The following is a 144,179-nucleotide window of genomic DNA, read 5'->3' on the forward strand; positions in this document are numbered from 1 at the left end:
TCCCCAGCTTCTCATAACATAAGAAGGCCTGCCAACCCAATCTTAACTTCACATCCTCTAGATCAAGCATTTCTTTGTCCTCTAATTTAATCCAGTTTTGGATCCAAATTAGATTACATGCCCAGTAATATAATCTGAAGTCTGGGAGCGAATAGCCCCTCTCTCTGAAGCATCTTTGAGCTCCTCCCATTTAATCCGAAGTTTGTGTCCTTTCCATATGGATTTTTTTAGCTTGGCTTCCCAACCTTTAAATATCTTACCCTTAATCTCTATTGGCAAATTTTGTAGCAGAAACATAACAGTTTCTGTAGAACTGTCATTTTGATTATGGCAATTCTGCCTAGTAGTGAAAGATTTAACCAGCTCCATCTCCTTAAATGTTCTCTTATGTCTTTCCATACCCCTAAATAATTATTGTCTTTAGAAATCCAAATTCCTAAGCACCTCAGTTTCTTTCCTACTTGGAAGCCCGGTTTCCTCTTTCATTCCTCTACCTCTTCTCCAGTCATATTTTTAGATATCAACACTGTCTTGTCTTTATTGATTTTCAGTCCTGTGAACCTGCCGAATTTGTTTAGCTCCTGTAGCAGCGGTTCTCTGCCCCAATTTGGGTCCTCCAAAACTGTTACCACGTCATCTGCAAACGCTCTTATCTTGGTTTCCTTTCCTTTCCTGTTAATCCCTTTTATATTTGGATTACATTTAATAGAGAAAATCAAAATTTCCATCACTTCTAAGAATAAGAGCGGTGATATCGGGCATCCTTGCCTTGTGCCCTTATTGATCATACATCCTTGGGATCTTTCTCCGTTGATAATTAAGCTCTTTGCCGATTATATATTTGCCTTATTGTCTCCCATTTCCATACTTTTTACCACTTCTATCAAAAAATCCCATCTCATGCTGTCGGAGGCTTTCTCCGTGTCAATAGCAATGATGGCACATTTTTTCTCATTACTGACCTGGTAAAATTCAAGACAATTGATAATCGTTCTGATATTGTTCCTAATCTATCTGCCCAGTAAAAACCCGTTTTGCTCCTTCCCAATTGTCGAATTCAAAATTCCCTTCAGTCTGCTGGCAAGTATTTGTGTGAATATCTTCTAATCAATGTGCAGCAAACTTATTGGTCTATAATTAGTCATTAACAAGCTGTCCTTTCCTTCTTTAGGAATTAAAGTGATACTCGCTAGCTCCCATGAGTCTGGAATCCCCTCTGCATTAATAGAATTAAACCATTTATATAGTGGATCCATTAGTTCCCCTTGAAATGTTTTATAATATCTAGCTGTAAATCCATCCACTCCAGGGTATTTCCCCTCTTTATCATCTTCTTATCTTCCCTCCGTCTATGGGGCCTGCAAAGGGAGGGGGCTTCCTTTCCTGGGGAGGGCAAGGTCTGGATCTTCCCTGTCTATGGGGCTTCAAAAGAAGGCTCCAGGGCAGAGGAGAATGTGGCCCAATAGAGGGACCTTAACATTTCCCCAAATGAGCACATTGTCCGTCTCTCTGTCCAGAGGCAGAGCCCTCTTTCCCAAAATGGCTGCTGAGGGATTCCTATCCAAATGCCCCCTGTCTTTCAGCAGCCCCCTTTATGCCATCTCTACCCTTGGCACTTTCCTTCTTTCCTTCCTTTAACCTCCATCCCTTCAATGAAGGGGACTTTCAGGCAAAGAACTAACAATGGCTTCCATGTCCTTTCTGCATGTTCCCTGAGGAGGATCACTGATCTTTGCAGGGTTGTTGTGAAGGGTAACTAAAGGATGTGTGTGGGGGGGGTGGGTGGGGGACTAATTCAGATCCTGTGGGCCTCTAAGCCTAGTTGCCAGGGGGGTATCCCTCTCCCCAGAAGGGGCTTTGAGCTCCCTCCATCTGCCTGCTCTTGGCTTTGGCCTAAATCTGGGCTCTTCTCTCCCCCACAGACAGAGCCCCCTTCCCCCAGAGAAAACCCCTTCCCCTCAGAAAGCTGTTGTTTCCAATGCTATTGAAGCCTATGCTATCTGATGCTTTTTATTTGTCACAAAAGTCTTTTGACTGGGAGCCTCCCCTCTTCCCAGAGATGAAGAGGGTGCCCCCATTGGAAGACCATAGAGGGGGGCTTGCGATCCCTTGTCTCCCCCCAAATGAGGAGGAAGGGAGGGAGGGTCTCTCCTCTGCCCCACTTTCCAGGAGGGAGGGGCTCCTCAAAGCCCTTTTTACATCTTAAGGACCCTGCCCCCTCCCCCCATGGCCATGCCCCTCCTCAAGTGCCCCCTGCCCCCTTTTTCTCATACATTTCTCTCCCCCACTTCCATCTCTTCCTCCCTCAGAACAGACTGTGAGGGCAGCAATGGCTTCAGGGCCTGAGACTGAGCATGTGCACATGCCCCAAAGGCCCCTCCTGAGCATGCGCAGGGATCACCAGGGCCTTGCTGCTGCTGCTGAGGCTTATTCTGTTGACAGTCTTTGCGGAAAGGGAAGGAGTGCACCCTTCTTTCCTTTCTTCCTTCCTTTGAGGAGACTTGGAGGATGCCAGAATGGAGTCCAAGGAGGAGCTGGACTCAGGAGGGAAAGGGAAGGAAGGAAGGCTCTGCTTTGTACATATAGCTCTATCTGTCTCTTTGGTATGTGTTTGTGTGTGTTTGTCTCTGGTCTTCTTATGGCTGGGAATGGAGCTGAGGGCTGATGAGAGAATAAAGTGTATTTTGTGCAAATTCAGAACTTCTGTGCATCAAAGAGTCCAACACATTGAAACGACAAATAACTTTATTGAGAACACATAATCAGAAATTCAATGTTTAAACCAGAACTGCCCTCCCCAAGACAAAGAATACATTGAAACCCCAACACCTAAAACCCACCCTCTTCCAATCCTAGCCCCCACCCTCAGTTCCCACAGGCTATGCCCCAAAGGGAACAAGCCCCCCTTTGCCATTCCCAGAAACTAGACCCCTTTCTGTTAATACCTGCCCCCACCTTTCTTCAGACAACATCCCACACTTTCCAAAAGCTATCATTCCCATAACTATTCTAGCCAGTTGTAAAAAAAAATCCCAGCACCCCATCTAGCTGACCTATACCATGACCCATAATCCCCAGCCAAGTTTATAACCTGAAGCAATTATCTACACTAATAGCAATTAAACTTAACAAACTATAACTTTAAAACAGAAACAGACATATAGACAGACAAACGTAACACACAAAATCACAAGGGCCTTTTCTTTGCACCATTGGATTGAAAATATACTTTTTGTATTTCTTATTGACAAAAACAATGTTAGTTTACTGCTGAGATTGGAGTGGCTTCTCTCCTGTGTGGACTCTCTGATGTCTCACTAAGATTGACTTCTGAGAGAAACATTTCCCACAATGCTGGCATTTGTATGGCTTCTCTCCTATGTGGATTCTCTGATGCATGACAAGGACTGATTTGTAGGCATACCTTTTCCCACAATGCTGACATTTGTATGGCTTCTCTCCTGTGTGGACTCTCTGATGTCTCACTAGGTGTGACTTCTCAGAAAAACATTTCCCACAATGCTGGCATTTGTATGGCTTCTCTCCTGTGTGGACTCTCTGATGTTTCACTAGGCTTGAGTTCTGAGAGAAACATTTCCCACAATGCTGGCATTTGTATGGCTTCTCTCCTGTGTGGACTCTCTGATGTTTCACTAGGTCTGACTTTGAAGAAGAACATTTCCCACAATGCTGGCATTTGTATGGCTTCTCTCCAGTGTGGACTCTCTGATGTGTCACTAGGCTTGAGTTCTGAGAGAAACATTTCCCACAATGCTGGCATTTGTATGGCTTCTCTACTGTGTGGACTCTCTGATGTATCACTAGGTTTGGCTGCCGAGAAAAACATCTCCCACAATGCTGGCATTTGTATGGCTTCTCTCCTGTGTGGACTCTCTGATGTTTCACTAGGTGTGGCTGCCGAGAAAAACATTTCCCACAATGCTGGCATTTGTATGGCTTCTCTCCTGTGTGGACTCTCTCATGACTCACAAGTTCTTCTGTAAAGAAGGACAATCACAGTCAAGAATGAATATCAGAATTAAGAGAGGAGGGTGTTACCCCAATTTTTAGCCCTTGCTGAACCCTCCCTATTTGATATTAAATTAATTAAGTTGGTGAGAGTGACCCGAGCATGACACTATTGCAGATGTCCCGAAATCCATGAAACAATTGTATCCCTACTGACAGGAGCAAAGAAGAGATTGTAGTAGAACTCCCTTAAGGGAATTGGTCGAAGCAGATAGTCAAAGGGCTGTTGAAAAAATATTCCATTAAACATGATTTAAAATATTTTGATTGACAAGTGGCATCATTTCCTGTGAGACTGCCATAGAGTACTGAGTCAGAGCCCAAAGCATGATGCAATCTAACTGCAGAGGTCACTTCATGCTCTTTTGCACCAGATGACTCACAACCAATACACTATACAGCTCATCTTCAGATTGGTGTAGACTGGATTGGAGTTGTGTGTGCAAGAGATGGTGAAGTTGATGGAAGTCAGAGAGCTTGCAAAGATTTATATTATTTTGCAACTCAGGATAGAGAACCTCCAAGGACTTGGGTGAAATCAACTGTGACTGTGAGTTACTTTTAAGTGTGGACAGTAGTCAGTGCATTGCCAAAACCTATATCTGGATATTTGTTTCCATACTCTGCTATGTTATTGTTGAGCTGAATCTGGAAGTGTTGCTTTCAGATCGCGCTGTACATTGGCTTATGAACAGGACTGGAATTCAGAGCCAAGAAGGACCTGAGAGCCGGTGTGCTAATCCCTTTTGTCTGATGTATTTGCATCAAGCATCCATTGCATTCAGTTTGGATTCAGACAATTCTTTCCCCACCCAGGAAACATACTAAAGCGATTTAAACCATTTTGAACCCTCAGTCTCTGTCTGTAAGCAACAATTTCAGTGTAAATGTCTGCCCCGATATTTACTGTTCTTTGGCGTCAGTCCTGTTGCAGAGAGAAACTCTGTTGGTTTACATGGCTAAGCGCCTCAATATACTCAACAAAACCACTTTCCGTTCCCTTGCAGGACCCTCAGCAATTGGAATCAAGAACATTCTAGGTAATGTATTACCATTAGTATAGCTTTACATTATTCACCAATCCCACCTTTTTTACTTACATCTTGTGTGTATGTATGAATGCTTGTGTGTGCGTGCGTGCGTGCGTGCATGTATTTTGCTTTTTCCCTAAATAAAACATAAAAACCCATTTGAAATGCCTCTGGAGTTATGTGAGATTGCGTGCCTGGTATAGTTGGGCTGACCTCCGAGGTCACTGTTGCCTGAACAAAATTATGTCTCTTCTTTGAGCTAAGTACAAAATCCCCCCCCCCAAAAAAAAGCATAGCACTTGCAAGTGTCCTCCCCAGACTCCAGCATTTTGGGTAACAAAGGGCCTCTGGAACGAAAAATGCAGTTAAGCAAGCTCAGGTTGGAAAATAAAAGTGCTTTTTCTCTAATTGTGTCCTCCTTTCCTTCCTTCCTTCCTAAATATTACTCATAATTGCTAAATAAAACCACTTAATATGTCTGAAAACAAGGACCTGAGCCGGTTCTCAATAGTTCACTAAAACCAGTTCACTGAAACCTGGCCCTTCCCAGGGGTCCCTTCCTCTCTGCACAGAGCTAGGCGATCCTGGCTTTGCTCCTGCCTTCCCCTCCTGGCTCCCAGAGGCCTGATCCCCTTCACTTTCTCCCTCTGCGATCTAACCTTCTTTCTTGCCCATCAACATCTCATTTTCAGCATCTCTTCCCTGCCTTTCAATTTTTCACTTTCTGTCTGTCTCTTTATCACAGACATATACCCACAGAGTGTGATACATAAAAGGGGCACTTTGAGGCCCATTTGTTGAGAAAGGCGGGATAATCAATATACAAATAATTCATTGGCAAAGGCAGAGCAAAGGAGCTGGGATCTGGACTCCAATTTTGGTGAGGGTCAAGAGCCAGTGAGCAGCCTTAAAACAGCTTTAAAACATTTATAAGGCAGGCATGGACTACTGATGGGGTTTGGAGGAGATCTCAGGGGCAACCCTACATTGTATTGCTGGGGGGGGGGGCAGAATGAAATAATATTCTGCTCTTCAGCATCTCACAGCATCCCTTTGGGGAAGTGGAGGCCATTTTACCACTGTTGTGCCCTCCCTGAGCCACTGCTCAGATCTTTCCCCCAAGAAGACGTTCCAGAGCTTTAAAAGGATGGAAGAGGCACCAAAAAAGGTAGGAAACTTGCTCAAGGGTGTGCTGAGTACCATGTGGGTGTGAAAAGCATTAATGTCAATGGCTTCTTTCCACAAAATCCTAGGTTAGGCAGTTTAGGATGGAGTATTTAGAATCCTTAGAAACTGGAGAGCAATAGTGCCTCACTGAACTACAGATTCAAATATTCTACAGGATGTTGCTATCACAATTAAATTAGGCTTGAAAGGGATCTAGGACTCCTTGTAGACTACAAGTTGAACATGGGCCAACAGTGTGATGAGGCAGCTACAGAGGCCCATGTGATTCTAGGCTGCATCAATACAAGAATAGTTTCTAGATCAAGAGAAGTATTCTGCATTGGCCAGGCCTCACTTGGAATCATCCTGTGTAGAGTTCCAGGCCCCACAATTCAAAAAGGATGTTGACAAATTGGAGCATGTCCAAAGGAGGGCAACCAAAGTGGTGAAGGGTCTGGAAACCATCAAGGTCTATGAGGAGCAGCTTAGAAAGCTGGTTATGTATATCCTGGAGAAAAGAAAATAAAGAGTGGATATGATATCCATTTTTAAGTATTTGAAAGGTTGTCATGTTGTACAAGGAGAAGGCTTGCTTTTTGTTGCTACAGAGAAAAGGAGACACCACAATGGATGCAAGACACAGGGAAAGAGGTTCCACCTAAACATTAGCAGGAACTTTGTGACAGTAAGAGGTCTTTGACAGTGGAATATATTCCCTTAGAGTTTGGTGGAGGTCTTTAAAGAGAGGCTGGATGGTCATCTCTTGGAGGTGATTGGATGTGTATTCCTGCATGGCAGAAGTGGGTTGAACTGGATGGCCCTTGTGGTCTGTTCCAACTCTATGATTCTATAATTCTAGTACAACCAAAGCGACACAATAATATAGTATGAAAGGGCCTTCAGTCTTTATAGAAAGAGCAATGGATTCAGGTTCCTTACCTACAGAAGCCACATTCTCGTAATTGTCCATCATTACATAACTGTACAAAAGTTTCTGTTTCTTTGTCAACAGATTCCATTCTTCTTCAGAGAAATATACTGCCACATCTGCAAAGGTCACCTGAAATAGAAAATAGTCCTCATCCAGATAGTGACTAAATAAAAGGGGAGGAAAGCACATGGTTCATCCCAAATATTATTTCATCACTTCAGAATTCAGTCCAGGAAATAAACTTTAAATTCTGTCAACAAGAAAAAAATCTACTGCCTTTGAGATCAATTTGGTTTGAATCCTTTCAATATAATAAACAATATAATTTAGGCCATGGCTGGGATATAGAGGATGGATTAGGATACTGACTATTCCAACACATTTAGTACATTTATCCACAAAAGAATTATGGTGCATTTAGCAATTTCTTGCCAAATTTCAGAGGCAAATTTCATTTTTAAAAAACAGTTCTGGGGAGCACTCTGGACTTGAGGGCCACTGGGCCCACCCCCAATTTAGATCCAGAGATGGTCTCCCATATCCCCAACATTTCACAGACAGGAAAAGCAAGGCACATGTGGACAAGCAACACCAGAAGATGGAGAGGATGGCCAAAGTTGTTTATGAGGAAGATCACACAAGCTAGGAAGGGCACAGTAGTTTGTTTTTGCCTCCACCTCCTGAGCCAAAAAGGAAGACCCTGGCAACTTATCTCCTCTCCTCTCCCCCCTTTTGAGTAGATGGGGTGCAAACCCCTTGGAAGTCATTTTTCAGCAACCCAAGAGACCTGAGGAGAAGGGGGAATGTGGGAGGAGGAGAGAGAAACCGGGACATTTTTGAAAGCCCCTGAAAAAGTGGGCTAACCAAGACATTCTCTGCCAAACTGGGACAATATGTTCTTTACTTGCTTTCATGAACTGGCCCTGCAGTGACACAAATGAAATTAATACTCAGGATGGCGACTCACCAAAGAGTTGTACTTGGACAGCCTCTTTCTCTTGGAGCCCAACTCCCTCCACTTGTCCTCTGTGTTGGCCATTAGGTGGGAAGGGGGCGGGGGTCCTGGTGTCCTGGACTTGGGTCTCTTCCAGAAAAATATGCCCCAAAGCTGTGTACAAGGAGGCCGAGATGAAGTTCCTTAGAAAAGAGACTAGTGTTAGGCTTGGTTTGTCAAGAAACACTGCATCACTCAAAGACACAGAGAACAGCATGCTACTAGTGAGATACACAGGTGACATATGCATCCTTTGGGCCAATGCAGAGGTGGGCATCCCCTTCCTCCCTCTGCACCAAACAAAGCCCCCTGGACCTAACATAGATTCACTGCAGCTCCCCTACACAACAGATACTCCATGTTAAAATGCTTTTGACATTGCTATGTTGCGCAGCACGTGAGGCAACACGTTAACGTATGGTGCCAGATTCTCCACCTTGACTGTAGTCAGTAGATTGTGAGCTGAAGAAACACCTGTCGCTTTCTCAATGAGCAAAGAGACACTGTAATCTTCTCTCAGATGAGTCTTTTATGCATATAAGAAGTTCCACTGTGTACAACACTATATACATCGACACCCTCCACCATCCACACCAGTAACAACCCACTCTGAGGCACACACTGTCTGACTCTTCCTCAGTGACGGTTGAGAATGACAGTTGACAGTTGCATCAACATTCAACAGCACTGTTTAAATGCTGACACATCTAACTGCCACTAGAGCTGTCAATGACTTCCACAACAGCTCCACCTAGTGGCCACATGCCTGTCATTTCCTCAGACCTGTTCACCATGGTCCTGACACTCCATGCCTTGTGAGAGTGGAGGGGGGTCAGGGGATGGGGAATTGGAGAGGACCCTGGCTATGTCCCTGTAGCTAGATGTGAAATGAGCGCATCATCTGCTGAAACCTCCTGACCTCCCCAGTGGCCCTCAGAGGAGAATGCCTTCCTTTGGCTTCTGGCTAGAGAAACACAGCTGGATGCTTCTCCAATGCCTCGCACCCAACACTCTCATCAGGCATGGAATGAACATGGAGCATGGCTTCCACAATTCCCATGTTTCATTTTGTATTCCTTCTAATTTCACATCTATTTTAAACCTCTCCCTCATTTGACGATAAAGATACCAGTGACAATCTAGGACAGATTCTTTAGGTTCTTCTTGTGTTTTGATCTCTAGTTTTCCTTGCGATTCTTTCAGTACATCCTTGTATCTTAACAATTTAGTTTAATGGATACTGTTCCTCCCAAAAAGAGCCTCATGCGGTGAATGCCATAAAAGCATTTTTGGACATATTCTACACTTGTTTTTCCCCAGATCTTCAATAGAGCTTTTCTTATGAAATGATTTGTGCTTTCTTTATGAACTTTCTCTTTACTGTAAATTAGGTATCCATGCCACCCAAATCTTAAATGTTCACCCTCCAGACATAACAACTGTTCATTCTTTATCATAACCCATTCTCTAATCCAAACTAAACGACAAACAGCATAATAAAGTCCTCTTCTACTTTTGTCATCACAAAGTATTTTCGTTTTTATCCTGGCTCTTTTTTTATTCCAAATAAATGTTGAGATTTCCTTTTGCCATAGATTCAATGGTTTTTCATTCTGGATGATGGGTATCGCTTGAAACAGAAACAGTTTTTCAGGAAGCAAACTCATTTGGATCAGTGATACTTTTCCTAATACCGATAAGTGTAATTTCCCCCATTTTTCTAGGTCTTTTCTGATTTCCATCCATGTGTCTCATAGGCCGGTTACAAACCGGCACTTGGGACGTCTGCAGGACATCCCATTTTCAAAAAGGGGCATCTCTTCTAGACGCCCCTGGGTCTAATACGGACTCTGTCCGTACAATATGGCACCAGCCGTTCCACACGGCCAGCGCCATCTTTATGTATCGGACGCTGTGCGTCCGAACGTGTCGCGGCACCTGTGATGTCGCGAATGCGCCCCTGGCGCCTCGCGATGTCACAGAGGCGCCGCAGAAAGAAGCTCCATATTGGAGATTCTTTTTTGCTCTGTAAGGGAGCCGTGCGGTGTGGCTGCGACGGCTCCATTACGGAGCAAATGGCGGCGGCGGCAGACTGCCTCAAAGCGGCGGTCTATAACCCGCCATAGTTACTGTGAAATAGATCTGAGTTTTATTTGTTACATTTATTCCTAGAGATTTAACTTTTTTCCCCACTTTAAATCCACTAATTTCTTTCAGGATTTGTTCTTCCTCTTCCCCATATTTTCTGTTATTAATGTTGTTTTGTCTCTGTTTACTTTTAGTCCAGAAACATATTCCAATTCCACTATTACATCCATCAATTGTCCCTTAATAGCAGTAAACCAAATTAAACAGTATATAAAACAAAAACATGGAACAAGCTAGACAAGAGGCCTCCAGGCTCCACCTGGCTCTTTTGCATTGGTGGCGGCAGTGGAGCTGCGGCTGTGAGGAGGCCAAGCCTCAGATACCTCTCCGCCGTCGCCGCCAGCAACTCCTGTGGTGGTGATGGTGACGGCGGAGAGGAGGCCAAGGAGAATGCCAGAGGCGTCCTCTCCGCCGCCGCCTTTGCGTGAGGGCCAGGTGCTGGGCTGGAGTCTTCTTGGCCTCCAACACCCAAACCTGGCCCTTTTGTGCTTGCGGTGGCAGCGAGGAGGCTGAGGAGGCATCTGGTGTTGCTGCTCCGCCACCTCGGGCTCCTCGTTGCCAAGGCCAGGGGAAAGGCGAGGTGTTTCTCCTGGAGGCCAAGTGTGCTGGCAGTGGAGCGAAGGCCAAGGAGTACTGCCAGAGGCCTCTTCGGCCCCCTCTCCACTGCCGCCATGGCGCAAGGGCCATATGGGGCTATTGGAGGCCAAGAGGCCTCTGGGTCACCACCCAGCCCTTCCACGGTGGCAGCAGTGGGGGCATGCAGGCCGAGGTGGAGAGGAGGCCTCTGGCGCTGATCCTCTGCCTCCTCTTCGCTGCCACCGCAGCAATCACTGCCACCTCCGCAGAAGGGCCGGATGGTGGGCTGGAGCCCTCTTGGCCTCCAACATCCCCACACGGCCTTTCCCCCGACCATGGCGGTGAGGAGGGAAAAAGTTGGGGAGGGGAGGAGAGGAGAGGGACTTTTGTCCCCAATGTTGACATGTGTGGATTTGAGCATACACGGATTTTGGTATACGCCGGGGGGCGGAACGGATCCCCCACGTATACCAGGGCCCCACTATATTTGCAAGCAAAGGAGGGCCAAGAGAGCCCTGGAGAGCCTTGCCTTGGGGTGGCTCTGGATCTCTGGTGCCTAACAAACTACAAATCCCAGGATTCCTCAGGATGGAGCCAGGAGAGTTAACACAGTTTCGAACTGGAATATTTCTGCAGTGCAGACACAGCCTGAGCTGGTTGTAAAAGGGTAGAAGCGTCCAAGTCTGGTTTTTTTCCTCTCTTAATAATGCTTTTACTTTCAAAAACTAAGCGCTTTGTTTTGTTATTTTTGTTGTTGTTTGTTTGTTTCATTCTTGGTAATATGAGATGGTCTGGTTTGTCAACTTCATTCATGCATTAAAATCTCTTAATAATAAAACTGAAGAGACTTTTAAAACCTCCCAGAGGAGCTACTTTTAGCCTTTTGGCGGCGGGGGGGGGGGGGGGGGGGGATCCTCCTCTTAGAAGCCAAAGCCTGATGTTATGAAGAATAATAATAATGCTTGTATTAAAACTATCCTCTCCATTTCTGATCCCTTTTAAAACCCATGTTCCCCAGAAGGATCAGAGCTGTGTCTATTTGAAAAGACACACAAAACACACAAAAATAAACACACTTCCTTCCTTTTGGCCCAAGGAGCCTGGCTTCCTTATCTCTCTAAAGCCTCAGGAGAGAAAGAGAGAACTCTGTTCAACTGAGGCCTCAGAGAAGGTTCTGGAACATTATTCACCACAGTCACAAGCAGCACAAAATGGCCGCCAGAACACAAGGAGGCAGGGACTGGGATTCCAGCCAATCAGGGCCAGGGACACAAAATGGCTGCCAGAAAACAAAATGGCCTCTGGAACAGAAAATGTGAGTCTGGGGCAGGGGGTGGGGTCTTCCAGGTCCTCTGCCCCCATTGGCCAGCCTCAAGAAGAGGAGGAGCTTCTGCTTCTCTATTTAGCTCTGCGTGCGGAAAAGTGACCGAGGAGAGAAGCAGAGTGTCAGAGGGAGAAAGAGACAGATAGAGAGAGAGGAAGGAAGGAGGAGAGAGGAGTAGAGTGTAAGAGAGATAAAGAGACAGACAGGAAGGAACGAAGGAAGGAAGGAAGGAAGGAGAGAGGAGCAGAGTGTAAGAGAGAGAAAGAGACAGACAGAGAGGGAGGAAGGAAGGAAGGAAGGAAGGAAGGAAGGAAGGAAGGAAGGAGAGAGGAGCAGAGTGTCAGAGGGAGAAAGAGACAGATAGAGAGACAGGAAGGAAGGAGGAGAGAGGAGTAGAGTGTAAGAGAGATAAAGAGACAGACAGGAAGGGAGGAAGGAAGGAAGGAAGGAAGGAGAGAGGAGCAGAGTGTAAGAGAGAGAAAGAGACAGACAGAGAGGGAGGAAGGAAGGAAGGAAGGAAGGAGGAGAGAGGAGTAGAGTGTAAGAGAGATAAAGAGACAGACAGGAAGGGAGGAAGGAGTGAGGGGACAGCAGAGGGACACGGCCTGGAACCACTAGGCTTCACTGATGCACTGAGGTCTGTCTGGGCCTGGCTTGGGTCTACTGCTGCTGCTTTTCTTTGGCCACTGCCATTAAGGAGGGGAGGAAGGAGGCCCAGCAGTCCTTCTAGGCATGGCCCACTCTCTCTGAAGTCCCAAAGAGGATTCCAGTGCTTTTAATGGTGGCGCTCATGCTGTAGCAAAGATGATGATGATGATGATGATGATGATGATGATGATGATGATGATGATGATTTTATCAGGCCTAGGGGGGAGGATAGAGCTGCTGCCAGACCTTAATCATCATTAATGTCACCTTCCTGTGCCTTCTTGCTTTGCACCACTGTAATGGCCATGGCTCAGTGCTATGGAACTCTGGGAATGTTCTTTTGGTTTGGCATTTTAGGTGTTGTTAAGGTTTGGAAATACTGTTTGAGGACGCTTCCGACTTTGGGGCCCTTTCCTCCTCCATTATGGCTTCCCTGAAGGCCTCAAACTGCCAAGTGCCAAGCGCTGAGCCAGAGGCATCCATTTTGTGTTCTGGCGGCCATTTTGTGCTGCTTGTGACTGTGGGGAATAATGTTCCGGAACCTTCCCTGAGACCTCAGTTGAACAGAGGCCTCTCTTTCTCTCCTGAGGCTCCAGAGAGAGAAGGAGGCCAGGCTCCTTGGGCCAAAAGGAAGGATGTGTGTGTCTTTTCTGAGAGAGTTTTCTTATTACAAAGCTCTGATCCTTCTGGGGAACATGGGTTTTAAAAGGGATCAGAAATGGGGAGGATACTTTTAATATAAGTGTTATTATTATTATTCACAAACATTGGGCTTTGGCTTCTAAGAGGAGGCTAGTCCCCCAAAAAAAGCCAAAAGTGGCTCCTTTGGGAAGTTTTAAAAGTCTCCCCAGTTTCCTTATTAATAGATTTTGAGGCAAGAAGGAAGGAGACAGACCAGAATAACTCATATTACCAAGAATGAAACAAACAAAAAGAGAAACAAACAAGAACAACAAAAATAATGATTAGACAGAAAAACAAACTGCTTATATTTTAAAAAAGCAAAACCATTTTTTACAGGATAAAAATTTGACTTGGGTGCCTCTGTTCTTTTACAACCAACTTAGGCTGTATCTGCACTGCAGAAATAATCTGTTTCGAAACTGCTTTAACTCTCCTGGTTCCATCCTATGGAATCCTGGGATTCGTAGTTTGTTGTGGCATGAGAGCTCTCTGGCAGAGAAGGCTAATGTCCCAAAGGTAAAATCCCAGGATTCCATAGCACTGAGCAGTTAAAGCAGTGTCAAAGTGTCTTATTTCTAAGTGCGGATGCAGCCTTCTTGGGAAAGGGGCTGATGCTGGGGAAAAGAGGAGGAATGCAGAAGGAAAGGACGGAGGGCCACCTGCAGCTGGACTGGCCTCCCTGGGCGGTCAAGACCTGAGCTGGGTTGTGGACAATGGGCACTCTTAATATCAATATTAATATCTTTCACTATTGATTGTAATTAAGGAGGGGATCAGGAAAATAGCATCAGGAAAATGTTTAGGTGTTGTTAAGTTTGCAAATCCTGTTTGGGGTCCCTTCCGACTTTAGGGCCCTTTCATCCTCCATTTTGGGTTCCCTGAAGGCTGCCAACTGCCAAGCAGTGAGGCAGAGGGAGCCATTTTGTGTCCTGGCGGCCATTTTGTGTCCCGGTGGACTTTTTCGTTTCTGTCAGCCATTTTGTGTTCTGGTGGACATTTTGTGCTGCTTGTGAATGTGGGGAATAATGTTCCGGAACATTCACTGAAGCCTCAGTTGAACATGTCAGGGAATGAAATGGATGTGGCCACTAGGTGGAGCTGTTGTGCACGTTATATACAGCTCTAGTGGCAGTTATATGTGTCAGCATTTGAACAGTGCATCATCGGAATGTTGATGCAACTGTCAACTGTCCTTCCTAACTGTCACTGAGAGACAGAGTGAGACAGTTGGTGTGTGAGAGCAACTGCCTCTCTGTGGAGGGTGTTACTGTGGCTGCGTCACAGGTTGTGTTATTATTGTTGGTTGGTGTAAATAGTGTGTATTAGAGACGGTTGTCCAATACACTGTGTGTGTATATATATATATATATATATATATATTGTAAATATTGCAAACGAAGATTAAAGTCCTCATGAAGAGTGAAGGCTTGTTCTGTAGTTATTTCTCAAGCCTGGAGCTCATGTCCGTTTGGAGTGGTGAAGGAATATTTCCTTCTTGACCAGAATACCTTTGCAGACATCTCCACAGATTCCTTCTCCCTGGCGTCCTGTCGATGTGGTTCAACTCTGCAGGTGGTCATGGTGGACACAGCGCGTCTTTCCACACGCCCCAACAGAACAGAGGTTCCTCTTTCTCTCTCTGAGGCTCCAGAGCGAGAAGGAGGCCAGGTTCCTTGGGCCAAAAAGGGGGTTGTGTGTCCCTTTGTGCCTCTGACCCTCCATTTTGGGGGGAAGGAAGGAAGGAAGGAAGGAAGGAAGGAAGGGGCCTGTCGGGGTCTGAGGAAGGGAGGCAGGACCAGTGGGGAGGCTGGGCTTTGGGGGCTGAGAGAGAGAGAGGTGGGGAAAGAGACCCTCCCTTTGGGCCCTAGCTGGGGAGGGTCCACCGGTCCTTGCCTCCCCCTTTCGGAAAGGAGACCTCCTCAGCCCCTGGACTAACTCCTGACACTCATTCATAGAATGGCTGGGACTCAGAGGAGTTTCCTAGGCATTGTCACCTTCTGCCCTCCATGGCCATTGGCACTGACCTTTTCCCATTGCCTTCCCTCCCTCAGCCCTGTGGACCTCTTCCTCCTTCGCACTCACAGCAACCCTTCTCTACGGCTGAGGAGACGGCCTCTGACCCAGGGAAGCTCCGGCCATAAAGGACTGCAGAAGAGGCCTTTCTGGGGCTGAAGAAGTCAGTGTCTTTGTACTGAAGGTAGGCTTTTATTCCTGGAGCTGAAAGATGACCTTTGTTTAAATGTTTCGGTCCAGAATTGTATGGAAATGTTGCAGCTGAGAGAGTGAGGCCATGCTTTGCAGGCATAAAGCCCCAAATTCGCTCTCTAACAGCATTGTCTTCCCAGAAGGTGGAAGGGAGATTTCCAGACCTCAGACACACAGTGCGCAAGTGAGTCCTTTTTATGGGAACTGTGTGTGTATGTGTTGTTTACTAGAACTTTGTGAGATATTAGTTTCACTGGGTTTATAAAATGAATTTATATACGTCTTCACTTACCCCAAATGAGCATAATCCAGGGTGCAATATTCAAGTCATAAACCTATACATTTATAGATATTTGTTATATCAAGTGCAACGTATTCAGCAGTTTGCATCTTTTTAAAAAATATTCAAGGAAAAATGAAGAAATTGTGATTTTAACAATAGATCCATTCAGAAACAATGCACACAAATGTATATGCCTCAATTTCTATGTGGCTTTAGCAAGAAGAGGGAGGAGGTTCATACTTCATGCTCCTGCTATGACTGACATAGGAAACACAGCAGTTAAGCTTAGAAAAATAGTCTCATCTGCAAAAATAAAGTAATTATTTTGGCCAGTGTCTAAATGGGAAGGAGGCCATGATGATGGGAGGAGCTTCTCCACCTGGGACATAGAGCAGGTGCTCCCCCTCCTCCTCTGTGTGAAAGAGAAGTCAAATTCTCATCAGTGATGATGACACAGCATGACAAATTTGTATTCCTGAATTTAAAAATCTGAGGAGTCCGGAATCCTGTTGGTTAACCCTAGAGAGCAGACCCACTGAACCCATAAGTGACTGGTGAGTCAACTTATAGATAAATCCGACTGATTCAGTGATTCTACTCTGATCAGGTTAGGCACAAGATAGAGGCTAGGATTTAGGTCTGCATGTGGCTGGGACAGGATATTCCCAAGACAAGATGGACAGGCAACAATGTGGAAAATGGGCACTCTCCACATGGGCAAAGACACTATCAGAATTGTGACTTCTCTGCATGCAGAAGGCTGCCATGGGAATTGGGTGCTCCCTTTCCATCAGCTCAATCCTCTGGTGCCCCCTGATCCTGGGAGAAGGGCTGGATCCCATGGAAGGGGAGCAACCTGAGAAGAGAGAGCTCCTTTCCTGCCCTTCTTGACTGAGGGCCTCCCTGGGGAAGGGCCATTTTTAGACGCATTCCACCTAGAGCAACACTGGAGCATAGAGAGTTCTGCTGGTTTGGCCACTGGGAGAATGAGGAACCACCAGTCCAGACAGCCTGACCCAGCACAACCCTCTATGCTCCAGTGTTGCTCCGAGTAGAATCAGACTACAACTGGCCATTCAGTGACCCAGGTCCTACCATACAGTTGTGGAAGGCATCCCACATGGCCATTCCATGCCTGGTGAGAGTGTTGGTGTGAGGTATTAGAGAAGCATCCAGCTGTGTTTCTGTAGTCAGAAGCAAAATGAAGAAATCTTCCTCTGAGGGCATTGTGGACCTCTGCAGGTTTCAGCAGATAATGCACTCATTTCACATCCAGCTATGAGGACATAGTCAGGACCCTTTCCAATTCCCCATCCCCTGATCCCCAGCTACTCTCACAAGGCATGGAGTAACTGTTGTGTAGGGGAGCTGCAGTGAGTCTGTGCTAGGTCCAGGGGGTTTTGTTTGGTGCAGAGGGAGGAAGGGGATGCTCACCTCTACATCGGCCCAAAGGAGGCATATGTTACCTGCATATGTCATCAGCAGGATGCTCTTCTCTGTGTCTTTGACTGCTGCAGGCTTTCTTGCAAGCCTTACCCTGGTCTCTTTTCTCAGGAACTTCATCACGATCCCCTTGTACAGAGCGTTGGGACATTGTTTGCTGGAAGTGACCAAAGTGCAGGGCCACCAGGATCCCCCTGCCCACCTGATGGCCAACACAAAGGCCAAGCAGACGGAGCTGGGCTCCAACAGAAAGAGGCTGCCGAGGGTTAACAGCTCTTTGGTAAGTTGCCACCCTGACTGTTATTTTCATCTGTGTCTGTGCTGGATCATGAAAGCAAGCGGAGAAGATACTGTCCCGGTTTGGCAGAGAGAGTCCTGGTTAATCCTCTGTCTCCTCATTTTTTCAGGGGCTTAGGAAATGTCCTATTTCACTCTTCTCCTCCCATTTCCTCCTTTCTCCTCAGGTCAGTTCAGTTGCTGCAAAGTGCATTCCAGGTTCAAAAGAGTCTACAGCCCATCAATGCAAAAGAGGGGAGAGGGGAGGAGAGAAGGGGGCAGGGTCTTGCCCTTGCCAGGAGTCTGAGCCAAAAGGAAAATGCTGTACCCTTTCTCGCTTGTGTGATCTTTATCATTAACAACTTTGGCCATCTTGACCCACTTCTGGTGTTGCTTGTCCACATGTGTGTTGCTTTCCCCATCTGTGAAATGCTGGATGATATGGAAGAATATCTCTGGACTTAAATTGAGGGTGGGCCCAGTGGCCCTGAAGCTCAGAGTACTCCCCAGAACTGTTTATTAAAAATGAAATTTGCCTCTGAAATTAGGTGAAATATGGCTAAATGAAAACTAATATACATGTTGGAATAGCCAGTATGTTAATCAATCAATAATATTCCAGAAATGGCCGAAATTATATTGTTTATCATATTGTATATTATATTGAAAGGATTCGAGACAAACTGGATCTCAAAGGCTGTAGCTTTTTGCTTTCTTGCAGAATTTAAAGTTTATTTCCTGGACTGAAGTCTGAAGTGTTGAAATAATATTTGCAATGCACCATGTGCTTTCCTCCCCTTTTGTTTAGTCACTCTCTGGATCAGGGCTATTTTCTATTGCAGGTGACCTTTGCGGATGTGGCTGTATATTTCACTGAGGAGGAATGGAAACTGTTAACGAAGAAACAGAGACTGATGTACAGTTATGTGATGATGGAGAATTATGGAAATGTAGCCTCTGTGGGTAAGGAACCTGAATCCATTTCACTTCCTTTGAAGACTGAGGGCCCTTTCATAATTCACTGTCAGAGTGCTATGATTCCACTTTAGAATTATAAAATCAAAGAGTTGAAATAGACCACAAGGACCATCCGGTTCAATCTTCTGCCATGCAGGAATAGACATTCAAAGCACGCCCAAGAGATGGCTATCCAGTCTCTGTTTAAAGACCTCCAAAGAAAGAGACTCCACCAAACTCTGAGGGAGTATATTCCACTTTTGAAGAGCTCTTACTATCAGGAAGTTCCTCCTAAGGTTTAAGTGGAATCTCTTGTCCCTGTGGCTTGCATCCATTGTTCCATGTCCATTAATTTGAAATTAATAATAATAATAATAATAATAACAACAACAACCATAATGCGATGCCACCATGCTCTGATGGAGTATATTCCACTGTTGAATAGCTCTTATTGTCACGAAGTTCCTCCTAATATTTTGGTGGAACCTTTTTTCCTGTGGCTTGTGTGATCGAGTTTGGATTTATATAAATTTTGGGTACCAAGCGATCAAAAATCATGACCCCTGACTGACCCCATCACAGCCGCCATTATCCCAAAAGCGAGCTGACCACGTAGCCAGACAAGCCTAGCAGGCCATGGCTAAAGCAGAAAGGTAGATTTAAACCTTTAAAACCAGTTCTGGGAGTTGCCGTTATCGCAGGCAACCTGAATGAGGACAAAGGAAGTTTGCCTCACCTATTGATGGTATTAAGTACCCAGCCATCTACATAGTAGTCTTCTCCCAAAGAAGTGGCAGACCCTTTTGTGTATCCATTGTTTAACTTTAGTCTTAGTCAATAGATAGCCATGAAGACCTTTGTTCCGCAGGTAGCTATAGCCTGAGGATACGTTTCGCAGTATAAATAAAACCCAGATTCCAGCCCTCCTTTGGGCTTTCTGAGCTACAGTTCCAAACCTCAACTCTGTCGAGCAATCGCTCCGGAGCTCTCTTGGGCACTGCGCCCTGCTGAAATCACTTGGGCAAGCCAAAGCCCACTGTCTCTTTCGGGCCTCTTGTTAGCTTAGCCCGCTGGAACTTAGCTCCTAGCCATCGCGGTTGCCGCTTGCTTTCTGTTCCCCGCTGCCGTGTTCACTTACCAACATCCCTCACATCTGTCACTTGGAGAAGACTCCTAAGGTAAATATTTCAACGGTGCCTCTATCCTTTCTCCTTTACCCCCAACTCTTCCCCTCCCTTGCTTTAGCATTGAATGTGCGTGTGCATGTGTGATCCCTTTTTGGTTGTGTGGCTTTAATAAATGTTTATATTTTAATTGCAACTCATTGGCATTGCAGTCTCTGTTTCTTGGGGTTGGACTATATGACCTCTGGTATACACATAGGGATTCAATCTGCTGCGTATGTTGTTAGGACACGCCTCTTGTAAATTTGAGCTAATTAAATTCCCCTGATTCGATCCTTCCTAACACTTGCGTCCATTGTTCTGTGTCCTTTGTTCTAGAGCAGCAGAAAGCAAGCTTGCTCCATACTCAGTATCTCTTCAAATACTTGAACAGGGCTGTCATATCCACTCTTAACCTTCTCTTCTCCAAGCTAAACGTACCCAGCTCCCTAAGTCATTCCTCAGAGAGCATGGTTTCCAGACCATTCACCATTTTGGTTTCCTTCCTCTGGACATGCTCCAGTTTCTCAACATCTGTTTGAATTGTGGTGCCCAGAACTGGACACAGGATTATTGCAAGTGAGCCCTGACCAAAACAGAATAGAGTGGAACTATTACTTCCCTTGATCTTGACACTATACTCCTATTGATACAGCCTAGGATCACATTGGCCTTTTTAGCTGTTGCATCACACTGTTGACACATGTTCAACTTGTGCTCTACTACCATTCCTAGTTCCCTTTCACACGTAATTTAATTGTCATAACAACTTCCTGTGGAATTTTGGAATTTTTAGTTTTAGTGAGGCACTATTGTTCTCCACTTTGTAAGGATTCTCAATATCCAATCCTAAACTGCCAATTCTGGAATTTTGTGGTAAGGAGCCATGGAGATTAATGCTTTTTGCCCCTAAATGGTCCTCAGCCCATTCCTGAGCAAGTTTCCTGGCTTTTGTGGCCCCTCTTCCAGCATTTTAAGGCTCTGGAGAGGCTTCATGGGAAAAAGGCCTCCCTTGGCCCTGCAATGGATCAGAGAGGGCCCAACACTGGCAAAATGGCCTCCACTTCCACAAAGGGATGCTGTGGGATATTGAGGGGCAAAACATTATACCATATTTTTAGGCAACACAATTTGGGGTTTCCCCTGAGATCCCCTGGGGTCCAATGTGACCACCCCACTTCCGAACAGTAGGCCATCCCTGTCTTAGAGATGCCTTAAGGTTGTTTTAAGGCTCATCTCTCACACTTGACCCTCACTAATATCAGAAACCAGGTCCCAGACTCCTTGTTCTGCCTTTCCTGATGCATTAGTTGTATAATGATTGTCTTGCCTTTCTCAAGAAATGAGCCTCAAAGTGTCCCTTTTGTGCATCACACTCTGTGGGTGTGTGTCTGTGATAGAGAGATGGAGGCAATGTGAAAAACAGAAAGGCAGGGAAGAGATGCTGAAGGTCAAATGGTAAAGCAGTGCAGATGGGCAAGAGGCAGGGTTGGAGAGCGGAGGGAGAAAAGGAAGGGGATCAGGCCTCTGGGATCCAGGAGGGGAAGGCAGGAGCAAAGCCAGGATCGCCTAGCTTGAAAAACACACAAAGCATCACAAGAAGTAATTTGTATTGTAGCAATAAGGGTAAACATCAATCCATAAAATGAAATCCTAAACCTGGCAGGTAAAAATTGTCCCAAATAACTTTGAGAAATATAGACTTAAAATAGTAGCTTTGGCACGGTTGCTTAGAAAGTTGTATCCTAATCGAGTATCTCCCAAGCTGAGTTATATAACATTTCAAGCAGAATACAAGCTGCACATAGCGTGTTTATAGTGTTTATAGTGGCAACCCACTCATTAACTTCAAACTTCTAAAATGATTCATATAAAACAGAACAGTCAAATGGATATAGTGCAGAAAACACCGTATACAATCCTATTAATTCCAAAATGGAAGTTGTATAAAAATGTAATAGCCTGACTCTTGGTCATAATTATTTCAAGATATTACATGGGTGTTTTTACATCTGTTCCAAAAAAAAATCTGCTACAAATAATCGCAGATGCACAATATCTGGCAACTTTAACAGTTACCTGCTCCTAATAATACATTTATTTGCAAGCTCTCCTCTCCGACTTCCATCAACTTCACCATCCCTTGTACACACAACTCTAATCCACACCAATCCACATGTGAGCTGTATACTGTATTGGTTGTGAGTCATCTCCTGGTGCCACACAGCATGAAGGGACCTCTGCAGTTAGCTTCCATCATGCCTTGGTCTCTGACTCAGGACTTTATGGCAGTCTCACAGGATATAAAGCCACTTGCCAATCGAACTATTTCTCCACATGTTTAATAGAATATTTTTGCAACATTCCTTTTTCTGACTATCTGCTTCCAGTGATTCCCTTAAGTCCCCCTCCAATCTCTTCTTTGTTAACTCCTATAAATAAGGATAAAATTGTTCCATGGATTTAGGGGCATAAGTAGTACGGTCATCCTTGGGTTACTAACAGAAACTCTCTTAATTTAATCTCTAATAAGGAGGTCTAAATCATGGGTAACACCCTCCTCTCTTAACGCCGATTTTCAGTCTTATCTGTCACTGTGCTTCTTTACAGAAAAAGATTTGAGTCATGAGAGAATCCACACAGGAAAGAAGTCACATAAATGCCAGCATTGTGGGAGACATTTTGCTTACAAGTCAATCCTTGTCATGCATCGAAGGGTCCATACAGGAGAGAAGCCATACAAATGCCAGCATTGTGGGAAATGTTTTTCTCAGAAGTCAGACCTAGTGAAACATCAGAGAGTCCACACAGGAGAGAAGCCATACAAATGCCAGCATTGTGGGAAATGTTTTTCTCAGAAGTCAGTCCTAGTGAGACATCAGAGAGTCCACACAGGAGAGAAGCCATACAAATGCCAGCATTGTGGGAAATGTTTTTATATGAAGTCAGTCCTAGTGACACATCAGAGAGTCCACACAGGAGAGAGGCCATACAAATGCCAGCATTGTGAGAAATGTTTTACTTCGAAGTCAAACCTAGTGACACATCAGAGAGTCCACACAAGAGAGAAGCCATACAAATGCCAGCATTGTGAGAAATGTTTTACTTCAAAGTCACACCAAGTGAGACATCAAAGAATCCACACTGGAGAGAAGCCATACAAATGCCAGCATTGTGGCAAATGTTTTTCTCAGATGTCAGTCCTAGTGACACATCAGAGAGTCCACACAGGAGAGAGGCCATACAAATGCCAGCATTGTGAGAAATGTTTTACTCCGAAGTCAAACCTAGTGACACATCAGAGAGTCCACACAAGAGAGAAGCCATACAAATGCCAGCATTGTGAGAAATGTTTTACTTCAAAGTCACACCAAGTGAGACATCAAAGAATCCACACTGGAGAGAAGCCATACAAATGCCAGCATTGTGGCAAATGTTTTTCTCAGATGTCAGTCCTAGTGACACATCAGAGAGTCCACACAGGAGAGAGGCCATACAAATGCCAGCATTGTGAGAAATGTTTTTATATGAAGTCAGTCCTAGTGACACATCAGAGAGTCCACACAGGAGAGAAGCCATACAAATGCCAGCATTGTGGGAAATGTTTTTCTATGAAGTCAGACCTAGTGAGACATCAGAGAGTCCACACAGGAGAGAAGCCATACAAGTGCCAGCATTGTGGCAAATGTTTTTCTATGAAGTCACACCTAGTGAGACATCAAAGAGTCCACACTGGAGAGAAGCCATACAAATGCCAGCATTGTGGGAAATGTCTTTCTCAGAAGTCAGACCTAGTGACACACCAGAGAGTCCACACAGGAGAGAAGCCATACGAATGCCAGCATTGTGGGAAATGTTTTAATTCAAAGTCACACCAAGTGAGACATCAAAGAATCCACACTGGACAGAAGCCATAAAAATGCCAGCAGTGAACTAACATTATTTTTGTCAATAAGGAATACAAAAAATATATTTGCAGTCCTGCTGTGCTAAGAAAAGGCCCTTGTGATTTCTGGGAATGGCAAAGGGGGGCTTGTTACCTGTGGGGCCTAGACTGTGGGAATTGAAGGTGGGGGCTAGGTTTTAAGAGGGTGGAGTTTTAGGTTTGGGGGTTTTAATGTATTGTTTGGATTGGAGTGGGCAGTTCTGACGTAAACGCTGAATTTCTGACTATGTGTTCTCAATAAAATTCTTTGTTGTTTCAACAGACTGGACTCATTGGTGTAAAGAAGTTCTGCATTTGCACAAAATTTACCCTTTCTTCTCTCCTCAGCCATCATCTCCATTCCCAGCTATAAGAACAGCAGAGGCAAACACACATACATTTATATATATGTATATATGTGTGTTTGTGTGTGTGTGTGTGTGTGTGTATTATATCTACATACATACAGTATACATAGACTATATTTCCAATGCAGAGCCTTCCTTTCTTGCCTTTCCTGGGCTCCATTGCGGCCTCTTCGAAGTGTCCTCAAAATAAGGAAGGAAGGGGAGGTCGCTGAACCCCCGGCACACTCCTTCCCTTCCCTCAAAGGCCGCCAGTGGAATAAACAGCAGGAGCAGTAAAGCCCTGGTGATCCCTGCTCATAATCAGAAGGGGTCTTTGGATGTATGTGTGCATGCACAGTCTCAGCCCTAAAGCCATTGCTGCCCTCACACTCTGTTATGAGGGAAGGAAGGATGGAAATGGGGGGAAAGCGTTGTTCGTTCAGAGGAATGGCTGGAATGTCTTCTGGGGGGGCTTGGGGATTATAAGAAGAAGGAATCCCCTCTTCTCCCCCCAACCAAAACGCAGGGGGCCTGCCAGGTCTCCTCTCCCTCTTTCCTTCCCTGCCCCCTCCTCGGGGGATTCCTTGGGGCCCTGGTACTTGGGGGTTATCATGAGAAGAGAGGGAAGGGGGACCATTGGAGACAGGCATGACCATGGAGGGGGGTCCAAAGATAAAAAAAAGGCTTTGAGGAGCCCCCTCCATCCTGGAAAGTGGGGCAGAGGAGAGTCCCTCCCTTCTGATGCCTCATTTGGAGAAGATTTTTGTGCCAAATAAAGAGCACCACACAGCATAGGCTTCAATAGCATTGGAAACAACATTATTTGGGGGGGGGGGGGGTTCTCTGGGGTCTTGGGGGGAGGAGGGGGGAATCTGGGACCTGACTCAGGCACTCCCCCCGAACCCATTATTAGAGCCTTCCACAGCTCACTGTGATGCTTTAAATGACCATTTTGCAAATAAAATCTCTCAGATAAGAGCCAACTTGGATGCTGACATTATTGCTGATGCTATAGGTGAGGTGTCCAGTGACTCTGTGAATGGGATCATCCTGGATCAATTTAAATCTGTGAGTACTGAAGACATGGACAAGCTCCTTGGAAGTGTGAAGAAGACAACTTTCCCTCTCAACCCTTGCCCTTCATGGCTAGTCATCCAAGGAGGAGATGCACTTAGGACTCACCTGAGATATATCATAGATGCATCTCTGAGGGAGGGCTATTTTCCATCTTCCATAAATGAAGCGGTGGTACAGCCGCTTCTGAAAAAGCCCTCCCTAAATCCCTTGGACATGAACAAATACAGACCGGTCTCCCATCTTCCATTTCTAAACAAGGTGATTGAGAAAGCTGTTGCTCTTCAACTCCACGTGGTCTTGGATGAAACAGATTATCTAGACCCATTTCAAACTGGCTTCAGGATGGGATACGGAGTCGAGACTGTTATGGTCGCCTTAGTAGATTATCTCCGCTTGAGTATGGACAGGGGAAGTGCAACCCTGCTGGTGCTTTTGGATCTCTCAGGGTCCTTCGATTCCATCAACCATGGCATCTTTCTTGAACGTCTGAAGGAATTGGGGACGAGGAGGCAATGCATTGCAGTGGTTCTGGTCCTATCTCTTGGGCAGATTCTAGATGGAGATTCTTGGGGATAGTTGGTCCTCTAAGAGGGAGCTTAAATCTGATGTTCCTTAGGACACATAAACATGAAGCTGCTGGGAGAGATCATCTGGAGACATGGCATTGGGTGTTATCAGTACAGTGGTACCCCGGGATACGAATGCGCCGCCTTACGAAATTTCCGGGTTACGAAAAAAAAATATTTAAAAAAACTGTTCCGCGTTACGAAAGTTTTTTCGGGTTACGAAAAAACTTTTGGTGCTTTTCGGCGCTATTTCGCACCAAAAAGCGGCTTTCGCTATTAGCGCCTATGGGCATTTCGGCTAGCGAAAGTTTCCGGGTTACGAAAGCGGCGGCGGAACGAATTAATTTCGTAACCCGGGGTACCACTGTATGCTGAGGAATCCCAGATATATCTCTCCATGTCCCGGACTTCAGCGTCAACTAAGAAAGGCATCTCCCCTCTGAATGAATGTCTTGAAGAATTAATGGGCTGGGTGAGAAAAAAACAGAAGGAAGCTGAATCCAGATAAGACAGAGCTGCGTAATGCTGGAGATCCTAATCCAGGTATGGAGGTTTGACACGTGTGATCCACCTGTATAAGGGGTCACACTTTCCCTAAAGGACTATGTTAGTAGTTTGGGGGATGCTCCTGGATCCATCACTCCAGATGTCAGCTCAGATACATGTGACGGCGAGGAGTGCCTATTATCTCCTTCAGTTGATATGCTAACTGCACCCAGTCCTGGAAGCTGAAGACCTAAACACTATAGTTCTGATCTTAATTTTATTAATTATATTTATCAATTATTTCTATTAACTGATTTTCTGAATATATCTGCTCACCTTTTTCCTCAAATAATTTTTCAAAATATGTAGTGAAAGTATTTTTAATTTTCCCTTGTTCCGTTATGATTGTGTTATTTTGTTTAATTTTAGTTATCATTTTCTTTTCTCTCTCATTCTTTAATCTATTAGCCATCCGTCAGCTTATTTTATTAGCATTCTCAAATTGATTTTGCTTTGATCTTCTTAAATTTATAGCTATTTCCTCTGTCATTTTTTTCTCTAATTGTTCTTTCAATAGTTTTATTTCATTCATTATTTTTTATCCCCTTTTGTTTGTTGTAGTTTTTGTTCTCTAATTTTAAATTCATTCCTAATTTTTTCCTCTTTCTCCTTTTCTCGTTTTTTAATTTCCATTGTTCTTTGTATAAATAGTCCCCTTACAAATGCCTTACTAGTATCCCATACAACCTTCATTTTTACCTCCTTTCCACTGTTTCCTTTAAAAAACCATCTTTAACTCTCTCTTTACCTTATTTACAAATTCTTCATCATCTAGGATATCCTCTTCCATTCTCCATCCTATATTTTTGTCCCAATTTATATTTAATTCCAGCTCTATCATATTATGATCCGACATCGTCCTTGGCCAAATTTCCATTTTTTTCACTTTAGTAACCAGTTGCTTCGTCACAAAAAACATATCCAACCTTGAGAAGGATTTATGTGCATCTGAATAGAAGGTATACCCTCCTTTGTTCCCATTACAATGTGACCAAACATCTAACAAATTAAATTCCTCTTTTAAAACAAAAAACCTCTTGGTAATTTTCCTTGTCTTTTCTTAATTACTTTTTTCTGGGATTTCCTGTCCCAAATTGGATTTAGAACTCCATTGAAATCTCCTGTCAAGATTAATTTGTCATTATCAACTTCTCTCATAACCTCCGCCAAATTTCTATAAAAGGTTTCCTTCTTCTCTAATGGCCCATAAACATTAATCAGTACATATTTAACATTATCTATCAAAATCTCCACACACAAGAATCTACTGTCTTTATCTTTCTTCTTTATATCTCCATCTTTTATTTTTGTTTCCTGTAAACACAATCAATCAAAATTATTCTTCCCTAGATACTGCATTACATGCTTTCTCTTTCTCTCTTGGCTTATTCCTTTTACATTCCACGAAACTATTTTAAGCCCCATTTTCCTTTTAGAGAGGTTCTTATGTCTTTTATGTAGACTTTCCTATCTCTCCTGAGTAACCCTCTTCTGAGCTTTTGTTTCCCAAATTGTCAGTATTTACCTCCTTAATCCCTAGATTATCTCTCCTTCCTTGCCCTTTTCTCTGGGTCTTTTCTTCTCTTTGTCTATTTACACTTTCTCCTTCCTTCTTGTCCCTTTCTTTATTTCTTTCTTCTTGCTCTCTGTTATCTCTGCTTAATCTCTCATAAAAGGCTTTTGCTTGTTCTATTGTACTTATCCTATATCTCCTCTGATGGTAATGAAAGATCACTCTTTCTATCATATCCCATCTGTACAGTATCTCATTCTTACTGCAAAAGAATATTGTTAGGAATTTATATTCCTGTCTCTTTCTAATTATTTGCAATGGTAAATCCTTATAAATTTCCACTATTCTATCTTCCACAATCAATTTTTTCTCATAATTTCTTTGCAATATTTGCTCTCTCATCCTTGAGCTTGTACAACATACCGTAATGTCTGTCCAATTTCCATTCCTTTGCTATCTTTGAGCTAAGTCTAAATATCTTATCAATCTGTGCCTCCATCAAATCCTCCTCAATATCCACATATTTTCCCAGCATAGGTATAATTTTGTCATATATTTGTTTGTCTTGTTCTTTACTTTCCCTAATTTTAATTGCCCTTTCCCTATATCTGACCTCCTGCAGAAGATTATTCTGTTGTTCCCTTAATTGAGCCTTTTCCAATTCTTCTGTTTTTTTCCAGACTTTCCGTTCTTTCTAATACTTCCTCCACCTCCACTTTCACTCCTGATATCTCTTTAGCTAAGCTGTCTATTTTTCCCCCTAATCCATCTAAAGGAAAGGAGATTAAATGATGGTCAGAAAGTGGAAAGTCAGGTGCCAGGTAGTCAGAAATGGCACAGTTTGCAGCAAGAACCAGGTCAAGACAGTGACCAAGAGAATGAGTTGAAGAGTTGGAGTGTGGTTGGAGGCCAAAAGAAGCCAGGAGAGAGTTAAAGCGAGATGTTGTCGGGTTATTGGAATCATCAACGTGGATATTAAAGTCACCTAGGATCAAAGTGGGGACTGAATCTGAAAGAAAGAATGTCAGCCATGATTCGAAGTCTGAGAGGAACTAGGTGGCAGAACCAGGAGGGCGATAGATAACTGCAACACGGAGCTGTAGAGGAGAAAAGAGTCTAATAGGATGAAACTCAAAAGAAGAGGAATGATAGCTGGTGGGGAAGATAGAACTTGAAACTAGCAGGAGTTAGATAGCAAGATACCAACCCTTCCTCCTAGACCCTCAGGGCGGCTGGAGTGGGTGAAGGAGAGACCACCAAAAGAAAGGGCAGCGGAGGTTGTAGTATCATGGGCTGGGAGCCAGGTTTCTGTGAGAACGAGGAGGTTAAAGGATTTAGAGAGAAAAAGGTCATGAATTGCTGTTGCTTTAGGGGCAGCAGAGCGGCAGTTCCAGAGGGAACAGAGGAAGGGAAGCAGGGAGACAGGGAGAGGCCGAATGGGGATCAGGTTAGGAGAAATGTGGGGAGCCATGGGAAAGATAGGATTCACTGCCCAGTGATTAACGGGGGAAGGTGTGACACAACAGCAAGGATGACCCTAGCAAAAACAGCAAGGATGACCCTAGCAAAAACAGCAAGGATGACCCTAGCAAAAGAATGGAGACAAAGGAAAGTTCTTGAAGTAGAGGAAGGCTGTTAGGACTATTTGATGCATTGGAAGCAGATGAACTCACAAGGATCTTACAGAAACAAAACAAAACTAAAATGTATAGATTGATAGAAGACTGGGATAAAGTGCTGGACTATATCAAAAAAGAAAGGAAGACTGAAGGGCATAAAACGGATAAAAAGAAAACAAAGACACAGCAAAGAACATACACTTTGGAAGTCTTTTAGTTTGTTTGTTGTGGAATCTGAGGTTGGATGTATGGTGAGTTTGGATGTAATTTAGTATGTTTTACAAGTTTTGTCGCTTGTGAATATTTGTATTTGTCAAGTCTTTTAATTGTATCTGTGTTATTATTGTTGGTCCCATAGGTGTTTTTTCCCCTTTTACCAATAAAGTTAAAAAAAGTACAGAATCCTGAAATCTAGAAATCATATCCAGGAGAAGGTTTTTTTGGCCACACTGCAAACAACAACCTCCAAAATCCACAAAACAGTGATACCTTTCTCCTGTTTGATGTTTAACAGTTTTGCCCAATGAAGAAGCCAGTTGAGCTTCAAAAGCTTGTTTTATCTATTTTGTGGATTTTGGTTGGCCACTAAAGGTGTCCCTGTTTTGTGGATTGTGGGTGTGATTGTGGTTTGGCCTGCATGGCAACCTTTGGATATGATCCCTAGAGTAGGAATCCCTCTTCGTCTCATGGCTGTTTGGGGCTTTTCTCCCTCCCTCCCTCTCTGCCCCATAGAAGTCAAGGGTACTTACCTTTGCTAAGGTCTCTTCCAAGGGGCTAGGATTCAAAGACATAGGTTCAATTTGCATTACAGAAATCATGCATTTCAACACTGCTTTAACTGCCATGGGTCAATTCTATGGAGATCTGGGATCTGTAGTTTTGTGAGCTATGTAGCCTCTCTCAGGGAGCTAATGTGAAAAGAGACTACAAATCCCAGAATCCCATAGCACTGAGAAATGGCAGTTAAAGCGATGTTGAACTGCATGAATTCTGCAGTGCAGATTCAACCATAAGCCATGTTATTCAGGAATATCAGTATCCTAAGGGATCTTGTAGCACCTTTGTTACTAACTGAGTGAAAAAAGTTGTAGCATATGCTTTTGTAGACTTGCGTCTGGAGTTTTGTGGAAGAGAGTCATGGCAACCCTAGTAGCCAGAACCTTCTTTTGTCCTCCATTTTGGGAGAGGAGAGAGGGAGGCCGAATGGAGAGCTCCCTGGAAAGAAGCTGTGTCTCTCCAGGCTGAGAGGCCAGAGACCTAGGAGCAGGGCCTCTGCGGCTGGGGAGGAGTCGCTGTCTGAAGCATTGGACCTTCTGGGACCTTCCTTTTGTGCCCATGGAATACAACTGCTTCTTCCCACCAAGAACCCAAAATAGTCCTCTCCGAAATCCCTTTCTGGGAGCATTGGTGAACTGCCCTGGGCCCTACTACGTTGCAAGAAATAAAAATACACATTTGAAATGATGCAAAACAGCTCATGCTTAAATAATACATGCCTTAAAAGTGACACCAGATTCTCCCATCCCACCCTGGGCTTCCCTTTCAGCTTAAAATATGGTGGGCAAAGCATGACGCATGGCTCCAAGCATCAGGCACTTCTCTGTAACCCACAGCGGTTAAAAATGTCTGGGGTCTTTTCGAGATCTTGGGATGTGAGGGGCATTTCCGCCATGTTTTGTGGGACCCCTGGGTAAATTTAACACCATAAGATGAGGTGTCCTCCGCTCGCTTCCCAGAAGCATGGCGAAAATGTCCCTCATGTTGATGTTGATGTTTCTAATTGTTGCTTGCTTATTTTAACGAATTCTATATTATATTATTGCCTATTGTTTTATACATATTTTGTAGATTGGCAGGTTTTATTTTTATTGATTTGATCATTTGTATGTACAGCACTGTGTACATTTAAAGTGCTATAGAAATAAATGATGATGATGATGATGATGATGATGATGATGATGATGATGATAATAGTAATAAGTCTCACTCTCTCAGCCTCAGAGGATGGCCATGGGAAACCCACTCTGAAGGAACCTGCTAAGAAAACCCCTTCAGAGACTCCCATAAGATCACCATAAGACCTGGAATCAACTGGAAGGCAGACCCCAAGAACAACATTGGGAAATAGGTGCAAGCCTTGCCTTGGGAAAGTGTAATGACTGGGCTCCAGTCAATGGAGGTCTTCTTCAGGCAGTAAAGGGAGGTTTATGCAAATGCAGAATGACATCACTGCTACGGAAGGCTCTCTTGACCAATCAGAGAGCAAGATGAAGGTTCTTCTGGAAGCTTCCGTGAGAAGGAGATATAAGGCCTGAGAGACCAAGAGACAGTTGGGGGAATTGTGTCGGTTGGAGATCGAGAGAGAGAGTTAAAGAGCGGATCTTGGAAGTTAGTCGCAGAATTGGACACTTAAGTCTATTTATTGTTTTAATAGCTTGTATGAATTGAACATTATATACTTACAAATATTGTACATGCAAGACTCTTAATACCTTGCAGGACTTATATTTCAGTTATATTTTGTTATTTATAGTAAATATCTCCTTGGAGTATCTACTACTCGACGCTCCTTTTACACGTGTCTTGGCTCAGTTGATGCTTGGGAAGATCAGTAAAGAAGTAAAAATAAGGTTCCTTAACTGGTCCCAGTGTAGGTTAAGGGAAGTCCTTTTATAATTCATTGGATGATGGCAGCGTTCTTTTGGTTTGGCATTTTAGGTGTTGTTAAGGTTTGGAAATACTGTTTGGAGACCCTTCTGACTTTGGGGCCCTTTCGTCCTCCATTTTGGGTTCCCAGAAGGCCTCAAACTGCCAACTGCCAAGTGCTGAGGAAGAGGAGGCCATTTTGTGTTCTTATGGCCATTTTGTGCTGCTTTGTGACTCTGGGAATATTGTTCCAGAACCTTCTCTGAGGCCTCAGTTGAACAGAGGCATCTCTTTCTCTCCTGAGGCTCCAGAGTCAGAAGGAGGCTGGGCTCCTTGGGCCAAAAGGAAGGAAGTGTGTCTCTTTTTGTGTCTCTTTTCTGAGAGGGTTTTCTTATTACACAGCTCTGCTTCTTCTGGGGAAGATGGGTTTTATTGTATTGTATGGATATTTTTTGGGAGGGAGTGTTAGGAAGGGTTTGGGATACAATGAAAGATGTTTTTATTGTATTGCATGGATATTTTTTTTGTAAACTGCTAAAAGGTGGCCATTCTTGTGTAGTAATTGCCTTGTGATTAACTCCCACAACAGCCTTGTAAGGTAGGCTTCATAGGCTCCTAGAGCTGGAAGGGAGCCCCAAGGGCCATCCATTCAGCCCCATTCTGCCCTCCAAGTCCTCCGAAGAGATGGCCATCCAGCCAGAGACTCCTCCAATGCTCTTGGAGGCAGCGTATCCCATAGATTTGCTCAGAGGTCATAGGGGCCACAGTCCCATGGGAACCGGTCCTTACCCCACACTTTGGGAAAGGAGACCCCCTCTCAGCCCCCTGGACTATTTACTACCAGGAGTTACTATGGCTGGGACTCAGAGGACTAGTTTCCTAGGTGTTATGTTCTGCCCTCCACTGCCATTTGTCATGTGGTCTATTCCAACTCTATGCTCCTTTAATGCTCTTTAATGGATGCTCTTAGTGAAGGGGCTCTTAGAGAAAGGGGTCAATGGGGGTGACACCAGGAGTGACCAAACCGGGTGACATCAACCCCAGGGACCCCACTGATCTGGCCCCATCCCCTGCCAAGGTGGGAAAGGCTGTACATTTGGTGTTTTGTCAGAAGACCAAAGCAGAGGAAAAGCTTTCTTTATTAACACTTTAACTCTCACAAAAGGTATGAACAGACACACTCCTCTCCGCCTTGAACTGGGCCCTCTCTGTAAGACTGTGGTGGGGCAGGAGTGGGGCTGTGCCAATTCAGGGGGGATTCAGGAGGACAAAATGCCAGCAGCCGCTTTGTACTCCTGCATCCATTGGGAAGGGAGTATAGCTCAGTGGTTGGAGCAGCTGCTTTGCATGGAGGAACTCTGAGGTTTTGGCTTCACAGCCTCTCCCTCCCTTCTCCTGACCCTAAACTAGCCCTGGAGAGTCACGACTGGCCGCCCTTCTGGACCCATGGCTCTATCGGGGGAGAGACCCTCAAGGAGGGTGACCAGATGTCCTCCCCACAAAGGAGGACAAGGCACTGCAAAGTGGAAGATGTTCAAGGAAAATGGAAGGCATGACCAAGTAAAAACTAAAAACACAGAGAGAAATGTACATTTATGCTTCTTAGCTCACCAGAGCATCCCTCAGACCCCTATGGAGCCCCACTCTACTGCTCCAGGGGAGCCTTGGCATCCCCCAGGACTCAGGACAAGGCAGCCTCCCTGGGACCAAAGAAAGAGCAACTTGATCCATAGGATCCCAAGAGTTATAAACTTGCAAGGCTACATTATAGATGACTAGATATTTGCATGTACATTATTAATATTCCCATGACTTCAGTTAGTGTATATTTTAACAGTCAACAACAGAGCCTTCAATATATTTCCCTTCAATCAGCTCTTGTACATAAATTGTACCAAAAGAGATGCACCTCATACTGGGAACTGCCGTCTCCAACAGTCCTGCAGCTGGAACCGTATCTCTCTCAGTTCCCCAGTTGCTCAAGGTTGTTCCTCAACGGTCAGGACTCTGTAGTAGGGCTGTAGTAGGGACCCAATCTACTCCTGTCAGTCCCACAGATATTGATCTACTCATTTTATTTTGATTCTGTGCTGCCTAGGTGTTGAAGGATTGGTTTGAATGGGAGAAAACATCAATAATTTTCCACTATTGATTGTAATGAGGGAGGGGGGGGGTCAGGTGTTTACTTTCAATAGAAGCATCAGGATAATTTTTAGGTGTTATTAAGGTTTGGAAATCCTCTTTGGGGTCCCTTCTGACTATGGGGCCCTTTCATCCTCCATTATGGGTTCCCTGAAGGCCTCAAACTGTCAAGTGCTGAGGCAGAGACAGGAATTTTGTGCTCTGGCGGCCATTTTGTGCTGCTTGTGACTGTTGGGAATAATATTCCAGAACCTTCTCTGAGCCTCAGTTGAACAGAGGCCTTTCTTTCTCTCCTGAGGCTCCAGAGTCAGAAGGAGGCCAGGCTCCTTGGGCCAAAAGGAAGGAAGTGTGTCCTTTTGTGTGTCTTTTGTGAGAGGGTTTTCTTACACAGCTCTGCTCCTTCTGGGGAACATTGGTTTTAAAAGGGATCAGAAATGGGGAGGATAGTTTTAATACAAGCCTTATTATTATTCTTCACAAACATTGGGCTTTGGCTTCTAAGAGGAGGCTAGTCCCCCAAAAAAGGCCAAAAGTATCTCCTTTGGGAGGTTTTAAAAGTCTCCTTAGTTTCCTTATTAAGAGATTTTCAGGGAAGAAGGAAGGAGGCAGAACAGACCTTCTCATATTATTACCAAATAAACATAGAAACAAACAAGAACAACAAAAATAAGGATTAGACAGATAAGCAAACTGCTTCTTTCTTTTAAAGGAAAACCATTATTGGGAAGGTAAAAACAAGACTTTGGTGCTTCTACCCTTTTACAACCAACCCAGGCTGTATCTGCATTGCAGAAATAACCCAGTTCTTAAAGTGTGTTAACTCTCTTGTTCCATCCTATGGAATCCTGGGATTTGTAGTCTGTTGTGGCACCAGAGCTCTCTGGCAGAGAAGGCTAAGTGTCCCAAAGGTAAAAACCCAGGATTCCTTAGCACTGAGTGTTTAAAGGGGTGTCAAAGTGCCTTATTTCTGCAGTGTGGATCCAGCCTTCTTGGGAAAGGGGCTGATGATGGGGAAAATCACTGGGGAAATCTGGAGGTTTCAGCAGATGATTTATTTATTTATTTATTTATTTATTTATTTATTTATTTATTTATGATGCACTCATTTCACATATAGCTACAGGGACATAACCAGGGCCCACTTCAACTCCTCATCCCCTCATCCTCCACCACTCTAATAAGGCATGAAGTATCTGTTGTGTAGGGGAGCTGCAGTGAGTCTATGCTAGGTCCAGGGGGGTTTGTTTGGAGCAGAGGGAGGAAGGGGATGCCCACCTCTGCATCAGCCCAAAGGAGGCATATGTCACCTGCGTGTCTCACCAGCAGGATGCTGTTCTCTTTATTCAACATTATTTCCTGTTCTAGATCAGAGTCTGATTTGCAAATACTGTATTGTTTTTTATCCATTAGGAAGAGCTTTCTTAACTGTCTGTAAAAGAACCATGAAAGATCATTACCCTGATCATTCAGATCTTCTCGTGTCTTTATTCTATAACCAGTTCTATCTATTTGGATTAATTGTTTAGAGGAGATCCAATTTGTGTCCTTTTTTGAATCTCTGGTCTCTTTTCGCAGAAACTTCATCTCAGCCTCCTTGGACACAGCTTTGGGACACCTTTTGCTGGAAGTGACCCAAGTGCAGATCCACCAGGACCCCAGCCCACCTGATGGCCAACACAGAGGCCAAGCGGAGGGAGATGGGCTCCAACAGAAAGAGGATGCAGAGGTACAAGAACTCTTTGGTGAGTCGAGGTTCTTGACTATTAGTTTCATCTGTGTCAGTGATGGGCCAGTTCCTGAAAGCAAGTGGAGAACATACTCTCCCAATTTAGCAGAGACAGTCCTGGTTAATCCTCTGTCGCCCCACTGTTTCAGGGGCTTTTAAAAATGTCCCGGTTGTTCTCTTATCCTCCCACTTTCCCCCTTCTCAGCTCACTTCAATTCCTGAGTGCCATTCAGTTTGCACCCCATCAACTCAAAAGTAGGGAGAGGAAGGAAGGAAGCAGGGTGTTGCCCTTCCCAGGAGGCTGAAGCAAAAGCAAACTGCTGTGTCCTTCCTAGCTTGTGTGATCTTCCTCATAAACAGCTTTGGCTATCTCGACCGCCTTCTGGATTGCTTGTCCACATGTGTATTGCTTTTCTAATCTGTGAAAAGTTGGGGGATATGGGAGAATATCTCTGGATCTAAATTGGGGGTGGGCCCATTGGCCCTCAAGCCCATTGTGCTCCCCAGAAATGTTTTTAATAATGACATTTGGTTCTAAAATTTGGCAAGAAATGGCTAAATGCACCACAATTCTTTTGTGGCTAAATGTACTGTATGTGTTGGGATAGTCAGTATCCTAATCCATCATCAATATCCCAGTCATGGTCTAAATTATATTGTATATTATACTGAAAGGATTCAAGACAAACTGGATCTCAAAGGCAGTAGCTTTTTTCTTGCTGACAGAATTTAAAGTTTATTTCCTGGACTGAATTCTGAAGTGATGAAATAATATTTGGATGCACCATGTGCTTTCCTCCCCTTTTGCTTAGTCACTCTCTGGATGAGGGCTATTTTCTGTTGCAGGTGACCTTTGCAGATGTGGCAGTATATTTCACTGAGGACGAATGGAAACTGTTGACGAAGAAGCAGAGACTTATGTACAATTATGTAATGATGGAGAATTATGAGAATGTGGCCTCTGTGGGTAAGGAACCAGAATCCAATAGCATTATAGAATCATAGAGTTGGAATAGACCACAAGGGCCATCCAGTTCAACCCACTTCTGCCATGCAGGAATACACATTCCAAGAACCATTCAGCCTCTGTTTAAAGACCTCCAAAATAGGGGACTCCACCAAACTCTAAGGGAGTATATTGCACTGTCAAAGAGCTCTTACTGTCCCAAAGTTCCTCCTAATATTTAGGTGGAACCTCTTTCTCTGTCATTTACATCCACTGTGGTGTTTCCTTTTTTCTGTAGTAGCAGAAAGCAAGCTTGCTCCATCCTTAATACGACGACTCTTTCCGATATTTAAACATGGATATCATATCCGCTGTTAATTTTCTTTTCTCCAGGGTAAACATACCCAGCTCTCTAAGCCGCTCCTCATAGGGCTTGATGGTTTCCAGATCCTTCACCATTTTGGTTGCCCTCCTTTGGGCATGTTCCAACTGAATTGTGGAGCCCAGAACCAGACACAGGCTTATTCCAAGTGAGGCCTGACCAAAGCAGAATAGAGTGGCACTATTACTTCCCTTGATCTAGAAACTATACTCGTATTAATGCAGCCTAGAATCACATTGGCCTTTAGGAGTCCTAGATCCCTTTCAAGCGCAGTTTAATTGTGATAGCAACATCCTGTAGAATATTTTAATTTGTAGTTTAGTGAGGCACTATTGGAGAGAGACCAAAGGAGAGGGGCCTTGGGGATTGGGAGGCAGCCATGAACCTGACAGATTTTAAGAACTGGTTTGAGAGAACTTCTGAGAATCAGCTCAAATCCTTGTTTGTAGATATATTTAGGGGTTCCATTAAGCAATTATGAGTAATATCTATGAAGGGAGAAAAGGGGGACACAAATCTGCTTTTCCTCTAATGTTTCTTTTCCAATGTGAGCTTGCTTAGTTCCATGGTTGATTCCAGAGGCCCTTTGTTACCCAAAATGCTGGAGTCTGGCATGGACAATCCCAAGTGCTATGATTTTAGGGGAATGTGGCAAAAGCAACCTTGGGATTCAGCTAAACTATACCAGGCCCGGAAGCACACAGAATTCCAAAGGCATTTGAAACAGGTTTTAATGTTTTATTTAGGGGAAAAGCAATATACACACATATACACACATAAACAGATATAGGAGTTCACACACACACAAGAACTAGTAACAAAGGTGGGAGTGGTGAATAGTGTGAGGCTTTGCTAATGGTAAAACTTTACCTAGATGGATCTTGATTCCAATTGTTGAGGGTCCAGAATGGTGAGAGAAGTCAGTAACTTCCATGGCAAGTGGAGCTGGTTAGTGTAGTGAGGTGTTTAGCAATGTAAACCAACAGACTATCTATCTGTAATTGGACTGACATCGAAGAACAGTCAGTCAGGGCAGATATTTATACTGTAATTGTTTCTTGGGGTCAGAAACTGAGTGTTCAAAAAGGTTTATATCATTTTAGAAAGATTCCTGGGGGAGAGAATGGTTTGAAACCCAATTAAATGCAATGGGTGCTTGGTGGAAATATCTCAGACAAAAAGGATTAACACACTGGCTCTTGGTCCTTCTTGGCTGTGAATTCCTATTGCGTTCACAAGCCAATATACAGCGCAATGTGAGGGTGACACTCCCAGATGCAGCTCAAGAATAACATAGCAGAGTATGGAAACAAATATCCAGATATAGATATTGGCAATACACTGGCCACTTTTCACTTATAAATAAATCAGAAACACAATTGGTTTCATTTAAATCCTTGGAGGTTCTCTATCTCGAGTTGAGCTGTATACTGTATTGGTTGTGAGAAAACTCCAGGTGCCAAACAACATGAAGGGACCTCTACAGTTAGCTTGCATCATGCGTTGGGCTCTGACTATGTACTCTATGGCAGTCTCACAGAATATGATTCCACCTGTCAAAGTATTTTTGCACATGTTTAATGGAATATTTTTTCAACAGTCCTTTCTATGAATATCTCCTTCCAGTGATTCCCTTAAGGTAGACCCCCTCCAATCTCTTCTTTGTTAACTCCTATGAGTAAGGATACAATCATTATATGGATTTAATAATAATAATTAAATAATAATTTGTTTTATTTATATACCACTATTCCAAAGATCATAGCGGTGAACAGCAAGTAAGCTAATTAGCAAGTAAGCTAATTATTTGGGGGCATCCAGAACAGGGTCATGCTCGGGTCACTCACACCAACTTTATTAATCTAACGTGAAATAGGGAGGGGTTAATGAGGGCTAAATCTTGGGGTAACATCTTCTTCTCTTAACGCTGAGATTGTCTTGTCTGTCATTTCCCTTGTTTACAGAATCACTTGTCAGTCATGAGAGAATCCACACAAGAAAGAAGTCACATAAATGTCAGCATTGTGGGAAAAATTTTGCTTACAAGTCAATCCTAGTGGCACATCAGAGAGTCCACACAGGAGAGAAGCCATACAAATGCCAGCATTGTGGGAAATGGTTTTATTTGAAGTCAAGCCTAGTGACACACAAGAGAATCCACTCAGGAGAGAAGCCATACAAATGCCAGCATTGTCGGAAATGTTTTTCTTCAAAGTCACACCTAGTGAGACATCAGAGAGTCCACACAGGAGAGAAGCCATACAAATGCCAGCATTGTGGGAAAGGTTTTTCTTCAAAGTCAGACCTAGTGAGACATCAGAGAGTCCACACAGGAGAGAAGCCATACAAATGCCAGCCTTGTGGGAAATGTTTTTCTTGGAAGTCAAGCCTAGTGATACATCAGAGAATCCACACAGGAGAGAAGCCATACAAATGCCAGCATTGTGGGAAATGTTTTGCCTACAAGTCAGTCCTTGTCATGCATCGAAAAGTCCACACCGGGGAGAAACCATACAAATGCCAGCGTTGTGGGAAATGTTTTCCTCAGAAGTCAAGCCTAGTGATACATCAGAGAGTCCATACAGGAGAAAAGCCACACAAATGTCAGCATTGTGGGAAATGTTTTTTTTGGAAGTCAGACCTAGTGAGACATCAGAGAGGCCACACAGGAGAGAAGCCATACAAATGCCAGCATTGTGGGAAAGGTTTTTCTTGGAAGTCAGTCCTAGTGAGACATCAGAGAGGCCACACAGGAGAGAAGCCATACAAATGCCAGCATTGTGGGAAAGGTTTTTCTTGGCGGTCAAACCTAGTGAGACACAAGAGAATCCACACAGAAGAGAAGCCACACAAATCCGAGTAGTGAATTAACATTATTTTTTTGTCAATAATGAATACAAAAAATATATTTTCAATCCAGTGGTGCTAAGAAAAGGCCCTTGTGATTTTGTTTGTAAGCTTTGTCTGTCGATATGTCTGTTTGTGTTTTAAAGTTGTATTTTGTTATTTTTAGGTTTTAATTGCTAATAGTATAGATAATTACTTTGGGTTGTAAATTTAGCTGGGGATTGTGGGTTGTGGTATAGGTTAGGTAGTTTGGGGGCTGGGATTTGTTATAGATGTGTAGAATAGTTATGGGAATGATAGCTTTTGCAATGTGGGGGATGTTGGCTGAAGAAAGTTGGGGGCAGGTATTGACAGAAAGGGATAGTTTCTGGGAATGGCAAAGGGGGGCTTGTTAATTGTGAGGCATAGACTGTGGGAATTGGAGGTGGGGGCTAGGATTGGAAGAGGGTGGAGTTTTTGATGCTGGGGTTTTAATGTACTGTTTGCTTGGCGTGGGCAGTTCTGGCTTAAACACTGAATTTCTGACTCTGTTTTCTCAATAAAGTTCTTTGCTTTTTCAACACACTGGTCTCTTTGATGCACAGAAGTTCTGAATTTGCCCGTAACTGACCTTTTCTTCTCGCCTCAGTCCTCAGCTCCATTCCCAGCCATGAGAACAGAAGAGGCACACACACACACACACACACACACAAGCATACAGGATACACAGAGAGATCTTTGGCGGGATACAGACGGGCAGGGGAAGACGTCTTGGAGGTGTATTCTGCTGAATACGGAGCCTCCAGACCGCCCACCCCGGGAGCGTGGCTCAGGAGATGGGGCTTCCACATGGGGGGCAGTGAAGATGCCTCACCTGGGGCCGTTTCAGACCCGGAGTTTCCAAACTGCCACCTCGGAGGACGCTGCAAAGAGAGAGGCAGCTTCCTCACGGGCGGCCAAAAACTGGGCTTTTTTTTTTCCTTTGCCGGCTGGCGGATGCGCAGCTGCACAGCTGCAGCGCTAAGCAGCGGCGGCAGAAAGCCTATGTGCACATTTAAAGCGCCCAAGCCCCTTTAAAACTTTTTCCCCCGCTCTTCCCAAGAACAATGGTGGTCTCCTGCCAGCTGGTGATCAGCTGGTGTTGGCATCCTTGTCCACTTGCACTTTGCCAGTGTCACCAGCATCATGGATGCCTCCTCTCCTTTGGTTCCCGCGCTCCTGCTGAATCTGCAATGCACAGCCACAGCTGTCGCCGCTGCCACCGCTGTCCCCCTGCCATCCCCCATCACCTCTCTTGTACATATGTAAATATTTACAGTTTTAGCGGTTTTTATTGTTAGGTGAAAATGGCACAGGAATGTGTGTAGGGGTTCACTTTAAAGTCCAAACTTTCCAAGCAGCGTATGCGTACATGTTACTCTAGGGTTAGGGTTAGGGTTAGGGTTATGAGTCTTAAAATGCGCTGCAGCTGTGCTGCAGCTTCCACACCTGCATGGCAGCTGACGCTGCAATTAAAGCCTGACTGCAAACTGCACATGTTCCAGGACCCCGACTCATTATGTGACGCAGCAGACACGGAGCTTTTAAATGGGCAACTTAAATTAGCAGCATAGCAATTCTGACGTACCGGTGCAGCAGCTTACAGACGGAGCTGCGCAGCTGCGCATCAAACGGAAAAGAAGCTGAGAAAAGCAGCACCTTTTTAATGCCGCTTCTTCCTGCTTGGGGCGTGCGGGGGGCGTGTTCATGGCGGCATTCAGGTAAGGCCCGTCTGAAGGCTCTACCTTCATGACGTCATGAATACACCCCTTTTTGCCCGTCTGTATCCCGCCATCATTTCCAAAGCAGAGCCTTCCTTTCCTGCCTTTCCCTCCTGAGTCCAGCTCTGCACCTTGGGCTCTATTGCGGTCTCCTCAAAGGAAGGAAGGAAAGGGAGGCCGCTGAACCCGCAGAGCATAACTTCCTTTCCTGCAAAGGCCTCCAGGGGAATAAGCAGCAGCATCTAGGCCCTGGCAATCCCTGCGCATGCTGAGGAGGCGCATCCAGGGGGATGTTGTGGTCGCCCAGGACTAAAAGCCTAGGCGAATCCAGCAGCAGCACAAAGACAGTTGTGTCAGCTCCGCTGGGGAGTCTGTTAAAGAACGGGGCGGACAGTAAACCCACAGAATCCCCAGAGTTTCCCTAGTCTTTAAGCTGAGGCAAATACATTTGATGTGGTCCATCGTAGGGATAGGTATCCTGGCCAAAGCAAGATTGTCTTCATGGACCAAAGCGACGTCCCCTTACCTGCTCACTGATGGAGAATCCCGCTGGTAAGGCCTGATCCCAGGTGGCTGAGCTCTCATCACCCAGCCAGGTCTCCGTGAAACAAGCCAGGTCAGCCTCTTGGTCCAGTAGGAGATCATGGACTATGTGTGTTTTATTTTTGACTGACCTGGCATTACACAAGAGCAGAGAAAGGTTCTGTGGATGGTTGGGTATGCTCTCCAGCCCTTTTGGGAAAGCAGGGTGAATGGAAGGGGAGAGAGATATCTGTCAGGGTCCTAACTGCAGCCCCTCTTGCAACACAAAAGGCAGTACTTTGAAAAAGGAATAGCTTTTATTGAAGAAGATACATGTAATAGAAGTGACTTTTTTTGTCAGGAATGAAAGTATGGATATATCACTTTTATAACCATATCAACCTCACCCCATTAACCAATAAAGCTAATTAACTGGATAGCCCTTTCCTGCGCAATGTCCTCCCAGCCAAGATTCTGGCAACGTTTCTAAAAACAATTAAGCTCTCATGTGCCTTTTCTCAACCACTGCACCTGTGGCTTTCGACCACAGAACTCAGCCACACAACTGTTTTAATTAACATTATGGCTTAACTATATATATATATACAGTGGAACCTTATTATATGCGGGGGATCCGTTCCGGATCCCTCCGCGTATAAAAAAATCCGCTTATGCTCGAGCCCCATTGTTTCCAATGGGGCTCGTGCACGGCGGCGCAACGGGTGCGCGCACCCATTCAATTGAATGGGACGTGCCGCCCCTTCCGCCCCGGCGGCTTTGAGCGCCTATGCTCAAAGCCGCCTATAAAAAGACCGCGTATGCGGAGGCGCCACTATATATATATATATATATATATATATAATGAAACCCCATCAATCCCAATCTATTATGATACCATATGAAAATATAATAAGCATAAACACATAACAACATAATACAATATAACGATACCAATAACTATGTTCCCCCTCCTTTTACAGAGACCAGTCTTTTAAACTCCAGCCTCTGTTAGAAGGATGATTCCCACACATTCCAATCCTAGCAAACCAGGACATTCTTTAGCCATGATCTCTCTACCTCTTTCTAGCATCTTCTATTAAAGCACATATTAAAACATATTATTTTAACCCACCATAAATCCCATCTATCTTAACTCTAATCTAAACCTATAACCTTTATGGCATAAATCTCAAATGAATAAATGCATTAATAAAGCTATTCATAACATATTGTGATTTCAGGCTGGTGCTCCTTCCCTGAATGAGACTGGCCCATTGCAACCTGAGGCTGATGCTTCTTGCCTGAAACACTGAGACTGGCCCATTGTGACCTCAGGCTGATGCTCCTTGGATGAAGGATTGAGACAGTACTGTTGTGACTTCAGGGTGGTGCTCTTTACCTGAAGGATTCAGACTGGCCCATTGCATGTCAGAAACAGTGTATAAGGGTTCTGCCATAAAGAATAAAATATTAGGGTTTGGTTATTAAAGTAGGAGTTATAGTTGTAGTTCATAGTAGGTAGTATAGAGTGATGGGTTATAGAAAGCATGTCATGGAAAATGATACAAGGACAGATGGAGTGGCTTTTAGATGAAGGAGGGCGTTTGGAGAGGGGCTGGGGTTGCAGCTGGAGACTGGTTCTCAAGGAGGAGTGAAGCTGGCTTGGGAACACCGCTCTTCAAGGTGAGGCTGTCTGGGAGAAGGGAAGGGAAGTAGAGACAACCTTGGTATCTATGCAACCTCCACTTTTGTTGCTTTAGCTTGGGAATTGGGGGCTGGCTTAGGGAGGGTTTGAGCAAGTTTATTTGGACTTCAGACTTTGCAAAAAGGTGTTAATGGATGTTTCTGCCTGGATTCATCAATAAAGCTGCTCTTGCTTCAAATGGGTTATATTTTTTGAGCATAGGACTGGCTCTAGATCTCACCGTTTGCAAAGTCTCACAGTTTTTATCCAATGGAAACCCAGGAACAAGAAGAGTTCTTGGAGAACCCGGAGGTTCTGGAGATCCCGGTGGTGGAGGAGCAGGTGCCTTCTTCAGAGGAACTAGGGCCAAGCCCAAGACAGGGAAACCTCCTGAAGCTCACACCTCCCAGGCCACCACTGGAGGATTTGGGTTTCTGGCCCCAGACTGGGGAAAGGAAGGCCGTCGGGGGGCAGAGTGACAGCCTGGGACCTGGCAGTGGGAGAGTCACTTGATAGCCTCCCCAGGACAGAAGAACCCCAGGTAGACGTTTATTGAATGGAGGAAGACAGAAAGGAAATAAAGGACTGTATGAAGTGGATGGTGTCCAAGTTAAAGATGTAAGACAAAGGTGTGAATTCTGACTTAAACCCAGAGCTGAAGAACCAAAGGACCAAGGAATGGTGTTTTAAATCAAGCTAAAGAACTAAACAAGATGGTTCCGCGCAGAGCATTGATGTGAAGGAGGGATTTGGCAACTGAGATGAGGAAAGGCTGAGGAATTTGGAAGCGGAAGCGGGGAGATGTTCAGGTGTGTCAAACTATGACCAGTAAGGTGCTTTTTTTCCTGAGTTGCAATAAAGAGGAACTGACAGGACAATGGACTAATTTGAACAGAACGACCTGCCTTTGAACAGCGTGGACTGTTTGAACAGCTGTCTCCTCCCGAAAAGAAGAAGTTGAGTAATGGGCTGCAATATTGCCAGACTTCAGCAGCCAAAAGCCAGAGAGAAGAAAAGTATAAGGAGCCTTGGCTTTCACCCTAATTTTGTTGGCACCAACCGCGCGGCAATGATGTCATCCCCAGCCTTCGAGGACAACTGATCAATGTCTGGCGGAAGGAAAGTGTGTGTGAGTATTGTATGGAAGTGTGAGTGAATGGAAGAGCTCTTGATAATCAATGTTTGTATTATTTTTTGTGATTTAATAAATGTTACATGTATAGTGTTTAAACCCAAATTTGGTGTCTCACTATCTGTGTTAGCCCTGCTCTGAATAAGTCCACAGAAAGAGAAATTTTCATTACACGCTCTCAGGTTAAACAGGTTGCCCTTACAAACTTGGGCATAACAAAGATGTGGAGGAGGAAGATGTCAGAGGCGAACTGAGGGCAGCTGATGCTCCTTGCCTGAAGCATTGAGACTGTCCCATTGTGACTTCAGTCTGATGCTCCTTGCCTGAAGCATTGAGACTGTCCCATTGTGACTTCAGTCTCATGCTCCTTGCCTGAAGCATTGAGACTGTCCCATTGTGACTTCAGTCTGATGCTCCTTGCCTGAAGCTTTGAGACTGTCCCATTGTGACTTCAGTCTGATGCTCCTTGCCTGAAGCTTTGAGACGGTCCCATTGTGACTTCAGTCTGATGCTGATTCCCTGAAGCATTGAGACAGTCCCATTGTGACTTCAGTCTGATGCTCCTTGCCGGGCGCAATACAAAGTGTTGGTTATTACCTTTAAAGCCCTACATGATTTGGGCCTCAGTTACTTGAGAGAAGGCCTCTCCATACACAATCCGCCCCACACTCTTAGAACATCTGGGAAGAATCTATTAGATTACCCAAAGGTCAGGCTAAGAACAACTTCCCACAGACCGAACACAGCCATGGCCCCCAAGTTATGAAACAACTTGCTGGAGGAGATCCGTCTTATCACCACCTTGGATGTTTTCAATAAAGCACTTAAGACAGATCTCTTGTAAAGAACGTAAGGAAAATCCCACATTTGATTGCAATTGTGCATTTAAACGATGTTTTTATTTGTCCTGAATTAGGTTTTAGGCGACTTGTTATTTTACTGTGTGTAAATTGGATGCTATTGTTGTTTTATGACTATTTTATGGTTGTAATACCACCTCGATCCATTGGGAGAGGGGGAAAATACAGATAAAACATTATTATTATTATTATTATTATTATTATTATTATTATTATTATTAAAATCTGTCAGGTTGGTGACTGCCTATCAATCCCCAAGGCCCCTCTCCTGGCCCTTCCCAGAGCTCCCTTTCTCTCCGCACAGAGTTAGGCAATCCTGGTTTTGCTCCTGCCTCCCCCTCCTGGCTCCCAGAGGCTTATAATCACAGAATCATAGAGTTGGAAGAGACCTCAAGGTCCATCCAGTCCAACCCCATTCTGCCATGCAGGAATCGAAGCATCCCCAACAGATGGCCATCCAGCCTCTGTTTAAAGACCTCTAAGGAAGGAGACTCCACCAAAATGTCTGAGGGAGTTTGTTCCACTGTCGAACAGCCCTTACTGTCAGAAAATTCTTCCTAATGTTGAGGTGGAATCTCTTTTCCTGTAGCTTGCATCCATTGCTCCGGGTCCTAGTCTCTGGAGCAGCAGAAAACAAGCTTGCTCCCTCCTCAATATGACATTCCTTCAAATATTTAAACAGGGCTATCATATCACCTCTTAACCTTCTCTTCTCCAGGCTAAACATCCCCAGCTCCCTCAGTCGTTCCTCATAGGGCAAGGTTTCCAGACCCTTCATCATTTTAGTCGCTGTCCTTTGGACCCGCTCCAGTTTCTCAACATCCTTTTTAAATTGTGGTGCCCAGAACTGGACACAATATTCCAGGTGGGGCCTGACCAGAGCAGAATAGAGTGGCACTATTACTTCCCTTGACACTATACTTCTATTGATGCAGCCTAAAATCGCATTGGTCTTGTTAGCTGCTGCATCACACTGTTGACTCATGTTCAATTTGTGGTCTACTTCGATTCCTAGATCCCTTTCACACATAGAAGTCTCTCATTCAGCCAGGTGCCCCCCATCCTATATCTGTGCATTTCATTTTTCCGCCATAAGTGCAGTACAGTGGTACCCCGGGTTACGAAATTAATTCGTTCCGCCGCCGCTTTCGTAACCCGGAAACTTTCGCTAGCCGATATGCCCTTAGGCGCTAATAGCGAAAGCCGCGATTCCGTGTGAAATCGCGCCGAAAAGCACCAAATTTTTTTTCGTAACCCGAAATAACCTTCGTAACCCGGAAAAATGTTTTTAAATGGATTTTTTTCGTAACCCGGAAATTTCGTAAGGCGGCGCATTCGTATCCCGGGGTACCACTGTACCTTACATTTCTCTCTGTTGAAATTCATTTTGTTAGCTTTGGCCCAGCTTTCTAATCTATTAAGATCATTTTGAATTTTGATCCTGTCCTCTGGAGTATCACTTACTCCTCCTTGTTTGGTGTCATCTGCAAATTTGATAAATATACCCCCATTTATGTCATCCAGGTCATTGATAAAGATGTTGAATAGCACTGGGCCCCGGACAGAACTGGACTCCCCACTGGTCACTTCTGTCCAGGATGAAAAGTAGTCACTGCTGAACACCCTTTGGGTTCGTCCAGTCAACCAATTACAAATCCATGTAACAGTTTCCTTGTCTAGCTTGTTTCATGTTTTTGTTTTATATAATGTTTAATTTGGTTAATTGCTATTAGTGAATTGCCAAGACTGGCCAGCAGATGGCGCTCCAGGATAGAAGTTGGTGAGAAGCCCAAGGAGACTGCAGTGTCTTGAGTATCCACAAGAGGGCGGTGTTGTATCCGGAATGTTCTTTATTGATAAAACTGAAGTCTATGGGGATTAATGTGTTTTCCCATTGGTTTCCCATTCCTGAGGGGGCGTGGCTCCTTCGCTTTACCTGAACCTTCCTCCACTCCCATTGGCTGTCTATTCCCCCCCCCCTCGGTTGCCCTGAAAGCGAAAGGACCTCTGGAAGGAAATGGGAGAATTGCAGCGCTGCATCATGGGAAATTTGCAACCGGGGGGTTTGCGGTGGTGAAACAGAGCAGAAGCAAAGCTACATTCCACACCAGACCAATTCGGAGTGGAATCGGAGTGAGCTTGGAAGCGATTTCTGTGCATTCGCTTGTTACCGATTTCAGCAAAATGAGGGGTCACTTTGGAATCACTTCGGAAGCCCCACGGAAGGAGCCCCATAGAAAGGAATCGCGTGTGATAACACAAAACGTTGTCGCCTGAATTCGCATCATTGGACCCGCAGTGGCTTCGGATCTGAGCTGCGAAGAGCTGCAAAAACCTCCGTGTGATAAACATAGTCTTTGAGATTTCACAAGACTCTGTGGTTTTGGGAACAAGAAACTAATTACCATAATTGTTGTTGGTAATAATAATAATAATAATAATAATAATATCCCTTTCTCCCTCATAAAGGGACACAACTGGAATTACAAGTTTAAGACAATAAACTCTCTTTCCCTGGTGTTTGCACCCATTGCTCCGTCTCCCGGTCTCCTCCGCTGGGAGGAGGGAGAGCGTGGAATTCTGGGAAAGGCTGGCGGTTGGCTTGGAGCCTGAATAGGGTTCTAGAAGGCTGGTGGCTTTGACCGTTGGCTGCTTAGGAAGAAGAAGAGCTCCTTCTGGGATTCCTTGGCAGGGAAGGCAAGGTGGGGGCCTCGAGATGGCGATGGGGGACCCCCAAATTTGGGTCTTCTGTGAGAAGGATGGCTAAAGGGAAGAGCCCCCATTTTGGAGCCAAGGATGGGGTCTGGAGGGTCTTCTGTAGGGAGGCAGCCTTTGGTGGCTGGAAGCAAGGAAGCCCCCTCCTCCTCCCCTCTTCTCCAGCTGCCAGGCCTCCTCTCCTCTCTTGGGAGTCTCTGTGGGGCCCTGAGAATTTGGAGAGGGATCCAAGAGAATCAAAGGGAGGCTGGGACCAAACAACCTCAGAGTATGATCAAGATTGCAAGGTTCTTTCTGAGGAAGGAGAGGCAAACAAGGAGAGGCTGCAGCTGTTTGCCTTTGCCTGAGCCGCTGGGAAGGGCCCCTCGTCTCCTTTCTCCTTGGCTGTCTTCATGGAGGGCAGACTCCTTTTGCACTTTGGACTCAGTTTGCAGCAATGGCAGTGAGCTCAAGAGAAGGGGAGAAATGGCAGGAGGAGAAGGAAACTGTGGCATTTGAAGAGCAGAGGATGAACCAGGGGAGGGTCCCTGCCAAACTGGGAGAGTTGGAGGGTATGCAGAAGGACCTGGGCCTGGAAATGGAGGAGGAGAAGGGGGGCTTGCAAAATGACCTCCATGGATGAGGAAGCTGGGCCAAGTCCATGACATACAATGGCCCAGTGAAACGATGTCCATGGTATAGGAGCCAGTGTGGCCTAGTGGTCTGAGCATAGTGGAACTACAACTCTGGAGATCAGGTTTTAAATCCCAGCTCCAACATAGAAACTCTCTGGGTGACTGGGCAAGCCACACTCTCTCAGCCTTAGGGGAAGGCAATGGGAAACATTAAATATAGACATTTAAATATTGCAATTGCTATGGTTGTTGTTATTGCTGTCTATCTATACATTATGATTTTATGTAGATTATTGGAAGAAAAAATTTAAAAATAGACCCATTAAAATCAATCAGACCCATGAGTCCTACCCAGCCCTCCTCCTATTGACATCTTTGGGAGTGATAAAGGCTGGGGCCAACCCTAGGACTCCAATCCTAGCCCCATTTTCTGGAAATTAAGGGGATGTACAGGCCGCCCCTTTTAGCGCCAGATCAGGGCCACGACAAACACGCTACTTTTTGCAGCTCCTTTTTCCACTATGATAAAGCTACGCTGTGGCCCTGATGTGGCCTTTCCGTGGGGCAAAAAGGAGCTCCTTTCTGCGCCAGGGAAAAAGTGCCATATCTGCCAATGGTGTGGCTTTTCTCCACTCCTTTTCTGCATCATCAGGATGTAGCGCCAGAAGAACACCGTGACGTCACCTGCGATGTGGTGCAATGTGCAGCATCACACATGCGGGAAGAGTCAGGGAGTGCGCTGTGCAGACTCCATCTTCGCCCTCATGCCAGCCAACGATGCTGGTCTCTACGCCCCGAAAGGCCCAGTGAACTGTCTTAGTCTTTCAGTATTCACAATATTCTCTCTCTGAGGGTTTGGAGGCAAGACTAATAATAGTAATAATAATAATATCAATAATTAATATCCTGCTTTCCAATGGATTTATTTTGAATTTTAGGGAAGGTTCAGGTTTGATTTGCCCTTAGTGCTGTTGAATTGTATTTTCTGTGGTCCATGAAAGATTGCATAAATGTGTGCACATAAAAACACTTTGTATTTTCTGCAGGTGTGGAAAGAACCAAGGTGCTTCCAAAGGAAGGGAGAGAAGAGAAACAACCCTCAATTCCTCCTTTGTGGAAGAAACTGGAGGAAAGAAGACCTCCGGACAGGTTAGTGCCCAGACCTCCTTTTTTGTGGTGGAGCCATTGGGAATTTGACTGACTAGGATGCAATGGGGGTGTTATTTACAATCCTTTGTCTTTCAGCGAAGGGTGCTTTCTATTGCAGATCACCTTTTGAGATGTGGCAGTGTTCTTCTCAGAGGAGGAATGGCCACTCTTGAGTCCAAAGCAGGAATTTCTGTACAAAGAGGTGATGATGGAAACCTATGAAAATGTGTCCTCTGTGGGTAAGGACACATCGCCCTTCCTATAGAATGGGGGCAAGTGCTCTAGAACACTACATTGCATGCAACACTGGTCCGAATTCAATTTTTATAGCAACATCCTGTGAAATCATGGAATTTGTAGTCTGTAGTTTCTAGAACTGCCCACATTACACCGGATCTTAAATCCCTCCATTGGCTGCCCATTAGTGTCTGGGCAAGATACAAGGTGTTGGTTGTAACCTTTAAAGCCCTACATGGCTTGGGTCCTGACTACTTTCAGGAGTGCCTTCTTCCACACAATACTCCCCGCACTAGAAGAAGTCTCCTAAAGCCTAAGAAGACTAGATTGGCTACAACAACCCAGAGGACCTTTTCTTCTGCCACTCCTAGTCTTTGGAATGACCTGCCAGAAGAGATCCATCACATCACCACCTTAGAAGCCTTTAAAAAGGCTGTTAAGACAGATCTCTTTCAGCAGGCCTTTCCAGATTAGTGCTTTTCACTGTCACTGACACTTTTATTGCTACCAATACCTTGGCTACCTTGCATAGATAGAGGTTCTCCCCTCAGCCTCTCCACCCTCATTTTAGCCCATTTTTCCTTTTTCTTATCTGTATTGTAATTTATCTTACTTAGAGCCGATATAGACAGGCCAAAATAAAGCTGCTTCTGCTCACTTTGGAGGTATGCTATTTAAATGATGCATGTGTCCTAAGAGGCCAGAAGCCATGACAAAGCCACACTACAATCCTAAGGACAGGAGCGCAGCTTTGATGCAGCTTCTGGCCTCTTAAAATGCATGTGTCATCTGAACAGTAATAATAATAATAATAAGAAGAAGAACAAAAATAAGAACAAGTGTGATGTATGTTTGAATTGTAATTTTATTGATTGTATGGTGGAATTTGAAGATTATTTACAGTTTGACCTCAGTATCTGCTGAGGTTTGGTTTCAGGACCCCATGAAGTAACCAAAATCCATGGATGTTAAGTCCTATTACAAACAATGGGGTTGTAGTATGATGTGCCTTACATAAAATGGCAAAATCAGGGTTGGCTTTTGGGGGATATATTGAGATGCAGAATCTGTGGATCCTGAGAGCTGACTGTGAAACGTTAAAAAGCAGTTGAAATCATCCTATTAAGAGAAATGCAACCCATGTAATTGGACTCATGGAGAAGTGGTCAGATGGAACCAAGGAGAATGTGTTTCTTTGGTTGGTTTCCCTGGAAACAATTGGGAATCTTGGCCAAGGTTGGAGTTGAGTCAGTTGAGGCTGAGAAAAGGAGGAGAGACCTCAGGACAAGAGCATTTCTCTGGGTTACTTTGCCTGTTTCCTATTTTATGTTAGTGTTTTGAGTACTGTCTTCCTTACAGTGGAACCTACTCCTGCTTTGTGAAGGCATCACAAGTTGGACTGGTTGATCTCACCTGAAAGCATCCTTCTGGAGGTCTTTAAGCAGACGCTGGATGGCCATCTGTCAGGGATGCTTTGATTTGGATTTCCTGCATCGTAGGGGGTTGGACTGGATGGCCCTAGTGGTCTCTTCCAACTCTACGATTCTATGATTCTATGATTCTTATTCATTCATTCCTATTGTACCTTCTTTTAACTGTATGGTTGTATTATTTATTACATTTCATCCCATCTTTCTCCCATGGGTGGGTCTCAAGGTGGCTTAGAATACAAAATGTAGAATGAACAAAAGCATCTTTGGGTCTCCATTAGTCCAAAATGACTTGGAGACACACCAGCACCACCAGCAGCAGCACCACAACAAGGCAACGTCACACCTTCTTCCCCTTCTTTCTTTCAATGGTCAAATCCCTGATTTTGTCACATCCCTAATTTTGCTTTAGGACTAATCTGCCCAATTTTCTTCTTTCAGAAGCCAAAGACAGTGAGGCCAAAGTTGGAGATAAAGGGAACCCACCACAGGGCCCTGTCTACGTTGCAGCTGGGAGTGAGCCCATAGCCATTGCGGAACAGGAGGAAGAAGAGGAGGAAGAGTATATAACCAGGAAACATTTGACATTGTACGTTTTCTGCCACTCATATCATGCTGAAAACATGCAGAAAAGAGTATCTATTGAACTCTTCTCCTGCATCACATTTTAGATGAGCTGATTTTCCTCTTTACTTAGCTGTCCAAAGCAATAGGCAAGTTAAAAAAATTCCTCCCACCTTCCCTCCCACCCTTCACTTTCACATGGCTCCTCTCTGTTTGTTCCCCTCTTCAGTGCGAAGAGAAGATGCAGCCAGTCAGGAAGGCCATACAAGATCTGGGCAACCCAGGCAAGGGGCGCTTGGTGGAAGAACTGGAGAATCTTATGCTCAGCTGTCTGTTGAGATAGGCGACCACATCGGCGAGTGCTTGAAAGCTTATTCCAACAAGCAGGAAACTATACTTTGGCGAAGGTAAGCCTCAGCTACTTTCCTGCCAGGCCTTTTACCATGGAATCCAATGACCCCGACGGAAAACCCAGGACTGGGCTATAGAAAGGGAGCTTGTTTGGCTCTTGTTGGCTCCCCTTGAGTCCAATGGACACGGCAGATTGCGGTCTGGAACATAGTTGAATGCAGGAGCAATCATGGGTCTTGGCTTCCATGTTGACCTGTTCTCAGTTTTAATACACTCTAAGATGCTGAGTTTGAGGGATATGGTTCAGCACCATCAATAGTTGCCTTAAAATCTGAGACTGCGCATGCGCACATACATCCAAAGGCCCCTTCTGATCATGTGCAGGGATCACCAGGGCCTTACTGCTGCTGCTGTTTACTCCACTGGCAGCCTTTGAGGGAAGGGAAGGAGCGCGCCGGGGGTTCAGCAGCCTCCCCTTCCTTCCTTCCTTCTTTCCTTCCTTCCTTCCTTCCTTCCTTCCTTATTCCTCCCTCCTTTCCTTCTTTTGAGGAGATTTTGAAGAGGCCACAGTGGTGCCCAGGAAAGGCAGGAAAGGAAGACTCTGCTTTGGAATTAGCTTCTCTGTGTATACTGTATGTATATAGATATAGATATAGATATATATAGATGTATGTGTGTTTGCCTCTGCTGTTCTTATGGCTGGGAATGTTGCTGAGGACTGAGGGGAGAAGAAAGGGTCAGTTTTGTGCAAATTCACAACTTCTGTGCATCAAAGAGTCCAATGTGTTGAAATAACAAAGACCTTTATTGAAAACACAGCCAGAAATTCAGTGTTTAAGCCAGAACTGGCCTCCCCAAGCCAAAGAATATACTGAAACTCCAAAACCTAAAACTCCACCTTCTACCAAACCTAGCCCCACCTACAATTCCCACCATCTATCTCCCACTATTAACCAGCCCCACTTTGCCATCCTTCTCACACGCACAATCTCTCCCCGCCCCAGACATTCGAAGAAGCTAGCTCCCTTTCTGTTACTACCGGTCCCCAACTTTATTCAGCCAACATCCCACAAATTCTGAATGCTATCATTGCTATTCTAGCTGGCTGCAATAAATCCCAGTCCCCCATCTAACTAACCTAAACCACAGCCCATAATCCCCAGCCAAATTTATAACCCAAAGTGATTATCTATACTAGTAGCAATGAAAACCTAAACTTAACAAAATATAACATAAACAGACATATGGACATAAAAACCGTACAAATAAAATCATGAGGGCCTTTTCTTAGCACTGCTGGATTGAAAAAAGATTTTTGTATTCCTTCTTTACAAAAATAAAGTTCGTTCACTGCTTGGATTTGTGTGGCTTCTCTCCTGTGTAGCCTCTCTGGTGACTGAATAGGCCTGACCTCCAAGAAAAGCATTTCCCACAATGCTGGCATTTGTAAGGCTTCTCTCCTGTGTGGATTCTCTGGTGTCTCACTAGGTTTGATTGCTGAGAAAAACAGTTCCCACAATGCTGGCATTTGTATGGCTTCTCTCCTGAGTGGATTCTCTGGTGTGTCAGTAGGTTTGACTGTTGAGAAAAACAGTTCCCACAATGCTGGCATTTGTATGGCTTCTCTCCTGAGTGGATTCTCTGGTGTGTCAGTAGGTTTGACTGTTGAGAAAAACAGTTCCCACAATGCTGGCATTTGTATGGCTTCTCTCCTGAGTGGATTCTCTGGTGTGTCAGTAGGTTTGACTGTTGAGAAAAACAGTTCCCACAATGCTGGCATTTGTATGGCTTCTCTCCTGAGTGGATTCTCTGGTGTGTCAGTAGGTGAGACTGCCAAGAAAAACAGTTCCCACAATGCTGGCATTTGTAAGGCTTCTCTCCTGAGTGGATTCTCTGGTGTGTCAGTAGGGTTGACTGCCGAGAAAAACAATTCCCACAATGCTGGCATTTGTATGGCTTCTCTCCAGTGTGGACTCTTTGATGCATGACAAGGATAGACTTGTACATAAAATGTTTCCCACAATTCTGGCAGTTGTATGGCTTCTCTGATGTGTGGACTCTCTCATGACTGACACGTTCTTCTTTAAAAAAAATAATGACAGATAATACTGAAATTCAGAGTTAAGAGAGGAAAGTGTTAGCCCAACATTTAGCCCTACGTTCACGCCTCCCTATTTGAGATTAAATTAATAGAGTTGGAGTGGGTGACCTGAGCATGATTCTGGTGCAGGTGCCCCAAATCCATGAAATGATTATATCCTTACTCAGAGGAGCTGGCAAAGAGGAGATTGTGGGGAACTACCTTGAGGTAATCAGTAGAAGCAGATAGTCATACAGACTGTTGAATAAATATTCATTTAAACATGTGTAAAAATATCTTGATTGAAAAGTGGCATCATATCTTGGGAGACTCAGAGAGTGCTGAGTCAGAGCACATGGCATGATGCAAGCTAACTGCAGAGGATGCTTCATAGTGTGGCATCAGGAAATGAATCACAACCAATACAGTATACAGGTCACATATGGATTGCTGTGGATAGGATTGAATTGTATTTGTTTATACAAGAGACAGTGAACATGATGGAAGTCAGAGAGGAGAGCTTGCAAATATTTTTTATTTTGCAACTCAAGATAAAAAACCTCCAAAGATTCAGATGAAATCAACTGTGTCTGTGACTTATTTTTAAGTGTGAAAAGTGGTCAGTGCATTACCAACACCTGTATCTGGAAATTTCTTTCCATATTCTGCTATGTTATTGATGAGCTGCATCTGGGAGCATCGTGCTCACATTGCGTTGTACATTAGCTTGTGAACGGGACTGGAATTCAGAGCCAAGAAGGACCTGAGAACTGGGGTGCTAATCCCTTATGTCTTAGGTATTTGTACCAAGCACCCATTTTATTCCATTTGATTTTGGACCATATTTTCCCCAACCAGGAAACTTTCTGAAACGATTTAAACCTTATAGAAACTCAAGTTCTGCCCACTAGCAACAATTTCAGTATAAATATACCAACTGGCTGTTCTTTAGCGTCAGTCCAGTTGCAGACAGACACTCTGTTGGTTTACATTGCTAAACACCTCAGTACACTTGCCAGCTACACTTGCCATGGGAGTTACTGATTTCTCTCACCATTCTGGACTGTCAGCACTTGGAATCAAGTTCTGTCTAGGTTATGTATTATCATTAGCAAAGCCTAACATCTCCAGTCCCACCTTTGTTACCTAGTTCTTGTTTTTGTGCGTGAACACCTATATGTGTGTGCCTGAGTGTAGAGTGCACCTGCGTCATACGCGGGCATGCCTTACACGGATTTCAGCATACACTAAAAGTCACATTGGGAAAAGGGCTGGCATGCCTCATAAGGGTTAATGGCGCCTCATTCATTTAAATAGGGCTTGGGAATATACGGAATTCGTCTAATGCCGGGGGGGGGGGGGGGTCCGGAACTACTGAGGTCCCTGTTGCCCCAATCTGTCCTTTGAACTAAGTATGAAATTCCCCTAAAAGCATAGCACTTGGGGGTGTCCTCCCCAGACTCCAGCAATCAGGTAATAAAGGGCCTCTGAAATCAACCATAGAACTAAGCAAGCTCAGATTGGAAAAGAAACATTAGAGAAAAAGGGATTTTTGTGTCGCCCTTTCATCTCTTCATGGGCCAATAGTGTGATGCGGCAGCTACAAAGGCCCATGTGATTCTAGGCTGCATCAATGCAAGAATAGTTTCTAGATCAAGGGAAGTAATAGTGCCACTCTATTCTGCTTTGGTCAGCCATCACTTGGAATAATCCTCTGTCCAGTTCTGGGCCCCATAATTCAAAAAGGATGTTGACAAATTGGGGCATGCCCAAAGAAGAGCAACCAAAGTGGTGTAGAGTCTGGGAACTATCAAGTTCTGTGAGGAACACTTTTAAGAGCTGGTTATGTTTAGCCTGGAGAAAAGAAGATAAAGAGTGGATATTATATCCAAGTTTAAATATTTGAAAGGTTGTCATGTTGCGCAAGGAGCAAGCTTGCTTTTTGTTGCTACAGAGAAAAGGCGACACCAGAATAGATGCAAGCCATGGGGAAAGAGGTTCCACCTAAACATTAGGAGGAACTTTGTGACAGTAAGAGCTCTTTGACAGTGGAATATACTCCTTTAGAGTCTGGTGGAGTTCTCTCATTTGGAGGTCTTTAAAGAGAGGCTGGATGGCCATCTCTTGGGGGTGATTTGAATGTGTATTCCTGCATGGCAGAAGGGGGTTGAACAGGATGGCCCTTGTGGTCTATTCCAACTCTATGATTCTATTATTCTAGTGGAACCATAGAAACATAATAATATAGGATAAAAGGACCCTCAGTCTTTATAGAAAGAGCAATGGATTCAGGTTCCTTACCTACAGAAGCCACATTCTCATAATTGTCCATCATTACATAACTGTACAAATGTTTCTGTTTCTTTGTCAACAGATTCCATTCATCCTCGGAGAAATATACTGCCACATCTGCAAAGGTCACCTGAAATAGAAAATAGCCCTCATCCAGAGAGTGACTAAGCAAAAGGGGAGGAAAGCACATGGTGCATCCCAAATATTAGTATTTCATCACTTCAGAAATCAGTCCAGGAAATAAACTTTAAATTTTGGCTGGGATATTGAGGATGGATTAGGATACTCACTATCCCAGCACATATAGTACATTTTGCCACCAAAGAATTGTGGTGCATTTAGATCTTTCTTGCCAAATTTCAGAGGCAAACGTCATTTTTAATAAGGGCCACTGGGCCCAACCCCAATTTAGATCCAGAGACATTCTCCCATATCCCCCAACATTTCGCAGATTGGAAAAGCAAGACATATATGGACAAGTAATCCAGAAGGGGGTGAAGATGGCCAAAGTTGTTTATGAGGAAGATCACACAAGCTAGGAAGGGCACATCAGTTTGCTTTTGCTTCAGCCTCTTGGGAAGGGCATATCCTGCCTCCTTCTTTCCTCTCCTCTCCGCACTTTTGAGTTGATGGGCTGCAAGCTGAATGGCACTCAGGAACTGAAGTGAGCTGAGAAGGGGGAAAGTGGGATGGGGTATTTTTAAAAGTCCCTGAAAAAGTGGGGTGAGAGAGGCTTAACCAGGACTGTCTCTGCTAAATTGGGAGAGTATGTTCTCCGCTTGCTTTCATGAACTGGCCCAGCAGTGACACAGATGAAACTAACAGTCAAGAACCTAGACTCACCAAAGAGTTCTTGTACCTCTGCATCCTCTTTCTCTTGGAGCCCAACTCCCTCCGCTTGGCCTCTGTGTCAGCCATCAGGTGGGCAGGGGTCCTGGTGGTCTTGCACTTGGGTCACTTCCAGAAAGAGAGGCCCAAAGCCGTGTACGAAGAGGCCGAGATGAAGTTCCTGACAAAAGGGACCAGGGTTAGGGTAGGCTTGGTAAGAAACCCGGCAGTGCTCAAAGACACAGAGAACGGCATCCTGCTGATGACATGCGCAGGTTATATATGCCTCCTTTGGGCCGATGCAGAGGTGGGTATCCCCTTTCTCCCTGTGCCCCAAACAAAGCCCCCTGGACTTAGCATAGATTCACTGCAGTTCCCCTACACAACAGCTATTCCATGCCTTGTGAGAGTGGTGGGGAATCAGGGGTGGGGAATTGGAAAGAGCCTTGTCTATATCCCTGTAGCTAGATGTGAAATGAGTGCACCATCTCCAGAAGTACCCAGTGGTCCTCAGAGGAAGATGTCTTCATTTTGCTTCTGGCTACAGAAACACAGCTGCATGCTTCTCTAATACCTCGCACCCGACACTCTCACCAGGAATGGAATGGCCATGCGGGATGGCATCCACAACTCTATGGTAGGACCTGGGTCAGTGAATGGCCAGTTGTAGCCTCATTCCACCCAGAACAACACTGGAGCATGGAGGGTTTTGCTGGGTCAGGCTGTGTGACCTGGTGGCCCCTCATTCTCCCAAACCAGTTGCCCTCCATCCCCCAGGGAGGCCCCTGGTCAGGCAGGGCAGGAAAGGAGCTCTCTCTTCTCTTCTTGCTCCCCTTGCATTGTATCATGCCCTCCTCCCAGGGTTGGGGGGCATCAGAGGATTGAGCTGATGGGAAGAGAGCACCTGATTTCCACATGCAGGACTAAATCCTAACCTGGAACCTATACTATGCTTTGTCCTGATCAGAGGAGAATCACTGAATCAGTTGGCATTACCTATAGTTTGACTCGCCAGTCACTTATGGATTCAGTGGGTCTAATCTCTAGGGTTAACCAACAGGATTCATGCCACCTCAGTTTTTTTAAATGAAGAAATGCTGTTTCAAAGTCACGGATGAGAATTAGACTACTCTTTCATGTAGAGGAGGAGGAGGAGGAGGAGGAGGAGGACCTGTTTTATGTCCCACGAAGAGAAGATCTAGCTCCTGGACTGGATAAGATATGCACTACTTTACGGATCTGATCCACAGCCTCCCCTCATCATGCCCCCATCCCAATTTTGACACTGGTGAAAATAATCATTTCATTATTACAAATGAGAGTGTTTATCTAAGTTTAACTGCTGTGTTTGCGTCTCTCAGTCATAGATAGGGCATGAGGTGTGCAGCTCCTCTCTCTGCTTGCTGAGGCCATCCAGAAATCCTTATATGTATATTTGTGTGCAGTGTTTCTGAACAGACCCATTGTCAAAATCACATTCATTTTCACTTCTTTTTGTATATTTTAAAAGGTATGCACACCACTTGATACAATAAAATTCTATAAATGTATAGGTTTAAGATTAAAGACTGCATCCTGGATTATGCTTATTTTTGGGAAGAGAGGACATATGTAAATTCATTTTATAAACTCAGTAAAACAAATACCTCACAAAGCTCTAGTAAACAACACATACACACATATTCCCCACACAAAGGACCATGTGTCTGGGATCTGGAAATCTCACTTCCACCTTCTGGGAAGACAATGCTGCTAGAGACGGAATTTGGGGCTTTATGCCTGCAAAGCCTGGGCTCAGTCTCTCAGCTGCAGCCCTTCCACACAATCCTGGACTGAACCATTTAAACAAAGATCCTCTTTCAGCTCCAGGAATAAAGCCCTACCTTCAGTAGAAAGAGCCTGATTCCTGCAGCACCAGAAAGGCCTCTTCTGCAGTCCTTTATATCTGGAGCTTCCCCGGGTCAGAGGCCGTCTCCTCAGCCGTAGAGAAGGGTTGCTCTGAGTGCGAAGGAGGAGGAGGTCCACAGGGCTGAGGGAGGGAAGGCAATGTGGAAAAGATCAGTGCCAATGGCCATGGAGGGCAGAAGGTGACAATGCCTAGGAAACTCCTCTGAGTCCCAGCCCTAGGAATGAGTGGCAGGAGTGAGTCCACGGGGCTGAGGGGGTCTCCTTTCCCAAAGGGGCAGGCAAGGACCGGTGGGATCCTCCCCAGCTAGAGCCCAAATGAGGGTCTCTTTCCCACCTCTCTCTCCCAGCCCCCAAAGCCCAGCCTCCCCACTTGTCCTGAGTCCCTGCCTCCCTTCCTCAGACCCCCACAGACCCCTTCCTTCCTTCCTTCCTTCCTTCCTTCCTTCCTTCCTTCCTTCCTTCCTTCGCCCCAAAATGGAGGGCCAGAGGCACAAAGGGACACACTTCCTTCCTTTTGGCCCAAGAAGCCTGGCCTCCTTCTGACTCTGGAGCCTCAGGAGAGAAAGAGGAGCCTCGGTTCAACTGAGGCCTCAGAGAAGGTTCTGGAACATTATTCCCCACAATCACAAGCAGCACAAAATGGCTGCTGGGAAGACAAAATGGCCTCCTGAGTCTCAGCGCTTTGCAGTTGGCAGTTTGAGGCCTTCAGGGAACCCAAAATGGAGGATGAAAGGGCCTCAAAGTCGGAAGGGCCCCAAATAGGATTTCTGATCCTAAAGAAAAGATTTCCTGATGGCACCCGATGGCTGTGAGAACACAAAAAGTCCCCAAACAGGATTTGCAAACCTTCACAACACCTAAACATTTTCCTGATGCTATTGAAAGGAGGAACCTCATCCCCTCCTTAATTACAATCAATAGTGAAAGATATTAATATTGATATTAAGAGTGCCCATCGTCCACAACCCAGTTCAGGTCTTGACCGCTCAGAGAGGCCAATCCAGCTGCAGGTGGCCCTCCGTCCGTCCTCCTTTCCTTCTGCATTCCTCCTCTTTCCCCAGCATCAGCCCCTTTCCCAAGAAGGCTGCATCCGCACTATAGAAATAAGTCACTTTGACACTGCTTTAACCACTCAGTGCTATGGAATCCTGGGATTTTACCTTTGGACACTTAGCCTTCTCTGCCAGAGAGCTCTCATGCCACAACAAACTACAAATCCCAGGATTCCATAGGATGGAAGCAGGAGAGTTAAAGCGGTTTCAAAGCGGATTATTTCTGTAGTGCAAATACAGCGGGAGTCGGTTGTAAAAGGATAGAAGCAGCCCATTCTTGTTTTTACTCTGCTAATAATGGTTTTCCTTTCAAAAAAGATGAGCAGTTTGCCTTTCAGTCTGATCTTTATTCTTATTCTTCTTGTTTGTTTGTTTCATTCTTGGTAATATGAGTTATTCTGATCTGTCTCCTTCCTTCTTGTCTAAAAATCTATTAATAAGGAAACTGGGGAGACTTTTTAAACCTCCCAAAGGAGCTCCTTTTCACCTTTTTGGGGGACTAGCCTCCTCTTAGAAGCCAAAGCCCAGTGTTTGTGAAGAATAATAATAAGGCTTATATTAAAACTCTCCTCCCCATTTCTGATCCCTTTTAAAACCCATGATCCCCAGAAGGAGCAGAGCTGTGTAATAAGAAAACCCTCTCAGAAAAGAGACACAAAAGACACACAAAGAGACACACTTCCTTCCTTTAGGCCCAAGGAGCCTGGCCTCCTTCTTGCTCTGGAGCCTCAGGTGAAAAAGAGAGGCCTCTGTTCAACTGAGGCTCAGAGAAGGTTCCGGAACATTATTACCCACAATCACAAGCAGCACAAAATGGCCACCAGAACACAAAATGGCCACTGGAACACAAAATGGCCACCCATCAGAACACAAAATGGCTGCCAGAACACAAAATGGCCACTGGAACACAAAATGGCTGCCAGAACACAAAATTGGCAGCTGAAACACAAAATGGCTTCCTCTGCCTGAGTGCTCAGCAGTTGACATTTGAGGCCTTCAGGGGAGAGAGAGAGACAGAGGGGAAGAGTGGAGGGAGGTCCTGGAGGGAGGGGGCCTTGTGAGATATAGGGCCTTCCTGAGATATTTGGTGTTTGCTTCCTAACAAAGGGGTTTCTGGCCTCATAAAGGATTTGGGGCAAACTGGATCTGAAAGGCAGTAGTAGCCTTGTCTCTTGCCAATGGGATTTAAAGTGTATTTCCTGGACTGGATCTCCCAGTATCCACAGGGCCAGAAAGAAGAGGGGTCCAGCCCTGCAGTAAGGCCCCTTCAATCCCTCTGAAACAAGGACTACAACTCCCACATCTATCTATCTTTCTTTCTTTCTTTCTTTCTTTCTTTCTTTCTTTCTCCTTAGCTGCCTTGTGTTAGTGGTGTTACTTCTCTTGTTGTTTTTGTGTGCCTCCAAGTTGTTTCTGACTTATGGCGACCCTAAGGGAAGCCCTTTGCAGGCTTTTCTTGTCCTGAAGTTGTTTTTCAAGTGCCTCCTTCTGAGGCTGAGAGAGTGTGACTTGCCTAAGGTCACTCAGTGGGTTTCTGTGGCCAAGAGGGCATTCGAACCCTGGTCTCCAGGGTCATAGTCCAATGCTCCAGCCACTAAACCACGCTGGCTCTTTCTTGAGGCTTTGTTGTTTTTTGTGCAGTGGCTCCAAGTCATTGTTGACTTCTGGGGAGCCTCTCCTGGGGTTTTCTTCGCAAGAGTTGTTCAGAGGAGGTTTGTCATTGCCTTCCCTGAGGCTTGGAGAGTGTGACTTCTTGCCCAAGGGACCCAACTGGTTTCATGGTAGAGTGGGGCACTGACCTCCAGAGTTGTAACCCAACACTCAAACCACTGCACCACACTGCCTTCCATTCCCATGTACAATCTGAGAAACAATTGCAGACTTTCTTCTGTTCTTCATTTGTGTCTTCAAGTAGTTTTCAACTTATGGTGACCCTAAGGCAACCTTATCACGGGGTTTCCTTGGCAGGTTTCTTCAGAGAGGGATTGCCATTGCCATCCTCTGAGGCTGAGAGAGTGTGACTTGCCAAGGGTCACCTAAGTCCAGAAGACACTGCAGCAATTATCCAATCTGAGACCACTTTAACTGCCCTGGCTCAGTGCTAGGGAATTCTGGGAAATGTAGTTTTGTGAGACATTGAGCCTTCTCTGCCAGAGAGCTCTGGTGCCATAATAAACTCCAGTTCCCAGGATTCCCTAGCACTGGACCAGGGCAGTTAAAGCGCTCTCAAACTGGACTATTGCTGCAGTGTATTTTGGACCTTTCTTTGCCACAAATTGTCCATAGCCTGCAATGCATCTCCTAATTCTGTTGGTAGTCCCTCCTTCCCAACACTTTCTCATTTCCCCCTGAAACCAACATAAAGCTGGCAGATGGAAAGACGTTTTAAAGCAGCATTTAAATCTGCCATATTTTATTAAAAGACTAAATGTCCCAAATGCTATTATCAGTTTTGTAGCTATTATTACAGAAAGACGTAGAGTGCAAACTCCTCAAGTACCTTTATTTTCTGGAGTGAGATGGGCTTTTCCAACTGACTCACTGTGATGATCTCCGGTGGTCCAAGCAGCCAAACTGCGGCCCTGTAATAATAATAATAATAATAATAATAATAATAATAATAATAATAATTTTATACCCCTCTCTTCAGTCAAAAGGCTATCAGAGTGGCTTACAAAGTGCTCATTAGACATTTAGACATTATGGCTCTTAGCCCAGCAGACCCTTAACTTCCTGAAATCCCGCTGCCATCATCCAGTGAATTATAAAAGGACTTCCCTTAACCTACACTGGGACCAGTTAAGGAACCTTATTTCTCCTTCTTTACTGATCTTCCCAAGCATCAACCAATCCAAGACACGTGTAAAAGGAGCATTGAGTAGTAGATACTCTAAGGAGGTATGTATTATGAATAACAAAATGTATAACTGAAATATAAGTCATACAAGATATTAAGAGTCTTGCAGGTACAATATTTGTAAGTATATAATATTCAATTCACACAAGCTATTAAAATAATAAATAGACCTAAATGTCCAATTCTGAGACTAACTTCCAAGACCCGCTCTTTAACTCTCTCTCTCGATCTCCAACCGACACAATTCTCCCAACTGTCTCTTGGTCTCTCCGGCCTTATATCTCCTTCTCACGGAAGCTTCCAGAAGGACCTTTATCTTGCTCTCTGATTGGTCAAGAGAGCCTTCTGTAGCAGTGATGTCACTCTGCATTTGCATAAACCTCCCTTTCCTGCCTGAAGAAGACCTCCATTGACTGGAGCCCAGTCATTGCACTTGCCCAAGGCAAGCCTTGCACCTATTTCCCAATGTTGCTCTGCCTTCCAGTTGTTTCCAGGTCTTATGGTGACCTTATGGGAATCTCTGAAGGGGTTTTCTTGGCAGGTTTCTTCAGAGTGGGTTTCCCATGGCCATCCTCTGAGGCTGAGAGAGTGAGACTTGCCCAATGCTTCAGTTCTTTTGGAAGCCTTTTTGCTTTATCTTCTAGAAGGCAGCTGAGGAGTTGCTTCTTGCATTGAAGAATGAGAGGAACCTTCTTGCATCCAAAAGGCTAACATTCTCTGAAGTTATGTCTGATAATATGTATATATAGGATTGCATTACATGCTCATTTATTAAAAGGTTTATAGTGCACCCCATATCATAGGATCTCATAGATATGTCCCTTAATAGCAGTTAACCAAATTAAATAGTATATAAAACAAAAACATGAAACAAGCTAGACAAGAGGCCTCCAGGCTGCGCCTGGCCCTTTCGTGTTGGCGGCAGCAATGAAGCTGTGGCTGCAAGGAGGCCAAGCCTCAGACTCCTCTCTGCTGCCGCCTCTGCCTCTGAGTGAGGGCTGGGTGACCGGGCTGGGGGCTTCTTGGTCTCCAACACACGAACCTGGCCCTTTTGTGCCAGCGGTGGCGGCGAGGAGGCTGAGGAGGCCTCTTATGTTGCTGCTCCACCACCTTGGCCTCCTCATTGCCAAGGCCAGGGGAAAGGCCAGGTGTTGCTGCTGGAGGCCAAGAGGCCTTTCCCCCGGAAGTGTGCTGGCAGTGGAGAGGAGGCCGAGGAGCAGTGACAGAGGCCTCCTCGGCCTCCTCTCCACCGCTGCCACGGCGCAAGGGCCGTGTGGGGCTATTGGAGGCCAAGAGGCCTCCGGGTGACCACCCGGCCCTTCCGCGGTGGCGGCAGCGGGGGCATGCAGGCTGAGGTGGAGAGGAGGCCTCAGGCGCTGCTCCTCCGCCTCCTCTTCGCTGCCACTGCCACAATTACTGCTACCTCCACTGGCCTCCAACACTCCCACGTGGTCTTTCCCCCGACCGTGGCAGCGAGGAGGGAAAAAGTTGGGGAGGGGAGGAGAGGAGAGGGACTTTTGTCCCCAATGTCGGTGAGCATGGACTTGAGCATACGCGGATTTTGGAATACGTGGGGGGGTCCAGAAGGGATCCCCCGTGTATACCAGGGGCCCACTGTATTCGCAAGCAAAGGAGGGCCAAGAGAGCCCTGGAGAGCCTTGCCTTGGAGTGGCTCTGGATCTCTGGTGCCGCAAAAAACTACCAATCCCAGGATTCCACAGGAAGGAGCCAGGAGAGTTAAAGCAGTTTCGAACTGGAATATCTCTGCAGTGCAGATACAGCCTGAGCTGGATGTAAAAGGGCAGAAGCACCCAAGTCTGGTTTTTTCCCTCTTAATAATGGTTTTACTTTAAAAAAATAAGCACTTTGTTTTTCTGTCTAATCCTTATTTTTGTTGTTGTTTGTTTGATTCATTCTTGGTAATATGAGATGTTCTGGTTTGTCAACTTCCTCCATGCGTAAAAATCTCTTAATTAAAAAACTGGGGAGACTTTTAAAACCTCCCAAAGGAGCTCCTTTTGGCCTTTTTGGGGGGACTAGCCTCCTCTTAGAAGCCAAAGCCCAAGGTTTGTGAAGAAGAAGAATAAGGCTTGTATTAAAACTATCTTCCTATTTCTGATCCCTTTTAAAACCCATGTTCCCCAGAAGGAGCAGAGCTCTGTAATAAGAAAACCCTCTCAGAAAAGAGACACACTTTCTTCCTTTTGGCCCAAGGAGCCTGGCCTCCTTCTCGCTCTGGAGCCTCAGGAGAGAAAGAGGAGCCTATGTTCAACTGAGGCTCAGAGAAGGTTCCGGAACATTATTCCCCACAGTCACAAGAAGCACAAGATGGCTGCCAGAACACAAAATGGCCAGGGACTGGGATTCCAGCCAATCAGGGCCAGGGATGGTGGGAGGGACTGGGACTCCAGCCAATGGCAGCCCTCAGAGTGTCCTCAGGAGGCAATCATATGTAAAATACACATCATAAAAACATCACAAAGTATAAACATTTCAATTACAGTAATCGCAGGGCAGTTATGCTGTTATGACCGGAAGTAAACATATATACAATTATAATTACATATACCGTATTTTCCGGTGTATAAGACGATCCCCAACTTTTCCAGTTAAAATATAGAGTTTGGGATATACTCGCCGTATAAGACTGAGAGGGACATAAATATGGCTGAACTTATGCTTTCTGCTTCTGTACATGGCTTTGCAAAAGAATCAGTGGTTACAGTAGACTCATAGACTGAGCTACAGAGTAAAGTGTACATGGGCTATGATGGCCCCTTACCTTTTGCTCCTGTGTGTGTCCACCGTACACACTCACATCACACGCACGCACTCACCCTCCCTTCGCCAGAGCTTTGAGAATACAATGCTCTCCCTTTGCTGTGGCCTTGAAGGGAACAGGATCATCCTAGCAAGTATCTCTTTGCATTCCAAACTCATAGCAAATGTAATAGCAAATGTAATAGCAAATGTAGAGCCAATAAGAAAATGCGTGACCATTGCATGGACAGTGAACGCAACCAATTATTTGTTGTTTAGACAATAGCCAATTAACTGCCTTTTGTATAATCATGTGTGTACTAAATAGCCAATTAGGCTAATGCTAGGTAAACAATGAACTGTGTTTTACTATAAAAACTTTTGGAAATGGCTATTGGGTGCGGCAGCAATTTTATCACCATCTGCTGGTGTGCTGTTGCCTTGGCCAAATAAAGTGCGTATTGCCTATGGACATTTCGGGTTCTCGTGTCTCACTCAAGGACACTCCTTTCAAATGACCATATTGGGAATGTTTCCCTAACAGAACTATGACTCTGGAGTTCAGATTTGGAATCCCAGCTCTGCCATGGAAGCCCATTGGGGGACTTTGAGCAAGTCACACTCTCTCAGCCTCAGGGAAAGGCAATGGGAAAACTATTCAGAAGAGATTTGCCAAGGAATCCCTGTGATAGGTCTGCCTTAGGGTCACCATAAATTCAAAACGACTTGGAGACACGCAATAATAACAACAACAAAAGCAATGTCTATTATATAAAATGGCTAAAACAAGAGTTGCTCTTGGAATTTACATTGTGTTTCTATGTTTTCAAGCTTTGGATGGTTCAATCCATGGGTAAAGAAATCTGTACATAGAGAGGTCCATCATCGTCCTCATCATCATCATCATGAAAAAATAGAGGGTCTTCTTTATCAGATTTTTATCAGGAGGGCGACTAAAATGGTCAAGGGTCTGGAAACCATGCCCTATGAATAACACCTTAGGGAGCTGGGGATGTTTAGCCTGGGGAAGAGAAAGTTAAGAGGTGACATGATAGCCCTGTTTAAATACTTGAAAGGATGTCATATTGAGGAGGGAGCAAGCTTGTTTTCTGCTGCTCCAGAGACTAGGACCCAGAGCAATGGATACAAGCTACAGGAAAAGAGATTCCAACTCAACATTAGGAGGAATGGCCTGACAGTAAGGGCTGTTCGACAGTGGAACCAACTCCCTCAGAGATTTCGGTGAGTCTTCCTCCTGGGAGGTCTTTAAGCAGAGGCTGGATGGCCATCTGTCAGGGATTCTTTGATTGAAAGTTCCTGCATGGCAGAATGGGGTTGGACTGGATGGCCCTTGCGGTCTCTTCCAATTCTGCGATTCTATGATCAAAAGTGTTAAAAATCAAACAGGAGAAAGGCACCACTGTTTTGTGCATTTTGGATGTTATTGTTTACAGTGTGGCCAAAACACGTTCTCCTGGATATACTTTCTAGATTTCAGGACACTATATTTTTTTTAACTTTGGTGCTAAAAGAAAAAAAAACACATAGGACCAACAACAATAACACAGATTATTGAAGAGACTTGACAAATACAAATATTTACAAGCAACAGAACTTGTGAAACATACTAAGGCGGGGTACAGGCCGCCAGAAAGAGGCGCGTCCCCGGCGCCACTCTTTCCTCTGCAGAAGCGCCGCAACAACCAAATTGAGCAGCTCTGTTGCAGAGCAAAAAAGGAGCGCACGAATCGGGTCCTTTTTGCGGCGCACTTCTGCCACCCCAAAGAGCTCGCGATGGCACGGGTACGTTGCAGTTGCACCGCCCCGTTTGGAGGTGGCACATCTGCAACATCACCGTTATGCGCCACATCTGGTGGGTGCGCTGCAGCTGCGGCACCCTCATCACTTGCGAGGGTTGCCATCTGTGTGGGCACTCCGCCTACCAGGCAACCCTCACACGTGACAAAGGTGCCTCAAAGGCTTCTAAAGGCTTCTAAAAACAGATCAAAGCGGCTAACAGTAAAAGCACTGGTAAAACACAATAACAACTTGTCATTGTTGTGTCCCAAACCCTCCCAATTCCTCCCATCCACAATAAAATACAATTAAATTCTTAAACAATTATTAAAACAATTATTAAAAATAGGGCAGAAGGAGTTAGAGCAGTTGCTGAACAATTCAATTAATAAGAGATTGCTGGAATGCTAATCTGGAAAGAGATATGTCTTGATGAGCTTTTTAAAGCCTTAAAGACTGGTGATATATTGGATCTCTTCTGGAGGCTGTTCCATATCTTGGGAGAAGGTCCTTTGTGTAACTGCAGAGAACCTTGTTATTGCTGGCTGCAGTAAGTTTTTACTAGAGGACCTCAAAGTGTGGGGCAGATTGTATGAGAGAAGGCGATCCCATAAGTAAGCTGGACCCAAGGCATGGAGGGCTTTAAAGGTTATAACCAAGACCTTGTACTGTCCCAGGAAATTAATGAGCAGCCATTATAGGTCTGATATGGACACCTCTAGATATTCCAGTGACCACTCTGGCTGTCATATTTTGGATTTGTTGAAGTTTCCGTACTAAGTGCAAGGATAGCCCTATGTAGAGCTCATTGCGGAAGTCAAGGCATGAGGTTATCAGTGCATGCATCATAGTTTTCATGTCCTCAGGTTCCAGGAAGAGACGCAGTTGGCGTATCAACCAAAGCTGATAACAGGCACTCCTTGCTGTCACATCTATCTGAGCTGACATCTGGAGCGACAGATTCAGGAGCACCCCCAAACACAGTCCTTTAGGGGAAGTGCAACCGCTTCCAGGACCAGTTGGCAAACCTCCATACCTGGATTAGGACCTCCAACAATCAGCACCTCCGTTTAATCTGGATTCAGTTTCAGTCTGTTTTTCCTCATCCAGCCCATTACTGCCCCAAGACATTCATTCAGAGGGGAGATGCCTTCCTTAGTTGACGCTGAGATATATCTTGGTGTCATGAGGATACTGATAGCATCCCGCCCCATGCCTCTGGATGATCTCTCGCAGCAATTTCATGTAGATGTTAAACAGCATTAAAAGAAAGCATCCTTAAAGTTGTGCATAGATGGTACCTGACACCATGACAACTTGCAGGCCTTACTAAGAGCCCCATCTCATGCTTTCAGAGACGATGTAATAATAGAGGTACCTTCTTGTACATTTGGTATGACTGTCCAAGTGTATTTACATTTTGGCATTCAGTTGTTAACTTAGTTTCAGAAATCAGTGATCAAAAGATTGTCCCTTCTCCTGAACTTTTATTGCTTTCAGTGTTTCTTCATGAACACAAGACATTACACAATAAAGATATTGTTGCATTTTTGTTGGCATTGGCCAGGATGGAAATAGCCAGGGCTTGGAAAACTGGAAAGGTCAATAGGACTGATTTGCGGTCAGGATTTTGGGATTTTTGGTTTATGGAAAAGCTCACTGATCAATCTAGAAGGTTGTGGAGGGGAATCTTCCTCTGCCTTTTGAAGAACGATGGTCCCACTTATATCTGATCTCAACCACATTGGAGCAGAAGTGGGCCTTCCTTTGTAATAGGATTCCCTTTCGAGGACTGAACTGGTGCAAAGAAGGTATCTCTGTCTTCTGAGTCCATCCCTGTTTTTATGTAATGTTGCCCTTTTACATCCCATGTGACCTTGAATTTTTGAAGTTGGTTTTTAAGGTTTAAGAAAAAACAGCATTAGTGACAGGACGCCGCCGCGAGGAACGCCAGATTTAAGCTCCCTTTTAGAGGAGCAACTGTCCCCAAGCATCTCCATCTGGAATCTGCTTGAGAGATAGGACCAGAACCACCGCAACGCATTGCCCCTGATCCCCAATTGCCTCAGGCTTTCCATAGGGATGCCATGGTCGATGGTATTGAAGGCCTCTGAGAGATCCAAAAGCATCAACAAGGTCACACTTCACATGTCGATGCTATGGCAAAGATCATCTACTAAGGCGACCATAGCAGTCTCACCTCCGTATCCTGTCCTGAGGCCAGTTTGAAATGGGTCCAGATAATCTGTTTCATCCAAGACGTCTTGGAGATGAAGAGCAACTGCCCTCTCAATTACCTTGTTTAGAAATGGAAGATGGGAGACCGGTCTGTAATTGTTCATCTCCAAGGGATCTAAGGAGGGCTTTTCCATAAAGGGCCGTAACACCATTTCTTTTAAGCAAGATGGAAAATAGCCCTCCCTAAGAGATGCATCTATGATATATCTCAGGTGAGTCCCAAGTGCATCTCCTCCTTGGATGACCAGCCATGAAGGGCAAGGGTCCAGAGGGCAAGTTGTCTTCTTCTCATTTCCTTAGTACTCACAGATTCAAACTGATCCAGTATGATCTCTTTCACAGAGTCACTGGACACCTGACCTATGGCCTCTGTAATAATGCTGGCATCCAAGTCAGGTCTTATCATTTAAAGCAAGGGTCCTCAAACTCCGGCCCTCCAGCTGTTTTGGACTTCAGCTCCCAGAATCTCAGATCATTGGCTAAGCTGTCAGGGAGGGCATTATAAGGTAGGAAGGAAATTTGCATGTGGATGGTGATTGGCTGAGGGACAAAGAAGAAGGAGGAGCCTTTGTGGGGCTCTGGAAGTCTGTTCGGATTGACTGTAGACTACTGAGGTAGGAAGGAAATTTGCATATGGATGGTGATTGGCTGAGGCTTCTGGGAGATGAAGTACAAAACACCTGGATGGCTGGAGTTTGAGGATCCCCGATTTAAAGCATGACAGTGAGCTGTGATAGCTCTTACAATGGGTCCTGGGGGGTGAGTACATCAGTCTGGTCCAAGATACTCCCACCTCGCTCCAATAGTCCCATTATGCTTCTCTTCTCTTGGCCCTTTCACTCCTTTCCTTCCTTCCCTTCCTTCCTTCCTTCCCTCCCTTCCTTCCTTCCTTCCCTCCCTTCCTTCCTTCTCTTCCTTTCACTTCCAGCCAGCCAGGCAGAGAGCTGAGCCAAGCCAGAAGCAACCCTTCTCTCCCCCAATTCCTCCAGGGGCCAAGGAAGGCAGCAGAGGCAAGGCAGCAGTGAGAGAGGCATGGTCAGGACTGTAGATCCCCCCAAGGCCAGAGGATGCCAGCCAGGAGACAGTCTTCTCCCTTAACATCCCTGGCTCCCAGTGGCAGGGACGCATTGGTGAATGGTGGGTGAGGCTGTGGGTGCCACTTTAAAGGGTCCCTTCAGTCTGCCCTGGGAACAACCCTCACCCGTCTGAGGACAGACGATGCCAACTGGCTGGTACCTTTTTCCTTGTGTACTTTCATTTCATATCTACTTGGACAGATCTGTGGTGGGACACTTGGAGGGAGATGAGCATGGGCAAGGAGAAAATCATTCAGATGGCGAATTGGGGGGGAGAGATATTGACTGTGGAGCGGCTATACAAGATGTGCATGGTGCGCTAACGGGGTGAAATGTCGTTACAGCAGAAGAAGAGATTGATGTTTGATATCTATCTTCCCTTCTATTCACCCTGCTATCCCAAAAGAGAAGGAAAGCATACCAAACCAACCACAGAACCTTTCCCTGCTCTTGTGTAATGCCAGGTCAGTCAAACATAAAACGTAGATAGTCCATGATCTCCTTCTGGACAAAGAGGCTGACCTGGCTTGTTTCACGGAGACCTGGCTGGGTGATGGGTTCTCCGTCAGTGAGCAGGTAAGGGGACGTCGCTTTGGTCCATGAAGACAATCTTGCTTTGGTCAGGATACCTATCCGTAAGATGGACCACATCAAATGTATTTGCCTCAGCTTAAAGACTAGGGAAAGTCTGGGGATTCTGTTGGTTTAATGTCCACCCTGTTGCTTAACAGACTCCCTAGCGGAGCTGACACAACTGGTCTTTGTGCTGCTGCTGGAGTAGCCTAGGCTTTTAGTCCTGGGCGACCTCACCATCCCTCTCAAGGCCAGTTTAACGAACGTATCTGGTGCAGATCGGGAGTCCATGGTCAGCTTGACAAACATGGGCCTTTCCCAGATAGTCTCTGAGCCCACACACTGTGCAGGTCATACTCTCGATGTTGTCTTCTGAAGGGAACAGGCACATCCGTGAGTGGAGGTAGTCAGTATCTCCATATTGTCATGGACCATGGATCATTTCCTGGTCAAGATTGGGCTGAAGGCCACTATTCTCCCCGTCAGGGGTGGAGGACCTATTAAAATGGTCTGCCCTCGAAGGTTGATGAAACCCACTAGGTTCCCAGAGGCCTTAGAGGGTTTGATGGCTGGTATTGCCTGCGATTCTGTTGAAGCTCTGATCAATACTTGGAACAATGGTCTTACCAGAGCTATAGACACTATTGCTCCCAAGTGCCCTTTTTCAACCCGCTTCAAATCGCAATTTGTGGTATACTAAAGATCTCAAATTAATGAAGGGGTTGGACAACGGCTAGAGTGCCGCTGGCAGAAATATGGACTGATACCTGATAAGGGTTTTTTCTTAAATCCTATGGAGTAGCAATAGATGCAGCTAAGAAGTCCTTCTACTCTGCATCTATTGCATCTGCAAAGTCTCATCCAGCAGAGCTATTCAGGGTGGTAAGGGACTTGACTCAAATGCCCCCACCCTGAACTCTTTATTGGAACCTACAAAAGTCTGCTCTGATGCTTTTAATAACAACTTCGCAGACAAAATCTCTCAGATAAGAATCAATTTGGACTCTGGCTTTACAACAGAGGCGATAGGAGAGGTATCCAGAGCCTCCGCCTATACTGTTCTTCTGGATGCGCCGGGGGTTCAGGAGCCTCCCCTTCCTTCCCTCATTTCTTCCTTTGAGGAAACCACAATGGAGCCCAAGGTGCAGAGCTGGAAAGTCAGGAAAGGAAGGATCTAGTTTGGAAATATAGCTGTCCCTGTGTATCCTGTATATTTGTGTGTGTGTGTGTGTTTGACTCTGCTGTTCCTATGGCTGGGAATGGAGCTGAGGACGGAGGACTGAAGAAAGGGTCAGTTTTGGGCAAATTCAGAACTTCTGTGCAACAAAGAGTCCAATGTGTTGAAATAGCAAAGAACTTTATGGTGAACACATAGAAATTCCGTGTTTAAGCCAGAACTGCCCACTCCAATCCAAACAATACATTAAAACCCCAAAACCTAAAACATCACCCACTTCCAAACCTAGCCCCCACCTCCAATTCCCACAGTCTATGCTCTGCAGGTATCAAGGACCCTTTGCCATTCCCACAAACTAACCCTTTCTGTTAATACTGGCCTCCAACCTTCTTAGGCCAAAATCCCACAAATTGCAAAAGCTATCATTCCCATAACTAATAAAGCCAGCTGTAACAAATCCCAACCCCCCATCTACTTAACCTAAACCATGACCCACAATCCCCAGCCAAATATACAACCCAAAGTAATTTTCTATACGATTAGCAATGAAAACCTAATCTTAACAAAGTATAACTTTAAAACATAAACAGACATATGGACAGACAAACCTTACAAACAATATCACAAGGGCCTGTTTTGGACTGTTGGATTGAAAATATATTTTTTGTATTCGTTATTGACAAATGTTAGTTCACTACTGAGATTTTTGTGGCTTCTCTCCTGTGTGGACTCTCTGATGTCTCACTAGGTCTGACTTCTGAGAAAAACATTTCCCACAATGCTGGAATTTGTATGGCTTCTCTCCTGTGTGGACTCTCTGATGTGTCACTAGGTCTGACTTCTGAGAAAAACATTTCCCACAAGGCTGGCATTTGTATGGCTTCTCTCCTGTGTGGACTCTCTGATGTGTCACTAGGTGTGACTTCTGAGAAAAACATTTCCCACAATGCTGGCATTTGTATGGCTTCTCTCCTGTGTGGACTCTCTGATGTGTCACTAGGTGTGACTTCCGAGAAAAACATTTCCCACAATGCTGGCATTTGTATGGCTTCTCTCCTGTGTGGACTCTCTGATGTGTCACTAGGTGTGACTTCCGAGAAAAACATTTCCCACAATGCTGGCATTTGTATGGCTTCTCTCCTGTGTGGACTCTCTGATGTGTCACTAGGTTTGATTTCAAAGAAAAACAGTTCCCACAATGCTGGCATTTGTATGGCTTCTCTCCTGTGTGGACTCTCTGATGTCTCACTAAGACTGACTTCAAATAAAAACATTTCCCACAATGCTGGCATTTGTATGGCTTCTCTCCTGTGTGGACTCTCTGATGTGTCACTAAGTGTGACTTCAAACAAAAACATTTCCCACAATGCTGGCATCTGTATGGCTTCTCTCCTGTGTGGACTCTCTGATGTATGACAAGGATTGACTTGTAAGCAAAATGTTTCCCACAATGCTGGCATTTATGTGACTTCTTTCCTCTGTGGACTCTCTCATGACTCAAGTGTTCTTCTGTAAAGAAAGACAAGCACAGATGAGACTGAAAATCACAGTTAAGAGAGGAGGGTATTACCCCATGGTTTAGCCCTCATTCATCCCTCCTTATTAGAGATAAAATTAAGAAAGTTTCTGTGAGTAACTGAAGCATGACCCTGCTGTTTATGGCCCTAAATCCGTGGAACGATTGTATATTTACTTATAAGAGTTAACAAAGAAGAGATTGGAGGGGGTCTACCTTAAGGGAATCACTAGAAGGAGATATTCAGACAAAGGACTGTTGAAAAAATATTCCATTAAACATGTGCAAAAATACTTTGATTGACAGGTGGCATCATATCCTGTGAGACTGCCATCGAGTCCTAAGTCACAGCCCAAGGCATGATGGAAGCTAAATGCAGAGGTCCCTTCATGCTGTTTGGCACCAGGAGATGACTCACAACCAATACAGTATGCAGCTCTCATGCGGATTGGTGTGGATAGGATAGGAGTTGTATGTACAAGGGATGTTGAAGATGATGGAATTCAGAGAGGAGAGCTTGCAAATATTTGTATTATTTTGCAACTCAAGATAGAGAACCTCTAAGGATTTAGATGAAATCAACTGTGTTTGTGACTTATTTTTAAGTGTGAAAAGTGGTCAGTGCATTGCCAATATCTATATATCTGGCTATTTACTTCCGTACTCTGCTATGTTATTGCTGAGCTGCATCTCAAAGTGTCACCCTCAGATTGTAGTGTACACTGGATTTTGAACACAATCGAAATTCAGAGCCAAGAAGGACTCGAGATGCTATGTGCTAATGATTTTTGTCTGAGATATTTGCACCAAGGACCCATTGCATTCAATTTGGTTTCAGACCATCTCCCCCCCCCCCCCCCGCCAGAAACATTCTAAAGTGATTTAAACCTTTTTCAACACTCGGTTACATGGATTTGTAACTGGTTGACTGGCTGAACCCAATGATGGCTCCTTTTCATCCTGGAGAGAAGTGACCAGTGGGGTCCCACAGGGTTCTGTCCTGGGCCCAGTGCTATTCAAAATTTTTATCAATGACCTGGATGACAGAATTGAGGGTATACTTATCAAATGACACCAAATTAGGAGGAGTAGCTAATACCTCTGAGGAATGGATCAAACTTCAGTATGACCTGAATAGACAAAGCTGGGCCAAAGCTAAAAAAATGAATTTCAACATAGGGAAATGTAAGATACTGTACTCAGGCCGGAAAAATAAATGCACAGATATAGGATGGGTGACTCCTGGCTGAATGAAACTACATGTGAAAGGGATCTAGGAGTCCAAGTAGACCACAAGTTGAACATGAGTCAACAGTGTGATGCGGCAGCTAAAAAGGTCAATGCAATTTTTGGCTGCATCAATTGAACTATAGTCTCTAGATCAAAGGAAGTAATAGTGCCACTCTATTCTGCTTTGGTCAGAGCCCACCTGGAATACTGTGTCCAGTTCTAGACACCACAATTCAAAAAGGACAGAACAATGGAAGCAAGGCACAGGAAAAGAGGTTCAGCCTAAACATTAGGAAGAACTTCCTAACAGTAAGAGCTATTCAACAGTGGAATATACTCCCTCAGAGCATATTAGCGTCTCATTCTGGTTATTACTATTATTCCTTCTTTGAAGGGTTAAGGTCTTTGAAGGACTTTAAACAAAGGCTGGGTTGCCATCTACTGGGTATTCTTTCAATGTGTTTCCTGCATGGCAACGGCTTGAACCAGACGGTCCTTGTGGTCTATTCCAACTCTATGATTCTATGATTCTAAAGTGGAATCATAGTACCATGATAATGTAGTATGAAAGGGACCTCAGTCTTCATAGGAAAGGCAATGAATTCAGCTTCCTTACCCACAGAGGCCACATTCTCGTAATTCTCCATCATCACATCCTTGTACATAAGTCTCTGCTTCTTCGTCAAAAGTTTCCATTCGTCCTCAGTGAAATATACAGCCACATCGGCAAAGGTTACCTGCAACAGAAAATAGCCCTCATCCAGAGAATGACTAAGCAAAAGGGGAGGAAAGCACATGGTGCATCCAAATATTATTTGATCACTTTAGAATTCAGTCCAGGAAATAAACTTTAAATTCTGTCAGCAAGAAAAAAGCTACTGCCTTTGACATCCAGTTTGTCTCAAATCTTTTCAATATAATATACAATATAATACACAATATAATTTAGGCCATGGCTGGGATATTGATGATGGATTAGGATACTGACTATCCCAACACATACAGTACATTTAACCACCAAAGAATTATGGTGCATTTAGACATTTCTTGCCACATTTCTGAGGCAAACGTCATTTTTAATAACGCTTCTGGGGAGCACTCTGGGCTTGAGGGCCACTGGGCCCACCCCATATTTAGATCCAGAGATGTTCTCCCGTATCCCCCAACATTTCACAGATGGGAAAAGACACATGTGGACAAGCAACACCAAAAAGTGGTCAAGATGGCCAAAGTTGTTTATGAGGAAGATCACACAAGCTAGGAAGTACACAACAGTTTGCTTTTACTTCAGCCTCCTGGGAAGGGCAATATCCTGCCTCTTTCTTTCCTCTCCTCTCCCCAGTTTTTAGTTGATGGGGTGCAAACTGAATGGCACTCAGAAACTGAAGTAAGCTGAGAAGGGGGAAAGTGGGAGGAGGAGAGAGCAACCGGGACATTTTTAAAAGCCCCTGAAAAAGTGGGTTGACAGAGGATTAACCAGGACTGTCTTTGCAAAACTCAGACAGTATGTGATTTGCTTCCTTTCATAAATTGGCCCAGCAGTGACACAGATGAAGCTAATAGGATAGTGACTTACCGAAGGACTGTCTCTGGTAAATTGGGAGAGTATGTTGTCTGCTTGCTTTCATGAACTGGCCCATCACTGACACAGATGAAACTAATAGTCAAGAACCTCAACTCACCAAAGAGTTCTTGTATCTCTGCATCCTCTTTCTCTTGGGGCCCAACTCCCTGCGCTTGGCCTCTATGTCGGCCATCAGGTGGGCAGGGGTCCTGGTGGTCTTGCACTTGGGTCACTTCCAGCAAAAGGTGCCCCAAAGATGTGTCCAAGGGGGCCGAGATGAAGTTCCTGAGAAAGGAGACCAGAGATTCAAAAAAGGACACAAATTGGATCTCCTATAAAGAATCAATACAAATAGATAGAACTGGTTATACAATAAAGACACGAGAAGATCCTAATGATCAGGGTTATGATCTTTCATGGTTCTTTTACAGACAATTAGAGAGCTCTTCCTAATGGATAAAAAACAATCTGGTATTTGCAAATCAGACTCTGATCTAGAACAGGAAAAAATGTTGAATAAAGATGCCTTATTAGCAAGACTTTATAACTGTATTCTTAAAAAATCTGTACAGAAGAGGAAGTTATTAAAGAAAATATGGTTAGATGGTCTCAAATCTTTGGTTTTGCAATTGAATTAGACCAGTGGGAGTACACTTGGAAACAAAGATTGAACTATACTTGCAGCCAAAACATCAAAGAGAGTTATTATAAAACATTTTTGGTGGTATTTAACACCAGAGAGAATAAGAAAGATGTATAAGAATTGCAGTAATTTGATACAGTTAAATACCTGGGGGTTTGGCTCTCCACTAAAAATTCGGAACTGTATAAGAATAAATACTGTAAAATTTGGCTTAAAATTAAAGCAGATTTATCCCGTTGGAATAAAATCGGCTTATCCTGGTTGGGTAAAGTGGCTGCTATTAAAATGTTAGTTTTAGCTAGAATGATTTTCTTGTTTCAAACTATCCCAATCTTAACTAATGAAGCACCATTTGTAACGTGGAATCGAGATATTAGCAAGTTTTTGTGGGGAGGCAAGAAGCCTAGCGTCCGCTTTCGGATAATGCAGGATGATGTAAAAATGGGGGCTTGGGACTTCCTGATGTAAAGACATTGTATAGCAATCAGAGAAAATTATTACAAGATGCAGAATAGGTGGCATCTAACTCCTTTAAACCTTTCCAAAATTTACAAAAACCAAAATTTGGACTGCTGGAAGTGTGGTAACTCCCCAGGATCCCTGGTACATATGTGGTGGCAATGTCAGCATGCCAAGAAATACTGGAAAGTGATTCATCAGAAGATGCAAATGATTCTTAATTATAAATCCCCGTTTGACCCGAGAATGTTTTTGTTGAATATGGTTATGGATGTTAAACTTGAGAATATGCATGGAAAATTACTGTTTTATATGATTTCAGCGGCCAGATTGGTGTATGCTTCTTGTTGGAAAGGGTCAGGGCAGCCCTTGTGGAAGGACTGGACTATGAAACTATTGGATTATATGGAATTGGAGAAACTCACTTGCTACATGAAAAACCTTGACTGAGAAATAACAAAGAAAGTATGGCATCCTTTTATGTTGTTTATTAAGAAGGAAGGCCTAGCCCCTAATTTTATATGGTAGCTATGATTTTTGATTTATCTTATCGGGAAGGATATGAGATTAGGCACAGAAGCAAAAACATAAGTATAATATATGATATATGACTTTTTTTTTACTATATTTAAATTGTGCATGGATTAATTCTATTTGTTTAGATCTGATAGCATTAAGGGCTATAATTTGGCATAATCGTGTCCCATCTTTCTCTTGGAAGTCTTACTTAATCATGCTTTATTTTTAGATTAGAATAATGTATATTGTGTATAGTTTATAACTAATACATTTATTTAAGATGTAATGCTGTATATGTCGTTCATCTTCTATATTGTTATGTGTATCTTTACGTGTTTTTAATGCCTAATAAAGATTATACTAAAAAAAAAAAGAATTGCAGTAATTTGTATTGGAAATGTGAAAAGGAGAAGGGCTCAATCTATCATTTGTGGTGGACTTGTGGGAAAGCGATACAATATTGGAAGTTGATTTATTTTGAAATTAAGAAAGTTGTAACTATCTTTTAAATTCGTGCCTGAATTTTTTTGCTTAATATAATAGAACAATCCATAGGGGGAAAATGGTTTATTATTATTTTATATCTTGTCATCTGCAAGAATAGTGTTTGCTCAGAGATAGAAAATTAAAGAAATACCTTCAAAAGAAGATTGGATATTTAAGCTTCTGGACATGATGGAAATGGACAAACTCTCAAGAGGAATTAGAAATTAACCGTCAAATTTATATAAAGGAGACTGGAATAATATAATTGAATATCTCCAGAAGCATGGAGGGAAAATGCTACTTTAGAGGCAGAAATAATTTAAGTTGAAGTATTTTAATTTATTCAAAGAAATATAACAGCTGTAAAACAGAAGTATGTTGGGAGGTTAAAAGCCCAATGATGTTTAGTTCAATCTAATGAGAGCGATTTTGTATCAACTGTTTTACAATTTAAATGAGGACTGTCTAATCCTTATTTTTGTTGTTCTTGTTTGTTTCTATGTTTGTTTGTTTCATTCTTAGTAATATGAGTTATTCTGGTCTGTCTCCTTCCTTCTTCCCTGAAAATCTATTAATAAGAAACTGGGGAGACTTTTAAAACCTTCCAAAGGAGACACTTTTGGCCTTTTTTGGGGGAGAAGCCTCCTCTTAGAAGCCAAAGCCCCATGTTTGTGAAGAATAATAATAAGGCTTGTATTAAAACTATCTTCCCATTTCTGATCCCTTTTAAAACCCATGATCCCCAGAAGGAGCACAACTGTATGAGACACACAAAACTCACACAAAGAGACACACTTCCTTCCTTTTGGCCCAAGGAGCCTGGCCTCCTTCTGACTCTGGAGCCTCAGGAGAGAAAGAGAGGCCTCTGTTCAACTGAGGCCTCAGAGAAGGTTCTGGAACATTATTCCTCACAAACACAAGCAGCACAAAATGGCTGCCAAAACACAAAATGGCCGCCTCTGTCTCAGCGCTTGGCAGTTGGCAGTTTGAGGCCTTCAGGGAACCCAAAATGGAGGATGAAAGGGCCCCAAAGTCAGAAAGGCTCCAAACTGGATTTCTGAACCTTAACAACACCTAAAATGCCAAACCAAAAGAACATTCCCAGAGTTCCATAGCATTGAGCCATGGCCATTACAGTGGTGCAGAACATGAATGCCCAGCAATGGTGGCATTAATGATGATTAAGGTCTGGCAGCAGCTCCATCCTACCCCCCCCCCAGCCTGATATCATCATCATCATCATCATCATCATCATCATCATCATCATCATCATCATCATCATCATCTTTGCTACAGCATGGGAGCCACCATTAAAAGCACTGAAATCCCTTTGGGGAGTCCCACTCTATCACCTTCAGAGAGAGTGGGCCTTGCCTAGAAGGACTGCTGGGCCTCCTTCCTCTCCACCTTAATGGTGGTGGCCAAAGAATAGCAGCAGCAGCAGTAGACCCAAGCCAGGGCCAGCCGGATCGCAGTGCAGCAGTGAAGCCTAGTGGCTCCAGGCCTTGTCTCTCTGCTGCCGCTCCACTCCCTCCTCTCTCTCTCTCAACTCCCTTCCTTCCTCTCTCTTTCTCCCTCAGACACTCTGCTGCTCTCTCCTCTCTCACTCGTCCGCGCGTAGAGCTAAATAGAGAAGCAGAAGCTCCTCCTCTTTTTGAGGCTGGCCAATGGGGGCAGAGCAGATGGAAGACCCCGCCCCCTGCCCCAGACACACATTTTGGGTTCTGGAAGCCATTTTGTGCTCCTTGTGACTGTTGGGAATGATGTTCCTGAACCTTGTCTGAGGCCTCAGTTGAACAGAGGCTCCTCTTTCTCTCCTGAGGCTCCAGAGTCAGAAGGAGGCCAGGCTCCTTGGGCCAAAAGGAAGGAAGAGTGTCTCTTTGTGTGTCTTTTGTGTCTCTTTTCTGAGAGGGTTTTCTTACACAGCTCTGCTGTTTCTGGGGAACAAGGGTTTTAAAAGGGATCAGAAATGGGGAGGAGAGTTTTAACACAATCCTTCTTCTTCTTCTTCACAAACATTGGGCTTTGGCTTCTAAGAGGAGGCTTGTTCCCCAAAAAAGGCCAAAAGTGGCTCTTTGGGAGGTTTTAAAAGTCTCCCCAGTTTCCTTATTAAGAGATTTTAACTCATGAAGGAAGTTGACAAACCAGACCATCTCATATTATCAAGAATGAAACAAACAAATATAGAAACAAACAACAAAAATAAGGATTAGACAAAAAAGTGCTTATTTTTTAAAAGTAAAACCATTATTAAGAGGATAAAAACCAGACTTGGGTACTTCTACCCTTTTACAACCAGCTCAGGCTGTATCTGCACTGCAGAAATAATCCAGTTCGAAACTGTTAACTCTCCTGGCTCCATCCTCTGGAATCCTGGGATTTGTAGTTTGTTGCGGCACCAGAGATCCAGAGCCACCCCAACATGAGCTTCTCCAGGGCTCTCCTGGCCCTCCTTTGCTTGCGAATACTGACTATCTCAGGGAGTCTCTATATTAGAGCATCAGAAAAACCTTTAGGTATTGTAATAATAATAATAATAATAATAATAATAATAATAATACTTTTATTTATATCCCGCTTTTCTGTTAGAAGGCAATCAAAGCAGCTCAGAACATATTAAAATCCACATTTACAAAATTATGTCCCAAATTCCCCCCTTAAAACAGGATTAAACATGTACAATTAAAATATCTATTAAAAACACAATAAAAATATAACAAGGACAGAGCGGTGGGCTGATACATGATGTGGAGGGCAGTCATTCTGTGGACGGGCGCTTTATTCAGGAAAGGCCTGTCTAAGCTGGCAATTTGACGGATCTCGTCTGGAAGACCGTTCCATAGTTTGGGAGCAATTGCAGAGAAGGCCCTCTGGGAAGTAGCAGTTAGTCTGGTTTTTAAAGGCTGCAATAGATTCCTCCCAAAGGACCTGAGGGTGCAGTGGGGCACATTATATGGAAGCAGGCAATCCCTCAAATAGGTTGGGCCCAAGCCATGTAGGGCTTTAAAGGTTATAACCAACACCTTGTACTGTGCCCGGAAACTAATAGGCAGCAAGTGAAGAGATTTTAAGATGGGTGTTATTCGGTCACTCCTAGTTTTGCCGGCGACCAGCCTGGCTGCCATATTTTGCACTAGTTGAAGTTTCCGGACTAGACACAAGGGTAGCCCCATGTAGAGCGCGTTACAGAAATCAAGTCATAAAGTTACCAGTGAATGTACAACAGTTTCCAGGTCCTTTACTTCCAGGAAAGGGGGCAGCTGGCGTGTCAGCTGAAGCTGATAACAAGCGCTCCTGATCGGCGCATTCACCTGATTTCTCATGTGAAGCGATGGGTCTAGGAGCACCCCCAGACTGTGAACACAGTCCTTTGTGGAGAGCATGACCCCATCTACGACTGGAGGTTGCTACCCTGTACCTGGTTTGGGGACCCCTACTGTAAGTACCTCCATTTTGTCTGGATTCAGCCTCAGTTTGCTTTTCCTCATCCAGCCCATTACCGCTTCAAGACACTGATTGAGGGCAGAAATGCCATCTGTTGTCATAGCTGCTGATCGGGACATGGAGAAATATATTTGGGTGTCATCAGCGTACTGATAACACCCTGCCCCATGTCTGCGAATGATTTCCCCCAGGGGCTTCATATAAATGTTGAATAGCATCGGGGACAGTATTGCGCCTTGAGGGATGCCATATTTAAGATCCGTTTTCAAAGAGCGACTGTCCCCGAGCATCATCCTCTGGAATCTACCCAAGAGGAAGGACCGGAACCACTGGAGTGCAGTGCCACCGATTCCTAACTCTTCCAGATGTTCCAAGAGGATGTCGTGATCAATTGTATTGAAGGCCACTGAGAGGTCTAGAAGCACCAACAGGGTCACACTTCCTCTGTCAATGGCTAGATGAAGATTGTCAGCCAGAGCAACCATGGCAGTCTCCATCCCATATCCCGTCCTGAAGCCGGTTTGAAATGGGTCTAGATAATCGGTTTCATCAAAGATGACTTGGAGTTGAAAGGTGACAGCCCTCTCGATCACCTTGCTCAAAAATGGCAGATAGGATACAGGCCTGTAGTTCTTCATATCCAGGGGGTCCAGGGAAGGTTTTTTCAGGAGCAGTCTGACAACTGCCTCCTTTAAGCAAGTTGGAACACAACCTTCCCTAAGGGATGCATTGATGACATTTCTAAGAAATGCCATCAAGGCATCACCCCCCTGGATGGCCAGCCATGATGGGCAGGGATCAAGGGGACATGTCATCTTCTTCACATTTCCAAGGATCTTGTCTACATCATCGGTATTCACAAGCTCAAACTGATCCGGTTTAACCTCAACAATGGGTTCACTGGACACCTCATCAGTCGATTCTGCTGCAATCCCAGCAACCAGGTCAGCTCTTATCTGAGAGATTTTATCTGCGAAGTAGTTGTTAAAAACATCACAGCAGGCTGTTGTCGGGTTAAGCAAAAGGTTCTGCACAGGTGGAACCTGTGTCAGTTCCCTTACCACCCTAAACAGCTCTGCTGGACGGGACTCCGCAGATGCAATACATGTAGAGGAGAAAGATCTCTGTGCTGCCTGTATCACCTCTCTATAGGAATGAAGGAATTTCCTATGATGAGTTCTGTCAGATAGGAGTCAAGTGTCACGCCAGTCACGCTCTAGTCGTTGTCCAACCCGCTTGATTTTCCTCAGATCTTCAGTATACCATAATTTACGATTAGGAGCGGGTTGGAAAGGACGCTTGGGAGCAATTGTGTCGATGGCCCTGGCGATATCGGTGTTCCAGGTATTAACCAGAGCATCAACAGAATCACCGGCATTACCAACCAAGGAACCCTCTAAGGCTTTCTAGAATCCAATTGGTTCCATTAACCTTTGAGGGCAGACCATTCTAATGGGTCCTCCACCCCCACGGGGCAGACTGTGGCTCTTAGTTCAGCCTTGACCAGGAAATGATCCGTCCACGACAGTGCGGTGGTACTAGTTACCTCCGCCCATGGATATTCCTGCTCCGTACTGAAGACCGCATCAAGGGTATGACCTGCGCAATGTGTTGGCCCGGAAACCAATTGGGATAGGCCCATGCCTGTCGTGGAATCCATGAACTCCTGAGCCACACCTGTTAAACTGGTCTCGAGTGGGATGTTGAAGTCGCCCAGAATTTTAAGTCTGGGCGACTCCAACAACAACTCCGAGACCAGCTGTGTCAACTCGGATAGGGAGTCTGTTAGACAACAGGGTGGACGGTATACTAACAGAATCCCTATACTATCCTTGGTTTTCAGGCTGAGGTTGTTAAGGTTGAGAAATCCTGTTTGGGGTCACTTCTGACTTTAGGGACCTTACATCCTCCATTATGGGTTTCCTGAAGGCCTCAAACTGCCAACTGTGACGCGCTAAGGTTGAGGTGGCCATTTTGTGTTCTGGCAGCCATTTTGTGGTCCAGCGGCCATTTTGAGACTGGCCCATTGTGACCTCAGTCTGATGCTCCTTACCTGAAGCATTCATAGGCGGGATACAGACGGGCAAAAAGGGGTGTATTCATGACGTCATGAAGGTAGAGCCTTCAGACGGGTCTTACCTGAATGCCGCCATGAACACGCCCCCCGCACGCCCCAAGCGGGAAGAAGCAGCATTAAAAAGGTGCTGCTTTTTTCCGCTTCTTTTTGATATGCGGCGTATGTGCGCATCTCCGTCTGTAAGCTGCTGCACCGGTACGCCAGAATTGCCACGCCGCAAATATAAGTTGCCCGTTTAAAAGCTCCGTGTCAGCTGCGTCGCATATTGGGTCGGGGTCCGGGACATGCGTGGTTTGCAATCGGGCTTTAATTGCAGCGTCCGCTGCCATGCAGCTGTGGAAGCTGCGGCACAGCTGCGGCGCATTTTAAGTCTCGTAACCCTAACCCTAGAGCTCCATGTGCGCATGCGTTGCTGGAATCGCGGGAAGTTGTAAGTTTTGCCGGCGGATGTTTTGGTTGTAGAAAGTGATAAGGGAAAGTTTGGAATTTAAAGTGACCCCCTACACACATTCCTGCGCCATTTTCACCTGGGAACGGGCACAGTTCGGCTGCTCGTGGCACAGCTGTGCGGCGGCTCCCCTTTGCCACCAGGCAGGATGGCTCAGCCATCCACCAGCACCCCGAAAAAAGGCAGGGGGACGTCTTGGTCTCATGCGGAGACGGCTGACCTTATAGCTATATGGTCCCAGCCAAACATTCTGCAAAAATTGGAGCACCTACCTGAATGCTGACACATATCGAGAAGTGGAAGAAGCCATGAGAGCCAAGGGCCACAACAGAACTTTGGAGGAGTGTCACCAAAAATGCAAGTCGCTAAAATCTCAATACAAACAATACAGAGATGCCCTGGCCAGAGGTACTAAGAAGGGCACCCCCCTGCCCTTTTACAAGGAGCTGCATGCTTTCATTAAAAGTGATGGAAGCATCAGACCCAATAGACTAGCCACCAGTGGGGAGCGTGTGAGGGTCCCGGCGGGCCAGCCAGCCAGAGCGGAGCCTGTGGTGGTGGAGGAGGACGAGGACGAGACCCCGGACCTTGAATGTGCCCAAGACCTTTTGATGCCCCCTCAGGGTAAGATGCGCCAGGGCCCCTGGGGGGAAGGGAGGGGGAAATGGGAGAAGGGGAAGATGTGGCCCCGGGGTGGGCACAGGGCAGAGATGACCCTTGTCCCTTGTCATACAGATGAGGAGCAGGAGGAGGAGAAACACCCCGACTCAGGCGATTCCTCCAGCAGCCAGAGACCTCTGGATCGCCGCGCCCTGCTCAGACAAATGTCTGCTGGGGCTGGGAGCTCCAGAAGGAGACCACCATCTCGTGCTGGATCCTCTTCCACGACCAGCAGCTACCGTGACCGCTCACCTGTCTCCCGGGCCAGTGCACCCGCCAGCGATGGCAGTGAGGCCGAAGAGAGTATGCAAGGTAAACCCTATATTTATGTTTATAACTGCATGGCTCAACTGCGCAATTGTGGCATGTTTCTTTCACTGCTTACTGTGCTGGTATGTTTGCAAGGTTGCTGTGGAAGTAGGATTGTGAGTGTCCCTGGCATGGTCATGTGCTGCATGTGTCCCACATTCCTAAGGCACCCCTCCCTTGAATGTAAATCTCTCCTTTCCCCATGCCCTTAGTTTGAAGCTCTACCCTTTGCCACAGCTTTGAGTGAGAGTTCCTGCATGGCAGAATGGGGTTGGACTAGATGGCCCTCAGGGTCTCTGCTAACTGTAGGCTTCTGTGACTCTCTGCTTGTATGTCCCATAGTAGGAGGACGAACTGAAGCAGAAGAAGAAGGAGAAGGAGAAGGAGAACCACCTCCAGCTAATCCCATAGCTGCCATGTCAGCAGAGGAGAGACGTGCCACCAAGAAGAAAAGGGTGCGTCCGTCAGCAGCTACTAAAACTGTGGCGGCTGTGGATCAGCTCAAGGCTTGCTCAGAAGAGCACATGGCAGCACTGATGCAGCAGGGGCAGCGAGCCTTTGAGGACAGGGAGAGGGGCAGACAGTCCCGCAGGGAGCTCATGGAAAGGGCACTGGGATTTCAAGAGACGGCACTAGGATTTCAAGAGAGGACACTGGGAGTTCATGAGAGGAACCTAGAAGTTCAAGTGAGGGCACTGGGATTTCAAGAGAGGAACCTAGACGTTCAAGAGAGGGCCGTTCAGAACCAGGAGAGATCAATAGACAGGTCAGACCAGGAGCAGAGGCGACTCAACACCACCTTGGAAGCGCAGACTGTTCTGATGGGGCAAATGCTGGAGATCATGAGGGGAGGGCAGGGTGGCCCGAGACGCAGAAGGGTACGTAGGGAGCAGGGTGGAAGAGGCAGGGCTGTCCCCAGGGTCGTGGAGGAAGGGGTTGAGCAGCAGGAGCCCCCAGCAAGAGCTGGAAGAGCCAGGGCTGTCCCCAGGGTCGTGGAGGAAGGAGTAGGGCAGCAGGAGCCCCCAGCAAGAGCAATCCTTCCAGCGGAGGAGCAGGGAGTTGCCATGGAGGTGGAGTTGTCTCAGCAGCCTCTTGCTGGGCCATCCTCCAGCCTCTTCAGTGACTCTGTGGCAATCCCACCGCCCACACCCCGCCCCCAAAGGCAAAGGGCAACTAGAGGGGGCCTGGGATCAAGGGGCAGGGAGCACTGACAAGGCACTAGGTCCCATGATGTCCCATAAAGACATCATTTCGCCTCCCAGGGCATGTGTTCCCTCCCAGCCCTATCTACTCTAGTCTACCCTTCCTGTTCCCTCCTCCCACCATGCCTGGCTCGCTGGTCCCCAAACCAGCAATGTCCAAACTCTGTCCTTCCAGGTGTTTGGACTTCATCTCCCAGAATCCCCAGCCACCTTGCCCTGTGGTCTGGGATTCTGGGAGATGAAGTCCAAACGCCTGGAAGGACAGAGTTTGGACACTGCTACGTCCCAGCACTCCTGCCTAGCTTTAGACTGCACAGTTGCGCCTAAGCTGTCACATTCACACTCACAGCCACACTGCCGCAGTTGCGCATAATGAACCACACAATTTTTTTTAAAAAATAAAGTTTTTTATTAACAATAAAAAACTTATTTACAACTATTTACAAAGGGAAGGGGGAGGGTGAAGGGGGTGGTGGTGAAGGGGGGATGGCAGAGGGGGCAGGGGAGGAAAGCTGCTTCAGGGAGGGGGAGGAGGCGGTGGGGCGGGCAGCCGGCGGAGGAGTTCCCGGAGGGTCTCTTCCATGGAGGAGACTCTCTCCGCCAGCTTGTCCACCTTCTCCTCCAGCGCAGAGAACCTCCGCTCCGTCCGGTTCTCTGTGGGGGGAAAAGAAAGAGGATGGTTAGGGCCAGCCTGTGGAGCCCATCACCCACTCCCACAGGCAGGGTTTCTGGGTGCCCCCGCTCCCTTCCCTGGGTTCACCTCCGCACTTACCTTGCTGCCGGGCTTGGAGGATTCGATCCAGGGTCCTGGCATCGAGGGCCAAGTCCCCTGGCTCTGCTGGCAGGCGGCGGCTCGGGCCAGGCTCCTCAGCAGCGGCGACAGCAGCAAGGACATGAAGCCCTGCCAAAGGGGGGAAAAAGGCCCAAGTTGCCATGCTGGCATGGCAGAGAAGGGCACAAGTGTCGTGGGGGCTGCAGTCAGGCAACCCCCACCCCTCACCCTGGGGACCTACCTGCCGCCAGAGGAGCCTGCTCTGGCTGCGGAGGGGCCACAGCAGCTGGTCCTGGCTGTGGCCCACCCTCGGGGACATCCTCATCCCCCGAGGATGGTGGAGAGGGCGACCTGGCACGGTGCCCTCCCTCCCTCCGCCTCCGCCTCGGTCGCACGCCTGCAGAAGGGAAGAGGAGGGATGGCATTGGCACCATGCAGGAAGGAGAGGAGGGCAAGGGAAGGGTCAAGGAGGGGAGGACAGGGCATGGCAAGAGCTCTGGCTTACCTGGAGGACGGCGATCTTCTGGTCTGGGCCGATCTCCCCTGACCCACAGGTCCTTCAGCCGCGAGAAGAATGGTGGCCGCTTGTCAACCGGGGGCTCCTCTCCGAAATCTTCAAGGGTTTCAAAGAACGCTGCCTTGAGAGTTTTAAACTTAACTCTACATTGGTGCAGCGTTCTTTGAAACCCTTGGTTTCGGAGGGCACGAGATGACTCGAGAAAATGCCCCCGGTTGGGCTTGTTGGTGCTGGCCATCACCCTCCTCGCAGCTGCCTGTGGCATCAGGGAGTCCAGGAGGATCCCGACCTCCTCATCGGTCCAGTAGGTGAATCGGACCGGGACCCTCCTGCGTGGCGCTGCCATGTTGATCGCCGTCCTGGGGTCTTGCACAGTTGCGCACAGGTATATATGGGCACCTGTGGCTCAGGGCCGTTAGGCCAAGGTGGTCCTAGGCCAATGAAAGCTCTCAGAGGAGCAGTTTGAATCTGTCCCCCAATAGATGCCCTCTGGGTGCCCTATTGATACATTCAAATGAGCCATTAGGAACGCTTGAATTTGAGGGGGATTGATACATTGTCAAAGGGGAAATTGGCAGTTGGAGCTGATGTATCTTTTTGACCCAGGAAAACAGGCGCCAGGAGACCTTTTGTGTGTGTGTGTTTGTGTGTGTCCCCCTTAGGCACGTGGCAAAACATGCCCACAGCACAGATCAGGAATGATAGGCAGACTCAAACTGTGGATAATGGGATACATTTATTCATGTGCTTATGCTATTACAGAACAATGCACTCTGACATCACAGATGATGGCACAGGAGCCATCCTTCAGATTCTCCTTGTCAGAAAAAAATCTGCCAGGGCATCCCTCACAGCCTCCCCTGCTGCCTTCTTGGCATTCTCTTCATCCGCCGTGATTGCTCCCAGGGTGGGCAGCACAAAACGGCGCCTATGTCGCATGCCCTCATCCAGGACCCTGCCCTTGGTCTCACAGATGTTGTGCAGAATGACACATGATGCCAGGATGGGCACCACGTTCTCCTCTGCCACCAGCAGTGGGGCAGTGAGACAGCGCCATCTCGCCTTCAATCTGCCAAACGATCTCTCCACGGCCCCCCTCACGCGATTCAACTTCTTGTTGAAGAGCTTCTGTTTGGGAGTGGGGGGGGGTCTTGAAGGGTGTCATGAGCCACTTCCGAATGGGGTAGGCACAGTCAGCCAGTATCAGGGGCCCGATCTGCTGGCCTCTGATGTTGATGCTGGGGTTCCCTTGCACATAGATGCCAGCCTCCATGGCCTCGTAGATGAGAGAATTCCGTGCCACCCTGGCATCGTGGGCTGACCCATGCCATCCGAGCTCCACGTCCACAAATCTTCCTGTGTGGTCACATGTCCCTTGCAGGTTGACAGAATAGGAGCCCTTTCTGTTGACATAGGCATTCCTCAGCCCCAAGGGTGGTATGATCAGGCAGTGGCACCTGTCCATGAGGCCAACTACTTGTGGGAAGCCGCGGCGACCAAAGGCATCCATAATCTGTGAGGGAAAAGAAGGGAGAGAAACAGAGGAATTGACATGACAACTCTTTTACACGTGCGCAACTGCACCATAGCAAGAACAGCAAATGTACAGTGAGGGGGTGACACTTGACACAGAATATCACAGAGCTGCCAAAGATTAAAGGGAAGGTGGTGTGGCTGTCCCTACCTCACGTGCGTTCCCCAGGTACATGGTCCTTGACAGCAGCAGCTTCTCCATGGCCAGGGCAAACTCCACCACGATCTCCCCCACGGTGGCAACGCCAGTCCCAAACAGCGCCCCCGTCACAATGTAGCTGGACTTGTGTGCCAGTGAAAAGACACCAATGGCCACTCTCTTCTCCACCAGGATGGCTTCCTCATCACTGTGTCTGACTTCTCCAGTTCTGGGCGCAGGATGCCCAGTAGTCTGTGGAAGAGGACACGGGGCATTTGGAAGAAATGCCTCCATTGCTCGTCAGACCATATGGTTGACACAAAGTTGTCCCACAAGTCTTGCGATGCAGGGACCTTCCAGCATCGGCGGAGGCGTGCCACTCTGGCCAGGGGGCCTGGGCGCTTTAAATGTGCACATGCGCACTTCGCAGCCGGCAAAAGGGAAATTGCCGGCTGGTGCTGGTCTGCCGCAGCTGTGTACTTCTCATGCGGCAAAAGAAAAAAAAGCCGCGGTTTGGGCCGCCCGTGCGGAAGCTGCCTCTTTCTTTGCGGCGTCCTCCAAGGCGGCGGTATAGAAGCTACGGGTCCGAAACGGACCCAGGTGAGGCGTCTTCACTGCCCCCCGTGTGGAAGCCCCAACACCTGAAGCATGCCCCCGGGGCGGGCGGTCTGGAGGCTCCGTATTCAGCAGAATACACCTCCAAGACATCTTCCCCTGCCCGTCTGTAACCCGCCTATGATCCCTTTTATGCATCACACTCTGTGGGTTTGTGTCTGTAATAGAGAGATGAAGGGAAAGTGAAAAATAGAAAGGCAGGGAAGAGAGGCTGAAAATGAGATGCTGAAGCAGTGCAGATGGGCAAGAAGGAAGGTTGGAGAGCGGAGGGAGAAAGGAAAGGAGATCTGGCAGATGGGAGCCAGGAGGGGAAGGCAGGAGCAAAGCCAGAATCTCCTAGCTCTGTGCGGAGAGCCAGATAGATCACCAACAATGGTCCTCCCTGGCCTCGCATCGGGAGACATGGAGATGCACTATCCATGACTCTGCAGCCTTCTTTGAAAGCTCACACCGAATGAGCCTAGAAGAGAAACGACAACGCAGAAAGAACTGCAACCTGGAAACATCACCCAAGGAGACTTTCTGCTGTGCTTTCTGCAACCGGATCTGCTTATCCCGAATTGGCCTTTTTAGTCACCAACGCGCTTGTACAAAGTGCAGGATGAGTCCTTCCTGAATCTTCGTTCGCGAAGCAAAGCCAGAGAGAATAATAATAATAATAACAACAATAATAATAATTTATTTCTAGCCCACCCAATATGAAGAATCCGGGTGGGTTACAACAATAAAATAGATCAAATTACAATAGAGTTTTTTTAAAAAAAACCTTGACCTAACCCCCATTTCCCATTATTAAAACAGGATTAAACAGTAATACTATAAAAACAGTAAAAACACTAAAAAACATTAAAGACATTTTAAAAAATAGGTAGAAACATAGGCGGGGAAGAGTAGACAGATGAGGGGACAAATATCTCTATATCTGGGGAGGGTAACTAGGTTGGAAAGTCCTGCCGGAAGAGATCCGTCTTGAGTGCTTTCTTAAAAGCTGTCAGAGTGGGAATGTGACAGATCTCTTCTGACAGTCGTTCCATAGTTTTGGAGCAGTAATAGAAAAGGCCCTCTGGGAGACTGATGTTAGCCTAGATTTTTTTGGCTGTAGTAGATTTCTTCCAGAGGACCTTAGTGTGTGGGACGGACAATAGGGAAGAAGGCATTCCCTCAAGTACTCTGGGCCCAAGCAACCTTGGGAGTCATCCCGTTCCGGACTCTCCCCCCCCCCCCCCCAGCGTTAGGGGAATTTGTGTATTTTTGGGTCCTATTTAAATGAATGGCATTCCGCCAGTGGAGCAGCCGCTCCCGCCACAGACACAGGCGCCATTAACCCTTATGGGGCATGTCACCCCTTTTCACAGTGTGGCTTTTAGTGTATGCTGAAATCCACATAAGGCGTGCCCGCGTATGACACAGGTGCACTGTACATGCATGCACACACATATAGGTGTTCACAAAAACACACAAGAACTAGCTAACAAAGGTAGGAGTGGTGAATAGATGTTAGGCTTTGCTTATGGTAATACATAACCTAGACAGAACTTGATTCCAATTGCTGCAGGTCCAGAATGGGGAGAGAAGACAGTAACTTCAATGGCAAGTGGGGCTGGTGAGTGAAGAGAGGTGTTTAGCAATGTAAATCAACAGAGGGTCTGTCTGCAACTGGACTGACACTGAAAAACAGCCAGTTGGGGCTGATATTTATACTAAAATTGTTGCTTGGGGGCAGAAACTGAGCATTCACAAAGGTTTAAATTGCTTTAGAAAGTTTTTTGCATTGGGAAAGAATTGTCTTAAACTGAATTTAATGAAATGGGTGCTTGGTGGAAATAGTTCAGCCAAAAAGGATTACCACACCGGCTCTCAGGTCCTTTTTGTCTTTGAATTCTGGTCCCATTCAAAGCCAATGTATAGCACAGTCCGAAGGCAACACTCCCAGAGCTCAACAATAACACATCAAGAACAGAAGCAAATCTCCAGATATAGGTATTGGCAATGCACTAACCACTTTCCACACTTAAAAATAACTCACAGACACAGTTGATTTCATCCAAATCTTTGGAGGTTCTCTATCTTGAGTTGCAAAATAATAAAAATATTTGCAAGCTCTCCTCTCTGACTTCCATCATGTTCACCATCTCTTGTATACACAACTCCAATCCAATCCTATGCACAACAATCCACATGTGTCCTGTATACTGTATTGGTTGTGATTCATCTCCTGGTGCCACACAGCAGGAAGTGTCCTCTGCAGTTAGCTTGCATCATGCCATGTGCTCAGACTCATCTCTCTCTGGCCGTCTCACAGGATATGATGCCACTTTTCAATCAAAATATTTTGCACATGTTTAAAAGAATCTTTTTTCAACAGTCTGTATGACTATCTGCTTCTACTGATTACCTCAAGGTAGTTCCCCCACAATCTCTTCTTTGGCAGCTCCTGTGAGTAAGGATATAATCATTTCATGGATTTGGGGCATCTGCAACAGGGTTCACCCACTCCAACTTTATTAATATAATCTCAAATAGAGAGGCTTGAACGTAGGGCTAAATCTTGAGCTAACACTTTCCTCTCTTAACTCTGATATTCAGTATTATTTTCCTTCTTTACAGAAGAACTTGTCAGTCATGAGAGAGTCCACACATCAGAGAAGCCATACAACTGCCAGAATTGTGGGAAACATTTTGCGTACAAGTCGATCCTTGTAAAGCATCTGAGAGTGCACACCGGAGAGAAGCCATACAAATGCCAGCGTTGTGGGAAATGTTTTTGTTTAAAGCCAATCCTAGTGACACATCAGAGAGTCCACACAGGAGAGAAGCCATACAAATGCCAGCATTGTGGGAAATGTTATTCTCGGAGGTCAAACCTAGCGAGACATCAGAGAGTCCACACAGGAGAGAAGCCATACAACTGCCAGCAATGTGGGAAACATTTTGCATACAAGTCAATCCTTGTGATGCATCAGAGAGTCCACCCAGGAGAGAAGCCATACAAATGCCAGCATTGTGGGGACTGTTTTTCTTTGAAGGGAGACTTAGTGAGACATCGGAGAGTCCACACAGGAGAGAAGCCATACAAATGCCAGCATTGTGGGAAATGTTTTTCTCAGCAGTTAAGCCTACTGATACACCAGAGAGTCCACACAGGAGAGATGTCATACAAATGCCAGCAGTGTGGAAAATGCTTTTCTTGGAGGTCAGGCCTATTCAGTCACCAGAGAGGCAACACAGGAGAGAAGCCACACAAATCCAAGAAGTGAATCCAGAGGTGCTAAAAAACCCTTATGAATTTATTTGTACAGTTCTTCTGTCCATACGTCTGTTTATGTTTTAAAGTTATGTTTTGTTAAGTTTAGGTTTTAATTGCTACTAGTATAGATAATTGCTTTGGTTATAAATTTGGCTGGGGATTATGGGTCATGGTTTAGGTTAGTTAGATGGGGGACTGGGATTTGTTGCGGCTGGCTAGAATAGCAATGATAGCATTCGGAATTTGTGGGAAGTTGGCTGAAGAAAGTTGGGGACCGGTAGTAACAGAAAGGGATCTAGTTTCTTCAAATGTATGGGGCAGGGAGAGATTGTGCATGTGAGAAGGATGTCAAAGTGGGGCTGGTTAATAGTGGAGTATAGATGTTGGGGATTGTAGGTAGGGGCTAGGTTTGGTAGAAGATGGAGTTTTAGGTTTGGGGGTTTCAATATATTCTTTGGTTTGGGGAGGGCAGTTCTGGCTTAAATACTATGTGTTTTCAATAAAGTTCTTTGCTATTTCAACACACTGGACTCTTTGATGGATAGAAGTTGTGAATTTGCACAAAACTGACACTTTCTTCTCTCTTCAGTCCTCAGCTCCATTCCCAGCCATAAGAACAGCAAAGGCAAACACACACACGAGATATGAGCCGACTTGGATGCCAGCATAATATGATAAGAAAAGATTTATTTCTAGCCCGCTCAATGAAGGAGAAACTGGGCTGGTTATAACAATAAAATACATCGTTACAATAAAATCCCAAAGAAATCAATCCCTATGCCTACCCCCCTCCCGATCCCAGTACTAAAACTGGATTAAACAATGACAGTATAAATGATGTTGGGAGAAAATGCAGAGATGAACTTAGAGTAATCTTGGAAGTTTGTGAGTAGATAGACAAACTGGCAGACTGGAGCTTTGCCAGGAAACACAGCTGCTAGATTAAAGCACCGTAGGCTGGCTTTTCTCCAAAGAGGCACTGTTTATTTTTGGTTGCAAAACATACACGAGAGCTAGACCAACACCATCCACCAATTATAAAACCCACACTGTACAATGATGATTTGAGCTTATATACACATTTGCCATGTGGCAATCTAGCTCAACCCCTTCCTGTACAATTTCCTGTGTTACCTGGATTACTGTCCACCATTCCAGATGACACAGCATATTTCCATAAGTGCTATGTGCTCTCTGGCACACTCCGCCACAATCTTGGACAATCACCTGCTGTCTGGAGCCACAGCTGCAACCAATTCCCGGTTAAGAGCAGCGAGTGTCCATTAGCTTCTCTGCCACATCGGAACATTTTCAATGCTGCTCCATACCTCAACAATAAAAACAGTAAAACAGTAAAAACATTTGATTAAAATTATAGAGGCTATAGGTGAGGTGTCCAGTGACTCTGTGAAAAAGATCATACTGGATCAATGTGAATCTGTGAGTACCGAGGATATGGACAAGCTCCTTGGAAGTGTGAAGAAGACAACATGGCTTCTCAACCCTTGCCCTTCATGGCTGGTCCTCCAAGGAGGAGATGCTTTGAGGACTCAACTGAGATATATTATAGATGCATTTCTTAGGGAGGGCTCTTTTCCATCTTGCTTAAAAGAAGCAGTGATACAGCCGCTTCTGAAAAAGCCCTCCGCAGATCCCTTGGACATGAAGAATTACAGAGCGATCCCCCGTCTTTCTTTTCTCTTCAACTCCAAATGGTCTTGGATGAAACAGATTACCTAGATCAGTGGTTCCTAACCTTCCTAATGCCGTGACCCCTTAATACAGTTCCTCATGTTGTGGTGACCCAAACCCATGAAATTATTTTCGTTGCTACTTCATAACTCTAATTAAATAGGTGCTTTCCAATCGTCTTAGGGGACCCCCATGAAAAGGTCATTCGATCCCCAAAGGGGTCCTGACCCACAGGTTGGGAACCACTGACCTAGATCCATTTCAACCTGGCTTCAGGATGGGATACGGAGTCAAGATTGCTATGGTCACCTTAGATGATCTCAGCTTGAGTATTGACAGGAGAAATATGACCCTGTTAATGCTTTTGGACCTCTCAGTGGCTTTTGATACTATTGACCATGGCATCCTTCTGGAACGCCTGAGGGAATTGGGGATCGGGGGCAATGCATTGCAATGGTTCCGGTCCTATTTTTCAAGCAGATTCCAGATGGAGATGCTTCGGGACAGTTGCTACTCTAAAAAGGAGCTTAAATCAGGTGTTCCTCAGGGCACCACCCTAACCCCAATGCTATTCAACATCTACATGAAACTGCCAAGAGAGTTCATCTGGAGGCATGGGACCGGTGCTATCTATATGCTATCTGTATGCTCATGACATCCAGAGATATCTCAGTGTCAACTAAAGAAGGCATCTCCCTCTTAATGAATGTCTTGAGGCAGTAATGGGCTGGATGAGGAAAAACAGATTGAAATTGAATGTAGATTAAACGGAGGTGTGTATTGTTGGAGGTCCTATTCTGGGTATGGAGGTCTCTCAATCAGTCCTGGATGGAGTCACACTTCCCCTAAAGGACTGTGTTTGCAGTTTGGGGGTGCTCCTGGATCCATCTATCTAGATGTCAGCTCAGATAGATGTGATGGCCAAGAGTGCTTGTTATCATGTTTGATTGATACGCCAACTGCGTCCCTTCTTGAAACCAGAAGACCTAAAAACTATGGTGCATGCACTGGTAATCTCATGTCTTGACTTCTGTAATGTGCTCTACATAGGGCTACCCTTGTATCAAGTCCGGAAACTTTAACTAATCCAAAATATGGCAGCCAGAGTGGTCACTGGAAGATCTAGAGGTGACCATATCACACCTATACTAACCTCTCTTCACTGGCTGCCCATTAATTTCCGGAGACAGTACAAGGTGTTGGTTATAACCTTTAAAGCCCGTCATGGCTTGGGTCCAGCTTACTTACGGGATCTCCTTCTCCCACACAATCTGCCCCACACATTGAGGTCCTCTAGTAAAAGCTTAATGAAACCAGCAATAACAAGGCTGGCTGCAGTTGCCCAGAGGACCTTCTCTTCTTTCGCTCCCAGTTTATGGAATGGCCTCCAGAAGAGATCTGATATATCACCCGTCTTGAAGGCTTTAAAAAGGCGATCAAGACATATGTCTTCCGGAAAGCCTTTCCAGAATAACATTACAGCAATCTCCAATTAATTTAATAAATTGTTCAACAACTGTTCTAACTGCCTCTGCTCTATTTTTAATAATTATTTTAATAATTGTTTAAGAATTTAATTGTATTTTAATGTGGAAGGGAGGAATTCGGAGAGTTTTGGACGCAACAATGGTAAGTTGCTATAGTATTTTACTGATGCTTTTACTGTTATCCACTTCGATCTGTTTGGAGAAGCATGATATAAATAATAATAATAACAATAATAATAATACAATGATAAATAAGCAAGGCAATAGGATTAAATTAAAAACGTTAGAAGAAATAAGAGAAGAAAGTAAACAATGTAAGTGGCTTATTTTCAGGCAAATAAGAGAGAGGTTTTTGTTGGATATGAAAACATATGGAATAGAAATAATTAGTATAGAAATACTAGGAAATGTGCTTGCTATCGGAAAAGGTTCACTTGTGAGGAGATTGTATACAATCCTGTTAAAACATTTTATGGAATCTGAAGAGGATAAAATACACAGCTTCCCAAGCCCTAAGGAAAACTACTACAAAGTATTTTATATAGTATTTGAAACCTGAAAAAAATACATAAAATATCTAAGACCTGATGGGACCTGGATGTGCGGAAATGAAAAGGGCACATTTTTCCATCTCTTGTGGTCCTGTGTCAAAGTGAAAGAATACTGGAATATAGTACATTATATAATAAGACTGGTTGAATGGGATAAAGTGATGGACTATATCAAAATGATGCAAGATTTAAGGGGATTCATAGAATCATAGAATCAAAGAGTTGGAAGAGACCTCAAGGGCCATCCAGTCCAACCCCATTCTGCCATGCAGGAAATCTCAATCAAAGCATCCTAGACAGATGGCCATCCAGCCTCTGCTTAAAGACCTCTAAGGAAGGAGAGTCCACTACAGTCTCCAAGGAAGGAGTTTGTTCCACTGTCGAACAGACATTATCAGGAAGTTCCTCCTAATGTTGAGGTGGAATCTCTTTTCCTGGAGCTTGCATCCATTGTTCTGGGTCCTAGTCTCTGGAGCAGCAGAAAACAAGCTTGCTCCCTCCTTAATATGGCATCCCTTCAAATATTTAAACAGGGCTATTGTATCACCTCTTAACCTTCTCTTCTCCAGGCTAAACATCCCCAGCTCCCTAAGTCTTTCTTCATAGGGCATGGTTTCCAGAATGTTCATCATTTTGGTCACCCTCCTTTGGACACGCTCTAGTTTCTCAACATCCTTTTTTAATTGTGGGGCCCAGAACTGGACACAATATTCCAGGTGGGGCCTGACCAGAGCAGAATAGAGTGGCACTAATACTTACCTTCATCTAGACACTCTACTTCTATTGATGCAGCCTAAAATTGCATTGACCTTTTTAGCTGCTGCATCTCACTGTTGACTCATGTTCTCCTTGGACTTCCAGATCCCTTTCACGCATAGTTTCATTCAGCCAGGTGTCTCCCATCCTACATCTGTGCATTTCATTTTTCCGCCCTAAAACTGCAGTACTGCCGAGGGGGGGGGGGGGAGACGCAGCAAACAAACTTTCTCTTTTCACTGTATAACAAACTCCAGGAGAACGTGGTCCCTTCCACCTAATGATCCCACCACCTGCACCCCATCAATTAAGTCTTCCCTGTTGGTTAGAATCAGATCTAAAGTAATTGACCCCATTGTTGCCTCTTCCATCTTTTGGACAATGAAATTGTCTTCCAGGCAAGTGAGCAATTTGCTAGACCTTGAGGATTTGGCTGAGTTTGAATTCCAGCAAATACCAGGATAGTTGAAGTCACCCATCACTACTAGACTCCTACAGTAACATCCCTGTTTTTTCTCTCCCCTTTAATTTTTATCCAGATGCTCTCCATCTGGCTTCCAGTTTTGGTGCCCTGGATCTCTTCACTGGTGTAAATATCCCTGACATATAATGCTATTCCTTCTCCTTTCCTGTTTGGCCTGTTTCTCAAAAAGGTTATACCCCTCTATTTCCACATTCCAATCATGAAACTCATCCCACCAGGTTTCAGTGATGACTATTATATCATATTTGCTTTCTTATGCTAGGAATTCAAGTTCATCTTGCTTATTTCCCATGCTCTGTGCATTAATGTAGAGACATCGCAGACCATGTGTCCACTTTACTAGCTGCCTGTGCAAGATTTTTTGCCTCCCACTGTTGGGTCCTTGCACTCTTTGCCTTGTTCCCTCTATGACAGTTAATGCTCCTTACCTGATGCACTGAGACTGTTAAATTGTGATCTCAGGCTGAGGTTATTTCCCTGAAGGATTTAGAGTGGCCCATTGTGACTTCAGGCTGATACTCTATCCCAGAAGAACTGAGACTGGACCATTGTGACCGAAGGCTGATGCTCCTTGCCTGAATAATTGAGACGGTACTATTGTGACTTCAGGGTGGTGATCTTTACCTGAAGAATTTAGACTGGCCCATTGCAACCTCAGACTGATGCTCCTTGCCTGAAGGATTGAGACTGGCCCATTTTGAACTCAGGCTCATGCTCCTTTTCTGAAAGTTTGAGACTGGCCCATTGCAACCTCAGACTAAAGCTCCTGGCTTAAAGGATTCAGATTGGCCCATTTTGAACTCAGGCCCATGCTCCTTTCCTGAAGGATTGAGACTGGCCCATTGTAACTTCAAGCTGATGCTATTTGCGTGAAGGATTGATATGGAAATATTGTGACTTAAGGCTTGTGCTCCTTACCTGAAGGATTGAAACTGGCCAATTGCGACCTCAGGCTGATTCTCCTTGCTTGAAGGATTAAGATGGGACCTTTGTGATCAGATACAGATTCTGCTTGCCTGAAGGATTGAGAATGGACCATTGTGATCTCAGCCCGATGCTCCTTGCCTAAAAGATAGGGATGGGACTATTATAAGTTCAGGCTGGTGCTCCTAGAATGAAGAATTGAGACAGTACTATTGTGACTTCAAGGTGGTGCTCTTTACCTGAAGGATTTAGACTGGCCCCTTGCATCCACAGGCTGATGCTCCTTGCCTGAGAGATTGAGACTGGCTCATTGTGACTTCAGCCTGATGCTCCTTGAATGAAGAATTGAGACGGTATGTCAGGATAGTGCTCTTTACTTGAAGGATTTAGACTGGCCCCTTGCAACCTCAGGCTGATGATCCTTGCCTGAAGGATTGAGTCAGGAGAATTGTCAACTACAGACAATTCTTACCTGAAGGATGGAGACTGTCCTATTGTGAGTTCAGTCTGATGCTCCTTATTGAAGGATGGAGATTGTCCTATTGTGACTTCATTCTGATGCTCCTTACTTGAAGGATGGAGGCTGTCCTATTGTGAGTTCAGTCTGATGCTCCTTACCTGAAGGATGGAGACTGGCCCATTGCAGCCTCAGGCTGATGCTCCTTACCTCAAGGATTGTTTTCTAATTTTTTAATTTGCTTTTAAGTTTGCAATATCATCTTCTAAGTACATCCTCTGCAGCAGTTGTCAACAACAAATTATGTACATTGATACGTTGCCTCTAAGAGCCCATGGTTCTGGAGTAAAACCAATACGGCAACAGGTACACTACATTATTAATTCCTTTAATTAATTGCTTGATGCTTATTTTATCTACTGTAATGCTTTGCCTTAAATCTCATAACTCTCATTTTCATAACTTATTTACTTTTCCCCATTTCTTCCTGAATTGTTGTTACATTTTCCCATTTATAACCATCCTTTGTTTGTCCATTATAGATAACCTATGATCTTTTACTGTCCATTCTTTAAGGAGGTCCAAGCTTCTTTCCTTCTAGTGTCTCGCGTATATCAAGGGAGCTGCGGTGACTAGGTACAAAATAACGCCTTCCTCTTCTTGGTCCAATTTGCCTTTTATGTCTTCCGTAATATTTAGTAGAAATAATTTTGGATTAAATTTAATTTCCTTTTGCATAATGTCCTGAATTTTAGCATGTATCGCCTTCCAAATTGGGTCGCTTCAGTACATTCCCCCCACATATGATAATATCTGGCGTTAGGTTGTTTGCATTTCCAGCCATCGCTGTCCTTACTTCCCCCAATCTTGGCTAGTTTGGATGGAGATATGTGCCATCTATAGAATGATCTATAATAATTGTCTATTAAATGGGCACTTTTGGTGAGTTTTAGGTTTTTCATCCCTGTTTTCTCCCAACTCTCTAGTGTCGTTTGGTAGCCTGTATCCTGCATCCATTTTACCATAATTAACTGATTCTTCCGTCAATTCTATATCTAAGAGTATGTTATTTATTTTGCTTATCGTTTCTTTTTTGTTGCCTTGGGATAGAATTTTATCTAACTCATTTGTTTCCTGTTCAGTTCCTACAACCTTAATATCCTTTCTAAATCTTTCATTGATTTGGTGGTGCGTTAAGCAGCATAATTCTATTCCTTCCTTCTTTCTTTCTTTTATAGTTTTCACCCTTCCATCTTCCCCATCTTTACTTAAAATATCTTTATAGGTGATCCATTTCCCTTTGTTACATTTCTCTTCTTTATGGAAAGCTTCTAGTACAGAATTTCATCTTGTTATTGTGTGTGTGTACACACACACACACACACACACACACACACATATACACACATATACATATATAATTTTTGTGCCAATTTTTAAATAATGCTTTCCTTATTAGATGTTTATTGAAAATGTTATAGTTTGTGACACCTTCTTAACTCAAATATGCATGCCATCCTTTTTCCAGACCATCACTTTCTAAAACTAGTAGTCTTTTTTCTCTTAAATTTACCCAGTCCTTAATCCATGTAAATGCACTTGCATTATAATATGTTTTCAAGTTTGGAAGACCCATTCCTCATTTTTCTTTCAAATCTCGGAGTGCTCTCATTTTTATCCTGGGCTCTCTGCCTTGCAAAATAAATTATTGCAAATCTTTAGACCAGACATTAAAGGGTTTGTTTGTTGAAATTATAGGGGTGGTCTTAAATGAAAATAACATTTGCCTGAAGGATTGAGACTGGCGCATTGTGACTTAGGCTGATTCTCTTTGACTGAAGGATTGAGACGGGACCTTTGTAACCTCACACTGATGCTCCTTGCCTCAATCCTTCTGGATTGAGATGGGACTATTGTGACTTCAGACTTGTGCTCCATACCTGAAGCATTGAGACTGTTCCACTGTGTTCTCAGAATTATAGAATCATAGAATCATGGAGCTGGAAGAGACCACAAGGGCTATCCAGTCCAATCCCATTCTGCCATGCAGGAACTCTCAATCAAACCATCCCCGACAGATGGCCATTCAGCCTCTGTTTAAAGACCTCTAAGGAAGGAGACTCCACTACACTCCAAGAAAGTGTGCTCCACTGTCAAACAACTCTAACTGTCAGGAAGTTCCTCCTAATATTAAGCTGGAATCTCTTTTCCTGTAGCTTGCATCCATTGCTCCGGGTCCAAGTCTCTGGAGCAGTAGAAAACAAACTTGTTCCCTTCTCAATATGACATCCCTTCAAGTATTTAAACAGGGCTGTCATATCACCTCTTAACCTTCTCTTCTCCAGGCTAAACATCCCCAGCTCCCTAAGTCTTTCTTCATAGGGCATGGTTTCCAGACCTTTCACCATTTTGGTCACCCACCTTTGGTCAGTCTCTAGTTTTTCAACATCCTTTTTGAATTGTGCTGCCCAGAACTGGACACAGTATTCCAGGTGAGGCCTGACCAGAGCAGAATATAGTGGCACTGTTACTTCCCTTGATCTAGACACTATGCTTCTATTGATGCATCCTAAAATCACATTGGCCTTTTTAGTTGCCGAAAAGCACTGTTGACTCATGTTCAACTTGTGGTCTACTTGGACTCCTAGATCCCTTTCACGCGTAGTTTCATTCAGCCAGCTGTCCCCCATCCTATATCTGTGCATTTAATTTTCCCACCCTAAGTGCAGTAGCTTACATTTCTCCGTGTTGAAGATTATTTTAATAATAATAATAAAATTTATTTATATTTTCCCGCCTCTCCCAGATGGATTTTGTTAGCTTTGGACCAGCTTTCTAGTCTATTCAGGTCATTTTGAATTTTGATCCTGTCCTCTGGGTTATTAGCTACTCCTCCTAATTTGGTGTCATCTTCTAATAGGATAACTATCCAAGTCCTTGGTAAAGATGTTGACTAGCACTGGGCCAGGAGAGAACCCCACTGGACACCCCACTGGTCACTTCTCTCCAGGATGAAAAGGAGCCACTGTTGAATATCCTTTGGGTTTTGCCAGTCAACCAATTACAAGTCCATGTAACAGTTTCCTTGTCCAGCTTGTTTCATGTTTTTGTTTTATATACTGTTTAATTTGGTTAACTGCTATTAAGAGACATATCTATGAGATTCTATGATATGAAACCTTTCAATAAATGAAAAGGGATTGCAATCCTATATATTCATATTATCAGACATAACTCCAGAGAATGTTAGCCTTTTGGATGCCATAAGGTTCCTCTCATTCTTCAGTTCAAGAAGCAACACTTCAGCTGCCTTCTAGAAGATAAAGCAAAAAGGTTTCCAAAAGACCTGAAGCCTTGGGCAAGTCGCACTCTCTCAGCCTCAGAGGATGGCCATGGGAAACCCACTCTGAAGAAACCTACCAAGGAAACCCCTTCAGAGACTCCCATAAGGTCACCATAAGACCTGGAAACATCTGGAAGGCAGACACCAAGAGCAACATTAGGAAATAGGGGCAAGCCTTGCCTTGGGAAAGTGTAATGACTGCGCTCCAGTCAATGGAGGTCTTCTTCAGGCAGTAAAGGGAGGTTTATGCAAATGCAGAATGACATCACTGCTACGGAAGGCTCTCTTGACCAATCAGAGAGCAAGATGAAGGTTCTTCTGGAAGCTTCCGTGAGAAGGAGATATAAGGCCTGACAGACCAAGAGACAGTTGGGGGAATTGTGTCGGTTGGAGATCGAGAGAGAGAGAGTTAAAGAGCGGATCTTGGAAGTTAGTCTCAGAATTGGACGCTTGGGTTTATTTATTTTTTAATAGCTTGTAGGAATTGAATATTATATACTTACAAATATCATACCTGCAAGACTCTTAATATCTTGTGTGACTTATATTTCAGTTATATTTTGTTATTTATAATGAATATCTCCTTAGAGTATCTACTACTCAACACTCCTTATTTAAATGCTGCTTTAAAACCTCCTTCCATCTGCCAGCTTTGCGCTGGTTTTGGGGAAATGGGAAAGTGTTGGGAGGGAGGAACTGCCAACAGAATTAGGAGATGCATTGCAGGCTATGGACAATTTGTGGTCAAGTAAGGTCCAAAACACACAGCAGCAATAGTTCAGTTTGAGAGCGCTTTAACTGCCCTGGCCCAGTGCTAGGGAATCCTGGGAACTGGTGTTTACTGTGGCACAACAGCTCTCTGACAGAGAAGGCTCAATGTCTCACATTTCCCAGAATGCCCTAGCACTGAGCCAGGGCAGTTAAAGCAGTCTCAGAGTGGATTATTGCTGTAGTGTGTTTGGGACTTAGGTGACCCTTGGCAAGTCACACTCTCTCAGCCTCAGAGGATGGCAATGGCAAGCCCTCTCTGAAGAAACCTGCCAAGGAAACCCCATGAAAAGGTTGCCTTAGGGTTGCCATAAGTTGGAAACGACTTGAAGACACACATGAAGAGGAGAAAAAAGTGGTATTTCTCAGGTTGCACATGGGAATGGGAGGCAATGTGGTGCAGTGGTTTGAGTGTTAGGTTGCAAATTTGGAGGCCAGGATCCAGTGCCCCACTCCTCCATGAAACCAGCTGGGTACTCTGGGCAAGAAGCCACACTCTCTCAGCCTCAGGGAAGGCAATTGCAAACCTCCTCTGAACAACTCTTGTAGAGAAAACCCCAGGAGAGGCTCCCCAGAAGTTGGCAATGACTTGGAGCCACTCCACAAAAAACTACAAAGGCTCAAGAAAGAGCCAGCGTGGTTTAGTGGATGGAGCATTGGAATATGACCCTGGAGCCCAGGATATGAATTACCTCTTGGCCACGGAAACCCACTGAGTGACCTTAGGCAAGTGACACTCTCTCAGCCGCACTTGAAGGGACTTGAAAAACCACTTCTGGACAAATCTTGCCAAAAAAAGCCTGTGAAGGGCTTCACTTATGGTTGCCATAAGTCAGAAACAACTTGTAGGCACAAAATGACAACAAGAGCAGTAACACCACTAACAGGGCTTAATCACACCTCACAAGCCAGACAGGGAGAGAGAGAGAAAGAAAGAAAGAAAGAAAGAAAGAAAGAAAGAAAGAAAGAAAGAAAGATATTGACTATGTGTCTGGTCAGGAAAATGTGGGAGTTGTAGTCCTGGGTTCAGAGGGATTGGAGGGGCCTTACTGCAGGGCAAGACCCCTCCTCTCTCTGGCCATGTGGATGTTGGGAGATCCAGTACAGGAAATACACAGTAAATCCCATTGGCAAGAGAAAAGGCTACTACTGCCTTTCAGATCCACTTTGCCCCAAATCCTTTATGAGGCCAGAAACCCCTTTGTTAGGAAGTGAACCCCGAATAGCTCAGGAGGCTCTATATCTCCCAAGGCCCCCTCCCTCCAGGGCCTCCTTCCACTCTTCTCTCAGTCTCTCTCTTTCCCCTGAAGGCCTCAAACTGACAACTGCCGAGCGCTGACACAGAAGCAGCCATTTTGTGCTCTGAAAGCCATTTTGTGTCCAAGTGGCCATTTTGTTTTCTTGTGGCCATATTGTGTTCCTCTGTACATTTTGTGTTCCAGCAGCCATTTTGTGTTCTAGTGGCCATTTTGTGCTCCTTGTGACTGTGGGGAATAATGTTCCGGAACCTTCTCTGAGGCCTCAGTTGAACAGAGGCTTCTCTCTCTCTCCTGAGGCTCCAGAGTCAGAAGGAGGCCAGGCTGCTTGGGCCAAAAGGAAGGAAGTGTGTCCCTTTGTGTGTCTTTTGTGTGTGTTTTCTGAGAGGTTTTCTTACATAGCTCTGCTCCTTCTGGGGAACATGGGTTTTAAAACAGATCAGAAATGGGGAGGATAGTTTTAATACAAGCCTTATTCTTCTTCTTCACAAACACTGGGCTTTGGCTTCTAAGAGGAGGCTTGTCCCCCAAAAAAGGCCAAAAGTAGCTCCTTTGGGAGGTTTTAAAAGTCTCCCCAGTTTCCTTATTAAGAGATTTTCAGGGAAGAAGGAAGGAGGCAGACCAGATCATCTCCTATACCAAGAATGATACATACAAACATACAAACAAACAACAAGAAAAAGAAAAAGAATTATACAGACAAACAAAATTCTTATATTTTGAAAAAGCAAAACCATAAACGGGATAAAAATTCGATTTGGGTGATTCTATCCTTTTCCAACCGACTCAGGCTGTATCTGCACTACAGAAATAATCCAGTTCAAAACCGGTTTAACTCTCGTGGCTCCATCCTATGGAATCCTGGGATTTGTAGTTTGTTGTGGAATGAGAACTCTCTGGTAGAGAAGGCTAAGTGTCCCAAAGGTAAAATCCCAGGATTCCATAGCACTGACCGGTTAAAGCAGTATCAAAATGCCTTATTTCTATAGTACGGATGCAGCCTTCTTGGGAAAGGGGCTGATGATGGGGAAAAGAGGAGGAATGCAGAAGGAAAGGAGGACGGACGGATGGATGGACGGAGGGCCACCTGCAGCTGGACTAGCCTTCCTGAGCAGTCAAGACCTGATCTGGGTTGTGGACGATGGGCTCTCTTAATATTAATATCAATATCTTTCACTATTGATTGTAATTAATGAGGGGATCAGGTTCCTCCTTTCAATAGCTTCAGGAAAATGTTTTGGTGTTGTTAAGGTTTGGACGTCCTGTTTGGGGACTTTTTCGGTTCTCACAGCCATCGGGTGCCATCAGGAAAACCTTTCTTTAGGATCAGAAATCCTGTTTGGGGTCCCTTCCGACTTTCATCCTCCATTTTGGGTTCCCTGAAGGCCTCAAACTGCCAACTGCCAAGTACTGAGACTCAGGAGGCCATTTTGTGCTGCTGGTGACTGTGGGAAATAATGTTCCAGAACCTTCTCTGAGGCCTCAGTTGAACAGAGGCCTCTCTTTCTCTCCTGAGACTCCAGAGAGAGAAGGAAGCCAGGCTCCTTGGTCCACAAGGAAAGAAGTGTGTCCCTTTGTGCCTCTGGCCTTCCATTTTGGGGAGAAGGAAGGAAGGAAGGAAGGAAGGAAGGAAGGAAGGAAGGAAGGAAGGGGCCTGTGGGGGTCTGAGGAAGGGAGGCAGGGGACCCAGGGCCAGTGGGAGGCTAGGCTTTGGGGGCTGGGAGAGAGAGGTGGGAAAGGGACCCTCCCTTTGGGCCCTAGCTGGGGAGGGTCCACTGGTCCTTTCCTCCCCCTTTGGGAAAGGAGACCCCCTCAGCCCCCTGGACTCACTCCTGCCTAGGGTTGCCATTAGTCAGGACCTTGAACCGGGACAAATGTAGGACAAAATTTTCAAATGTAGGACTTTGGGGGGGGGGGCTACATTTGAAAAAGAGCCTCTCTGAGGGGAGGATTGCTTCTCCGCCTGGGCTCCGTTGGAAGCAGCCCAAGCGGAGAACGAATCCACTCCCAGGGAGGCTTTCTTTTCCCCCTGGGCTCCGTTTTTGCCAACAGAGCCCAGGGGGAAAACAATCCTCGCTGAGGGGAGGATTCCTTCTCCGCCTGGGCTCCGTTGCAAGCAGCCCAAGCGGAGAACGAATCCACTCCCAGGGAGGCTTTCTTTTCCCCCTGGGCTCCGTTTTTGCTAACGGAGCCCAGGCGGAGAAGGAATCCACCCCCAGGGAGGCTTTCTTTTCCCGCCTGGGCTCCATTTTTGCCGGCGGAGCTCAGACGGGGAAAGAAGTCTGGCCTCGGCAGGCGAGGTTTCTTTACCTCCCTTGGCTCCAGCGGAGCCAAAGAGGGGAGGGAAGCCCCCCCCCCGCCAAAGGAGAGAGGCCTACAGAGGCCTCTCTCTCTTTCCCCCGCCACCGCTGTTGCACACTTTGCAACAAAGCCCGGGGGCGGGGGAAATCCCAGGGGTGGGGCCAACCCAGGGCGGGACCGTGTGGACCCGCCCAAAACCGGGAAAGTCCCGCCCACAGGCGGGATATGGCAAGCCTACTCCTGCCACTCATTCCTAGGGCTGGGACTCAGAGGAGTTTCCTAGGCATTATCACCTTCTGCTCTCCATTGCCATTGGTACTGACCTTTTCCCAACTGCCTTCCCTCCCTCAGCCCTGTGGACCTCCTCCTCCTTCGCACTCAGAGCAACCCTTCTCTACGGCTGAGGAGACGGCCTCTGACCCAGGGAAGCTCCGGCCATAAAGGACTGCAGAAGAGGCCTTTCTGGGGCTGCAAGAATCAGGGTCTTTGTACTGAAGGTAGGCCTTTATTCCTGGAGCTGAAAGAGGACCTTTGTTTAAATGCATCAGTCCAGGATTGTGTGGAAGGGTTGCAGCTGAGAGAGTGAGCCCATGCTTTGCAGGCCTAAAGCCCCAAATTCAGTGTCTGGCAGCACTGTCTTCCTAGAAGGTGGAAATGAGATTTCCAGACCCAGACACACAGTGCGCCAATAAGTCCTTTGTGTGGGGACTGTGTGTATGTGTTGTTTACTAGAGCTTTGTGAGATATTTGTTTCATGGAATTTACATATGATTTCACTTCTTAAAAATGACCACAGTCCAGGGTGCAATGTTCCATCAAAGACCTATACATTTATAGACTTTTGTTTTTTCAAATGCACCACCTTCAGCATTGTGCAGACTTTTTAAAAACATGCAAGGTAAAGTGAAGTGAATGTGATTTTGACAATAGGTTCATTCAGAAACAGTGCACACAAATGTACATGCATCAATTTCTGCGTGCCTTCAGGAAACAAAGAGAGGTGATGCACACCTCATGCTCCATCTCTGACCGAAATATAAACAAAGCAGTTAAGCTCAGATAAATGGTCTCATTTGCAAAAATAAAATAATTATTTTCACCAGTGTGTAAATGAGGAGGGGCCATGATGAGGGGAGGCCATGGATCAGATCCTTAAGGTAATGCAGGTCTTATCCAGCCCAGGAGCTAGAGCTTCTCCACTTGGGACATAAAGCAGGTCCTCCTCCTATTCCTCTGTGTGAATGAGAAGTCAAATTCTCATCAGTGATGATGACACAGCCTGAAAAATTTGCATTCCTGCATTTAAAAATCTGAAGAGTCCTGAATCCTGTTGGTTAACCCTTGAGTGTAGACTCACTCAACCCATAAGTGACTGCTGATGTCCACATATAGATAAATCCAACCGATTCAGTGATTCTACTCTGATCAGGACTAAGCATAGGATACAGACTAGGATTTAGGCCAGCATATGCCTGGAACAGGATCCTCCCAAGCCAAGATGGCCAGGCAACAGTTTGGAAAGTGGGCACTCTCCACATGGGAAGAGACACTCTCCAGAAGGCTACCATGGGAATTAAGTGCTCCCTTCCCATCAGCTCAATCCTCTGATGCCCCCTGATCCTGGGAGGAGGGCTGGTTACCATGGAAGGGAAGAAACTTGAGAAGAGAGAGCTCCTTTCCTGCCCTGCCTGGCCAGCGACTTCACTGGTAGATGGAGTGCATCTGGTTTGGCCACTGGGAGAATGAGGGTCCACCATGGTGGAAGAGTTGGGTACGAGGTATTAGAGAAGCATCCAGCTGTGTTTCGGTAGCCAGAAGGGAAGCATATGTGACCTGCATATGTCACCAGCAAAATGCGGATCTCTGTGACTTTGAGTGCTGCAGGGTTTCTTGCCAAACCAAGCCTAACCCTGGTCTCTTTTCTCAGGAACTTCATCTTGGCCCCCTTGTACACTGCTTTGCGGTATCTTTTGCTGGACGTGATCCAAGTGTAAGGCCACCAAGACCTCTCTACCTAATGGCCGACACAGGGGCCAAGCAGAGGGAGTTGGGCTCCAAGAGAAAGAGGTTGCCGAGGTACAACAACTCTTTTGTAAGTTGCCATCCTGACTATTAATTTCTTTTTTAAAAGTTTTTATTGAAAATATTAAAAATTACAAATGACAAAAAGACATATGACAATCCAATTACATTATCAAGCAAACCCTTTTATCTATTAGACTTATGTAGATTTCTTTAAATAAACTTCCTGGTTCTCCAGATCTCTCCAAAAATAAAAACCATTTTATTTTAACTGAACTCTTATCTCTTTACCAACTATTTACCAATGGCTTCTTAATACTTCTGAATAAAGGCTTGTATACCTGTTATCACGTTACTTTTCTATACTTTTTTCATTCCACCTTATACCATATACTATGTTATCAATATCACCACTGTGTTGTTTATTTATTTTTCTTCATATATTTACCTTCATATGTTCTATATTTCATATTTTCCAATATCATTTCAACTCTTTTGGCATATTCTACAGGACTCATCCCAAAAAATTCCATTCCTTAATATATTCCTTCCAAACATTCCACTCTTTATAGAAATTATCTAATGATTTATTATTTACAAAGTAAGTTAATTTATCCATTTCAAAAAAATCTTAACATTTTCAACCTCCATTCTTCAATTGTAGGACATTCTTCTTTTTTCCATTGTTTTGCAAACACTGACCTTGCTGCTATTATAGCATAGAGAAGAATTTTCTGACTATTAGTTTCATTTGTGTCCCTGCTGGGCCACCTCATGAAAGCAAGGGAAGAACATACTGTCCCAGTTTGGCAGAGAGAGTCCTGGTTAATCCTCTGTCACCTCATTTTTTTCAGGGGCTTTGAAAATGTCCTAGTTCTCTCTCCTCCTCCCACTTTCTCCCTTCTCCTCAGTCAGTTCAGTTGCTGCAAAATGTGTTCCAAGTTCAAAAGATGTGTGCAGCTCAACAACTCAAAAGAGGAGAAGGGAGGAGAGAAGGGGCAGGGTCTTGCCCTTGCCAGGAGTTGGGGGCCAAATCAAACTGCTGTACCCTTCCTCACTTTTGTGATCTTCATCATTAACAACTTTGGCCATCTTGACCCCCTTTTGGTGTTGCTTATCCAGATGTGTCTTTCTTTCCCCATCTCTGAAATGCTGAGGGATATGGAAGAATATCTCTGGAGCTAAATTGAGGGTGGGCCCAGTGGCCCTCAAGGCCAGAGTACTCCCCAGAACTGTTTTTTAAAAATGAAATTTGCCTCTGAAATTAGGTGAGATATGGCTAAATGCACTATAATTTATTGGTGACTAAATGTACTATACATGTCTGGATAGTCAGTATCTTAATCAATCAATAATATCCCCGAAATGGCCTAAATTATATTCTTTATTATATTGTATATTATATTGAAAGGGTTCAAGACAATCTGGATCTCAGAGGCTGTAGCTTTTTGCTTGCTTGCAGACTTTAAAGTTTATTTGCTGGACTGAATTCTGAAGTGTTGAAATAATATTTGCAATGCACCATGTACTCCCCCCCCCCCCTTTTATTGGTCATTCTCTGGATGAGGGCTATTTTCCATTGCAGGTGACCTTTGCGGATGTGGCGATATATTTCACCGAGGAGGAATGGAAACTGTTGACAAAGAAGCAGAAACTTATGTACAGTTCTGTAATGATGGAGAATTATGAAAATGTGGCCTCTGTGGGTAAGGAAGCTGAATCCATTGCCCTTCCTGTGGAGACTGAGGGCCCTTTCATAATTCAATGTCAGAACGCTATAATTCCACTTTAGAATTATTGAATCAAAGAGTTGAAACAGACTGCAAGGACCATCCGGTTCAATCCTCTGCCATGCAGGAATAGACATTCAAAGCATCTCCGAGAGATAGCCATCCCGTCTCTGTCAAAAAACCTGCAAAGAAAGAGCACCAAACTCTGAGGGAATATGGCGCAGTACAGACCGTCAACAAGCGGCGTACCAGCACCGGTATTAGGGTTGGGAAGAGCGCATCATATACATGCTCCCTAACCGTAATACATACCAGCAGCACCATAATGCCAGCGCCCTGTGTACATGGGCACTGCTATTATGATGTCATGCACGCACCATGTCTAAACCTGAAAGAGCTCCTTCTGGACACGCACCTCATTCTCACAGCCACCAAATGGCTGCGAGAATGATGGCAGGGAGAGAGGCCCCTTTCTGCCATAGCTCTGGCTCCCATGGTGTCCAGGGGCATGAAGCCCCAAGGACATCCATTTCCAGGCCACAGGGACGCAGCATTTTGCCGCTTCTCCATGGCCTGGAATTGTGCTGGATTGGGGCCTCTTGGCTGCCAGTATCGCTGCCCTGGCTCAAATCCTCCATGGAAAGGGGCAGCTGCAGACCACCCCTTTTCCATGGTCAGTACTGGGCCTATATTCCACTGTTGAAGAGCTCTTACTGTCAGGAAGATCCTCCTAAAGTTTAAGTGGAATCTCTTGTCCCTGTGGCTTGCATCCATTGTTCCATGTCCTTTTCTCTGGAGTAGCAGAAAGCAAGCCTGCTCCATCCTGAATATGACATCTCTTCAAATATTTGAACAGGGCTGTCATGTCCCCTCTTAACCTTCTCTTCTCTAAACTAAACATACCCAGCTCCCTAAGTCGTTCCTCAGAGAGCATGGTTTTCAGACCATTCAACATTTTGGTTTTCCTTCTCTGGACATGCTCCAGCTTCTCAGCATTTGTTTGAATTGTGGTGCCCAGAACTGGACACAGGATTATTGCAAGTGAGCCCTACCAAAACAGAATAGAGTGGCATTATTATTTTCCTTGATCTTGACACTATACTCCTATTGATACAGCCTAGGACCACATTGGCCTTTTCAGTTGCTGCATCACACTGTTGACACATGCCCAACTTGTCCTCTACTACCATTCCTAGTTCCCTTTCACACATTATTTAATTGTCAAAACATATTCCTGTGGAATCTTGGAATTTTTAGTTTTAGTGAGGCACTATTGTTCTCCACTTTGTAAGGATATCCAACCCTAAACTGCTAATTCTGGAATTTTGTGGGAAGGAGCCATGGATATTAATGCTTTTTTGCCCCTAAATGGTCCTCAGCCCATTCCTGAACAAGTCTCCTGGCTTTTGTTTCCACTTTTCCAGGCTCTGGAGAGGCTTTGTGGGAAAAAGTCCTCCCTTGACCCTGCAATGGCCCAGAGAGGGCCCAGCAGTGCCAAATGGCCTCCACTTCCCCAAAGGGATGCTGTGGGATATTGAGGGGCAAAATATTATGCCATATTTTTAGGCGACACAATGTGGGGTTGCCTCAAGATCCTGTGGCAGCCAATGTGACTCTCCCCAGTCCCCAACAGTAGTCCATCCCTGTCTTGGAGTTGTCTTAAAGCTGTTTTAAGGCTCTCCATGAACCTCACCGAAATTGGAATCCAGGTCCCAGCCCCTTTATTCTGCTTTTCCTAATGCATTATTTGTAAATTGATTGTCCTGCCTTTCTCAAGAAATGAGTCTCAAAGTGTCCCTTTTGTGCATCACACTCTGTGGGTGTGTGTCTGTGATAGAGAGATGGAGGGAATGTGAAAAACAGAAAAGCAGGAAAGAGATGGTGAAGGTGAAATGCTGAAGCAGTGCAAATGGGCAAGAGTGAAGGCTGGAGAGCAGAGAGAGAAAGGGAAGGGGATCAGGCCTCTGGGAGCCAGGAGGGGAAGGCAGGAGCAAAGCCAGGATTGCCTAGCTCTGTGCAGACAGGAAGGGATCTCTAAGAAGGGCCAGGAGAGGGGCCTTGGGGATTGGGAGGCAGCCACCAACTCGACAGATTTTAAGACCTGAACTGATGAGAACTGGTTCAGGCCCTTGTTTTCTAACATATTTAGCAATTATGAGCAATGTCTATGAAGAGAGGAAAGAGGGACAGAAAAAATTTCCTTTTTCTCGTTTCTTTTCCAACCTGAGCTTGCTTAGCTCCATGGTTGATTCCAGAAGTGCTTTGTTACCTGAAATGCTGGAGTCTGGGGAGGACACCCGCAAGTGCTATGCTTTTAGGGAAATTTCATGCTTAGCTCAAAGGAGAGATTGGGGCAACCGTGATCTCGGGATTCATCCCAACTATATCAGGCCGCAAAGCACACAGACTCCAAAGGCATTTCAAATAGGTTTCTGTGTTTCATTTAAGGGGAAAGCAAAACACACACACACATACATCTAAGTGTTCATGAACATACACAAGAACTAGGTAACAAAGGTGGTCGTGGTGAATAGTGCAAGGCTTTGCTAATGGTAATACATTACCTAGATGGAACTTGATTGCAATTGCTGAGGGTCCAGAATGGGGAGAGAAGTCAGTAACTCCCATGACAAGTGAGGCTGGCGAGTGTAGTGAGGTGTTTAGCAATGTAAACCAATGGAGTGTCTCTCTGCAACTGGACTGATGCTGAAGACTAGTCAGTTGGGGCTGATATTTATACTGAAATTGTTGCTTGGGGGCAGAAACAAAACATTCGAAAAGGTTTAAATTGCTTTAGAATGTTTCCTGGGTGGGGAAAGAATTGTCTGAAACTGAATTAAATGCAGTGGGTCCTTGGTGGAAATTCTTCAGCCAAAAAGGATCATCACACTGGCTCTCAGGTCCTTCTTGGCTCTGAATTTGGGTCCCATTCACAAGCCAATGTATAGCACAATCTGAAGGTGACACTCCCAGAGATCAACAATAACATAGCAGAGAACAGAAGAAAATCTCCAGATATAGGTATTGGCAATGCACTGACTATTTGCCACACTTAAAAATAACTCATAGACACAGTTGATTTCCTCCAAGTCCTTGGAGGTTCTTTATCTTGAGTTGGAATAGAAAACAAATATGTACCAGCTCTCCTCACTGACTTCCATCAACTTCACAATCTCTTCTACACCCAACTCCAACCCACATCAGTCCGCATGTGAGCTGTATACTGTATTGGTTGTGAGGCATCTCCTTGTGTCACACAGCATGAAGCGTCTTCTGCAGTTAGCTTGCATCATGCCTTAGGGTCTGGATCAGGACTCTATGGCCGTCTCACAAGATACGATGCCACTTTTCAATCAAAATATTTTGACATATATTTAATGGAATTTTTTCAACTGCCTGATTTTCTGCTTCCACTGATTTCCTTATGGCAGTTTCCCTACAATCTCTTCTTTGCAAGCTCCTATAAGTAAGGATACAACCATTATATGGATTTGGGGGCATCCAGAACAGGGTCATGTCGGGTCACTCACACCAACTTTATTAATTTAACCTGAAATAGGGAGGGGTGAATGTAGGGCTAAATCTTGGAGTAACACCTTCCTCTCTTAACGCTGAGATTCAGTCTTCTCTGTCATTGTTCTCCTTTACAGAAGAACTTGTCAGTCGTGAGCGAATCCACACAACAAAGAAGTTACATAAATGCCATCACTGTGGGAAAAATTTTGCTTACAAGTCAGTCCTAGTCATGCATGGGAGAGTCCACACAGGAGAGAAGCCATACAAATGCCAACATTGTGGGAAATGTTTCTCTCAGAAGTCAGACCTAGTGAAACATCAGAGAGTCCACACAGGAGAGAAGCCATACAAATGCCAGCATTGTGGGAAATGTTTTTCTTTGAAGTCAAACATAGTGACACATCAGAGAGTCCACACAGGAGAGAAGCCATACAAATGCCAACGTTGTGGGAAATGTTTTTCTTCAAAGTCAGACCTAGTGAGACATCAGAGAGTCCACACAGGAGAGAAGCCATACAAATGCCAGCATTGTGGGAAATGTTTTTCTCGGCAGTCACACCTAGTGAGACATCAGAGAGTCCACACAGGAGAGAAGCCATACAAATGCCAGCATTGTGGGAAAGATTTTCCTTTAAAGTCAAACCTAGTGATACATCAGAGAGTCCACACAGGAGAGAAGCCATACAAATGCCAGCATTGTGGGAAATGTTTCTCTCAGAAGTCAGTCCTAGTGATGCATCGGAGAGGCCACACAGGAGAGAAGCCATACAAATGCCAGCATTGTGGGAAATGTTTTCCTCGGAAGGCACACCTAGTGACACATCAGAGAGTCCACACAGGAGAGAAGCCATACAAATGCCAGCATTGCGGGAAATGTTTTTCTTGGAAGTCAGTCCTAGTGATGCATCGGAGAGTCCACACAGGAGAGAAGCCATACAAATGCCAGCATTGTGGGAAATGTTTCTCTCAGAAGTCAGACCTAGCGAAACATCAGAGAGTCCACACAGGAGAGAAGCCATACAAATGCCAGCATTGTGGGAAATGTTTTTCTTGGAAGTCACAACTAGTGACACACAGGAGAAAAGCCACACAAATCCCAGAAGTGAACTAACATTATTTTTGTCAAGAATTGTGATGTTTTGTGTTAGGTGTGTCTGTCCGTATGTCTGTTTATGTTTTTAAATTTTATTTTGTTAGGTTTAGGTTCTAATTGCTATTAGTATATATCATTGCTTTAGTTTATAAGATTGACTGGGGATTATTGGTCGTGGTATAGGTTAGCTGAATAGAGGGGGTGGGATTTGTTGCAGCTGGCTAGTATAGTTATGGCAATGACAGCTTTTGGAATTTGTGGGATGTTGGTTGATGAAAGTTAGAGGCCAGTATTAACAGAAAGGGCTAGTCTATGGGAATGGCAAAAGGGGCCTTGTTACCTGTGGGGCATAGACTGTGGGTATTGGAGGTGGGGGCTAGGTTTGAAAGAGGGTGGAGTTTTAGGTTTTGGGGTTTAAATGTATTCTTTGGCTTGAGGTGGGCAGTTCTGACTTAAATGCTGAATTTCTGACTATGCGTTCTTAATAAAGTTCTTTGTTGTTTCAACACACTGTACTCATTGATGCACAGAAGTTCTGCATTTGCACAAAATCGACACTTTCTTCTTTCCTCAGGCCTTAGATCCTTTCCTAGCCACAAAAACAGAGGCAAACACACATAAATTTATACACACACACACACACACACAGAGAGAGAGAGAGAGAGAGAAAGAGCTATATGTACAAAGCAGAGCCTTCCCAGCCTTTCCCTCCTGAGTCCAGCTCTGTAGCTCGGGCTCCTTTCCGGAAGGAAGAAAGGAAGGAAGGGAGGGCGTACTCTTTCCCTTCTTCCAAAGGCCGACAGTGGAAAAAGCATCAGCAGCAAGGGCCTTTCGATCCCTGCGCATGCTGAGGAGGGGCCTTTGGGGCATCTATGCATGCACAGTCTGAGCCCCTGAAGCCATTACTACCCTCACAGTCTGTTCAGAGGGAGGGAGTGAAGTGGGGATAGCCCTCGTCAATTCAGAGGAATGGCTGGAGGGTCTTCTGGGGGAGAGTTGGGGTGTTGTAAGAAGGAAGGAAGCCCCTCTTCTTCCCCCAAAGAAAGGCAGGGGGCCTATCAGGCCTCCTGTTCTTCTTTCCTTCCCAGCTCCTCCTTGGGGGTTTCCTTGGGACCCAGGTACTTGGGGAAGGGGGTATAAATAATAAATAAATAAATAAATAAATCTTTTATTTGTATCCCACTTTTCTGTGACAAGACAATCAAAGCGGCTCACAACACATTAAAATCCACATTTACAAAATTATGTCCCAAATTCCCCCCCTTAAAACAGGATTAAACATGTTAAAATATCTATTAAAAACACAATAAAAAATACAGAGAGGACAGAGCAGTGGGCTAATACATGATGTGGGGGGCAGTCACTCTGTGGCCGGCACTTTTATTCAGGAAAGCCCTGCCGGAAGAGATCCGTCTTGACAGCTTCTTTAAAGTTGTCTAAGCTGGCAATTTGACGGATCTCGTCTCACAGACCGTTCCATAGTTTGGGAGTAATTGCAGAGAAGGCCCTGGTTTTTAAAGGCTGCAATAGATTCCTCCCAGAGGACCTGAGGGTGCGGGGCAGATTATGTGCCATCATAATCATCATGATGTGCCATCAGGCAGACCCAGCAACATCTTGGACTGCCTGAAGGAAGAGGCCCCTCCCTCCTCAACTGTCATCTCGGCCTCAGAGGGAGCCATCAGGCAGACCAGCAACATCAGGGACTGCCTGAAGGAAGAGGCCCCTCCCTCCTCAACTGTCATCTCGGCCTCAGAGGGAGTAATCAGGCAGACCAGCAACATCAGGGACTGCCTGAAGGAAGAGGCCCCTCCCTCCTCAACTGTCATCTTGGCCTCAGAGGGAGCCATCAGGCAGACCAGCAACATCAGGGACTGCCTGAAGGAAGAGGCCCCTCCCTCCTCAACTGTCATCTCGGCCTCAGAGGGAGTCATCGGGCAGACCAGCAACATCAGGGACTGCCTGAAGGAAGAGGCCCCTCCCTCCTCAACTGTCATCTCGGCCTCAGAGGGAGCCATCAGGCAGACCCAGCAACATCAGGGACTGCCTGAAGGAAGAGGCCCCTCCCTCCTCAACTGTCATCTCGGCCTCAGAGGGAGCGATCAGGCAGACCCAGCAACATCAGGGACTGCCTGAAGGAAGAGGCCCCTCCCTCCTCAACTGTCATCTCGGCCTCAGAGGGAGCCATCAGGCAGACCAGCAACATCAGGGACTGCCTGAAGGAAGAGGCCCCTCCCTCCTCAACTGTCATCTCGGCCTCAGAGGGAGTAATCGGGCAGACCAGCAACATCAGGGACTGCCTGAAGGAAGAGGCCCCTCCCTCCTCAACTGTCATCTTGGCCTCAGAGGGAGCCATCGGGCAGACCAGCAACATCAGGGACTGCCTGAAGGAAGAGGCCCCTCCCTCCTCAACTGTCATCTCGGCCTCAGAGGGAGTCATCGGGCAGACCAGCAACATCAGGGACTGCCTGAAGGAAGAGGCCCCTCCCTCCTCAACTGTCATCTCGGCCTCAGAGGGAGCCATCAGGCAGACCCAGCAACATCAGGGACTGCCTGAAGGAAGAGGCCCCTCCCTCCTCAACTGTCATCTCGGCCTCAGAGGGAGCCATCAGGCAGACCCAGCAACATCAGGGACTGCCTGAAGGAAGAGGCCCCTCCCTCCTCAACTGTCATCTCGGCCTCAGAGGGAGCCATCAGGCAGACCAGCAACATCAGGGACTGCCTGAAGGAAGAGGCCCCTCCCTCCTCAACTGTCATCTCGGCCTCAGAGGGAGTCATCAGGCAGACCAGCAACATCTTGGACTGCCTGAAGGAAGAGGCCCCTCCCTCCTCAACTGTCATCTCGGCCTCAGAGGGAGTCATCAGGCAGACCAGCAACATCTTGGACTGCCTGAAGGAAGAGGCCCCTCCCTCCTCAACTGTCATCTCGGCCTCAGAGGGAGTCATCAGGCAGACCCAGCAACATCAAAGACTGCCTGAAGGAAAAGGCCCCTCCTTCCTCAACTGTCATCTCGGCCTCAGAGGGAGCCATCAGGCAGACCCAGCAACATCAAGGACTGCCTGAAGGAAGAGTCCCCTCCCTCCTCAACTGTCATCTCGGCCTCAGAGGGAGTCATCAGGCAGACCCAGCAACATCAAGGACTGCCTGAAGGAAGAGGCCCCTCCCTCCTCAACTGTCATCTCGGCCTCAGAGGGAGTCATCGGGCAGACCCAGCAACATCAGGGACTGCCTGAAGGAAGAGGCCCCTCCCTCCTCAACTGTCATCTCGGCCTCAGAGGGAGTCATCGGGCAGACCCAGCAACATCAGGGACTGCATGAAGGAAGAGGCCCCTCCCTCCTCAACTGTCATCTCGGCCTCAGAGGGAGTCATCAGGCAGACCCAGCAACATCAAGGACTGCCTGAAGGAAGAGGCCCCTCCCTCCTCAACTGTCATCTCGGCCTCAGAGGGAGAGATCAGGCAGACCCAGCAACATCAGGGACTGTCTGAAGGAAGAGGCCCCTCCCTCCTCAACTGTCATCTCGGCCTCAGAGGGCGTCATCAGGCAGACCAGCAACATCAAGGACTGCCTGAAGGTAGAGGCCCCTCCCTCCTCAACTGTCATCTCGGCCTCAGAGGGAGTCATCGGGCAGACCCAGCAACATCAGGGACTGCCTGAAGGAAGAGGCCCCTCCCTCCTCAACTGTCATCTCGGCCTCAGAGGGAGTCATCAGGCAGACCCAGCAACATCAAGGACTGCCTGAAGGAAGAGGCCCCTCCCTCCTCAACTGTCATCTTGGCCTCAGAGGGAGAGATCAGGCAGACCCAGCAACATCAGGGACTGTCTGAAGGAAGAGGCCCCTCCCTCCTCAACTGTCATCTCGGCCTCAGAGGGAGTCATCAGGCAGACCCAGCAACATCAAGGACTGCCTGAAGGAAGAGGCCCCTCCCTCCTCAACTGTCATCTCGGCCTCAGAGGGAGAGATCAGGCAGACCCAGCAACATCAGGGACTGTCTGAAGGAAGAGGCCCCTCCCTCCTCAACTGTCATCTCGGCCTCAGAGGGAGCGATCAGGCAGACCCAGCAACATCAGGGACTGCCTGAAGGAAGAGGCCCCTCCCTCCTCAACTGTCATCTCGGCCTCAGAGGGAGCGATCAGGCAGACCCAGCAACATCAGGGACTGCCTGAAGGAAGAGGCCCCTCCCTCCTCAACTGTCATCTCGGCCTCAGAGGGAGCGATCAGGCAGACCCAGCAACATCAGGGACTGCCTGAAGGAAGAGGCCCCTCCCTCCTCAACTGTCATCTCGGCCTCAGAGGGAGAGATCAGGCAGACCCAGCAACATCAGGGACTGCCTGAAGGAAGAGGCCCCTCCCTCCTCAACTGTCATCTCGGCCTCAGAGGGAGAGATCAGGCAGACCCAGCAACATCAGGGACTGTCTGAAGGAAGAGGCCCCTCCCTCCTCAACTGTCATCTCGGCCTCAGAGGGAGCGATAAGGCAGACCCAGCAACATCAGGGACTGCCTGAAGGAAGAGGCCCCTCCCTCCTCAACTGTCATCTCGGCCTCAGAGGGAGAGATCAGGCAGACCCAGCAACATCAGGGACTGCCTGAAGGAAGAGGCCCCTCCCTCCTCAACTGTCATCTCGGCCTCAGAGGGAGAGATCAGGCAGATCCAGCAACATCAGGGACTGCCTGAAGGAAGAGGCCCCTCCCTCCTCAACTGTCATCTTGGCCTCAGAGGGAGAGATCAGGCAGACCCAGCAACATCAAGGACTGCCTGAAGGAAGAGGCCCCTCCCTCCTCAACTGTCATCTCGGCCTCAGAGGGAGTCATCAGGCAGACCCAGCAACATCAGGGACTGCCTGAAGGAAGAGGCCCCTCCCTCCTCAACTGTCATCTTGGCCTCAGAGGGAGAGATCAGGCAGACCCAGCAACATCAGGGACTGTCTGAAGGAAGAGGCCCCTCCCTCCTCAACTGTCATCTCGGCCTCAGAGGGAGTCATCGGGCAGACCCAGCAACATCAAGGACTGCCTGAAGGAAGAGGCCCCTCCCTCCTCAACTGTCATCTCGGCCTCAGAGGGAGCCATCAGGCAGACCAGCAACATCTTGGACTGCCTGAAGGAAGAGGCCCCTCCCTCCTCAACTGTCATCTTGGCCTCAGAGGGAGCCATCAGGCAGACCAGCAACATCTTGGACTGCCTGAAGGAAGAGGCCCCTCCCTCCTCAACTGTCATCTCGGCCTCAGAGGGAGCCATCAGGCAGACCCAGCAACATCAGGGACTGCCTGAAGGAAGAGGCCCCTCCCTCCTCAACTGTCATCTCGGCCTCAGAGGGAGCCATCAGGCAGACCAGCAACATCTTGGACTGCCTGAAGGAAGAGGCCCCTCCCTCCTCAACTGTCATCTCGGCCTCAGAGGGAGCCATCAGGCAGACCAGCAACATCTTGGACTGCCTGAAGGATGAGACTTCTCCCTCCTTTAACTGTATTTTGTATTGTATTACGATTTTACTGTACACCGCTATGATCATCGCGGAATAGCGGTCTATAAATAAAACATATTATTATTATTATTATTATTATTATTATGTGGGAGCAGGCGATCTCTCAAATAGGTTGGACCCAAGCCATGCAGGGCTTTAAAGGTTATAATAATAATAAGTTAATAATAAGTTTTATTTCTATACTGCTATTCCAAAATTAGATCACAGCGGTGTACAAAACATTCAATATGCAATACAAGATAAAAATGCAATGATCAATACTCAATTCATACAAAGGCTAATAAAACAATACAAAATACACATTCCATATTAAAACTGATAAAACACAATCACGCCAGCTGAAATATTTGAAGTTATCACACAATTCTAGGGAAGGATCACGTTAACATGGGACTTCGGGGAAAGCTTGATGAAATAGAAAAGTTTTCAATCTCTTTTTAAAGAGATCTAAAGTGGAGGTGGCACGGAGATCCTCTGGAAGGGTGTTCTAGATCCCAGGTGCTGAGATGGAAAAAGCTCTCTGTGAGGTTGACTTATATCTGGAGGAAGGGATTTTCAGCAGATCCTTACCAGATGACCTGAGAGTGCGGGGCGGATTATATGGGGAGAGGCGGTCCTCCAAGTACCCTGGGCCCAAGCCATTTAGGGCTTTATAGGTCATAACCAACACCTTGTATTGTGCCCGGAAGCGAACAGGCAGCCAATGAAGGTCTTTCAGAATCAGTGTTATGTGGTTGGCCCTGGAACATCCAGAGACCAACCTGGCTGCCATATTTTGAACTATTTGAAGCTTCTGTGTTTGGTACAAGAGTTGCCCCATTTAGAGCGCATTGCAGAAATCCAATCGAGAGGTTACCAGAGCATGTACCACAGTTTCAAGGTCCCCCCGGTTGAGGTAGGGTCGCAGCTGGCGTATCAGTCGAAGCTGATAACAGGTGCCCCTGACCGTCGCATCCACCTGAGAAGTCAAGTGGAGCAACGAATCCAGGAGCACCCCCAGACTGCGGACTGTGTCCTTCAGGGGAAGCGTGACCCCATTCAGGACAAGTGGACAAATTACCTCACCCCGACCAGGAGAGCCTATCACAAGTACTTCCATTTTCTCTGGATTCAGACTGAGTTTGTTTTCCCTCATCCAGCCCATTACCAACTCCAGACAAGCATTTAGAGGAGAGATGCCAACCCTAGTCACTGCATCAGTCGGAGACACAGAAAAACATATTTGGGTGCCATCAGCATACTGATAACACCACGCCCCGTGTTTCCGGATGATCTCACCCAGCGGTTTCATATAGATGTTACATAGCATGGGGGACAGAATGTCTCCCTGAGGGACAACAGATGTAAGTGCCCTCCTGTTGGAGCACACGTCCCCCAGCTGCACCATCTGGAATATACCCGAGAGGTAGGAACAGAACCACTGGAGTGCAGTGCCTCCGATTCCCAACTCCCCCAGGCGTTCCAGAAGGATACCATGGTTGATGGTATCGAAAGCTGCTGAGATGTCCAAAAGCACTAACAAGGACACGCTTCCCCTGTCCATGCCCAGACGGAGGTCATCGACTAAGGCGACCATGGCCATCTCAACTCCATAGCCCGCCCAGAAGCCGGTTTAAAATGGGTCTAGAAAATCTGTTTCTTCCAAGATCCCATGAAGCTGGAGAGCAACCGCTCTCTCGATCACCTTTCCCAGGAAAGGCAGCAGTGATACCGGTCGATAGTTATTCGGGGATAGGGGGTCCAGGGAGGGCTTTTTTAGTAATGGTTTTACTGTTGCTGTCTTTAGACTTGATGGAAATTGTCCCTCCCTGAAGAATGAATTAATTATACAGCGGAGCATGGAAGTAACTGCCGTTCCTCCTTGGGCTGCCAACCATGAAGTACAGGGATCGAGAGAGCAAGTCGTCTTCCTTACGCTTTGAAGAATCTTGTCCACTTCCTCGGTACTCACAAACTCAAAGTGATCCAATTTAATAGAGTCCACAAAGTCTCTGGATACCTCTCTTATAGGTTCTGGCAAAATACTGGCGTCGAGATCAGCCCTCAGCTGAGAGATTTTATCCACGAAGAAGTTGTTAAATTCATCACAGCAGGCTATCGATGGTTCTAAAATAGGGTTCAGGGGAGGGGGCAGTTGAGTCAGCCTTGTAGTTGAGTAACCAACACCTTGTACTGTGCCTGGAAACGAATCGGCAGCCAGTGTAGAGATTTTAGGATGGGTGTTATTCGGTCACTCCTATTTTTTCCGGCGACCAGCCTGGCTGCCTCAGTGTCAACTAAGGAAGGCATCTCCCCTCTGAATGAATGTCTTGAGAAAGTAAAGGTCTAGATGAGGAAAAACAGAATGAAGCTGAATCCAGATGAGACGGAGCTGCTCGTTGTTGGAGATCCTAATCCAGATATGGAGGTTTGTCACCTGCAATCCATCTGTGGATGGGGTCACACTTCCCCTAAAGGACTGTGTTTGCAGTTTAGGGGTGCTCCTGGATCCATCGCTCCAGACGTTGGCTCAGATAGATACGATGGCCATGAATGCCTGTTATTAGCTTCAGTTGATACGCTATCTGCAACCCTTCCTGGAACCTGACGAACTGAAAACTGTAATGCACACACTGGTGATATCCCCCAACCCTGAAGCCAGGCCATCAATAACAGAGCAATACACAGATTAACATGGGAATCACTTCTCCTTACCCAGGATCACACAGTGTGTGTGTGTGTGTGTGTGTGTGTGTGTGTACCCATTCTCTTCCAGGTCAGCATTCTCTAAAGATGGCAGCCACAGATATCAGCGAAACGTCAGGAATAAACTCTTCTAGAACATGGCCACATAGCCCAAAAAAGTACTCCTGGTTTGATTTTTTTTTAAGCCAGACTCAAAATAGACCCGTTGAAGAGCTTCTCTTTGATACTTGAACCTCTCAACTTGTGCATAGGGAAGATATTACACATTATACTATTTCTAGATGAAATGAGATTCAACCATTACAGGTGGAACTGACTGGAAAGAAATCAAATCGGGGAAAATGTTTATAATGGAGTCTCAAAAATGTAATAATAACAATTTATTAAGCTTTCCACTGCTATTTATAATTTTCCTGGAGGTACTGTTAAACAAAATAAGAGAAGATTAATCAATTGAAGGATTTAAACTGAAGGGGGAAGAGTATAAATTAGGTGCGTATGCAGACGATTTGGTCCTGACTATTTCAAATTCAGAAGAGAGCATTGAACATATTTTATAAATATTAAAGAAATTTGGAAAAGTAGCAGGTTATCATGTAAATATAGAAAAAACAAGCATTTTGATGATGAATCTGAATAAAGAAGAAAGGAAGTCCCTACAAGAAAAATCAAGTTTCAATATAGTTAAATCAGTAAAATATTTAGGGGTAATATTAATATCAAAAATATAGAATTATTTAAGAACAACTATGAATCGATGTGGAAAGGTATCAAATTAGATTTGGAAAAATGGGCTAAATTACATATTTCATGGATGGGTAAGATAGCAATAATTAAGATGGCGGTGCTTCCCAAATTTTTATTTTTATTTCAAACTCTCCCAATAATTGGCAATGACTTGACTTTTAAGAAATGGGAAAAAGAAATTTCTAAATTTATTTGGGATAGGAAAAAAGCAAGAATAAAAACAAAAGTACTACAAGACTCAGTGGTTCGAGGGGGTCTTGCCCTCCCGAATTTAAAATGGTATTACCATGCCTGTGTGTTGGATTGGGAATTGGACTGGGTTAAACTTCAAAATGAAAGAATAATACATTTGGAAAAAATGGATTTAAAATTTGGGATTTACGGATACTTATTCTACAACAAGATTAAGATAGACGCAAATTTTAATAATCACATAATCAGGAGAATCCTTTTAAGAATTTGGAATAAATACAGGAATAGATGGTGTCCCCAATTACCACTTTGGACCTTGTCTAATGAGGCACTATTTAAGAGAGAGGAATTGGAAAAAAAATCCCTGGGTGACATACAAGGATATCTCTAAACTTCAAGAATGGGAGAGAGTTATGAAAACTCAGGAAGAGTTGATTGAAGAAGGCTTCTCATGCAACTGGTTCACCTACAGACAGTTGAGGGAGAGATTTCTAACGGATATTAAGGTGGAATTGGTTCGGTCGAGAGAGAATCAGAAAAAATAATAGAAGACCCCACAAAACAAATTTCCAAATTATACAATTTAATTAGAAAGTATGAATTAGAACAAGAAACAGTCAAGGAATTTATGATTAAATGGGCACAAGATTTGAAGGAACGGATTCAATTGGAACATTGGGAAAATTTGTGGCAGACAAAACTTAAATATACACAAAGTGTAATGTTAAAAGAAAATGTATACAAAACAATGTATAGGTGGTATTTAACACCATATAAAATATCAAAATGTTCAAAAACAATAGAAATAAGTGTTGGAAATGCAAAACAAAAGTAGGAACATACTTACACTGTTGGTGGGGCTGTAGTAATTCAGAAAAATATTGGAGGAAGATACATAAAGAGATTGGAAAAATAATTAAGATTAGAGAAAAAGCTGTATCTCTTAAACTTGACAGACACTTTAGATTTGGATAAAGAAAATGAAAAATTGCTTTTCTTTCTGATCGTGGCGGCAAGAGTATCATTCGCCAAATATTGGAAAGTGGAGGAAAGTCCGACGATAGATGAATGGAGACTGAAAGTCATGGATTATTTAGAGATGGACAAACTGACTACACTACTCAGGAAAGGCACCTTGAATAAATTTTACCAAGTATGGAAACCTCGGAAGGAATACTTACAGAGAGAAAAAGCGGTTACAATACAGACGGGGCTTGAAGTATAAGCGAACAGTATATGAAGGAGAAATTAGTTCCAGGGGGTAACACTCTAAAGGGGTAATTAAAGGAAGTTTAGGATTCCATATTAATAGGAAAAGGATTCTATGGAAAGTCATAAAAGAAAAAAGATAGGAGCTAGTGGATGTAGTTTAGGAGGTAATGGAGGATAATGGTAATTAGCCTTAGGAAGAGATAGGTAGAATTAGATAATATAGTAGTATTCAAAGATGTACATAATGTATATATCAGAAGTAATTTAGGATGGGTATGTTTTATTATCTGTTTTTGAAAAGGATCTGTAGATATCAATGATTGTAATTTCTCATAAATAAAGGATATTTGAAGAAATTTTTAAAAATTAAGCTTTCAGAAAGTTAACAACAAACCATGAGGAAATGCAAGAATATAGATCTATAGGCATTTCAATGTTGCATTTACTATCGTTATTGGATTTAATGTTGTGCTTATTCCTCTGTGATTGTCTGTACAATATGATTCTATTTTTTATTATTATTAATTTTTTTATTGAAAATTAAAAACACACAACAACAATAACAAATGTATCTCGGTACAGACTCACTAGTCCTTATATCGAGTTGTACATCAAGAGGAAATTGGACAGAGCAGAGATCTAGAAAGGATTACGTAACCCAAGGGGGAAGATATACATGTACAGATATATATACATATATATATTTACGTGTTGGAGAAGTGAGTCTTTCTCTATTCCCATAAAGTTTAGATGTTGTATCTTATCTTCTTTCTTTAGTGTTTTTGTTTCCCCTTTACCTCTTGTCTTCCGTTACATCCCTCCTTGTTCCTTCTGTTTTAGTTGAACTCCTTCCTACTGTTACCTTCTACTTCTTCCATCCTCTCCTTAGATCCCTTCTTCTCTTCCTCCCGTCTAATTACCTTCACCACTCCTCTTCTCTCCTATCTTTACTACATACACTCACCTTCCAACACCTACTTTACCTTCATTCATTCATTCTCTTCCCTCTTCCACTCTTCCACCATCTCTCATCCCATTCTTACCAGACTTCTCTCTCTGATCCTATTGGGTATAGTTGTTTTTGTTTTCCACCCTTTTGAACTTACTTCAGATTTATGATATCGTTATTATTTTCCTTTCAAAGGTCCATGCACAGCGATGGTATGATTTCTAAATCTTCCCTTTCCGCTTATTCTTGATCTTACTGCTATCTATTTATTGATCCTATACGTAATTCATTTTAAACCCATCTAATATCTTTTATTATTTTAGGTCGTCGAGATTTTTTGTTTCGTCTTAACTCTCCAACTCTTATAATCTACTAGAAATGATATGTGTACTCTACTATTTTATTTATTACTATTACTTACAAAAGCTAATTGTTGCTATCTTTCCCCATTCCTTGTTCAACCTTTCCAAAACTTTCGCCCATTCTTCATTTACTTCCTCTAGAGATTGATTTCTGAGCAATTGTGTCATTTTATCCATTTCTATTGCATCATAAACTTTCATTAGCCAGTCTTTTTTGCTTGGGATCTTTTCCCCTTTCCATTTTTGCGTTAGAGCCAATCTCGCCATTGATATTAGATAATACAAAACCTTCCCATGTCTTCTGTCTACATCCTCTTCCCACATATTTAATAGGAAAGTTTCAGGGAGAAATTTGATTTTTGTTGGTAGAGTCAGGTTTATCGTCTGGTATACCTTTTTCCAGAAATTCTTAACTAATTTACATGACCAGAGGCAATGATATAAAGTTCCAGGTTCTTTTTGGCATTTCCAGCATAAATTGTTTGTTGATTTATAAATCTTGGATATCTTTTCTGGCGTTAAGTACCACCGGAAATAGGTTTTATAATAGCTTTCTCTCAAATTATGTGAGGCCGAATATTTTAATCTCTTTTTCCACACCGCTTCCCATCTATCTAAATTTAGAGGATAACCAATATTTTTTGCCCATTGTATCATATTTTCTTTTATTACTTCTTCTTCTTGCTGCCAACTAAGCAATAATTTGTAAAATTCTGATATCCATTTTGGGTTTTCTTTTTCTATTATTTTCCCAAATTCATTAGATTCGGCCTCAAAATTTGCTATTTTGGAATCCACTTTGAATCTTTCTCTTATCTGCCAGTATCTAAACCAATCTAATTCTATCCCTTCCTCAAAGAGTTCCTTTTGTGTTTTGAATTCTACACTTTCCTTTTTGTCTTTTTTTAATAGTTTTGAATATGTTAGCCATTCTGTTTTTTGTCTCGTTTCTGATTTTTGAATAGCTTCCTGGGGGGAAAGCCAAGTAGGACATTTTGCCATAATTCTAAATTTATATTTATTCCATGTTTTGAGTAGTGACCTTCTAATGTAATGTAAATTAAAATCTTTATTTGCTTTTATTTTATCGTATCCCAAATAAGCATGCCATCCAAATATTACTTTGTCACCCTCGATCTCTAATAGTTCTTCATCTTTTAGCAAAATCCATTCTTTGATCCACATTAAACTGCATGCCTCAAAATATAATTTTAAATTTGGTAGGCCTAATCCACCTCTCTCTATTGAGTCTTGCATTGTTTTTAATCTAATTCTAGGTCTCTTTTTTTGCCAAATAAAATTACTTAAATCTCTTTGCCAGATTTTGAAAAAATTGTCTTTGATTACGATTGGGAGTGTTTGGAATAGATATAAAATTTTCAGAAGAACCATCATTTTTATTGCTGCTATTTTCCCCATGAATGATAAATTTTATTTTCTCCATTTCTCCAATTTCAATTTAATTTCTTTCCATGTTTTTTTATAGTTAATGTCGAATAGCTCATTCAGATTGTTAGATATTGTTATTCCTAAATATTTTGTGTTTTTTTCTATTTTAATCTTTAACATTTCTGATAATTTCCTTTCTTTGTCTGGAGACATGTTTTTAGTTAATATCGTGGATTTATCTTTATTTAGCTTACAACCTGTTATTTCTCCAAATTCTTCAACTTTTTTTCCTAATTCTATTGCGCTTTTACACGGGTCATTTAAAAAAATTACAAGGTCAACGGCGAAAGCCCGCACTTTGTATTCGTGTTTTTTTATATTTTTAAACCTTGGATATGGTCATTATTCTTGATCATTTTAATCAGTCTTTCAATTGTAAGTATAAATAATAACGGGGAGAGGGGAAAGCCCTGTCATGTACCCCTGTTAATTTTGATAAAATTGGATTTTTCGCCGTTCACCATAATTCTTGCTTTTTGGTCTTTATATATTTCTCTAATCCATCCTATAAACTTGGTGCCTAATTCCAATTTCCCTAAAATTTCAAAAAGTTTCTCCCAACAAACTGTGTCAAATGCTTTTTCTAGATCTACTAATAATAAGCCTAATTCTCTTTTGTTGTGTTTTTCATAGAATTCCAATATGTTTAATACTAATCTTGTGTTTTCTCTTATTTGTCTGTTGTTGTCCATTGTTCTGGTTCCTTGTTCCAGGTGATGCTGGAGAAGAGCCCTGCCTCCAGGGGAACCAGAGGCTGCAGGCGATGAGGAGAGGGACTCCTTGCCCAATGCATCGCTCACCTGGAGGGCCAGCACCAGGAAGGCCAGTCCCCCCACCTTCACAAAGGCCCCATTCCCACTCCCTCATTTGCCCTGGATAGAACTGGGCAGATCCGGATGCCCCATATTGAATCTCCCCGGAAACAAGTTCCTACTACCCTTGACCTCAATCAGGGGAATCAACCCCCTGAACTTGACCTGATCATGAACAGGGCTGAGTTCATATTTGCCGGCAGCAGGGAAGAGCCGGTTGTTTTCAAAAAGAAAGGGTCAATAGTCCACTTTCAGTAAAGCCACGCTAGGGGGGATTTGCCCTGGATCTCTTGCGCAAGCCCCTGATCAAGTTGTATTATAATCAGCGCGTGTGTGTACTTCCAACTTTTAAACCGGTTTGGGAACCAGGGTAAAATGTAGTCTGAATGGCCCCTACATTTAAGGGTGAAGGGAGCAAGAAACAACAAGCAAAGTCTAAACACTTCCTTTGACCATTGCAGCGTTGGAGCATGTCTCCACCCTCAAACTGTCAATGGCTCACCTGCAGCAAGGCCAGGAGCAGCACAGAATGTGGCTATAGTAACTCGGTGTGTGGCGTTCCCCACAACAGTGATGTGGGTCTTCCTTTTTTGACTTTCAAAAATGTTTATTACACTGAGATATTCCCATGATAGTATTTAAATTACCAAATATCGACCAAACATTAACTATTAATTTAACGGAGTGTTATCATCCGTTTCTTCAAATGTTTTAAGACAACTCCATTCCATTTATAAATATGCTTTTGGTTTCCCTCTTAGTAAGGCAGAAACTATATCCATATTTCTAGCTTCATATATCTTAATCAACCAATCTTCGATAGAATGATTAATTGTAGATTTCTAAACTTGAGCAAATAAGATCCTTGCACATGAGACCATATATAAAACAAGTCTATTGTATTTTACTGACTTTATGTTGTGTGTCATGTTTAGTAAAAATAAATTTGGTTCAAAGGGAATATTTATATCCAGAATGTTTTGGATGCTTCCATGAATCCTTTGCCAGAATCCTTTAGCTTTAGTGCATGTCCACCAATATGAAAGGAGCTTCCCTCAGGTTCTCCGCATTTCCATCACTTAGTATTGCCAGTTTTGTATCTCTGGTGGATTTTGGGGGGTTAGATACCACCTGTATAACATTTTGATGTAATTTTCTTTATAGTTTTGGCACAGAGTGAATTTATTTGTTCCTTTCCATGATTTTTCCCATTCCTCTATAGTTATAGTTCTATTTATATCACGTGCCCATCTTACCATGCTGTGTTTAATAATTTAATCTTCTAGATCGCTTTCTTTTAATAGTTTATAATATTTGGATATGTGTTTACCTTTTTTGTCATCATAATTTTATATATTTCATGGTTATCCATCCTTAACCCAGGAGCTTTATTGTCTGCCTTAAAACGATTGTTTAATTTGTTGTATAAAAACCAATCCTTCATGTTTCCTTTTTCATTAAGTTCTTCCATAGATTTCATATTGTATTTTCCTTTTGGTGTTTTGTTTATTAAATCTCCATATCTTAGCCATGGAGTATCTTTGTCCTTTGTTCTATTGTAATAGGCCTCTTGCAATGACACTCAAAACTGATGTCTTATTTTATACCATACTTTAAGCAATGATCTTCTTATAACATGATGGTTAAAAGCATTATTATCTTATGGTTTTGTATACCACTATATGCATGTATACCAAGATTCAGGTTAGCTTTTTCTATATTCAATAAATTCTTGTTTTCTAATTTGAACCATTCTTCTAACCATTTGAGACAAGCTGCATAATAATACAGCTTAAAGTTTGGTAAGTTACATCCCCCCTTGAAGCAAAGATCATTTACTAAGGCAACCATAACAGTTTCGACTCCGTATCCCATCCTGAAGCCAGTTTGAAATGGGTCTAGACAATCTGTTTCATCCAAGACCGCTTGGAGATGAAGAGCAACTGCCCTCAAAATTATGTTGGTTAGAAATGGAAGACGGGAGACTGGTCTGTAATTGTTCATCTCCAAGGGATCTAGGGAGCGTTTTTCCATAAACAGCCGTAACACTGCTTCCTTTAAGCATGATGGAAAATAGACCTTCCTAAGAGATGCATCTATGATATATCTCAGGCGATATATGAAGGGCAAAGGGTCGAGAGGGCAAGTTCTCCTCTTCACACTTCCAAGGAGCTTGTCCACGTCCTCAGTACTCAGATTCAATTTGATCCACTATGATCTTACTCACAGTCACTGGACGCCTCACTTACAGCCTCTGCAATAATGCTGACGTCCAATTTGGCTCTTATCTGAGAGATATTATCTGTGAAATAGTCATTTAAACCATTTTACTGAGCTGTGGATTCTGAGGGGAAGGTGCCTGGGTCAGATCCCAGAAAGCTTCAGCAGTCCCTTTATGCTTCTCTTCCCTTGACACGTTCACTCCTTTATTCCATCCTTCTTCTCTTTTAACGTAGATCCCTTCAAGGGGGCCCAAGGCCCTTTCAGCATGGTCCCCGAACTGGGGGGTTCCTCGAAAAGACCAAGGGCTCTCCCCACTTCCCTCCCTCACAGCAGGCTGCGAGGGCAGCAGCTTAAGGGGCTGAGAGTGTGTATGCGCAGATGCCCCAAAGGCCGCTCCTGAGTATGTGCAGGGATTGTAAGGCCCTTGCTGCTGCTGCTGTTTATTCCACTGTAGGCCTTTGGAAGAAGGGAATGACTATTACCTTTTTTTCCTCCTTCCGGAATGGAGCCCAAGCTGCGGAGCTGGACTCAGGAGGGAAAGCCTGGGAAGGCTCTGCTTTGTACATATAGCTCTGTCTTTTTGAGAGTGTGTGTGCGTGTGTGTGTGTTTGCCTCTGTTTTATGGCTGGGAATGGAGCTGAGGACTGAAGAGAGAAGAAAGGGTCAGTTTTGGGCAAATTCAGAACTTCTGTGCATCAAAGAGTCCAATGTGTTGAAACAGCAAAGAACTTTATTCAGAACACATAATCAGAAATTCAGCATTTAAATCAGAACTGCCCTCCCAAAGCTAAACAATACATTAAAACCCCAAAACCTAAAACATCACCCTCTTCCAAACCTAGCCCCCACCTCCAATTCCCACAGTCTATGCCCCACAGGTAACAAGGCCCCTTTGTCATTCGCAGAAACTAGCCCTTTCTGTTAATACCTGCCTCCAACTTTCTTCAGCCAACATCCCACAAATTACAAAAGCTATCATTCCAAAACTATTCTAATCAGCTGCAACAAATCCCACCCCTCTGTCTAGCTAACCTATTCCACCACCCATAATCCCCAGTCAAGTTTATGAACTAAAGCAATAATCTATACTAATAGAATAAAAACCTCAACTTAACAAAATATAACTGAAAAACATAAACAGACATATGGACACACAAACCTAACACACAAAATCACAAGGGCCTTTTCTTATCACCACAGGATTAAAAATATATTCTTTGTAATGCTTCTTTACAAATATAATGTTAGTTCAATTCTGGGATTTGTGTGGCTTCTCTCCTGTGTGGACTCTCTGATGTCTCACTAGGTTTGACGTTGAAGAAAAACATTTCCCACAACGCTGGCATTTGTATGGCTTCTCTCCTGTGTGGATTCTCTGGTGTGTCATTAGGCTTGACTGCCGAGAAAAACATTTCCCACAATGCTGGCATTTGTATGGCTTCTCTCCTGTGTGGACTCTCTGATGTATCACTAGGTCTGACTTCTGAGAGAAACATTTCTCACAATGCTGGCATTTGTATGGCTTCTCTCCTGTGTGGACTCTCTGATGTGTAAATAGGTATGACTTTGAAGAAAAACATTTCCCACAACGTTGGCATTTGTATGGCTTCTCTCCGGTGTGGACTCTCTGATGTGTCACTAGGCTTGACTTCTGAGAAAAACATTTCCCACAATGCTGGCATTTGTATGGCTTCTCTCCTGTGTGGAATCTCTGATGTCTCACTAGGTGTGACCTCAGAGGAAAACATTTCCCACAACGCTGGCATTTGTATGGCTTCTCTCCGGTGTGGACTCTCTGATGTGTCACTAGGCTTGACTTCTGAGAAAAACATTTCCCACAATGCTGGCATTTGTATGGCTTCTCTCCTGTGTGGAATCTCTGATGTCTCACTAGGTGTGACCTCCGAGGAAAACATTTCCCACAACGCTGGCATTTGTATGGCTTCTCTCCTGTGTGGACTCTCTGATGTCTCACTAGGTGTGACCTCCGAGGAAAACATTTCCCACAACGCTGGCATTTGTATGGCTTCTCTCCTGTGTGGACTCTCTGATGTGTCACTTGGCTTGACTTCTGAGAAAAACATTTCCCACAACGCTGGCATTTGTATGGCTTCTCTCCTGTGTGGACTCTCTGATGTTTCACTAGGTCTGACATTGAAGAAAAACATTTCCCACAATGCTGGCATTTGTATGGCTTCTCTCCTGTATTCACTCTCTGATGTGTCACTAGGCTTGACTTCTGAGAAAAACATTTCCCACAATGCTGGCATTTGTATGGCTTCTCTCCTGTGTGGATTCTCTCGTGACTGACAAATTCTTCTGTAAAGGAGGACAATGACAGACAAGACTGAATCTCAGTGTTAAGAGAGGAAAGTCTTGTCCCAAGATTTAGCCCCACATTCACCCCTCCCTATTTGAGATTAACTTAATAAAGTTGGTGAGAGTGACCTGAGCATGACGCTGTTCTGGATGCCCCAAATCCATATAATGATTGTATCCTTACACATAGGAACTACCAAAGAAGAGATTGAAGGGGAACTGCCATGAGGAAATCAGTAGAAGCAGATAGTCAGGCAGTTGAAATATATACCATTAAATATATGTAAAACTATTTAATTGAAAAGTGGCATCATTTCCTGTGAGACTGCCATAGAGTGTTGAGTCAGAGCACATGGCATGATGCAAGCTAACTGCAGAGGATGCTTCATGCTGTGTGGCACCAGGAGATGACTCACAACCAATACAGTATACAGCTCACATGCGGATTGATGTGGGTTGGAGTTGTGTGCACAAGAGATTGTGAAGTTGATGGAAGTCAGAGAGGAAAACTGGTAAATATTTCTTTTCTATTGCAACTCAAGATAAAGAACCTCCAAGGACTTGGAGGAAATCAACTGTGTCTCTGAGTTATTTTTAAGTGTGGAAAGTGGTTAGTGCATTGCCAATACCTATATCTGGAGATTTGCTTCTGTACTCTGTTATTGTTGAGCTCTGGGAGTGTTGCCTTCAGACTGTGCTATACATTGGCTTGTGAATGGGACCAGAATTCAGAGCCATGAAGGACCTAAGAGCGGGTGTGACAATCTTTTTTGGTTGAAGTATTTCTACCAAGCACCCATTACATTCATTTCAGTTTCAGACAGTACTTTCCCCACCCAGGAATCATTCTAAAACATTTTAAACCTCTTCGAATGCTCTGTTTCTGCCCCCAAGCAACAATTTCAGTATAAATATCAGCCCTAACTGGCTGTTCTTCAGTGTAAGTCCAGTTGCAGACAGACAGTCCATTGGTGTACATTGCTAAACACCTCACTACACTCACCAGCCCCACTTGCCATTGGAGTTACTGACTTCTCTCCCCTTCCTGGACCCTCAGCAATTGGGATCAAGATCCATCTAGGTAATGTATTACCATTAGCAAAGCTTTACACTATTTACCACTCCCACCTTTGTTACCCAGTTCTTATGTGTGTGCGTGAACACTTATATGTGTATATGTGTGTGTATGCATATATTTTGCTTTTCCCCTAAATAAAACACAAAAACCTATTTGAAATGCCTCTGGACTTCTGTGTTCTTTCAGGCCTGGTATAGTTGGGATGAATCCTGAGGTCACTGTTGCCTCAATCTCTCCTTTGAGCTAAGTATGAAATTCCCCTAAAAGCATAACATTTGGGTTTGTCCTCCCCAGACTCCAGCATTTCGAGTGACAAAGGGCCTCTGGAATCAACCATGGAGCTAAGCAAATTCAGGTTGGAAAAGAGACATTAGAGAAAAAGGAACTTTTGTGTCACCCTTTCCTCTCTTCATAGACATTGCTCATAATTGCTAAATGGAACCCTTAATATGTATGAAAACAAGGGCCTGATTTCGAGTTCAGTTCTTAGGTTCAGTGCTCTACATGGGGCTACCTTTGTTCCAAGTTCGGAAGCTTCAGTTAGTTCAAAACGCGGCAGCCAGATTGGTCACCAGAACATCTAGGTCAGACCATATAACACCAGTATCCCTACATTGGCTGCCAATTAGCTTCCGGGCACAATACTAAGTTTTGGTTATTACCTTTAACAACTTCTCACAGAGCGTACACAGCCATGGCCCCCAAATTATGGAACAGCTTGCTGAACGAGATCTGTCTTATCACCACCTTGGAAAGCACTTAAGACGGATCTCTTCTGGCAGGCTTACCCACTTGTAAAGAACTTAAGGAAAACCAGTCAGTTAAGAGCCTCCACAACTGCTTCCTTTCCCCAAGCCATTCTAGGCCCCATTATACTTACCAACTACTTAAAACTACTAGCATTTAAACTACTAACAATTCCCCTCTAAACCCCAATACCATTCTGGATGAACCACAGAAGTTGGTTCTGACAATTGGCAGTTTACAATGTGGTATTAAGAATCCTTATAAAGTGGAGAGCAATAGTGCCTCACTGACCTACAACTTCAAATATTCTACAGGATGTTTCTATCACAATTAAACTACGCTTGAAAGGGATCTAGGACTCCTAGTAGACCACAAGTTCAACATGGGCCAACAATGTGATGTGGCGGCTAAAAAGGCTACATCAATATGAGTATAGTTTCTAGATCAAGGGAAATAATAGTGCCACTCTATTCAGCTTTGGTCAGGCCTCACTTGGAATAATCCTGTGTCCAGTTCTGGCCTCCACAATTCAAAAAGGATGTTGACAAGTTGGAACATGCCCAGAGGAAGGCAACCAAAATGGTGAAGGATCTGGAAACCATCAAGCCTTATGAGGAGCAGCTTAGAGAGCTGGGTATGTTTACCATGGAGAAAAGAAAGTTAAGAGTGGATATGATATCCATGTTTAAATATTGGAAAGGGTAGTATTGAGGATGGAACAAGCTTGCTTTCTGCTGCTACAGAGAAAAAGAGACACCACAATGGATGCAAGTCACAGAAAAAGAGATTTCACCTAAACATTAGGGGGAACTTTGGGACAGTAAGAGCTCTTTGACAGTGGAATATACTCCCTTAGAGTTTGGTGGAGTCCTCTTCTTTGGAGGTCTTTAAACAGAGGCTGGATGGTGTTTGGAATGTGTATTCCTGCATGGCAGAAGAGGGTTGAACAGGATGGCCCTTGTGGTCTATTCCAACTCTATGATTCTATAATGCTAGTGGATTCCGGTTCCTTACCCACAGAGGCCACGTTCTCATAATTCTCCATCATTATATGATTGTACATAAGTCTCTGTTTCTTCGACAACAGTTTCCATTCGTCCTCAGTGAAATATACTGCCACATCCGCAAAGGTCACCTGCAACGGAAAATAGCCCTCATCCACAGAGTGACTAAGCAAAAGGGGAGGAAAGCACATGGTGCATCCAAATATTATTTGATCACTTTAGAATTCAGTCCAGGAAATAAACTTTAAATTCTGTCAGCCAGAAAAAAGTTACTGCCTTTGAAATCCAGTTTGTCTCGAAGCTTTTCAATATAATATATAATATACACTATAATACACAATATAATTGAGAACATCTTTGGGATATTGATGATAGATTAGGATACTGACTATCCCAACACATACAGTATATTTAGCCACCAAAGAATTGTGGTGCATTTAGATATTTTTTGCCACATTTGAGAGGCAAACATCATTTTTAATAACTGTTCTGGGGAGCACTGTGGGCTTGAGGGCGACTGGGCCCACCCCATATTTATATCCAGAGATGTTATCCCATAGCCCCCAACGTTACACAGATTGGAAAAGCAAGACACATGTGGACAAGCAACACCAAAAGGTGGTCAAGATGGCCAAAGTTGTTTATGAGGAAGATCACACATGCTAGGAAGTGCACAGCAGTTTGCTTTTGCTTCAGCCTCCTGGGAAGGGCTATACCCTCCTTCTTTCCTCTTCTCTCCCCACTTTTGAGTTGATGTGGTGCAAACCCCTTTGCACTCCTTATGCAGAAATTGAAGTGAGCTGAAGAAGAAGGAAAGTGGGAGGAGGCAAAAGAACCCAGGACATTTTGAAAGCCCCCAAAATAATGGGGTGACAGAGGATTAACCAGGACTGTCTCTGCCAAACTCGGGCAGTATTTTATTTGCTTCCTTTCATAAACTGGGACAGCAGAGACACAGATGAAGCTAATAGGATAGTGACTCACCAAAGAGTTGTTGTACCTCAGCAGCCTCCTTCTCTTGGAGCCCAACTCCCTCTGGTTGGCCTCTGTGTTGGCCATCAGGTGGGCAGAGGTCCTAGTGGTCCTGCACTTGGGTCACTTCCAGAAAGACAGGCCCCAAAGACGTGTACAAGGAGTCTGAGATGACGCTCCTGAGAAAAGGGACCAGGGTTAGGACTGGCTTGGCAAGAAACCCTGCAGCACTCAAAGACACAGAGAACAGCATCCTCCTGGTGACATACTCAGATGACATATGCCTCCTTTGGGCCAATGCAGAGGTGGGCATCCCTTTCCTCCCTCTGCACCAAACAAAGCCCCCTGGACCTAGCATAGATTCACTGCAGCTCCCCTTCACAACAGATATTCCATGCCTTCTTAAGGTGGTTGGAGATTAGGGGATGGGGAATTGGAGAGGGCCCTGGTTATGTCCCCGTAGCTAGATGTGAAATGAGTGCATCATAAATAAATAAATCATCTGCTGAAACCTCCAGAGTTCCTTAGTGCTTTTCTCCATCATCAGCCTCTTTTCCAAGAAGGCTACATCCACACTGTAAAAATATGACACTTTGACACCGCTTTAACCACTCAGTGCTATGGAATCCTGGGATTTTACCTTTGGACACTTAGCTTTCTCTGCCAGAGAGCTGTCATTCCACAACAAACTTCAAATCCCAGGATTGCATAGGATGGAACGAGAAGAGTTAACTCACTTCAGAACTGGATTATTTCTGCAGTGCAGATACAGCCTGAGTTGGTTGTAAAAGGGTAGAAGCACCCAATTCTTGCTTTTACCCTCCTAATAATGGTTTTCCTTTAAAAAAAAATAAGTAATTTCTTTTAGTCTCCAAACCTTATTTTTGTTGTTCTTGTTTGTTTGTATGATTGTATACATCATTCTTGGTGATATGAGTTATTCTGGTATGTCAGCTTCCTTCTTGCCTGAAAATCTATTATTAAGGAAACTGGGGAGACTTTTAAAACCTCCCAAAGGAGCCACTTTTGGCCTTGTTTGGGGGACTAGCCTCCTCTTAGGAGCCAAAGCCCAATGTTTTTGAATAATAATAATAATAATAAGGCTTGTATTAAGACTATCCTCCCCATTTCTGATCCCTTTTAAAACCCATCTTCCCCAGAAGGAGCAGAGCTGTGTAATAAGAAAACCCTCTCAGAAAAGACACACAAAGAGACACACTTCCTTCCTTTTGGCCCAAGGAGCCTGGCCTCCTTCTCTCTCTGGAGCCTCAGGAGAGAAAGAGATTCCTCTGTTCAACTGAAGCCTCAAGAGAAGGTTCCGGAACATTATTCCCCACAATCACAAATAGCACACAAAATGGCCCCCAGGACACAAAATGGCCACCTCTGCCTGATCACTTGGCAGTTTGAGGCCTTCAGGGAACTGAAAATGGAGGCTGAAAGGGCTGGAAAGTTGGAAGGGACCCCAAACAGCATTTCCAGGCCTTAACAACATCTAAATGTTTTCCTAATGTGATGCTATAGAAACTCCCTGATTATCCTTATAAATAAGTCTTTATAAACAAATAAATTAAATTTAATAATAATAATAAGCAACAACCAAAAAGGATTCTGCCCAGGAGTTGTTTCTTCTTCTCCTTATTCCTTTCAACCTTCCACCTCCTCCTTCTCTTCCTGAGGCCCTTCCTCTAAGCCTTCTTCCTCCTCCTCCTCTTCCTCCTCAGGCCCTTCCTCTAAGACTTCTTCCTTCTCCTCCTCCTCTTCCTCAGGCCCTTCCTCTAAGACTTCCTCCTCCTCCTCCTCCTGCTCCTCCTCCTCCTCCTCTTCCTCAGGCCCTTCCTCTAAGACTTCTTCCTCCTCCTCCTCCTCCTCCTCCTCCTCCTCTTCCTCAGGCCCTTCCTCTAAGACTTCCTCCTCCTCCTCCTCCTCAGGCCCTTCCTCTAAGACTTCTTCCTCTTCCTCCTCCTCCTCAGGCCCTTCCTCTAAGCCTTCTTCTCCTCCTCTTCCTCCTCAGGCCCTTCCTCTAAGACCTCCTCCTCCTCCTCCTCCTCCTCCTCCTTAGGCCCTTCCTCTAAGACGTCTTCCTCCTCCTCCTCTTCAAGCCCTTCCTCTAAGACTTCTTCCTCCTCCTCCTCCTCCTCAGGCCCTTCCTCTAAGCCTTCTTCTCCTCCCTCCTCTTCCTCAGGCCCTACCTTGCCCTCTTTCTTGTCGGATTTTCTTGGCTATTCTTCAGACTTCAAGGTGTGCACACATATACACACATATAATATATACATATATTACATACACACACACACACACACACACACACACATATATATATATATATATACAGTCAAACACACACACACACATATATATACATACATGTCACAACAAACTACAATTCCCAGGATTCCCTGGTTTGACAAGGGAATTGCCTCCACGCTTCCAGATCACAGCCCCAGAGAAAGAGTCTACAGTATATCAGTGTTGCCAATTTAAATCCATTTCTTCAGCTGCATTTGGATTTAATAATGATAATAATAATAATTGTGATGATAATAGAGAGATAGATCTTGTAGCACCTTTGAGACTCACTGAAAGAAAAGTTGGCAGTGTGAGCTTTCCTAGACTTAAGCATACTTCCTCAGATGCATGGGAATTGTAGTTTATTGTGGCACCAGAGCTCTTTCTCACAAAACAACATTTCCCAGAATGCCCTAGAACTGAGCCAGGGCAGCTAAAGTGGTCTCAAAGCCTTGTGGAAGCTCAAAGACTAACAGAGGTCCCAGTCACACGGCGGAAATAACCCACTTTGAGATTGCTTTAACTGCCTTTGTTCAATGCTAGAGAATCCTGGAAATTGTTGTTTATTGTGGCCCTAGAGCTCTTTGACAGAGAAGGCTAAATGTCTCACAAAACTACAGATCCCAGAACTCCCTAGCATTGAGCCAGAGGAGTTAAACAGTCCCAAACTGGATAGTGTGTTTTGGATCTCTGTTAGTCTTTCAGTTTTCACAAGGATCTGTGGTTTTGTGGACAAGAGACATGATTATTATTGTCATGCCTCCAGAGCATCTTTGATGCTCTGGAGACATATATTTAGTTGAGATTATATTAGGCTTTCTATGTATCAGTTTAGGAGGGGAAATAGAAATCTACAGCTTTAAGAAAGACAAGGATTTTGGGAAATCCCAGGGTCTTATGCTGTCTAGTTAGTTTCAGTGTGTAGTAAGATTTCAGCCAAGTCATACCTGGAAAGAGTATTTTCCTTTGACAAAAAGATAAGTCCACAAAAGAAGAAAGATTGTCCTCAGAAGAAGAAAGATAAGAGTCCACCAAAAAGAGAACAAGGTATTTAGGAAGGACTATTGAGAAAAAGGAGATCAGTTTTGTGTTTTTTGTGTTTATAACCAGTAAAGCTTTTGGAAACTTAAGAAATTTGTGGACAAGCCTTTTATTCTGGCTGTGTTCCTGAGAGCCAGAGGCCTTACTACACCCAAAGTCCATAGCGTTGCTCTTGGGACAAAACACTGCCCCCTCTTCAGGGGATTCCTTGGAGCCCAGGTACTTGGGGGGTTATTATGAGAAAAGAGGGCAGGGGGGATCTTTGGAGAGAGGCATAGCCTTGGGGCCCAGGTACTTCAGTAGCATTGGAAACAACATTATTCGGGAGGGGTGGAGTTGTCTCTGGGGGGATGGGGCTCTGTCTGGGGGGAGAGAAGACCCAAATCTAGGCCAAAGCCAAGAGAAGGGAGATGGAGGGACCCCAAAGCCCCTTCTGGGGAGACTGACACTCCCCACCCGGCAACCTGGGAACTAGGCTTAAAGGCCCACAGGATCCGGATTAGGCACTCCCCAACATACATACGTTTCCCTTCAAAACAACCCTGTGGAGGAGAACCAGCGGAGAGACCCTCAGCCCCAGATAGAATGCCCCCCCCCCCAAGTTCTGGGAACATGCTGAAAGGGCCTTGGACCCCCTTGAAGGGATGTATGTTGAAGGAGGAGAAGGAAGGTATGGAGTGAAAGTGCCAAGGAAAGAAAAGCATAAAGGGAGTGCTGAAGTCGGGGGGGGGGGGGGGGGCATCTGGGACCTGACTCAGGCACCTTCCCCCCCCCCCCCCCCCCCGAACTCATTATTAGAGCCTTCCACAGCTCACTTTGACAATTTAAATTACTATTTCACAGAGAACATCTCTCAGATAACAGCCAAATTGGATGCCGGCATTATTGCAGAGGCTATAGGTGATGTGTCCAGTGACTCCGTGAATAAGATCATACTGGGTCAATTTGAATCTGTGAGTACCAAGGATGTGGATAAGGTCCTTGGAAGTGTAAAGAAGACAACTTGCCCTCTGGACCCTTGCCCTTTATGGCTGGTCATGCAAGGAGGAGATGCACTTAGGACTCATCTGAGCTATA

The 144,179-nt window shown here is 44.9% G+C and overlaps 4 protein-coding genes across 4 annotated transcripts; 3 read left to right on the forward strand and 1 right to left on the reverse strand.

The window, feature by feature from the left end:
- Positions 1 to 2,960: 2,960 nt before the first annotated feature.
- LOC149290421 (uncharacterized) lies at positions 2,961 to 63,836 on the reverse strand. The gene is made up of 4 exons (XM_089489203.1): positions 63,799 to 63,836; positions 8,126 to 8,295; positions 7,167 to 7,287; positions 2,961 to 3,998 (listed from the first exon to the last, which is right to left on the reverse strand). Exons 2-4 carry the CDS (start codon positions 8,195 to 8,197, stop codon positions 3,265 to 3,267), a joined length of 927 nt encoding a protein of 308 aa, XP_089345329.1. The 5' UTR covers positions 8,198 to 8,295; positions 63,799 to 63,836; the 3' UTR covers positions 2,961 to 3,264.
- Positions 11,212 to 117,730, forward strand: LOC149290422 (uncharacterized). Its single transcript, XM_089489327.1, has 3 exons — positions 11,212 to 11,217; positions 112,783 to 112,903; positions 116,578 to 117,730. Exons 1-3 carry the CDS (start codon positions 11,212 to 11,214, stop codon positions 117,552 to 117,554), a joined length of 1,104 nt encoding a protein of 367 aa, XP_089345453.1. The 3' UTR covers positions 117,555 to 117,730.
- On the forward strand, positions 22,483 to 23,851 carry LOC149290423 (uncharacterized). The gene has a single exon (XM_089489275.1). It carries the CDS (start codon positions 22,565 to 22,567, stop codon positions 23,774 to 23,776), a length of 1,212 nt encoding a protein of 403 aa, XP_089345401.1. The 5' UTR covers positions 22,483 to 22,564; the 3' UTR covers positions 23,777 to 23,851.
- LOC149290424 (uncharacterized) lies at positions 31,123 to 40,659 on the forward strand. The gene is made up of 4 exons (XM_089489295.1): positions 31,123 to 31,142; positions 31,769 to 31,840; positions 35,816 to 35,982; positions 39,259 to 40,659. The coding sequence occupies exons 1-4, from the start codon at positions 31,123 to 31,125 to the stop codon at positions 40,155 to 40,157; spliced, it is 1,158 nt and encodes a 385-aa protein (XP_089345421.1). The 3' UTR covers positions 40,158 to 40,659.
- Positions 117,731 to 144,179: the final 26,449 nt, after the last annotated feature.

The sequence above is a fragment of the Sceloporus occidentalis genome, unplaced genomic scaffold, assembly GCF_023333645.1.
Source record: "Sceloporus occidentalis isolate IW3139 unplaced genomic scaffold, rSceOcc1.0.p SCAF_39, whole genome shotgun sequence".
NCBI lineage: Eukaryota > Metazoa > Chordata > Lepidosauria > Squamata > Phrynosomatidae > Sceloporus > Sceloporus occidentalis.

Excerpts from the sequence above, each read along its gene's own strand:
- LOC149290421 (XM_089489203.1), bottom strand. The coding sequence starts at position 8,197 with ATGGCCAACACAGAGGACAAGTGGAGGGAGTTGGGCTCCAAGAGAAAG. Across the intron at positions 7,288-8,125 it reads TGTCCAAGTACAACTCTTTG|GTGACCTTTGCAGATGTGGC; the intron begins GTGAGTCGCCAT and ends TTTCTATTTCAG. Across the intron at positions 3,999-7,166 it reads CGAGAATGTGGCTTCTGTAG|AAGAACTTGTGAGTCATGAG; the intron begins GTAAGGAACCTG and ends CCTTCTTTACAG.
- LOC149290422 (XM_089489327.1), top strand. Across the intron at positions 112,904-116,577 it reads TGAAAATGTGGCCTCTGTGG|AAGAACTTGTCAGTCGTGAG; the intron begins GTAAGGAAGCTG and ends TCTCCTTTACAG.
- LOC149290423 (XM_089489275.1), top strand. The coding sequence starts at position 22,565 with ATGCATCGAAGGGTCCATACAGGAGAGAAGCCATACAAATGCCAGCAT.
- LOC149290424 (XM_089489295.1), top strand. The coding sequence starts at position 31,123 with ATGTTTTGTGGGACCCCTGG. Across the intron at positions 31,143-31,768 it reads ATGTTTTGTGGGACCCCTGG|AGACCAAGAGACAGTTGGGG; the intron begins GTAAATTTAACA and ends ATAAGGCCTGAG. Across the intron at positions 35,983-39,258 it reads AGAGGTACAAGAACTCTTTG|AATCACTTGTCAGTCATGAG; the intron begins GTGAGTCGAGGT and ends CCTTGTTTACAG.